Source organism: Nomascus leucogenys, chromosome 11 (genome assembly GCF_006542625.1).
Source record: "Nomascus leucogenys isolate Asia chromosome 11, Asia_NLE_v1, whole genome shotgun sequence".
NCBI classification, from domain to species: Eukaryota; Metazoa; Chordata; class Mammalia; order Primates; family Hylobatidae; genus Nomascus; species Nomascus leucogenys.
Window position 1 is genome coordinate 8,007,210 of NC_044391.1, and position 124,905 is coordinate 8,132,114.

General features: G+C 39.6%; 2 protein-coding genes across 8 annotated transcripts; one reads left to right on the forward strand and one right to left on the reverse strand.

The window, feature by feature from the left end:
- Nucleotides 1-519: 519 nt before the first annotated feature.
- ESF1 (ESF1 nucleolar pre-rRNA processing protein homolog) lies at nt 520-62,821 on the reverse strand. 3 transcript variants are annotated; one of them, XM_030821991.1, is made up of 14 exons: nt 62,699-62,821; nt 60,351-61,029; nt 53,710-54,107; nt 52,996-53,109; nt 50,664-50,764; nt 49,484-49,636; nt 47,736-47,850; nt 44,710-44,854; nt 38,930-39,091; nt 19,806-19,927; nt 14,488-14,575; nt 5,077-5,153; nt 3,538-3,684; nt 520-1,359 (listed from the first exon to the last, which is right to left on the reverse strand). In XM_030821991.1, exons 2-14 carry the CDS (start codon nt 60,985-60,987, stop codon nt 1,066-1,068), a joined length of 2,553 nt encoding a protein of 850 aa, XP_030677851.1. In that variant the 5' UTR covers nt 60,988-61,029; nt 62,699-62,821; the 3' UTR covers nt 520-1,065. The 3 variants fall into 3 exon arrangements, with proteins under 3 accessions (XP_030677851.1, XP_030677853.1, XP_030677852.1); XM_030821993.1 differs by lacking the exon at nt 62,699-62,821 and adding an exon at nt 62,483-62,561; XM_030821992.1 differs by lacking the exon at nt 62,699-62,821 and adding an exon at nt 62,177-62,259.
- Nucleotides 62,822-62,881: 60 nt separating this feature from the next.
- NDUFAF5 (NADH:ubiquinone oxidoreductase complex assembly factor 5) lies at nt 62,882-96,828 on the forward strand. Of its 5 annotated transcripts, XR_004032225.1 has the most exons (13): nt 62,882-63,140; nt 65,164-65,204; nt 66,444-66,507; nt 71,073-71,120; nt 72,756-72,859; nt 76,689-76,728; nt 79,675-79,872; nt 80,011-80,066; nt 87,046-87,106; nt 92,660-92,757; nt 94,721-94,804; nt 95,133-95,215; nt 95,376-95,483. XR_004032225.1 is itself a non-coding variant. In XM_003252062.3 (11 exons), the coding sequence occupies exons 1-11, from the start codon at nt 62,919-62,921 to the stop codon at nt 95,466-95,468; spliced, it is 1,038 nt and encodes a 345-aa protein (XP_003252110.1). In that variant the 5' UTR covers nt 62,890-62,918; the 3' UTR covers nt 95,469-95,486. The 5 variants fall into 5 exon arrangements, 3 of the variants coding, with proteins under 3 accessions (XP_003252110.1, XP_030677855.1, XP_030677856.1); XR_001116526.1 differs by lacking the exon at nt 80,011-80,066 and having other exon boundaries at nt 62,890-63,140; nt 95,376-95,486; XM_003252062.3 differs by lacking the exons at nt 80,011-80,066; nt 92,660-92,757 and having other exon boundaries at nt 62,890-63,140; nt 95,376-95,486.
- Nucleotides 96,829-124,905: the final 28,077 nt, after the last annotated feature.

The window sequence follows — 124,905 nt, forward strand, 5'->3', positions numbered from 1 at the left end:
GCCTGGTCAGTAGGTTTGAATTTTAATACCCCAAATGTCAGGTTTACTATTAACCACAAACCTGGTCAAATTCCTGTTGTCTTTCAGAAGTTACCATTTTTATAATTTGCTCCAAGTTACAATTTTGGTTTTATTTACATTTACTTATACAGCATATCTAATTTGACTGTCAGTTGTTTATAATATTTAGACCAGAATGAGATCCAAGAGTGTTAAGGCCTTAAAGATGTGTTTTCATTTTAAGAAGAATTAAGGTATCCTTAAACTCTACAGCAGCATATCCATCCTTCTAAACTATTCCAAAAATTTGAAGGACAGACAGAAGAATTTTCTGTTGCTACCAAACAGGAAAAGTACTGATCTCATGAATATTTCAAATGCAATTTACGAGCAATGCAACTCTAGAACTGCCTTTAAATGGAGTTCTCCTCTTAAAAAGTTAAAATCGGTTTTCAGATATTTTTCCAGAGAGTACTTTGAGATGCATAAAATGGAATAAATCAATGCTATACAAAATAATGAAAATATTTTACACTTGTATTTACAAGTTAATTTCATAAACTATACTTAACATGACTAAACAAGAAACAGTTCTTGACTTCCATCCTTTATGGCTAGAAAATTATTTTAATAGTTATTTAAACATGCCTCCTGCTTCCAGAGAAATTAATGTATTAAATGTATATATTTTTCAAATTATCCCTAACATTTACACAAACTTAAGAGTAGATACTGCTCTATTTTTACACAGCATTGTAAACAGCCTTTTAAAAAGCTAGAGCAACTTTCCACTAGTTAGAACTGAACATTGTAAAATATAAAAATTTTATAAACCCTATAATTCAGGTAATTTAATTATGACTAATCTGTAGGAATATACAATACAAATTTGTCAATCATTCACAATTAAGTACAATTATTTATGGAGAAAAATTTTACTATGTCCAGAAAAAGATTTTATTCATATTCTTGAAAGATAGCTTTGTTCCCAATAAATATTCCCTCCTACTATTTCTGTACATTTTAGGAAAAGATGTATTCAATTCAAAAATAAGTAACATCCAGTTACTTGACTTTTTGCTTTTTTCTTGCTTGAAACTGCTCTGTTTTGGTTTTTATAGATTTAATCAACATTGACAAAGCAGGATCAATGGACTTCCTTTGTGATTCCTTTTCAATCTCACTCTCTTTTTTCTTTATTGCCTGAGTAAGTTCTTGTTCTTTCCGTTCTCTTTGCCGGGCCTTCTCCTCAAGGATTTTTTCCATAGCTTTTGTTTTCTTGAAATTGGGATCTGAGGGGTCCAAATTGAACAAGTGGGAAGTGTACATTGCCTGAAACCGTGCATCGTTAACATTTACCTGCAAATCCAAAAAAAAATTAATAAATTAATTAAACAAAATTACTAAAGCAAAAGGCCAGAAATGGGGCCAAATTTAGAAAGTTGGTGAGTTGATTATATAAAATACAAACCTGAGTGTTTGTACTGATTCATTAGGAAACTGTTTTTCCGTAGCTCTTTATGGCCTACCTTTGGACCACAACTTGTGGGGCACCCTGTTCTTATCATGCAAGGACAATGTATTTCAAAGGGAATTATAGTGGGCCAGATATATACAAACTATGGCCGGTAACTACAACGACCACTTAGACAAAATGACTGTAGCAGTGGTTTGTGAGGCAGGGCTTTCCCACGCTTACAGCACAAAATCAATTTCTCACCAGCATAAATAAGCCAATCAGAACACCTGCTGGAGGCCCTGAACTCTGAGTACATTTTAAGAAATTTTAATCTTGGTGCCAAAAATAAGGAACTATTGAAGGTGATCCATGGATCAAAAGATTTAAAGACCACTATGGCAAAGAATCCATCTGAGATCAAGGTCTGGTCAGACACAAGCCCCAAATTTATCTTCTTTCTATAAAAACTTGTGGTTCCATGTTTAAGAGTATACCCTTAACTGCAGCCAGCCTTTGAGGGTTGCCAGGCAGATGGGTAACCAGCAGAAAGGGAAACACAGGAAACACAAGTCCACCTGGAGATGGATTGTAGCTTTACTTAGTTATCACGAGGCCAAGAGACTCAATACCCAGAACAAGGAAAAAAATCCCATAAAAAATACTTTTATGCATGATTATTAATATATGAAGGCAGAATGACTACAAATCATTCTTTGCTTTTCATAAGGAAACTAACTCAATAAAAACCTCACTGGAATGGGAGCATATGTGAAACTGACTCAAATAACAGAAGCTACAGAGTAGCCCCCAAATCCTTCTATATGCTACTTAGAAGCGATCTGTATGCTACCCTCCATTGTCTGAACAAATTTAAAATTTCCCAAATTTCCCCCATCTTACTCAGGGTCAGTTCTTCCACATTAACGGTTGGAAGTCATTAAGCAGTTTCTAATAGCTGTTTGTAGATTTTTGGTAGAGGGCTCAAACTCATTCTTAGGGGACTCTGCAGCCACTAGGAATATGTACTCAACAAAAAGAGGAAGGAGTAATGGAAACAAAAAACACAGCAACTGAAAAAACATGGCTTACTGCGCTGGGCACTGCACACAGTGAGAGTGTGACCCGCTGTGACATGAACCTGCTATTCAAGCATACCTTTGCTGGTCTGAGGATCACTACATGTGATTCTAACATTAAAAACTACAGATTTTTGGTACAATGTGGCTACCAAAATACAAGTCAACTATTTTACCTGGTGCTCAACCAAAGAAACAATGATTTCATCCACCCTGGGATGAACTGGCTGTGCTGGATTAAAAGACAGTAGCTTTGGCTCCACCATCAGTCTTTCCGAAGACATTTTCTTTTTTTCTTTTTTTTTTTTTTTGAGACAGGGTCTTGTTCTGTTGCCCAGGCTGGAGTGCAGTGCCACGATCATGGCTCACAGCAGGCTCAACCTCCAGGGCTCAGGCGATCCTCCCACCTCAGCCTCCTGAGTAGCTGGGACTACAGGTGTGCACCACTATACCTGGCTTTTTTTTTTTTTTTTTTGAGACAGAGTCTCGTTCTGTCACCTGGGCTGGAGTGCAGTGGCACGATCTCTGCTCACTGCAAGCTCCACCTCCTGGGTTCATGCCATTCTCCTGCCTCAGCCTCCCGAGTAGCTCGGCCTACAGGCACCTGCCACCACACCTGGCTAATTTTTTGTATTTTTAGTAGACACAGGGTTTCACCGTGTTAGCCAGGATGGTCTTGATCTCCTGACCTCATGATCTGCCCATATCAGCCTCCCAAAGTGCTGCGATTATAGGCATAAGCCACCACACCCAGCCGGCTAATTTTATTTTTCCTAGAGATGAGGGTCCCACTATGTTGCCCAGGCTGGTCTCCAACTCCTGGACTCAAGTGATCCTCATGCCTCGGCCTCCAAAAGTGTTGGGATTATAGGCGTGAGCCACTGCACCTGGCCCCTAAGACATTTTCAAGGGTAACTTTGACTATGCTCAATTTCTATCTGCAGAGCTGACTTTAGATTCAATTCCAGCTTTAAGAGGCTAATGCCTGGTGTCCATGGTTACCTCAAAGTCATCCTCTATTAATTCCTTCTTTTTCATGAGCTGCTTTTTCTTCTTTTTGCTCAGATTCTGGTGCTCCACAATCTTGTTGTAATTGAAGTGTTTCTTACTGTCCTCGTCCTCATCCATCATAAGCAAAGCCATTTCAGCCTGTAGAGAGCAAAAAAAAGTTCAAATGTACAACAGTGCTTTTTTTTTCACCCCCAAAAGGGAGTATAGGGCAGAAGATATCCCTTCTAGAAAGGAAGACTCAATCACTAAAACTCTGGGGTACCACCTGTCATCTGTAAACTGACTGTGGATTACCAAAACAGAGATCTTTGTATAGCAATAACGCAGAATCTCTGGAAGCAACATTACTGAGAGCAGGAGAGGTAAAACCTTGTAGTTAAAAACCAGGCCCCATTTCACTTAGTGTGATTCATTAGTAGGCTGCAGGAACAAGAGTCCCCAACTACCCTCAAATAAAAAGTTCTCATTTTCACTTTGTTCTTTTTGCGCAATGACACTAAATCCAGCAAATGTTTATTTTGTGATGCAAATTATACTTTCTAAATGTGTAACTTTTAACAAGTAGGTTTTTTTTTTTTGCTTTTTTTTTGGCATTTACTATTTCAATACTGATACATTTCTATGAAGGTAGGACCTTAGTATCTGCTTCTGAAATCTAGTAAATGTCTTTTTACACTAAATGGATATTTTCTACCAACCATGGGATTAAACAGGAACCCTCAAGAATCAAGTAAACAACCATGTACACTAGTAAAAATACACAGTATGCTCTCGACCTTTGTGGATCTTCCTATATTACCACTTTAGACTGCCTTAATTTCCTTTCGTCACTGGCACTTGTAGCTGGCTTTTCAGAGACATTTTCCATAAAAATTGATTTTCTTTGTTGCTATTTAGATAACTTTATGTGGCCAGTCAGGCACACTTCTGGACAGTGACATGAACATCAGCCCTAGGGGCACTGCTGCCTTCAATTCCTGCCTCAGCAAGAGCACATATGACTCTGTGCCAAAATTACATGTGACTCTGGACATAGGGGTCACTGAAGCATAAGGTTCACTGCATTTCCAAGAATGTAACTTTGTACGTTAAATATACGTATTCACAATACGAAAAACAGAAATTTGCATTTGACAAACCATAACCACAAACTCTGTATTCCAGGACAGATTCAGATTGAATTAAAAGTTATGGCAATATTATTTTGAGGTTTTAAGGGTATTTTCTGCCTCAGGTATAGTAAGTGTTTTTAAAAGTGAGATAATTTCCTCTTAATTTATAAAAGAAAATAAATACCCTTGAGTTTGAGGTAAGTTTTAACTTTGTGCGATTTGGAGAAATTATGTTTGGTAAAAAAAAACACTGTATTTAGAAACTACACTGCTAAAATATTTAATTATGCCTCTTACAATTTAGTTATAAATGCCACTGCTAAAATAAGTTGTTTTTTAAAATTAGCGACACGTACAACTTCATTTAAATTGCACCTATGAATTATCCACTAAGCACGTAACAATAATCGTATTTTACCTTTTGTCTTTCTATTTCAGTTTCTTCTTCTGGAGCTGTGCCATCTTTTGCAGATGTTACCGATTTTTTATTTATACCTGGCACAACAAACCAACATAAGAGGGGTAAAAATTACAGGACTATCAGCAACATTCTGTTTATACTAGGAACAAAAATATAAGACATCTAGGAATAATCTTAACAATAAATGTGTTGAAACTAAAAGAAAAGACATGTTACTGAAAGAAGACCGTGGGTATATGAATGGAATAAATACAATGCTTCTGCACGGAGTGACTGCATGTTATAAAGGAAGAATTTCTTTCAAAGTAATGTATAATTTACATTACCAATTAAAAAAGAAAAACCATAGATCATTTCAACAGATGCAGAATAAGCATGTCAATAAACATAAGAATATTAACATTCAACATCCATTCATAATAAAAGTAATATATACATTTAATGAAATTCTAAATAAAAATTCCATTCAAGGAAATCTTTACAAAGATTACATAGATTCCATGTACTAGTGATATAGTGTATTAACATGTACTGAAAAGTGAAAATAACCAAAAAATTACTACACAACATAATAAAAATGATGAAACAGTATATAATAAAATATAGCATCATCAGTAGAAACAGAAAAGATTGTTTAATAACTGCTGTTGAGCAATTTGTTTCATTCTGGAAAAAAAAATCAAATTAAAGCCTTATCTCATAATACATAAGAAAATAAAACGCAGGTGAATTTAAGAGTTAAACATCAAACAAAATAAAACAAAGAACCCCTATGAGAAAATACAAAGGAACAGCTACTGCATCTTAAATAGAAGAAATATTTTCTTAGCATAAGAATACTGGAAGAGACAAAGAAAAAACCCCCAAGTGATTTGAATATATAAACTCAACACTATATATCAAACTCTCATCTGCAAAATGAAAAAACTTACCTTTATAATAATAATTTGACAGTCACTACCTGTAAATATAAGTTTTAAAAAACGCTTTCTCCTTCTCTAAGAAAAATCTGATCTTTAGTGAACTTTCTAGCTCTATTACCAGGCAATACCACCAGGTAAAGTGGTTGCTGACTGGAAAATAACATGTATTGGGGTCTCTAAATGCTTATAACTTTGGGCTTCCTTGATACCGTGACTCCTGTAACTGGTAAAACAGGGATCTGGAAGCTATGTCTAGGTGCTGTTAAAAAGCTCTCAGTTCCTATTTGGAACATGAGACTTCTTGCCCAGGGAGACTACTGCACACTGTGTCTCCTTTCCTTGTACCCAAGCTGTACTGCTGAGTGAACTGCCGTAAAGACTCGATGAAGAGAAACACCCAACACTGCCCTGCTGTGTTTCCTGGCCTGACTACCCATGAGAGCCTTTTGTTTGACCGCCTAGAGAGCCTAAGAAAATGCCCTGCTGGGCACTGTACCACCCTCAGCAAGTCATCTTTGGAACAATATGAAATCCTATGCCCCTAGATGTGATATAATATGAAAGATACAGCATTGCCTATGAAGTATGCTTGCCAAAACCATTCAACATGAATCTAATGGAACCACTCGTCTAACATCCAGTTTATGGAAAATATAGTGGGACCGAATGGCAAGGAACAGATACATCTAGAATATAAGACATTCCAAAAGATCACTAGCCTGGGTTCTTGAAAGGCAAATGTTATGGGAGGGGGAAGTTTATATGGTGTCTTCTAGACTATAGTGAACTAAAAAGACTACTACTAAATATGTCTATTATATAGTAACATCTTGTATAAATATATTTTTATGACATACCATAAAAGTATATGCATACAAAAGCAAAATGGCAAAATGTTAACAACTGCCAAACACAGGTGCTGTTCACTGTATTATTCTCTCAATTTTTCTCAATGTATAAATTTTCATAATTAAAAACAAGAAATGGCTGGGCGCAGTGGCTCACACCTGTAATCCCAGCACTTCGGGAGGCCGAGGTGGGTGGATCACCTGAGGTCAGGAGTTTGAGACCAGCATGGTGAAACTCTGTCTCTATTAATAACACAAAAAAATTAGCCAAGCGTGGTGGCCAGCGCCTGTAGTCCCAGCTACTAGGGAGGCTGAGGCGGGAGAATTGCTTGAATCTGGGAGGCAGAGGTTGCAGTGAGCAGAGATTGTGCCACCGCACTCCAGCCTGGGCAAAAGAGCGAGACTCTGTCTTGATAAAAAAAAAAAAAAAAAAAAGAAATGACTGCTTCTATTGTAATACTAATATCTTTCACTTATAAAGATTTCATGTAAATGAAAATATTAACACAGAGCAAAGAGAATTCACAGACAAAACCAAATGGTCAATAAACAGAAGGAAATTATTTCACCTATCTCACAAATGTTAACTGGGCACTTATTATGTTGCGATCACAGCTCCAGGTGCTGGTGATACAAGCTGTGAACAAGAGGTTAAAATCTTCTCTCATGTAGTATACCTTCAAGTTGGGAAAGACAGAGGCAAAGCAGGACAGAAGGGTTGGAGACGGAATGAGGGGGCTGGTTTTGTTAGGGTAGTTAAGGAAGGCCTCTTCAAGCAGGTGACACACAAACAATGACCTGGATGAAGTGAGGAGGTGATACGTGAGAACACCTGAAGAAGGGTGTGGCAGGAGAAGGGAATGGTCAAGATGGTTGAAGAATTGCAGCTAATGGGGTAACAGCATAAGGAAAACCTAAAGTCAAAAGAGGCTTTAGAAACTCCTCTGTGTGTATTAAGTCCCTGCGAATACTCTTGCACACCTGTCCAGTAGACATGGCCAGCCAAGAGAACATGCCAGCATAAAAGTGCTGCCAGGCTCACCTATCAGTGCTACCAAGCCATTTGTTTTGCACTTCCAAGAAGAAATATTTATTGTATGCAGCCCTTCTCCCTAGAGAAAATGCTCCTCATCACTGGTCCTATCTGAATTTTTTTTCAGGGAATAATATACGAATCTTAAGAGTATAATCTTTCTCTGTCTTAATGTATGTGTATGTCCTTACACATATAAATATCATCAAGGTTCCACTTGCTTAGGGTATGAACCCCCATTCCCTAAGTTTACCACTGCTCCTATGCTCTCAAGCCAAGACATATGCAAAATATTATTCTGTAGCAGGGAGAAAATTAGACAGTATATAATTAATACTTAAAGCAGATAAAGATCTTCACATACAGCTGTGGAAAATAATTTCAAAAAGCCCACAATAAACTATTTCAGATTTCATAACAACCTGGTGAAGAGTCTTAAAAATAAACTTGAAAGGAGGACTATAATAAGGGAGAAAGAAAAAAAAATCCCCAAGATAGGGCCAAACATGATATCCAGTTTTAGCATGAAGAAAATTTCTTTGCTAACAAAGAATTTACTATGATGTTAGACTGAATTGTTTAGTCAAAAGAAATAATGCATATAGATCATTTCTGCACTGTTAATAAGATCAAATATTAAGAGGTCACATCTATATTTTTTTAAAAAACATTTTTTCCTCCCTGGAAAAGTTTCAGACTTAAGTTAGATGAACAGCACTAGGGAAATGAAAGTTTGTGTTCTAAAATATTGTCTTTATTTTTCAGTCAATCTTCTGTCAAGTAAGGAACCACATCTCTAGCTGGGTGTGGCAGCTCACACCTATCCCAGCACTTTGGAAGGCTGAAGGAGGAAGATTGCTTGAAGCTAGGAGTTTGAGACCAGCTTGAGCAACAAAGCAAGACCCCAGCTCCACATTTTTTTTTTTTTAATTAGCCAGGCATGGTGGTGTATGCCTGTAGTCCCAGCTACTTGGGAGGCTGAGGCAAGAGGATCACTTGAACCCAGGAGAGTTCGAGGCTGCAGTGAGCCATAATAGCACCACTGTGCACTCCACCCTGGGTGACAGAGCAAAATGCTGTCAAAAAAAAAAAAAAAAAAGAAACTACATCTCCTGGGACTGCTGCAAAAAATACATATGGATTGATTCTATTAAGTCAATACTAACAGAGACTCCAAGTCAGATATTAGAGTTTTACAGTTAAATAAATCTAACCAATCCTTACTGAGGCTAGAATCCTTTTAGGCAAAAAATGTAATAGAATACATCCATGGAAAAAGATAGTGTGTAAAAATAAAACTCATCTGTAAAGGAAATTTCATTTCCCATTACTTATAATGTCAGAGACTTGTTCTCATGATAAACTTCCTCCAGAGGGTTTAGTTGAGCAATTCATGTGAGAGCAGCTAAGAAAGTTCACTGGAGGGCAGATGGATGTGGTCTCAGTACTGACCAGATGGGAGTGGTAAGCGCCCCAGTGATTTACTCTTTTGTAGCAAGTTCCTGCATCACTTGCCCATGATCAGATGCAGTCTGTTAAGGATAATCTCCCTCTAGGGTTAATCTCCCTCTAGGCTACCACATTCCTACATTTTGGCGCTGCTTTACAATGTTACTTGTAAAATTACAAAAAATAAAAGGGAGCCCACTAGGACTCAGATTCTACCAGCTACCACTGGAAAATTAGCAGATTTTTCTAATATTTTATTTCATTTTCATCTCATTAATGTGCTCATCCTAGATGTATATTTTAAAAACTCTCATTTGACACCAAGTTTGCAATTTAGAAGGAAATCAAAGAAAAAATTATAAAAGATCTCTAACATTCACCCTGGCACCTAATCTGAGCCAAACGCCAGGTCTGGCATCAATGAACTCATTTTCTCCACATTTTGAAGGCACATAAGTTTAGCTCTATGGGTTTGCCTAGAGCAAAAATGTTATAAATGTACCCAAGTCATCTGGTTTACAATGTTTTTGTCCTGTTTAACTACAGAACTTGAACTATATACTCAAACACTACTGTGCCAAATTCATTATATCTTAAATATTTTTGAAAAGCAAGGTCTATATCCTTAGATAATGACTATATTTTACTTCCAAGGTACTAAAATCCAAAATTATTTTGACAAACTAATAATGAAGGCAACACTGTAGTAATAAATTAATATACCAATGTAGGTCATCTGAGTTATTTTATTTCTACATTTTAAAAATTACAAATTGGCTGGGCATGGTGGCTCACGCCTGTAATCCCAGCATTTTCGGGAGGCCGAGGCGTGCAGATCACCTGAAGTCAGGAGTTCAAGACCAGCCTGGCCAACAGGGTGAAACCCTGTCTCTACTAAAAATACAAAAATTAGCCGGGCACAGTAGCACACGCCTGTGGTCCCAGCTACTTGGGAGGCTGAGGCAGTAGAATCGCTTGAACCCGGGAGGCAGAGGCTGTGGTGAGCAGAGATTACGCCACTGCACTCCAGCCTGGGTGACGCAGTGAGACTCCGTTGCAAAAAATAAAATAAAATAAAATAAAATAAAATAAAATAAAATAAAATAAAATAAAATAAAAAATAAAAATTACAAACTGGTAAATTTTGAACCAAAGTCCAACTCTCTTTAAGAGTACCTACTATAGATCCTTATATCTGGAAGGCACACAAAAAACTTCCAACTTCTTCCTGACTCCCTATGGGAATCCATTTCCCTAAGGTTATAAGCATGCTTCCACCTATCCTTAAAACTATCCTCCTGGATCATGAGTACGAAATGTTAATGTTCAGTATATTCTTCTTTATATCTTCTGGATACTGTTAAGCACAAATTTAGTCTTTGCTGGGGAGGAAAAGGTTCAGAATTGAGTAAAAACTTCTCATTAAATCCATCTATTTGAGCATATACATGATATATATCTAACACATATTTAAAAATACCAGTTATACCATAGGTAGTCAGATTAAAATGTAAAGTATGGGAAAACTGTATCATTCTCATACATTTAAATATTTTGTAACATGCTGAAAGTCATATGGGAGGACTGGGTGATTCTGACACTCAATAATTGTTGACTGAATAACCACGTACATGAATGGGGGCACACAGCTTTGTAACGTGCCTTTGAAAAGCCATGTCTAGCATGATTTAAAAGGGACGTGCTCCTTTTGTGGCTCAGCTGGTTCTCTCTTTCTCTGCCTAGGCCTCCCATACCGCTGCTCTTGCTGCATGTTCTATGGTTTTGTATCTGGCCTGGCCTTCAAATTTATACACCCCATCTTTCTCCATTTTCAGCCATCCAGACTGAACATTCTCCTTAAAATTGACAATTAATTTAATCAACCGCCTTAGGCAGTAACCTCCTGCACCCGGCCCTCCAATGACCTGTTTCTACGCCCCTACCCTATCTGCTCATGCAGATTATCTGTGCTTCTGCGAGTGAATGAACAAACAGCATAAATCCATAAACCAATCAGGTAAATCCCTCATCTTCCTGCCACCAAATATACAAATTTATCTGCATTTGTATTTACTTTTATTTCCCCCATTTTCTGTATCTTAGTAACTTCTTTTCTGTTGGAATAATCCCAAGGGAAAGAAAACATGCCCTAAAAGCTCATTATCTTTAAAAAAAATACCTTCTCCTTACCTACATTCAGGTACTGCTCCACGTCTTTGCTCCCCTTCACAGTGAAACTTCGGAAAAAAGATCTACATTCTTGGTCCCTACTTCCTCACCTTTCACCTCAAACTTTAACCCACACTAATCTACTGAAACCTCTACCACCTCACCAAGTGTCTGTGAGCCGCTACATTAATACTGTTCCTCCTATTTCCCAGCCGCTCCTTCTCGGCTTCTTAAGCTTTTCCCATCCTTTCAAGTAGCACTTCCTCTAGTATGACAGATTAACAGTGCCTCATGCAGACTTCACCTGACCTTAGGGCCCATCCTGCATCCTCTTCTCTTATCACTGCTCTCTACTTCCACTGCCATGGTTTGAAGTACTATTTATATGCTACTGATCCTTAAGTCTAAATCTCTCTGCTCACCTCTCAGACTTATATCTCAATATCAACCAAACACCGCCATTTGTATATCTAATTGACATCTCAAAGTGATTATGCCACAAATGGACCTATTTACTTTGCTTCCCACTCAAACTTACTGTTTCCACATTTCTTCCTAACTCAGTAAATGAAGAATATTCTTCCATAGCCTCAAACCAAAAACAGAAGTTATGCTAAATTTCTTCCTGATTTAGCAAGTATACTTCCAAAGTATATCTAGAGTTCCATTCTCTTCTCCATTCAATTCCACGAGCGGCAAGCCAGGTAAACAACCATTATCTTTTGTCTAGAGCTCGGCAAAAGTCTGGTCTTCCAGCCCTCACCAGTCCTCAAACTGTTCTCTTTACAGGCAACAGAGTAATATGTTAATCTATACCAGACTATGTCTCATCTTTACTTAAAGACTGTTCGGGCTTTCCACTACCAGTAAAGTAAAATCTAAATTTGTTGTCAGGACAACAAAGCCCTACAGGGGTAGTTTCCACTGAGTCTCCAGCCTGTCCTCATACCAATTCCCTCCCCAACAATGCTCCAGCCACACTGATGTCTGCCACACTGATGTCTTTCGATTCTTACCACCACACAGTGCATTCTCACCTTGGAGTCTTTCTACCCACTCTCCCCTCATTTGCAATGCTCTTCCCCCAGCTCTTCATCCCTGACTCCTCATTCCACAGGTCTCAGCTCTAATGTCATCATCTCAGAGAAGCCTTCTTTGCCTACCCAATGTAAACTCCCGTATCTCCCACTTCTACCCAGTTATATCTTATATTTCTTTCCTTTAAAACATTTACCATACCCTCATACTATTTATCTGTCTAACATGTCTTTCTTCAAACCAGACTCCATGAGGGATGCAATCCTGTTTGTATTATTACTACTATATCTCCAGCCTAGCAGAGAGCTCAGCACCTGGTAGGCAATCAAAACAGTTACTATAGAATGAATAAACAAACATGGCAAGACACTAGCTTTTTGTCCTAAATTTTATGTAAAAAATTCTGGCCTTGCTGTTTTGCTTTTTCAAAACAAAACAAAACCCACCGCAAAACACACACACACAAACAGAAAAGCCCAGATAGAAACAATTACCCTCTGGGAACATTCTGAAATCAAAAGTAAATTAAAAGCAAGCAAATTTTATCTATACCTTTTTTCTTTGGAACTTCTGATAACTTTAGAGAAAGCTTACTCTCAATTTAAATGTGTTGATTCCAAAAAACTGGCTACCCCAAGCCATCAAACCATTTAACTTATTCTTTGAATCCTATTCTGAGTTCTGCAATTTGACCAGACTTCACATGCCAAAGGAAACATTTTGGATAGAGAACAAGGAAACTATAATGCTTAGCATTTCTCCATTATAAAGTTGGTTTCCTGAAACCAGAGGATAAGGCTAAAATCCATCATCTTCTAGAAATGACCACTCAGGTATGATGAAAAGCAGAATATGCTAAGTTTCCACGTCTCTGTCCAATTCCCAAGAATCTCACATTCTATAATAGACTTTATTTATCTTAATCTCCTTCTCATCAATAAAATGTCAGTACTAAAAAGCTGTAACAATCAGGAAGTAATTTTGAGCAATTCTGACTTTCCTGTTGAGAACTATTCTGGCCCACTGGTCACAAGGGAAAAAAAACAGGGAAACTTCATAAAATCCTTCTCTTTACAATGCCAGCTTGGAGTTGCTCCAGGAGCAAGCCTTTTGGGGTTCTTGTGTGTGGTATAATGATTGGGGAAGGCAAAATGCATGAGAACACATGGTAAGTCCTTACAGTGATTTCTGTACTGACTTACCAAGTATGACTCGAACCTTACCAAACACATTTACACATACGCACTTCCTCCACATAAGGGAGGAAAGAAAGAATGAGTAGTGCATATGAGGTGGAAACAAGGCTCCCTGGATATAGGAAATCAGATACCAGATAATTTAGGGATCCAAGGAAAAAGAAGAGTAAGGAAAGCTGGCTTTTTAGCTATAATTAAGCATAATGAGTACAAAAGGGATAAAATGAAACATAGATGCTTTTGTATATTTCAGCAGAAAAAGCTTTTATATGAAATTTCATGCATAAATTTTAAAAAATTATACATATATCAACATGCACATAAAAACAATTCGTTTCATACTTTTAATTCTTGATAGACTTTGCTGAGAGGGACCTAGAATGGATACACTATTAAAAATCAGTGAAAGCACACAAGAAAATATTTATTCCTCTTTCTATTTCCTCTCATTCTTTTATAGAGTCGATTTGACTGGCACTAAGGATATTTCCCAGAAAGGAATCCCCAGTAAACTATTAACCACATTATCAAAAGCCTCCTATATTAAAATTACCCCTTGTATGTAGAAGGGACAAGCTGACCCTTCCCAATCAGATTAATGACTGTATGCCACAGGACAGACTTGCTTATGTCACTAAGGGAGCTACACAAATACTAGCAAATTTAAAAGAATGATTAGTTTATATTGCTTTCATGTACCTCACCTTTTTCTTTAGATTCCAACTGAAAACCACAGATATGAGCTGGCTTACCTATTTGTTTAACTTCTTCAGCAAAGTATGGGTCATTCAAATCAACATCAGAGGGAAGTTCCTCTTCACTGGCCTCTTCAGCAAGAGCCTTAAAAGTTGAATATAAAAATAAAAAATTTCATTATTATAAGAATTATAATAAATGTATACCAAGAAAAACTGTATGCATTTCTTTTAAACCAAGTAGTTCAATCTAAAAGTAAATCAGTGGCCAAGCGTGGTGGCTCAAGCCTGTAATCTCAGCACTTTGGGAGGCCAAGGTGGGTGGATCACGAGGTCAGGAGTTCGAGACCAGCCTGGCCAACACAGTGAAACCCCATCTCTTCTAAAAATACAAAAAAATTCGCCGGGCATGGTGGTGCACACCTGTAGTCCCAGCTGCTCAGGAGGCTGAGGCAGGAGAATCACTTGAACCCAGGAGGAAGAGGTTGTAGTGAGCCGAGATCGTGCCACTGCACTCCAGCCTGAGCAACAGAGCGAGACTCCATCTCAAAAAAAATAATAATTAAAAGAAAAAAAAAGTAAATGGACCAGTTTATAAAACAACTCCCACCTAAATTATTGTTTGTTCAACAAATAATTATAGAGGCTGGATGCAGTGACTCATGTCTGTAATCCCAGCACTTTGAGAAGCTGAGGTCAGCAGATCACTTGAGATCAGGAGTTCGAGACCAGCCTGGCCAACAGGGTGAAACCCCGTCTCTACTAAAAATACAAAAGTTAGCCAGGCATGGTGGCGGGCACCTCTAATCCCGGCTACTTGGCAGGGGAGGCAGGAGAATCGCTTGAACCCAGGAGACGGAGGTTGCAGTGAGCCAAGATGGCGCAACTGCACTCCAGCCTGGCAACAGAGTGAGACTCCATCTCAAAACAAACAAACAAACAAACAAACAAATATAGAATACTTAATAAGTGCAGGAAACCATGTAGGCCTTTTGGGAGAAATGGAAGTTATCAGATACATGGTTTCTGTCCTCAAAAATTTTACCATCTATTAAAGGAAATCAGACACATAAACATATAAATAGACAAATACATAAATAAAAATAATTCAAGATAGGAAGGGTTAGGAGAGACAAAGTGATGCAGACATCTGAAGGAGAAGATCTGAAGGAGAAGAATACTTTTAGATGGGTGATCAGTGATGGGAGGTGGCCTTTTCTCTCATAAAATTGAAAAATGACAGTGACTGAATTACTTGAAGTAGTACATTGTGAATTATCTCTTAAATTATTAGTTACAACAATTTGTTGGTTAAAGAAAATAATTTTTATTATGAAAATCTAAAACACACATAAAAGTAGGACAATGTAATGAAGCCTCTGTTCTCATCACCCAATTTTAACAATTATCTTGTTTTATCTATAAGCCACCCCTAAAAACTGTCAGGCTATTTTTAAGTAAGTCTGCTGGTTAAATTTTTCCTAATCTAATTTGAACAAACTTTTTACTAAATTAGCAAATTTAAATAAAGCAATCAAATCTACACAATAAATAGAACACATATGAACTAAGATCAGGCTAACCAGACTGAATTTATCTCTAGGAATCTAAAACATCTGAAGTCATTTAAACAAAAATATTTAGAATGCCATTACTGTTAAACATCCTGCATGCAAAAAGAATCACTAAAGTCCTAAAGAATATTTACGTTGACATTAATGTCCTTTTAAGAACAAGTGCTTCTGGCTTTTTTTTTTTTTTTTGAGACAGAGTTTTGCTCTTGTCACCCAGGCTGGAGTGCAGTGGCGTGACCTCAGCTCACTGCAACCTCTGACTCCCAGGTTCAAGCAATTCTCCTGCCTCAGCCTCCCAAGTAGCTGGGATTACAGGCGCCTGCCACCATACCCGGCTAATTTTTTGTATTTTTAGTAGAGATGGGGTTTCACCATGTTGGGCAAGCTGGTCTTGAACTCCTGACCTTAGGTGATCCGCCTGCCTCAGCCTCCCAAAGTGCTGGGATTAACAGGCGTGAGCCAACACACCCGGCCAAGAACAAGTGCATTTTTTTTTTTTTTTTTTTTTTTTGAGACGGAGTCTTGCTCTGTTGCCCAGGCTGGAGTGCAATGGCACGATCTCAGCTCACTGCAAGCTCCACCTCCTGGGTTCACGCCATTCTCCTGCCTTAGCCTCCCAAGTAGCTGGGACCACAGGTGCCCGCCACCACGCCCGGCTAATTTTTTTGTATTTTTAGTAGAGACAGGGTTTCACCGTGTTAGCCAGGATGGTCTCAATCTCCTGAAATTGTGATCCGCCCGCCTCGGCCTCCCAAAGTGCTGGGTTTACAAGCATGACCCACCACACCCAGCCAGAACAACTGCTTCTAAGAATTTTTTTTTTTTTTTAACCAAACTATTATATGGATTCAGCAGTAACATGCTTTTAATGAAGAATATTTGCTATGTATCTACTCATTTCTTTAACTGCTTTATAGATCTAAACAACAGCTAGATCAAAATACTAGATAATAGGCATATAACAGGTATTCATTTCTTCAGTAATCATTTTTCAGTATCAAAATTGAAACCACTGAGGAATAAAGGGGCAAAAATATTTTTAACTTGAAGAAAATTCTTGAAACTCTTCTATATACAAAGAACCTGTGGAGTCGGAAAGGATCTGTTGGAGTCAAGTCTGGTACTGAGTATTGTAGGGTCTAGAACACCTTGGACACTCAACAATGTATTTTGAATGCTGCTGACGAGTCCAGACTTAGCCCAAATGAATGGAAAAAGTAGAAGCACAAACTCGAAGCTCCCAGCAAATGAAAATCAAACAGAATAGCTGCTACAATTCTCAGAATGACTACTTTATTGACCCCATGAGGGCCCACTTGAGACATCTCCAATAAACTGATAGCTTAACACTTGTGGAGTTATTTCATTTAGAAGATATTTTACTCAGTTTGGGAGGCCGAGGTGGGCGGATCACGAGGTCAGGAGATCGAGACTATCCTGGCTAACACGGTGAAATCCCGCCTCTACTAAAAATACAACAAAATTAGCCAGGCGTGGTGGCGGGCGCCTGTAGTCCCAGCTACTCGGGAGGCTGAGGCAGGAGAATGGCTTGAACCCGGGAGGTGGAGCTTGCAGTGAGCCGAGATCGGGCCACTGGACTCCAGCCCGGGTGACAGAGCAAGACTCTGTCTCAAAAAAAAAAAAAAAAAATTTTACTGCCTACTGAGTTTGAAAAGTTCTAGGGAAGAAGAGAGTTAGTTAGCCCATCAATGGGAGCAGGGCTCTTACCCCACATGGTGTTACATGTATATTATTTTCATACATGGTTCCTGGCTCGTAAGTTCCTTAGCCCTTGCTATAGTCTTTTGTGTTCGGTCTTAAGGGCAGGACTGTACTCTTCCCTCACCTTTCTGATTGTGCATCTTAAGACCTTCCCCAGAGAGGGTCCTGCCCTTTACTTGTGGGGAAGGAATGCTGGCATCATGAAGCTTCCATAAAAACCCGAGAAACGAGTTCACAGAGCTTCTGGATAGCTGGACACATGGAGGTTCCTGGAGGGTGAAGCGCCCAGGGAGGCATGGAAGCTCCACACCCCTTCCCCCATACCTTACCCTATTTCCTCTGTATCCTTTGTAATATCCTTTATGATAAACCAGAAAATGTGTGTAAATGTTTCCCTAAGGTCTGTGGCCACTCCAGCAAATTAACTGAACCTAAAGAGGGGGTCGTGGGAACCCCAACTTGAAGCCAGTCAGTCAGAAGTTCTGGATGTCCAGACTTCAGACTAGTGTCTGAAAGGGTGGAGGCAGTCTTGGGGACTGAGCCCCCAATCTATGGGATCTGACACTATCTCCAGGTAGTGTTGGAATTGGAGGTCACCCAGCTGGTGTCCACTGGTGAGTGTGTGGAGAAAACTCCCTACCCATTTGGTCACAGAAGTCTTCTTCTGTGTTGACAGCTGTAGTGTGAGAGCAGAGGAAGAACACAGTCTGAAAAACTTTTTCCTAAAACACCCAATTTCTCCATTTTACTATCCATTTCCACAAACGCTAACTACAATAGAAGTATAAAAATTACTCCACTGCATCATTCAGCTTTGCATCTCTCTACCCTTACAGCACTAAAAGTCAAAGCTGTACCAAAAGCATTATAAGAACACACAGTATAGAAACAGTATAGTGTGGAACAGAAGAAAGAACACTGGTCTGAGTAACTGTGGATTCTGGTCTCAGCTTGGCCACTGGTATGCTATGTAACCTCAGACTAATCAGCTAATTTTTTTTACAACTATAAAACAGGGCTGGACTAGAATTAATAATTTTAAGATTCCCCAAGTTGCAAAATTTTGTCATTATCAGTAATAACGCTCTAAGGCACACCACTGCCAGAATGCTGCATTTCAGTGACAAGAGCACTTTTAGTGGCAAAAACCTAAGTGATCTGTACTATTACTGAGGACTCTGGAAAACTCTGGAAAAGATGTTATTCCCTGAACAACATGAGCCAAATCATACTGTCCACAGAAACCATATTAACACAGAGGAAATACTCTATTTATTTATTTACTTATTTATTTTTTGAGACAGAGTCTTGCCCTGTCGCCCACGCTGGAGTGCAGTGGCACAATCTTGACTCACTGTAACCTCTGCCTCCTGGGTTCAAGCGATTCTCCTGCTTCAGCCTCCCAAGTAGCTGGGATTACAGATACGTGCCACCATGCCCAGCTAATTTTTGCATTTTTAGTAGAGACAGGGTTTTGCCATGTTGGCCAAGCTGGTCTTGAACTCCTGACCTCAGGTGATCCACCTGCCTTGGCCTCCCAAAGTGCAGGGATTACAGGCATGAGCCACCGCACCCGGCCAGGAAATACTCTTGATAAAGGAATTTAATGACAATAAGGTGATAGATGAGCCATAAGATAATACTGCAAGGTGAAAATGCAGGTTGAGAGATGGAAAGTATGGCATAATTTCACTCATGTTAAAAACCTCTATGTGCATATATCCTCAAGGAAAAAAGTCTGTATGTACCTCTTTTGCTCAGAAACACAGAACAGAATCATACTGCTTAAATCTAGACATTAACTATGTGTTTTACATAGGTGGCATGTAAATGTAAAATGTCAGAATGCAGCAGTTGAAGTGGCTCTGGACTGTGACCAGGCTTTGTACACCATTATGTGGCCATGCTGAAAATACTTAACTTTCTACATTCTCACTTTCCTCTTTCTTAAAATTGGGATGATAGCAAGGCCTACTTCAGTGAGTGGTTACATTTTGAGATAATGGATTCCAAGCACCTGGTACCATCTGATACATGGTTCGTATTCAACAAACATTTGGTCATAATTATCACTGATACCTTCTGTTTCCTTTTCAGTCTTTTTTTCTCTTTCTTCTTCTCTAAAAATTGTTCCCAAGGGGTCAGTTTATCCTTTCCTTCCAATTTGTTTTTGACCATCTCTTCTGCACTTTCTTTAAGACCTGAGGAAAAATCCAAATAGTTTAGCTTAAAATGTCTTATTGTCTGGCAATCACTTAAACATATAATTTATAAAGACAAATATAATTTATGCATATTTAATATAGTAACAAAGATAACATGCAATGGTAAATATCTGTAATACCCCAATATCATACAGTGACATAGGACCAACTTCTATAAAAGTTATTTCCTAATAACAAACAACAATAACCTAACCAAACAAAATCAAAATAAACGAACAAACAAACCTAGCAACTTGATACATGGTCAAGCCACTAAAGAAAAATACTGTATTAAGGCTCGGCCTTCATTTCTCTAAACTTTTTTGTGTTGAGATGCTAAGAAAACTTCTGAACTAATTCTTCTCAGGATACTAATTAATTTTTGTAGCAAAAGACAAGTGGCTTTTCTTGTCTTTAATTATCCCCACTTGCTTCTGTCATCCAAGTGAAAGCCTATGTTCTCTGCGAACTACAGGGTTTGAACAAAAATTGTTTAATAAGGAATCCCTGTTGAAATATCCCATGAGCAAAGGATTCTCAATCTTTTCTCAAGCATTCTATGAGGCCACATAGAAAAGATCAGAAGGACCACCAAGTTCAGATTCCATTTCATCATGTGGTTTAGCTCTTTCAATGCTGCTATTTGCTCTTATATTTCATCTCAAAAGGTCTTTCTTCCTATAGTCTGCTATTCCCGATTCACGTTTCTAGGTATCTTATGCAATAACTAGAGGGGGTAACAAGGTGGGAGAAAAAGCCCTAAGGCTGATCTGTCCGTGTACAAAGACCCTCATTATTGCCAAAGTAAAGGAAATGTAAATACTGTGCTGCCCCCTTTGATAATAAAGATGCTTTTTATTTTGTAGTAGTGTTTAGAGGACATAGTTGGGTGGATCTTTAAACATTTAGATGACACAAAGTTCATTTAAAAAAATGAGACATCATCAATCCAGATCATCTTCTCAGATACATTCTAAATTCTAAGAAAGTAGAAACAATACTAAATACAATTCTCTTTTGTTGATGAGTATATACAGACTGAGAACATTTAGCAATTTGTCTAAGAACATGGAGGTAGGAAGCTGCACAGCTAAATTTTGAATTCCTGGTCATCCTCTCTACTATTATCAGATACATCTAAAATGCTAGTTTGACCTACAGAATAAAGAAATATATGGCCCAAGAATAAAATCTAAAACTTTGGGCCTCTGGTTCCTTATCTGCAAAATGAATGGTTTAGATCAGAAGTATGCAACCCTTTCCTCCCATGTGCACTGATTTTCCCCCCTCAAAACATTTGGTAAAAGTAAAAATATATAAAACAATAAAAACAGTGCTTTTGGGCCTTGAGCTTCAAAGAACAGTTTGAAACAGCTGAAACAGATCTCTAAGACCTTCCTTGGTTTTTAACCCAAGACTTAATCTTCAAATATCTATAGCTTAGAAAAGTATTAATGTTAACCTATATGCACACCCAAGGTAACACAGATTTGTTTTTATGACATACTGCTGTTAGGATCTCTAACTTACAGGATGCCAAATCAGAACACAATTCTCAATTCAAAAATGTTTCTTATGAGAAAAACATAATTCACTTTAGTAAACAGTTTTCAAGAGAAATGTGTAAAACCATGTTTAGATCTCTGATTCAACAGATAAACAGCACCTAAGAAATGTAAACTGCGATGTTCATTTGAGAGAAAGCAGCAAATTCAGATAAAACAAGTTGATTTCAAAGAACAAAATAATTTATGTATTCTGCCTGTAGGTCAGCACACAATCAGTTCAGTCTAAAATTTTACATGTAGTGTTGTATTATTACATGATGTTTAAATAACACTCTTTGAAGTATTCTACTATAATTTCCTCATACATTAAGATTTTATTACTTCAAAATACTGAACTAATATAGAAATTTTTTCACCAAAAAAGTTATTTTCTGATTTTGATCCAAGCTCTACTTCCAAATCACCACGATGCTAAGGAGGGTTCTATGTTGTTGTCTCTTAGGTGACTAGAGGACTGGGTTGATGTGTCTCAACCTTTTTTGGAGGCATGGACAGCATGAGATTTTGATAAAAGTTATGGACGCTAACACTGTACTGGAAAAACTTGCGTACAATGTTCAGGAGGTTTATGACTATCCAAAGATCATCTCTGTGTGATGATCCAAGAGCTTAAGGTAAAGAACATTTATAGGAGCTGAAGAGGTCTAGCCTGGGGGAAGATGAAAGTCCATTCCTGTAACTTTGAAGCTTACCAACGTTGACATTTGTAGGTTCTACATCAGGTTTTCTCAATTTCAGTATTATTGTTATTTTGGACCAGATAATTCTTTGTTGTGATGCGCTAACCTGTGCACTGGAAGTTATTTAGCAATATCTCTGGTTATCCACTAGATGCTAGTAACCCCAGGCGTAATAATCAAAAATGTCTCCAGACATTGCCAAATATCTTCTTGGGGGGCAAAATTACCTCTAGTTAAGAATCACTGTTCTAGACAATCATTAAAAATCATTTCTAAAAAAAAGGGCTATGTCAATATTTGAACCACATAAGTGATGGTATTTTATTTGGTGCTTGATTATATAATGTCTTCCTAATTTATAAGTTTCATCTGAGCAGTCCTTTCTTCTAACTAGACCAAAAGCAGCTTAAAGTCACCTTCTTTGGTATTTCATAATATTTAGCATAGTGCCAGACACATAGTAAATACTTAATAAACACTTAATTGATCTGTCTTCAAGGAGAGATTCTTATTTCAAGCCAACTGTTTGATCTTTCATGTTTGGAACATATTCTCTCTAACAGAAAATGAATCAAAACTTTAGGATCGAAATAAATGGCCTTGATCCTCAAGTGGTTCATGTGGTTAAAAACAAAAAAGAAAAGGACCTATAACTCTAAAATAATTCATGAAATGTTTATTCATAGGAAATAATATTTTTCTGGTACTTTGTTTACAACAATAAATAAACAGTATCTTCAGTTTAATACAGTCTGTAATTTTTTTTTGCCTGGCTCTCACTTAATACACCCAAATAGTAGCATAAGAAACACATTGCAATGAATTCACACGCCACCATGATAACTTAAAAAATGCTTTGTTCTTGTTGTCATCATGAGGTCATTTAAATCGCTTGCCACAGATCACAGCTGTTTATGTTCTAAGTTCTTAAAAATATGCCCATCCCAGAAGCCTCTTGGCATAAGTACAAGAACATTCTTCAGAGACAGTTTTAGCCTCTGAGAGCAGCCACTATGTGACTGAAAAACAACTTCATTGTAACTGTTTTTAGTTTTGCAGAAATTTGTTTAAAAAATTTTAAGTGCATATCCAAGGACTTCTGAATTAGTTAAAAATAACATCAATAATCCTACAAATAAGGGGCAAAAACCTCTTTCAGAGCCAACCACAAACATAGATGACTCAATTATGACAATAATAATTTAAGCACAATCCATTCAGAATTATTCTGGCAGTTTGCATACATATAAAAATATTTTGAAATATCCTTGCAAAACGCACAAAAATAAGAGTATCATTCCGCCTACCTTATTCATTTGAAATATCTGAAGTCTTCAAAGGGCAGGAGATGAACAACTTAAAATAACTCCACTAGGTACTATAATCGGCTTTGGTCATAAAAACAAAAGGTACATTTAAACATTTCTGATACAGGCCGAAACTAGCACTCTTTATTTAAACCTGACTGTGTAACACTCAATTCCAAAAGTAGCTTTTAAAATCTAACCAGCCACCACCACTGCTACCAAAACTTCAAATTTGGAATCCACTCTGAGTATAAGACTTTTTTTTTTAGACAGAGTCTTGCTCTGTCACCCAGGCTGGAGCGTAATGGTGCAATCTCGGCTCACTGCAACCTCCGCCTCCCAGATTCAAGCGATTTTCCTGCCTCAGCCTCCCTAGTAGCTAGGATTACAGGCACACGCCACCACGCCTGGCTAATTTTTTTTGTATTTTTAGTAGAGACAGGGTTCGCCATGTTGGCCAGGCTGGTCTTGAACTCCTGACCTCAGGTGATCCACCCACCTCGGCTTCCCAAAGTGCTGGGATTACAAGCATGAGCCACCACGCTTGGCCGAACTGAGTATAAGGCTTTTTAGAGGAAAACCACTGGCCATGCCCTGAAGAACAGTGTCATCAAAGACACTCCTTCAAACTCTCCACCCCAATGGTGCAGGGAGAAGGAAGGACACATTCATTCACATAACAGGGGTCACAGGATATTTGGTCCAGATAAGTAAACGGGATCTTTGCCAGGGCCATTTTTTCCTCCCTGGTAAAGTAGGGTGACTATGTGCATAGGATATCCTTCAAGCATATTGGATAAGCTAAGTGATCACTTTCAAATAAGAAATATGAAGATTTGAAGTGTTTTGAACTTGGTTCAGGATCTTACAATTTCTTGTATGAACTTCTGTAAATCCCTCTCTCCTAAACTTTTTTTTTTTTTTGGAGACAGGGTCTTGCTCTGTTGCCCAGGCTGGAGTGCAGTAGTGCAATCACAGCTCACTGCAGCCTAGATCTCCCAGGCTTGAGCAATCATCCCACCTCAGCCTCCAGAGTAGTGGGACCACAGGTGTGCATCACCATACCCAGCTAATTTATTTTACTTTTTGTAGAGATGTAAGTCTCACTATGTTGCCCAGGCTAGTCTCGAACTCCTCGGCTCAAATGATCCTCCTGCTTCAGCCTCCCAAAGTGCTGGGATTACAGCCATGAGCCACCGTGCCCAGCCTCTCCTAAACTCTTACAGTACCATGGTCTTTTATTCTCTAGCATGTGTCACAGTTGGAATTATATATTCATTTGTGGAATTGTAAAAATTATTATTAATGGGTATCTCTCTTAATAGGTTGCAAGCTCCATGAGGGCAAAGGTCATAGCCTGTTTTTCTCTTGCTGGTAACTCTAGCAGCCAGTGAAAGGTGTGACATATAGCACACACTTTATAAATGTCTGCTGAATAAAAGAGCAAATAAAAGAAAAAAATGAGTCAAATTTGTTCCCAAACTTACAGACTAGGAACAATGCATAAAATTAAAAAGTAAAATAACAACTAGCCTTGTGAACAATAATAAATAGCAAAAATGACCAATCAGGCAGAGCCAACAAATACTCTTTGGGTGCACTTAACACTATGAGAATAGTGTTATACAGAAACAACACAGTCATAAGGATGAGGGTACAGGAAGCTGCTTAGATACGCAATTGCTTCTTATATAGCCCTCAATTCTGTATCTTCCAAAACATTCAGTGAAGCATCCATAGAAAATATGCCCAAAGTATGCGATCAATGAACACATGATTTTTTGTTGCTGATTGTCTAAAAGCTATTTAACTGGGTAGAAATTGCTTTACATTTGTCTTGAATTTGAGCTTATCATACTCTTCTTCCAAATCGCCTTTTACTCTCCCTTGAAATGATGTCTTCCATTTACAATCATATTCAGTTTACTGTAAATCAAGCTGCCCCTGCTTCTTAGAATCAAATATTCTTAAAAGCTAACTTCAAATACAAAACAACATTTGGGCCTCATTAGGGAGCTATTGTTTCCTGTATTTGCCTGTACTTTATTTGTATGTTTTCTTTGTCTTTCAAGTAGTTTGTAATCACAATGTACACAATATCAAACTATCCTAGTACTGACAAACTAAAATTCTGGCCAAGTCTGGTGAAGTCATTCTGCTAATTAGTTTATGGCAAAGAAGACTGAAGAACTACTTGTTCTATTGTTATTTTTATACATGTTTATGGACAAGGTCGAAAATAAATGGAAACTTTTAAATGTAAGGAAACAAAAGCAATTTCTTGGAATCCAGTCACAGTAAGAAAGTTCAAAAAAAAAAAAAAAAAAAAAGAAAGCTCAAACAGAAATATTAAACTAGATTAGAAGCAAGGAGTTTTCCTTGGGGACAAACACTGATCTGCTATGGTCTTATATGGATCTTTGGTTGTAATGGGTTGCTGGCCAAGAAGCCAGGACACAGAGTTTGAAGCCTGATCACGGTGGGAGGTCCCAGCAGAGACCACTACATTAAGCCCAAGACGCTTAAGGGTGCTCTCAGTGGGTGATGTCCCTTCCCCCACAAATCAGAGAGAACACATGCCTGTTTGGGCTTTGGTTATGGGCAGAAAGAGGGAAGTAAAAATACATTTTTCCCCCATAGATTTATAACCACAAACCCCTGGGTTTGTGGCTGGAATTCACACTACTTGTGTGGCCCAAAATAATCCAATCCAAAAACTCAGCTTCAATTGGCGTTGGATTGGAAGTGCCCTTAGGCATCTGGCAAATATGTTTTAAAAGAAGTACTTTTGACACAGGCTTCTGCAATTCCCTTGGGTAAAGAAAGATTCAAGAACAATGAGATCACAATCAAACTTCACAGAAACAAACTATAAGAACCATAAAGACTATGAATATTGGAATTATCAGATATAGAATATAAATCAGAACTTTAAAAAAACAAAATAAGAAATTAAAAGATCAGACTAACAAAAGGATAAGACTAGAAAAAAAACAGCACACTAGACAGAGGTAAAGAAAGAATTAATGAACTGAAAAACAAAAGTGAAGAAATTACCCAGCATGTTGTAGAGATTCAAAGGGATGGAAAATATGAGTTATCAGGTTGAGAGTTAGAATGTACTACACATATTAAACAGGATTTCCAGAAGGAGAAAACAGAGAAGATTGGGAAAATGTAATACTCTAAGAGAAAATGGTGGAAAAGTTTTCAGAACTAACAAAAGATGATAATCTTCAGGATTTTGGGTATTTAATTCCAAGCAAGATTAAAGCTAACAAGCAAAAAATGATCTACATCAGAGTGCAACTCTAGAACACCTAAAATATGTTAAAAGCCAGGTACCCAAGACAACACTGTAGAGCAAGACCACATCTCTCCTGACAGGATTCAAAAGTGGGCCCTGAGGGATTAAAATACTTGTTCTTTAGTCACACTGGCTTCCTGACTTGCACAGGAGTCAAGAGGAAGTCTTGTGAGCTCACAGTAAAATTGCCCCTTCCCAGAAAGAGGCTAAGAGGGGGACTGGCTTGGTGCATCCAAGGTAATAGCCAATACCCTTCCCTCCCTAATCCTCAATATTCACAGCCTCACTATCACAATCTGCCCCCAGGAATCATCCCACCAGGAATAATCTATTTATGCCTTTTCTCCCTATTCATTTTGGTCACTGCAAAAAGCCCCTACAAACCTGTACAGCATGTTACTATACTGAATGCTGTAGGCAACTGTAACACAATAGTAGTACTTGTGTATGTAAACATAAAAAAGGCAATGTGTTGTGCAAAAACATTATGACAGCGCTAGTTGATAAGAACTTTTCAGCTGCACTATAACTCTTATGGGACCACTGTTGTGTATGCAGTCCACTGTTGACTGAAATGTCGTTATACAGGGTATGACTGCATTTTCCATAGCTTGTCTTATAAAGCTCTATTTCTATTCTTGTCAGTTCTCTGATGACAGAATCTACTAAAAATCTGTGACAGTTCTTCTGTCTCCTAGTTTTGTGATCTTAAGCAAGTCTATGCCTCAGTTTTTCTCTTCTGCAAATGGGGTACTAACCACCTTGAAGAACTTAATGTAGTATTGTGTGTGAAGCATCTAGAATAGTTCCTGATACAGCACCGGCATCCAACAAGTGCAAACTTCCCCTTCCTCCCTCAAAGGATATATAGATATAGATCTATATATATATATATTTTTTTTTTTTGAGATGGAGTCTTGCTCTGTTCCCCAGGCTGGAGTCCAGTGGCGCGATCTTGGCTCACTGCAACCTCTGCTCCGAGGTTCACGCCATTCTCCTGCCTCAGCCTCCTGAGTAGCTGGGACTACAGGCGCCTGCCACTAGGCCCGGCTCATTTTTTTTGTATTTTTAGTAGAGATAGGGTTTCACTGTGTTAGCCAGGATGGTCTCGATCTCCTGACCTCGTGATCCACCCACCTCAGCCTCCCAAAGTGCTGGGATTACAGGCGTGAGCCACCGTGCCCAGCCCCTCATAGGATATTTTAAAATATAATTCTTCTGGATCAAAATTATGCATCTAAGAATTAAATTTTTAAAATTCCCTTGTTTACAGCAATGGGATCCTAAAATAAAATATATTTTATGACGCTCTAAGCTGACAACGCTTAGGAAAAGTTTGGTTAAGTCCTACAGAGACAGACTTCCAATTATTATTATTTTTTTTGAGATGGAGTCTTGCTCTGTTGCCCAGGTTGGAGTGCAACGGCATGATCTCAGCTCACTGCAACCTCCACCTCCTGGGTTCAACCGATTCTCCCACCTCAGTCTCCCGAGTAGCTTGGATTACAGGCACCTGCCATCATGCCCGGATAATTTTTTTTTTTTTTTTTTGTATTTTTGTAGCAACAGGGTTTCACCATGTTGTGATCCACCCACCTTGGCCTCCCAAAGCGCTGGGATTACAGGTGTGGGCCACTGTACCTGGCCCAGACTTCCAATTATTAGGAAAGCATGTACCTTCAAAGTGTATGCTTCAATTTACTACTAAAGCACATCATTCCAAATACCAACGGGAACTCAGTGGTTACTTATCTTTGGGCATACACAGACTTCCAATTATTAGGAAAGCATATACCTTCAAAGTGTATGCTTCAATTTACTACTAAAGCACATCATTCCAAATACCAATGGGAACTCAGTGGTTACCTATCTTTGGGCATACACAGGGTCAGGTTTTCAAGGTCATGCCAAATAATTTTACAGATAAAAGTTTTCCACATCACTGAATGGGTAGATTGAGAAAGGATATATCTTTTTTATTTTTTAATTTTTTTTGAGATGGAGTCTTGCTCTGTCACCCAGGCTGGAGTATAGTGGCATGATCTCGGCTCACTGCAACCTCCACTTGCCGGGTTCAAGAGATTCTCCTGCCTCAGCCTCCCAAGTAGCTCAGACTACAGGCACGAGCCACCATGCCTGGCTAATTTTTTTTATTTTTAGTAGAGACGGGGTTTCACCATGTTGGCCAGTCTGGTCTCTAACTTCTGACCTCAGGTGATCTGCCCACCTTGTCCTCCCAAAGTGCTGGGATTACAGGCATGAGCCACCATGCCCGGCCAGGTATATCTTTTGATAGGTCATTTGATGACAGCTATCCCACCACCCACCCTCAGTAAAGATTAAATTGAGCAAGGAAAGTACCCTCTCACTCCCACACAAAACCAGCAGATTCAGTTTGCCCAGCCACCAGTTCAAGCCATAGGAGTTTTTACTGGCTTCACCACAGACCTCAATTCCGAAAATTACCATTGCATAGTGCATACAGCGAGCAACTGTCTACAACAGTCTAACTGAAAAGACACTGACAAAGGCTGCAAATCTTTCAGAGGACAGAAAATGGCAATATGGTCCCAGAGTGAGATTAAATTTTGTATCAAACCAAAGATCTACAGAGAAGTACTTATGCCCTATCCAGGCTGGGCCCAGTGGCTCTCACGCCTGTAATCCCAGCACTTTGGAAGGCCGAGGTGGGTGGATCACCTGAGGTCAGGAGTTCAAGACCAGCCTGGCTAACATGGTGAAACCCCATCTCTACAAAAAATATAAAAATTAGTTGGGTGTGGTGGCGTGTGCCTGTAGTCCCAGCTACTTGGGAGGCTGAGGCAGGAGAATTGCTTGAACACAGGAGGCAGAGGTTGCAGTGAGCCAAGATAGCCCCACTGCACTCCAGCCTGGGCGAAAGAGCAAGACTCCCTCTCCAAAGAAAGAAAGAAACAAACAAAAAAGTAAAGTACTTACACCCTATCCTTTACTTGGCTCCAAAATCTGAACCTATGGTAGGGATTAGATTTTATTTTGTGTATGATTTAATCAGTATTTCTGAGCTTTCAAAAGTTAAACAATAAAAAGTTCTCCAGTTGGCACAACAAATTAATACAATCCTTTCAAAAAGCAGGGCATGGTGGCTCATGCCTGTAATTCCAGTGGTTTGGGAGGCCAAGGAGGGAGGACAGCTTGAGGCCAGGATTTTGAAGCCAGCCTGAGCAATGTAGTAAGAACCTGGCTCTACAAAAAATAAAAAATGTACTAGGTAGACATGGTGGCACACACCTGTGGCCCTAGATGCCTGGGAGGCTGAGGCAAGAGGATCGCCTGAGCCCATGAATGAGTCATGATTGAACCACTGCATTTCAGCCTGGGCAACAGAACAAGACCTTGTCTCTTAAAAAGATAAATAAATAAATAACACTTGAGAAGAGACATGAAGATGCTATACTAAAAAATGTATCTGTGAGAAAATGTAATAAAAGGTTATTATGTTATCCATTTAGCAAAACTTTATGAAGAACCTACAGCATAACATCAGGGCCCAACTTTTCAATTTTGCAATAATGAAACTGTTGAAAGCAAGTAGTATGACTGAGTTCTGTCAAAATAACACACGGAACATGTGCAACAAAAAGTGACAGCTTACTAGCCAGGCTGTTAGAATACAGATAGAATAATGAAGGACAACCACAAATAGAATAGCGAAAGTTTTGCTTTCCAGACCAAAGAATTCACAACTTCAAACAAATCAGCATAGCTGTGGGCTATGGGAAAACAATACATGTGACAAGTTTTCTTTTCTTGAGCTCACTTGGGGCAGATTGCAAGTTTAAGGCATAGTTATAAAAAGAAAAAAAAAGGTATTAACAGTATGGTCTAGAAACAGTGGCTACACATGCAAACAGCGGGAAGGACTGTATTAACAGAATCATCCTAGATCTTTGCAACCAGAGGATCTTGCTGATTTACATACTTTAACTGGAATCCTGTGGGGGGATGTTGGGGGGAACCAGGTCAATTAACCTGAAACTTCATAAGGCATTGCAATTTTAGCACTTTCTGAAACTACTAGTATAAAAATATCCTTGCTTTTTGTGTTAAATCTTTTTAAAAAGCTTTTTGGAAAGTCTCTTTTTAAAAATTAAACTGGCTGGGCACGGTGGCTCACCACCCCTGTAATCCCAGCACTTTGGGAGGCTGAGGTGGGCAGATCACTAGGTCAAGAGATCAAGACCATCCCGGCCAACCAACATGGTGAAACCCCATGTCTACAAAAAATACAAAAATTAGCTGGGCGTAGTGGCCCACGCCTGTAGTCCCAGCTACTCAGGAGGCTGAGGCAGGAGAACCACTTGAACCCAGGAGGCGGAGGTTGCAGTGAGCCAAGATAGCGCCACTGCACTCCAGCCCGGGCGGCAGAAGAAGGTCTCAAAATAAGTAAATAAAATAAAATAAAATAATAAATTAAATAAAAAATAACAATAGATCATTATTATTAAGAGAGAAAACAGTCTATCGAATAATTCAAGAAGCACTGAGAAAATTACCAGCAATCATATGGAGGAAATGTATTAGCATCATTTTTAGATAACTCTAAGTGCTTCTCATTTTTATTACACATTTCAAACATGACTCCAATCTTTTTTGCACAGTATGAAGTTATAGCTTATTACCTTACAAACTCCTCATAGTCAACCTGTTAACTGGATGATTCAAGGAAGGAGCTCACGCTTAGGTTTTAAAATTCTAGCCACTTACCAGCTGTGTGACTTCATACAAGTTACAAGAGTGCACTGTGACCTGGTTTCCTCCCCACCACCAAAATCTGAGGCAAACTACAAATTCTTTTAGCTTATTTTTAAGTTCAGGTTTTCCATTTAATGCCTTCTTCTATACTCGATTCAAAATTTTAAACATCTGGTTATTTTAAAAGTTCTGACCAAAAAAATTTTTGTGAATATATTTCAAATAATGAGTACATTGGCAATAAATGAAAATGGAGCCAAAACTAAACAGTGAACAGGTTTTGAGACATCTAAAAATTAAAATGCTTGAAACTGGGCTGCCTAACAAAATGAATGCCCAACTAATTCAAAAACATTTTTACCTCTAAATAAAAAGAATGAATAATACAATGGCCACATATGCATGTCACTGATGTCTCTGTTTAAGCTACTCAGTGGAACAACTGAACAGAGAAATGGAGATAAAATGTGGCAGGGGAGGACGAAGGATAAAGAACAGGTACCAGAATAAAAATGAAACTACAACTGTGAAGAGTGGAGGAGGAAAAAGCAGAACAAAGAGCTACACCCCTACTCCATGCCCAAGGAATAGAAGTCAGAAAAAGACTCCTCTTGCTGTGTGAGACAGTAAGAGAAGTCCTTACCAGCGTGAGACAGTAAGAGGCACCTCTAGTTTTCTGGTTTCCATGCCTCCTTCCCAAGAGTAAGTATTCTAGAACTCTGTGTGCTCCTGACAAGATACCACAATGACATTCACATCCCTACCACTATTTAAGCTTTAAAATGATCAAAACTAATCTCAAAATCCCTTTATTCATATTTAAATCTGCCACCACATGAAGTTTACAATTTCCAAATCATTCCTTCTCCCAAAACAATGCTGAACATCCTCAATGACTAAAGCCGTTCTACTCACTAGTCAGTTTCAGTCAGTCATTAGTCATTAACAAAAGCCCCCTTACCCATTTATCGAGTTTCGCTAAAACTTAGCTCTCTTCTGAGGACACTGCTTCCCCTCTATCTCTTTTAGCAGGTGAATTTTTCTCTCCCACTGTCCCTGCGACTCACTGCCAATTCCCATCCACTGGCTGGCCCTCCTCCCCAGCGCCTCCACTCTGAATGTCATATTTTCAGGCTATACTAGATAGACTACACTCTTCCTTATTGTAGATATCTTTTTTATAAGCAAATTCTTCCAGAACCTGATGTAGATATCTAATGACTGCAGTTGCTCTTCTCATTTTAATTTTAGCTCACTGCCACTCTTTCCAATACTCCTGTCATAATTCTTGGTGACTTCAGTATCCACACAGATGATCCTCTGAACACACCTTTGGCCTCACAGTTCACTGACCTCCTCTCCTATGGTTCTACACTCTACCCCATCTCAGAAATTCACTGCCAGGATTGTAAACAGGTTATGTGATTACCCAAAGTTGCAATCCCACCACAATCTTACTTTCCAAGCATCCTACTCTTCCGCCACCAGCTCCAATCTTTTCATTTTAACCCATTTATGCCTGAGGTTGCAATTTTTTGAATTTTTGCAATCGAACTTTGAGCAGTAGGATATAAATAACTTCCACATGCTTAGCATTCCAATAATGGACCACTAGGCATAAGTTAATCTCTCTAGTAGTCTGAGACTAACAATTCCCTTGGTGTGAAAGTAGCATCGTGCTTATAATGGAAGCATGTCTTAGTTTTTGGAAGTTACATTTTGAAGTGCTTTTTTTTTTTAAGTGTCATGGTGCCTGCAACTTTCTATCAAATATTTTAGAAAAAGAATTGCCTGTACTTACTGTCTCTAATTCCTCTCTTCCCATTCTTCCTTCAAACCATACTACTTTCATCCCCCATCATCCCACAAAAACCATTCAATATCACCAGTGAGCTTCACACTGCTAAATCCAATGGTCATTCTCAGCCTGCATTTTATTGACCCATATTCTCACTGAAATGCCTTCTTTATTGGCAGGATGAATGCTCCGCAATTCTGAATTTCCTCCTGCTTCTCTGATAGCCTCTCCAGCTGCTCGGAATGGTCCAGGCTCATGTCCTCTACCTCTAGATGTTAGAGTGCTCCAAGGATCAGCTTTTGAACCTTTCTTTTTTTACCTATATTCACTACCTTGTTGTTCTTTATTCACTTTCAGAGATTTATACAGTGAAGATTCTCTAATTTATATCTCTACCAGCCTTGTACTCTTAACTGTATAACCAACTGATTCCTTGGCATGTCTATTTAGGTATCAATGGGCATCTTGAACTTAATGTATGAAAAAAAAAGAATTCCTGATGCTCCCTTGCAAACATGTTCCATCCACAAGCTTCACTATCTGAAAATTACTCCAACAGCCATTTGATTGATCTCCCCAATTCGGTCCTTGCCCCCCACTTTAATCTACTTACCTACAGCAGCAAGAGTGATCCTGTTAAATATAAAAGTCAGATTTGACTGCTCCTGAGCTCAAAACTCTCCAGTGGTTTCTCATCTCAGTCACAGAAATTCACGTCTTTATAATGGCCTACGAGGTCTTCATGTCTGGCTCCAAACTACCTCTCTGATCTCAGTTACTTCTCTCCCCCACTGTAGTCACACTGTTCTCCTTGGATTCCTCAAACACAAGAGACAAAGTATAGCTTCAAGGACACTCCTATGCTACTTTCTCTGCTCACACAGTCTTCCTGGGCCAGGCTCACTCCCTGACCTCTACTTTCTTTAGTTCCTGGTCAAATATGTTTCTTATATATCTGTCGCCTGTTTGGTCTCTCCTTCACCAGATTATAAGATCTGTGAGTTCAGGGATTTTTATGTTTTGTTCACACAGTGTATAGAATAATTCCTGGCACAGAGTAGGTATTCAGTAAGTATTTGATGGAGTAAGGAAGAGAAGCTGGGGTTCTGTAGAATGCTGAGTAGAAAAAAGACCAGCTATCCATTTCACTAGTATCTATTAAGCCAGAGATAGCTAAGAAAAACAGGACTTTTATCATAATCAAAATTTTAACATTATAAACAAAGAAACATGCCATTATTTATTTCTGGATGGAATTTCATATATATTGTTTATATTCAGCTCGCATTATCTACAAAAAATATTATGTAGATTAACTGGACTATTAATACAGGGGAAGTTATATAAAGAGATAAAACTGATTACACTTCATTTATACGTGCATTACAAATTCCTCAACGAGGTACATCTCTTGATGAAGGCCCAAGTGGCTAATTATATACATCACCTTATCTACTCCTTAGTAAGTTGGCAGGATACCTTTAGCAATGCATTGAGATAGGAAATACAACTTTACATACATCAAAATAATTAAGTATAACTTTCTTTAAAAATTTTATAATTCAACATTTTTACTTATTTATAATCCTAATTAATAAAATTGTATTATTACATTTCCATAGGAACTAAAATACTGATAGAAAGAGTAGCTCATTCCAGTTGTTATACCCACGAACCTGTTATCAGTTCCCTTAATACCCTTAAGAAATTAAACTCCTCATGTTACTATACTGTATAACGCAATGTAAAAACGTAGAAAGTTTAAATAGTCTAAACTAGAATTTCTTTTGAAAAATCAAACCAAACCATAACAAATGTTAGTGATTAAGAGTACTTGTTTTCCTGAAGAGGTTAATATTGTGGAGATTCAAGCCACAGAACCAATGAATGATATGGTATAATCTCATACTGACCCTCTGTGGTTTACTGAAGCATAACATCAAAAAAGTCCTGAGGTTCAGGGTAACTGTTACTGAAAACACACATTTCTTAAGACATAAATTCACTGAAACACACACGTCATGAAAGTACTTTGTAGTTTATAACGTTTGTAAGTATCTCTAAGTAAGAAAGTGGTATTATTAGTTCCAATTTCCATATGAATAAACTGAGGTACAGAAAGATTGCTCAATGATCTTATATGTATAGCACACAGAAAAACCCTTTATACTTGCATGTGCATGCGTGCATATACATAAGGATTCACAGATAACAATACCCCATTAGGGGCCTTCAAAATATTACAGTTTAAGACCTTTGAAACTCATTATACATTAAAATATCAATTTTCCCCTATTCCATTAAAAGTAAAAAATATATACCCAATGTTGACGATAATTCTGTGAAACTGACACTCTTACTGATTGTTGAAGGTATTATAAGCTGGTACAACACTTTCAGAAAGCAATTTGGCAATAACTTCAAGACACAAAAAGTATTCATGCCCTCTCTTAGTAATTCTATTTCTGGGAAACTATCCTATGAAAATAATTCAAAATATGGAAAAAGCTATAGGTTATTTATAACATCCCAGATACTTGGCATCTGGGATTTAACATTTGAGGTTTTGACACTGGTAGTTTTAACAGCTTGTGAGAGAACCACAGGTTGATCTACAGCACATGTAAAGTTGCTGTGTGAGCAAGGAAGTCACGTAACTAACCAGTGAGTTAAGCCTGAATGCTAGCATCAGCTTCTCATTGTGGCCTGGTTGTTCTCTACTAGTCCTGACATGCTTGGAAACATTTCTAGCCTGGGAGAGATGAACAACATACCTCTGTTTTAAAAGTTTTTAAAATTAAAGGCCCTAAAAAGGCAAGCCAGTAACTTGGCTGCTGATGAAAATAAAGAGATTTAAGAAAAGCTTGTTATTTGTGGGTTTCAGATCTGTCCTTTTTTTTTTTTCAATGTTATAAGTCCACTGTAGTGAAAGATTAGAAATCTTGATTGAATATTCAACAACAGAAAAATGGTAAATTAAACTGTAATCTTCTTAACCAGTGGTTGAATTAGGATAGTGGAATTACAGATGATAATCTTTCATTTTACATTTTCACTTCATAAGGTCAACATTACCCTAATACCAAAAACCAATACGAGGAATGAAAACTACAGATCATATTCCTCTTTGCCACAAGTACAAATATTTTTAATAAAATATTACTAAATTAAGCTGGGAATACATAAAAAGATAAGGTACCATGACCAAGGTGGGGTTTATCCCAGGAAACATAAGCAATGCTTAAAACTTCCAGTTACAGATAACAGGTGTAAATACCACTTTTAGGTATTTGCCCTACATTACTATGTTTTGTTTGTTTGTTTGTTTGAGACAGGGTGTCATTCTGTAGCCTAGGCTGGAGTGCAGTGGCATGATCACAGCTAACTGCAGCCTCAACCTCCTTGAGCTCAGGTGACCCTACCACCTCAGCCTCCCCAGTAGCTGGGACTACAGGCGTGCGCCACCACGCCCAGCTAATTTTTGTATTTTTTTGTAGAGATGCAACAGTTTTACCATGCTACTCGGGCTGGTCTCGAACATCTGAGGCTCAAGTAATCCACCCACCTTGGCCTCCAAAAGTGCTGGATTACAGGCGTGAGCCCGTGCCTGGTTTCATAATTATGTTAGTAAAGACACAATCTAGATGTGGTCCACTTAGTGTGGGAACCTGTATCATGTATCTGTACCTTATAACTGGCATTATATATTTCTGAAATATTTGCTATAAAACACCTCAATCCAGTTTATTTTAGATCTGCTTTCTCAGACAACTGAACACCTCAATTTAAAAATGTTCATATTAAAATATATGCAATAAGCTCATTCTAAGATTAGAATTAAACTACAATACATTCAACTTAAAAGACAGAATTCAACATTTCTTAGAATCATAAAGTCAAGGGACTCAAGCAAAATATTTCTTAACAGACATCTCTGAGTAGCATGATTATGTAGCCTTATTGTGGAGATTTACTGACACAGAGAGCTCAACCCCTTAAAGCAGCCTTCAGTTCTTTTGCGAGACAATTCTAATAATATAGAGAATTCCTCTTTATATTATTACATTAAAATCTACCTTCCTTCAACTTTTATCCACTGGCAGTAGTGCTAACCTGTGAGGTAATAAAAGGATTAAGTCTTCATTTACATATTCTGCAAGTATTTAAAAATAGCTGTTAAAATCACTTTTTAGACTTTTCCTCTCCAGGCCAAATCAATTGAGTTCTCCCAACCACCTGTCATATGATACACCAGTAAACTTCATTCGTTCTTACCACCACTTTCTGCAAAAGCCAAACATTTAAAACAAATGGGTTGCAACACAGCAGTTCATTCCTGCAGGAATATGCAGCAGACCATCCTAGCAAATTTACTACAATAGTCAGTGTCCATCCTAGCAAATTTACTACAATAGCCAGTCAATCCTCAAAAATCAAAATACCCTAATTTTCTCCCAAATAAAAACCCATGCAAACAAATGTTTTATTCCCAATACAAAAGCATGCTACTTATAAAAATGGAATTGGTAACAGAACACTTTTAAGTTTTAAGCAATGGTATTCCTACAACTGGTTAGTACTCTTTCTCCTAGAGACTAATTTAGGCTGAAGAACTGAACCCTTATCCAAAAATACATCTGGTTTTAAAAGTTATACACATATATAATATAAACAGCAGTGATCTATAAAAACAGTATTGGCTGCAGAAGTCCATGCTGATTCGCCCAACACTGTTGAAAAAAATGTGTACAGTAGTCCCCCATTATCTGAGGAGGATACATTCCAGGACCCACAGTGAATGTCTGAAATCGTGGATAGTACCGAACCCTATAGATAGTATGTTTTTTCCTATACATCTATAGCTATGATAAAGTTTAACTTATAAATTAGGCACAGTAAGAGATTAACAACACCAACAATAAAATAGAACAATTGTAATATTGTAGTAAAAGTTAAATGAATATAATCTCTCTTCCTCTTTCTCTTTCAAAGTATCTTATTGTACTATACTGGGTAACAAACTGCAGAAAGTGAAACCATGAAAAAGGGGCAACTGCTGTTTACTACAGAATGATCCCATTTATCCCAGCTTTTATCTTTGTTTAGCTTTGACATGGTTTTAATTAGTTTTGTACTAGTATTATTTTACTCTACTATGCTATATTTCTTTGACTATTCGCAGCAAGATTGAAGATGGAAGACTATGTAATACATATTTTGTGTTAGTGAAACCTCATGAATTAAGGACTAGTGGGGGTTATGGAAGAAAAGGTCACTTAAGAATTAAACGTATTCAAAAGAAGTGTAATAACTTTAGAACACATGGTGCCTGGATTCAAGTTTCTATATCTTGAGAATACAGGCTCAAACCTGGGAAAGGCTACTCTGATAAATGGACAGGAATAATTTATAGTTAGTAAATCAAAGAAACCAATTAAGAATAAGCTGGTAAGAGCCTAAAATGCTAGTCATTAAGTTAGTTAAATGGTGTATGCAAATACGATGTTAAGGTCCTCACCAAGACATTTCCGGTTCCTTCATATTTAAAATGTACTCAACATACTGAAATTCGAAAAAGAGAAAACATTTAGTATCTAATTCTTACCTGGAACCCATTTAATTTCCATTTCCATATCATTTTCTTTGCCTTTCTTTTCTTTTTCTTGAATAACCTGCAAGAGCTGCCTGTATTTAGCAATTTGTTCTTCATCATCCTTCTGACTTTTCTTTGTTTTCCCATCTTCTTCTACATTGACTCCATCATCACCTAATGAAAAAAAAATTCACTTAATACACAGAAACAATTCATTTCTAACTCGTGTTCAGATCTTATGGTCACTCTCTTTTAAAAGACGCTGTTAAGACCACAGGATATCAAAATCGGACTTAAATTTCTGAATATTAAATGAAAGACTTAGGGTCTCATGTAGAATAAAAATCAGTTGCAATATAAATTTGCACTGTCATAGCAGTATGCTTGGGAATGCCCCTTTTTATTAAAATTTATACTGGATAATAATTCTGCAGTCACATAACATCTTTAGGCTTCTCTTTCCTATAAGCTGCAAAATAATGAAGATGGCATTTTATCCCTCTTTATGTCCTCCACTATCCAGCACAGTGGCTTTAAAATGTTATGCTGAATAAATGTAGGCTGAATATTGTTGGGATGAATTCGGTTTGCAGCTATTCAGATTGAAGAGAAGAGATAAAGGCAGTTGTTTATAATCCAAACCTAAGAATACTGAAACCTTTCCATTTTTGAGCAAGCATGCTTACTCCAATGATCTCATTAATATATTAAGAATAAAAATGAATTAGGAGTTACTTCAGTTAACTTCACTGTGTGGAAAAAGATTCACATCTGCATTTCCTAGTTCTACAAAAATAATTAAAATACAAAGAAACAGTATAAAATTCACAGGCAACAAATACCCAAGAAAACTAATACACCAAAAAGTTTGTTCTACATTTCCACTGCAAGTCTCCAAATCAGAAACAAATCAGAAACCTGGGTTTTAATGCAAAACATACAGACTTATTGAATTGGCTGTCTCAAGTAAAGGAAACTCTACTAGCAGGATAATGAAGTCCCTCTCCTCTATAACCTATGGCTAACTGCTCACCAAAAATGTCTGACATTATTAAGCATTTAGCTGGGAAACAACCGTGTTAACAGATTGTCCTTGCATCTTTTTTAATTTTTAAAATTCATTTTGTTCTTGTATCTTTTTTAATTTTTAAAATTCATTTATTTTTTCTTTTTTTAGCAAGTTAATATAATCAATGTCCTTATATCTTAAAAAGGTGATATGGAAAAAAACTGGTTACGTAAATATTTCTATATGTATATATTTTTTTCTTAAAATAAATAAAAAATGGTCCAGGACATTCTTTCCATCCTATCACACTTTTATTTTCATTCAAACAGCTGAAATTCATTTTTTTTCTGTTTGTGCTTTGTGCCACAATAATAATGTTGGATGGAATTCTGTCATGTATCCCATAATTCAATGGATAAAACATCAGGAACACATTAACAAATGGCAAAGTATTTCTTTCTATTAAAAGCTTACTTCTGAAAACATAATTAGAAGCAAGCTCCTTCCAGGTTGAAATTTTAGTGGTAAGTCTCTGATGGCTTAGTTTAAACTGATTTTTTCCAGTACTGAAATTTTACAATCTGAAGCTCTAAAATGTGGGATAAGTCATGTAGCTCTGTTTTTTCCCAATTCAAGGACACTAGTTTGTGAAAGCCTTAATACTATATAAGGAGTGAAAAAATAATAATTCTAACAGTAAGCCACCCTGCTATGCTCTCTTATAAACAATAACCAGACATATTCAGTAGCTTTAAGGCATTCAAATATGCTGATGTATCTATGAGAGGTACTAAATTACAGATTATAGTAAATTTGTAATCAATTAAAATGCAGAAGAAAAATATACACTTTAAAAAAACTTGGTGTATCTCAAACAAAAAGTCATTATTTATTAACTTTTTTTTTTTTCTTTTTTGAGAGAGTCTCGCTCTGTTGCCCAGGCTGGAGTGCAGTGGCACGATCTCGGCTCACTGCGAGCTCTGCCTCCCAGGTTCATGCCATTCTCCTGCCTCAGCCTCCCGAGTAGCTGGGACTACAGGCGCCTGCCACCACGCCTGGCTAATTTTTTTGTATTTTTAGTAGAGACGGGGTTTCACCATGTTAGCCAGGATGGTCTCAATCTCCTGACCTCATGATCCACCTGCCTCGGCCTCCCAAAGTGCTGGGATTACAGGTGTGAGCTGCCATGCCTGGCCTATTTATTAAAGTTTTAAGAAATAAAAATATAAGATACAAGGTACATCATTTCAGTCCTTCCAACCATAAGCCTGGTATTATTAGATCCTCATTTCACAGCTATGGAAGAAAGATATAGGGGGTTTAGTAAACCTAACATATGTACGGTGAAGTTAGGATTTGAAACTAGCAGAGCCCAAGCTCTTAACAAGAATGTATTAACAAATTAATGCTTATTTATTTACAATATTAGCTGTCCTAATGTCAAAAATGTCATTTTAAAATTTAGTTTGGTTCTCCCCAAACAGAAATCTATTTGAACAACTTGTATCCAATCTTCACAAGTGTACATAAAAAGTTATCTTTTTTCCTTTATCTTACAGCTGATAGTGAAGAAACACTATCCAGAATTTTCAGAAAAGTTCTAAATGCCCATAAAGGCATACAAATAAAAAAGAAATACTGATAAATCATTATGTCTTTCTCCACATCTGCGAGGGGAAAAGACATAGATAGAGGAAAATTGAAAAGAGGACTCAGCTGTTCTGTGAACAATAAAAAATAAAATGGTCATCCTGTTATTTGGAATGCCAAAAAAATTAACAAGCATCAGCCACTAAGGCCTTTAAAAAACTGTGAGGCCCTTTGCGCCCAACTTAACTCCCATTGCAAATACACATTTTCAAAGAGTATTAAATACTTAAGCAATTATGTGGTTGTATTAATATGAGATGTCTGAACAAAGAAACCAGAATGATTAAACATGATTTTCCATACTGTTAAAGAGTAGTATTTTATGAAAAGCTTAGAAAAATGAAGCAGCGTCTTCAGGAGTCTAAAAGAAACAATCATAGGCCAATCATGGGATCTTGGAAACTCAAGGTTTAATGGCACTATGGTCATACTAAAGAAGGATTTTAGGATTTAATTAATTTGACATTTAGGCTATAAAAATAATACATATACAAAAAGAAAAAAGCTATGAAAAATGTTAAGCCACACATTAAAGAATATTCATTCTTGCTAATTTAAAATACTTTTATCTATGTTTAACATTTATGGGTTCTTCACTTTCTGTCAGCATTAAATCTCTTACTCATAATTTTTCATGTTTGGCAATTCTTCTATTAGATAAAAAGAATGAAGATGTGAAGGTATTAGGCAGATAGTCAACCAAAAGTTGACATGAAATTACAACCCGGCAACCAGTTTCCAAACAGAGACAGATCAAATACAGGGAAAAAGGGTTTTGGGGCTTTATTTCTACAAAGTGAGCTATTTTAAGCAAAGAGCATATACATTTAAAAGTACAGTTGATTCTTGAACAACATGGAGGTTAGAGGCACCCACCCCAGGCACAGTCGAAAATCCACATGTATCTTGATTCTCCCAAAACTTAACTAATAGTCTACTGTGCGGTGGAAGCCTTACAAATAATACAGTCAGTTAACAAATATTTTGTATGTTATATGTATTATACACTGTATTCTCATAATAAACTAGAGAAAATAAAACGTTACTAAGAAAATCATAAGGAAGATAAATGTATTTCCTACGCATTACATGGAAGTGGATCATTGTAAAGGTCTTCATCCTCATTGTCATCATCACACTGGGTAGGCTGAGGAGGAGCAGGAAGAGGGGTTGGCCTTATAGTTTCAGGGGTGGCAAACGCAGAAGAAAACCCATGTATAAGTGAACCCACACAGTTCAAACCCATGTTGTTCAAGAGGCGACTGTACACCATTAATCATTTCAAACATTAAAAAAAAAAAAAAAAAAACAAAGGCCAGGCACAGAGGCTCACGCCTGTAATCCCAGCACTTTGGGAAGCTGAGGCAGGTGGGTCACTTGAGGTCAGGAGTTCGAGACCAGCCTGGCCAACATGGTGAAACCCCATCTCTACTAAAAAACACAAAAATTACCTGGGCATGGTGGTGGGCACCTGCAGTCCCAGCTACTTGGGAGGCTGAGCCATGAGAATCGCTTGAACCCAGGAGGAAGAGGTTACAGTGAGCCCAGATTGTACCACTACACTCCAGCCTGGGTGACAGAGCAGTACTCCATCTCAAAAAACAAAAACAACTTGAATAAAGATAAAGATAATTTAAGAACTTCTTAACAGCAAGCTAGGTACTTCAGACTAACCCTTTCACTGAAGACATTAAGTTGGAATTAAGTTGGATTAAGTATTATTTTATAAAGCTTCAAAGAGGTTAAGAAAAGAAAGAAAAGTTTCAAAGAACTGTCAAGTTAGAGAAGACTTACTATGTCAAAAACAACAAGGGAATATTAGACAGATGACTCCAGGGTAAAGACCTGTTTTGCTCTGAGATCATTTCCTGTTTCCTGATCCAGAGAACAAAGAGCTATGAAAGTCAACTGTGGTTTTAGCAGCCTTTCAGGACCAAGAGGACAAAAGTTAAATGCCAAACAAAAGAGGGAATTTCAATTACTACCCTGACATTAAGCAGCCACCCAGAGGGATATACTCCCAGGGAAATGGTCAATCTGAAGTAAACCAGCCCTCACGCAGACTTCAATCATCCGCAGAAGCCAGGGAACCTAAGCCTTAACATTTGGAGAAATGTGGTTCTAAACCAACCAAAGTAAATTAAAGTTTTCTCTGATCAAAGATACCCTAACTTCAAATATCAAAGTAACACACAAAATTAACTAGGCACACAAATAAACAAGAGAAAAATACCTTGTAAAATAAGACACCAACCTGAAAATACATGAAATATTAAAACAGAGACTATGAGTAAAAAATATAAAAAGTGGTATTTCTGACTTGAGAAATAGCCAAATACAACCTCCATAAGTAAAAAATATAATAACCAAGATTAAGAACTGAATGGAGAGGTCTATCAGCAGATTTAACACTGCTGAAAAGACAGTTAGTGATCTGGAAGATAGGTCAGAAGAAAATATCCAGAACGCAGTACAGAGACAACAGATTAAAAATTTAAGAGTAAAGATAGGCAAGATATAATGAAGAGATCTAACATGGATAAAAGGATAAATAAACAACATCTGAAAACATAATGGCTAAGAATATTCCAAAACTGACGAAAGATAGCACTCCACAAATAAATGGAACCCAACAATAAACCTCAAGCTCCACAAACAAAAAGAAATCTACTCTTATACTTATCATAGTAAAATGCAGAAAGACAAAGAGAAAGGGAAAACTCTGAAAGCAGTCAAAGGAATAATTATAGAAACAGAGAGTCTACTTTTTAACTAGTTGAAAAAATGGAATGTAAAAATATTTAATCAATCTAAATGATGCTCTTATTTTTAAAAAGGCAAATGGGGGGGATGCCTAAAAGATTGTTTTACTGGTTTACTAAGAAACTGTGCAACCATGTGCATTAGGACAAGTCTAGAAGGCCATGTTTGGTTAGGTCAGGGTTTTAAACAAAGTGTTTATAGTTAAAGAAATTCAGGCAAAGAAAATTTTTTTTTTAAAAAATCAATCACTATCTACAGGTATATATAATACTGTGCATGTAAGCATATTTGCAGACAGAATTTGGCTTTCCCTGTAAAGCTACTGCCAAAGACCTATGTCCATTAATGGTCACTGAAAGATTAACAATACCTTGTAGCTCCTCTTCTGTCTCTTCATCTTCACTAGAGGAAGCTAAGTAGGCTTGAAAATCCATGTCCAAAAGCTCTTCCTTTTTAAACTTCCTGTTGAGCATTGTAATTCTTTCATGATCAGTCTCATCCCAAGTGATTTCCACCTTTCACCAACAAATAAGAAAAAATAACACACGAAAATGGAAATGTCAACTCAAACTTGTTAAAGAATATATACTATTAACCTGGATGTTTAACAGTAAGTTAAAAAGTCAAGACACATTAAAACAAATACATGAATGATATGATTAATAAATAGTATCCTGTTTGTGAAAATGGAACCATTTCTATTAACTTGTACCTCCTCCCAATTCTCTGCTATCTACAGGATACTCCATTACTGACAGTAAAAATTAACCAGTGTATAAATTAATCATGGCGAAAAAAAACTAAGAAAATGTACTAGTAAAAGAGTTAACATCATGGGCCAGGCATGGTGGCTCACACTTGTAATCCCAACACTTTGGGAGGCCAAGGCGGGTGGATCACCTGAGGTCAGGAGTTCAAGACCAGCCTGGCCAACATGGTGAAACCCCGTCTCTACACGAAAAATTAGCCAGGCGTGGTAGCAGGTGCCTGTAACCCCAGCTACTTGGGAGGCTGAGGAGGGAGAATCAGGAGGCCTGTAATCCCAGCTACTCGGGAGGCAGAGGTTGCAGTGAGCTGAGATCATGCCATTGCACTCCAGCCTGGGCAACAAGAGCAAAACTCTATCTCAAAAAAAAAAAAAAAAAAAAAAAGGTTAACATTATGAATCAGTGAAAACATGTTTTTTCACCTGGAATTCTAAGATTTCAGGAGATCTGCAAACTATATAAAATCTGTTGCTAAAACAACACGATCTCAGTGGGGTCCATTTTAAAAAAAGATTAAGAACCACTGATGAGAAAAGCATCTATTAGTTGGAAGTAGTTTAAACCTCCATGATACATGAATTCATCTGTGACATGACTGATGCGGTGATGACTGGCTCCTGTCCTGCACATAGCCCCTATTCTCATATAAGGCCCTGCCAGATATTTTATCTTCATCATAGGGTAGATCCCACATCCATTTTAAGAGATCCTTAAAATCTCTGCCACCTGTCTCAGAAATTCCAGCTAGTCAGAGGATTCAGAAATGATCCCTATTCTGACAATTAAGCCTGAGCTGATAACCACCAAACCACTGTTGGAACTAGGACAGATGTTGATGATACAGCCAGGACTCAGGAACTCTACAATGGCTGGCTGGACAGGCTGGCCCTGATCATCATGTTGGTCCTGAAAATAACATGACTTTAATTTCATGTGACTGAATTTTTTAGACTTTGCTTACTATGTAATGGTAGAGTTTTACTACATTGAGTAACTAAGCAATGCCATACAGTGCCCACCACAGCATAGCAGGTGACAGACAGATACAGCTACTCTCTCTGCTACCAGTCCCTCCTCAGAGAAGCACGGTGATTTATCACACAGGAAAAGCAGAGGGAAGCTATTGTGGCTATTGCAGAGTACAGCTGTGGACAGAAAGGTTATTGGGAGAAAGAAAAGGGAGAAGGGAGGCCAAGGCGAGTGGATCACCAGAGGTCGGGAGTTCGAGATCGGCCTAACATGGTGAAACCCCGTCTGTACTAAATATACAAAATTAGCTGGGCATGGTGGTGTGCCCCTGTAATCCCAGCTACTCGGGAGGCTGAGACAGGAGAATCACTTGAACCTGGGAGGCGGAGGTTGCAGTGAGCCAGGATTGCACCACCGTACTCCAGCCTAGGCAACAGAGTGAGACTTGGTCTCCAAAAAAAGAAAAAACAAAAGAAAAGAGAGAAGGAGCCAGGTGCAGTGGCTCACATCTATAATCCCAGCACTTTGGGAGGCAGAAGGGGGGTGGATCACCTGAGCTCAGGAGTTCAAGACCAGCCTGGCCAACATGGTGAAACCCAATCTCTACTAAAAATACAAAAATTAGCCAGGTGTAGTGGCACACACCTGTAATCCCAGCTACCAGGGAGGCTGTGGCAGAAGAATCACTTGAATCCAGGAGGCAGAGGTTGCAGTGTGCAGAGATAGTGCCACTGCACTCCAGCCTGGGCGACAGAGCAAGACTCTGTCTCAAAAAAAAAAAAAAAAAGAAAAGAAAAGAAAAGGGAGAAGGTAGTCGCCTAAGTAATAAACTATTTCAATAGACAAAAACCTTTTGGCTATTTGTTATTAAGCATTAATGTGACATCTATTATACCTTAATTATTCCATATCAATTCTTTTTACAGTTTTGAATCATCTGCAGAAAAAGGTACTCCTATTTTAAATTTTCACTAGTTTTGTTTAACTGCGCTGGGAGGTAATTTATTATCCACTTCCCCTTATTCCCTAGGATATTAATAACTGATGTATTAGAGTGTACAGGAAAGACAGAAGAGTGTATAGGAAAGACAGAAGAGTGTACAGGAAAGACAGAAAAGAAAAAAGAAACATCAGCAGGTAACTGACACAGGCTTAAATGCGTAACAAGAATCTGAAAATAGGTTCACAGATGTGGTAGAGGCAGACACGCTTGTGTCTCATTTCTATCTGTACCCATGCATTAAAATTTTGAATACTTTGAGGCTGGGAGCAGTGGCTCACGACACCTGTAATCCCAGCACTTTGGGAAGCCAAGGCGGCCTCACTTGAGGTCAGGAGTTCAAGACCAGCCTGGTCAACATGGCGAAACACTGTCCCTAGTAAAAACACAAAAATTAGCCAGGTGTAGTGGTACACACCTGTAATCCCAGCTACTTGGGCAGCTGAGGCACGAGAATCGCTTCAACCTGTGAGGCAGAGGTTACAGTGAGTCGAGATCATACCACTGCACTCCAGCCTGGGTGAGAGAGCGAGACTCTCTCTCAAGAAAAAATAGTAATAAAAAAATTAATACTTTCCATTTTTAAAGATGCTGTAATATACAAAATCTCTTCATAAAGCAATAGAGTCCAGCTACATATTTTTTAAAGTTAAGAAATACCGTTGATGTTCCCATTGCAGCAGATGTGAAATATTTTGGTTTATATGCTGTTAAATTCACTTCTGAGGCTACATCCTTAGGCTCATCATCAAAAGTAATATCATCTGGTATAAACCTAAGAAGTAAAGAAAAAAAATTTATTTAAACATACGCTGCAGTGATAACCACAGTTTAGATTCTCATCTAATTAGTTGTAGTTTATACATACATATAACTTTCTAAAAGACACACGTTTAAAAGAATGTTAGACATAACCTTTGTATATTTCTGAATGAATTCATCTTTGTATAAATTTCTGAAATTCAAAAGCTGTAACTCTATAATTCCACTAAATTTAAAAGAATGCTGTATAGATAGAAATCCTGCATTAGGAGTCAGTTAATGAGTCAGGTGCAAGCACATGTGGGTCCCTCACATTTCAAAAACATCCAGACTTCTGATAGTGCAGTCACTGACTACATGTTTTTGTTGTTTTTAGAGACAGGGTCTTGCTCCATCACCCAGGTTGGAGGGCCATGGCATAATCATGGCTCACTGAAGTCTCAACGGCCTGGGCTCAAGCAATCCTCTACAGGTGTGCGCCAACATGCCCGGCTAATTTTTACTTTTAAAATTTTTTGTAGAGGCCGGGCGCAGTGGCTCACGCCAGTAATCCCAGCATTTTGGGAGGCCGAGGCAGGCGGATCACGAGGTCAGGAGATCGAGACCATCCTGGCTAACACAGTGAAACCCCATCTCTACTAAAAATACAAAAAAAATTAGCCGGGCGTGGTGGCGGGTGCCTGTAGTCCCAGCTCCTCAGGAGGCTGAGGCAGGAGAATGGTGTGAACCCGGGAGGCGGAGCTTGCAGTGAGCCGAGATCGCGCCACTGCACTCCAGCCTGGGTGACAGAGAGAGATTCCGTCTCAAAAAAAAAAAAAAAAAAAAAATTTTTTTGTAGAGACAGGGTCTCACTATGTTGCCCAGGCTAGTCTTGAACTCCTGGGTTCAAGCGATCTTCCTGCCTAGGCCTCCCAAAGTGCTGGGATTATAGGCATGAGCTACTATGCCCAGCTGGCTATATTGTATTTTGAAGATCAAATGTAATTATTAATGGGTAAGCATTGTGAATACAAAGTATCATATACATGAGGTGTCACTGAAAACAAGGGAAAGCTTAAGGTTGATTCTTACAATTTCCTAATTGTACATTTAGCCATTTACATTTAGAGCAGTGTTGTCCAACAGAACTCTCTGTGACAAGGGCAATGTTTTATATATGCTCTGTCCAAAATGTAACCATTAATTATTTGAAATATGACTATGCAACTGAATTTTAAATTTTATTTAACTAAAATAACCAAATATGACTTAGTGGCTACTATACTGGATAGCACGGATCTAGAGATAACAATCTGTTTTCCAATTCCTCTGCCCCTTCCTCCATGCATTTTTAAAAGTTAACTTCATCTGGTTCCTAGCTCTAAAAAGCAGTTGCAAGGAAATATTATTGTGTAAGGTACACCATCTTAAAAACAGAGCCAATATGTCTGAAAGGACAAAGATGTGGAGATGATTCATACATAATACTTTAGCATTTTCTTTTTTGTTTTCTTTCTTAGGAGTGATGTTCCATGGGATAGAGTTAACCCAAAAGCAAAAAAAACATTTTAGAATATAAAACAGAGATCACTACCAGTTCAAATATTTTACTTCCTATAATTATGTTGTACTAAAAGATTAAATTGCTAATACATACACTGGATTACCTTAGATCTATGAAAGAACAACTACTTTCAAATTCCAGGCCATCACAATCCTCATAAATTTTACTAGCTGTTTCTGGAGAATCACAGTCTACTACTGCATAATAGTACTTCAGTCGTTTGAATTGATAATCTCTCAATTTTTCTCTAGACGTCCTAAAGTGGGAAAAACTTATTAAGCATACTTATACAGAAACACAAAAGTTTCCCTTTAAAAAATAAATGTAATTCTTTCAAGAAAAACATATTACAAGCTGGCCTTCATACCAAGCCATCTTTCCTTAATGACTTTGCCTTCATAAACATTAAATACTTAAGCTCAACTTATTATTCTCACAAGGTACAGATACTTGGATTGGAATTTGGTATCTAGGAAAGGAGAGTGTGGGAATTACATGTGCTTATCTATAATTTAACTCACAGAATAGTTACTTTGCTATCACATACTGCCTTCTCAAGTAAAACCAATAAAGATAATTCTATTATAAAATATGCTAGAAAAGCATTAGCTAAAAGACATTTCTGATCTTGCAAAATGTTTGCTTAAGAGTCTGTAAGTTTGATTTTGCTTAACTACAATACATTCTTTTTTTTTTTTTTTTTTTTAGGTTCCACACAAAGCATTGCTAGAACACATTCTTTGAAGGTCTTCATCTGCTCTCTCCTGTCACTAATCTATTTAACCCTCATTTTTATTAAGTGCAAATATAGCTCCACCTAGTGGCTTAAAAACTATCTTAAATTATTTTCTATATTGTACCATGATGATAAAAAAAGTTTTATCATTCTTTCACTTTTCTATTTGATTCTCAAATAAGAAAAAATTATATAATTTGAAAGCAAACAGAGCTTCAATGATGTCTCAAAAAAAAGCAAAATGTACTAATTCAGAGCATTAGAGGCTGAAAGAATTCAAAAGAACTCCAAATCAGTTTAATCATGAAATGTTTTTCAAAAACTGCAATAATTACTTTCATGAATACAGAAATAGAAATATACACAAACAAAAATCTTCTTGGAATAATGTACCACTTTTAACAGACTTTAAATCTGTTTTGCAACCTGTTTTAACCATGAATGGCACAAGTATAAACTTTGGTGTTAACTATTAAGGTGACCAGAATTCTGAACTAATGACAAGAATTTATGAGGCTTAGCTTTATGTTCTACAGTGATTTAATACCAGTCTTTTTCTGGGGCATCTTCAGGAATACTTAATAGCTCTACTGGTCCTTGAACTTGCTCTTCCTTCATCCTCTCCTTTCCAAATTCTGAAGGATATATCTAAACAGAAAAAAATAGGATCAATGTAATTTGTACATTCCTTTACACAAATATCTAGACCTGTCGAAGTCAGGAACTCTAAGTCACAACTTGACTCAATGAAAACAGCAACGGTGACTCACTTCCAAATTCACTATAGGAAGCTAGAGCACCTTGAGAAATTTTATTTAAAAATAGATCACTTTGGCTAGAGACTAATAGATACGAGGCTGGGAAACAAAAATAGAGTATCTCCTCCACATACCACCTGGGACAAGATGGTTCCGAGACCCAAATGAAAAATCAAAAGCAAAACAAGATGCTAAGCTCAAGGAAATCTGAGTATAAACACACACATGAAAAATGACTGAATTAGTTTACATGAAATACAGAAAAATAAACATACAATGAAAATCAATTTTGTAATAACCAACTTATCTCTGTCATGCCATTTATCCAGTGCTTTCTTTTAAAGAAATAGAACAGAACTGACGACAACCTTATATAGATTAGGTATAGTCTCGATATAAGAAAAAGGATTCACTCTCACCAGGTGTGGTATTTTCTAAAATCTTGCCTACTTTAAGAGTCAAGAAATAATTGCATTAATGACATTGTTTTGATACTACTAGGCTTAATATACATTTGTTAATGAATACATGCTTTTTTAAACTGTCTGAAATACGCAATTTATCAACAAGATGATCCAAGTTTTTCTTACTAACTTGAATTGTATATATATACACAATAGGTTTAATATGTAAGTTTGTAATATATATGTAGTCACGTCTTTTGATTCTTTTTTTTCCTCTTTTCTAAGTCTAGAAGTTCTTACTATTGCCTAAAACACAGGTTTTTTAAATTGTTTCTTTGGCTTGACTTTTATTTTTTTTTCCTTTGCTTCATCTAGAGTTTCACTGGAGCTATTAGGAGGTGAAGATCTGAACCAAGTTCTCTATCCAACGACTTGTTCATTTGTCCAAATATTCAAGCAGCCTATTTTGATCTAAGTTATCGTATAAACTCTATCTATTCTATTCTACCAATTTGTCCCATTTTTACCCAAACCTGTCAACCCCCATAGCATCATGAAATGTTTAGATATCGTAACTTGTAGGGTGAGTTTTTACACTTGATCTTAGCCAAAAGGCTGAGAAGCGACAGGGTGAGTTTTTATATTAGCATGATTTCTCAAAAGTTTATTAGCTACTCTTAATTTGTTTATTCTTTTAGATGATTATTGGTATCCTTTTTCTTAACTTTGACTTGAACTGGGATTTTGATCAAAATTACCCTAGAACAGTAGACATAACATCTTTAAATATTTAAACAGAATAATACAGGTTGAGTATCCCAAATCCCAAATCCAAAATGCTCCAAAATTTCAAACTTTTTGACTGTCAACATGAGGTTCAAAGGAAATGCTCATCGGAGCATTTCAGATTTTGGAATTGCGATGCTCAACCAGTAAGTATATATAATGCAATTTTATTTCAAAATCTGAAATTCTGAACACTTCTGATCCCAAGCATTTTGGATAAGGGAGGCTCAATCTCTAATAATGATTGAGGACAGGGCTATTGCAGGCACTGCACTAAATACTTAGTTCAAGCTCCTTTATACTTACTCCTTACAATCACCAATACTATTGTTATATCCATTTGGATACATTGGAAAGATGTAAACATATTTGAGAGATTAATTAAGTGTCCAGGATCACATAACACTTACGAGAATCAAGATTTGAACCCAGGTCTGTAATAATGCAAAGCCTGGATTCTTAATCATTAGGTTGGCTTGAAATATGGTGTTCTCAAATTTATGTAAGTTTTTCAAATTTATCAAGTGTTACAGTTTACTTCACATAGGTCATTTGTGTTTATTAAGGTAATTTCCAAGGACTTTATGTGGTTTTGTTTCTAGTATAATTAGATTTTTTTTTTCCTTAATTGGCCCATGTTAGCAATAAGGAATGCAATTTATTGTTAAAAACACTTCTTATACCCTGTCCCTTTACTGAGCTTTTATTTCTTTGGGTTTTTAATGTGTAAACAATCATATAACCTATCAATAATAATAATTTCACCCTTTCCTTTCTAACATTTATACCTGTTACAAAGTTTCACACTCAATTGTATTGGACAACTTCCACAGTATTTTCCTAAAAAGGAAAACTATGGCCAAAAAAAAAAAAATCAGATTTAACTTAAAATGCCTAGAAATATTTATTTCAAAATGAAATCAATTCTTACCTTGACGGAAAATATTACACCTCCTTTGGGTTTAAATGAATTGAACAGAGCCAGCAAATCTTTTGCCTTTAATCTATCCCAGTCCATGTTACAAACTGCTAATCGACGTGTAATCTGAGAAATGAGAATTAAATAGTACATAATCCATATCATTCTCAATACTTGAAAAATAAAGTTTCTAAAAATGTAATGCCTTCTGTCCCCTATGCTCTGAAATTAACAGTACGGTAGTTATCTAAGCGTAATTCAGTATATAAAAGAGAACTTCAAATGAGCCAAACAATAGTAAAACTGTAACAGGTAAGTACTTTCTCTTACTTGGTTCTTAATTCTTAAATCAGAACACGATCATGAGCTGATTTTTTAACTACCAAGTTTGTTAAGCTATTTTGCCATGCATGCATGAGTAAGGAAGTTGAGTATGTTACCCTGCAACATTTCTATGGGGTGCCGTACAAACAGAAATACAAACTACTAGCTAAAACAAGTATTAAAAATTTCATGCAACTTTTAATTATTTATGTAGAGCCTCTTCCTTATCTGCTTGGACGTCTTCTAGTTCATATAATTATATTCCGTATCAAATTTTAATCATAATAATCAAGAATACTATTACCGATAAGCTTTTCCCACTTAATGACATCAATTCTACCACCCATAAAAGCTGCTTGTACTGTGTTTTTCACAAATAATCTTGTTTATTCAAAAGGTTACCTCATCAGCACGAGGAGCATCTTTATCTAATTCTCTCCAAGCATGCTCAAAACCAGATTCTTCTGGAAACAAATCTGCCATATCATCTTCATCTTCAGAACTAGTTTCTATATTTCCTTTACCCCTTGCAAGATCAGGGCCACTGTCACTTTCATCATCATCCTCACTATCCTCATCTTCATCCTCCTCTTCATCTTCATCCCCATCTTCATCATCACTTCCATCATCATCATCACCTGAAGCTCTACCAACACCTGTAATTTCATTTTCAGATTCCTCACCACTTCTTATTTCACTAATGCTTTCTGAATCTTCCTCCAGAGCATCTTTGTCAAACATTTCACCATCTGTTGAGTTTTCATAACCATCACTGTCTCTTGTCATTATGGGTGGAACCACTGCAAAATGTTAAAGGGGAAAGAAATTAAGAAATATGCTGAATTAAACTGAATCCAAATTATCTTGACCTCAACTCCAGTAAAAATATAATTTCTATGAAACACAGTAAAGGCAAATATAAATTCAGTAAATGCTTAGTCAATTTTTATGATAGAAATCCTAACCATAACTTCTATGAAACAGAGTAAAGGAAAATACACTTAACCAGGTTATTTAATGGAAATCCTAACACATGCTCACATCATGCAAGTAGATCCAGACATTCATTCAATACTTAACAGTGTGCCTGCTATGTGCTAAGTGCTCAATATACAACAGTTGGCAAAAGAGAAGCAAACAGTGCTCTCAATGAAACTTCTAGCTGAGTGAAAAGAATACATGGATATCAAATAAAATCAATATACAGGAAAAGTTAAAATCACAACTAAGATATCCAAGAAAGAATGTTTTCTAAGGGGATTTAATGGGGTCCCTAAGTGAGTGATAACTGAGCTGTTACTTGAAGGATGAACAGCAGTTAAATAGTCAAAGTTAGACTAATACATGGAAATTTGTTTGAAACAGCAAGGAAGACACCTGTAAAAATCTGCCAATAGGAAAAAGCCAACAATCATGTCCAGATCACAGATAGCATGGAATCAAGTAACAAATGGAAATGAAGAGTTAAGTAGAGGCCAAGCTATCTAAAAACCATATAGAGAGCTTGGACTTTTTCATAAAAGCAATGGGAAGACACTGCTGTTTTCAAAAAAGAGGATGTCATCTTCTTTTGGATACTGTCATCCTCAGACTTGCATATGGAGGAGATCACCTTGACTATACTGTAGAAAACTGACTGGGGAAAGTACAGAACAGATGTGAATATAGTAAAGGTAGTACAGCACAAAAAGCAAGAAATGAAGGTAGCACTAAGTTGGGTGGCAGTATGTATGCAGAGAAGTACATGAATTTCAGAGTCAGTCAGGAAGTGAAACCAATAATAATTACCGACTGGAGATTTGACATGGGGACTAGGAGTTTTGGAAGTGTCAAAGATGAGTCATAGCTTCTTAGCTTTCAGAGCCAGTTAGCTAAGAAGATGGACAGATGAAAAGGGAACATTGGAAATGCACTAGTTTTTTTGGTGGAGGGAAATCATGAGTTCAGTTTTGAATATGTTGAATACGAAGTGCCACTCAGTCATCTAAAAGAAAGTATCAATAATAACAGTGTACAGCTCAGAGAAGTCTGAGCTGGAGATCAGTGACTCATTCATATGTAGTTGACAACAGAAGCTGTGATGTGGATGAGATCACCTATAAAGACAGAGAAATAATATTTATAATTTTTCTGCCAGGTCTTGAACTTTGTAATCAACTGTCATGATTAGCAATACACCAAGATTAAAAGACTGTTTTTGCTTAAGATGGAAATTCTAGTCCTCACAACTCTGAAAGGGCTCATTTCCTACTTCTAAAGCAATCACAAGCTTCTATCTATTGGGTGTGTAGATATATCTTACATGTTTTATTCATCTTTAAGTTGGACCTTATGTCTGCATGTTTCTGCTTACAGGCTCTACGTTTGGAAAATTAAAAGCAAATTTAAAAGTTTAAGATTTAGAATGAAATTGGAACTAATTTTCTCTTGGTCCTATAATCTTATAATAGTCATTCACTGACCAAATACTTACTATCTACTACATACAAAGAATTGAGCTAGGATAAGGGAAAAGAGAGAAGATTTGTAACATGATCTCATGCTCTTGATGGATTCATAAATAAAAGGTAACCGTTTACTGATTTATAAATCTATGTTCTCAATCACCATACAGTGAGAAACATCTAAATTTGCCTGCAGAGAGGTATTTATAAAAAGGCTTCACAAAGATACAACTTGCCCTGAGACTAACTGAATGAAAAGGCATCTTGTTAGAAAGAAAAGCAGGAAATGGGCTTTTATGTTACCACCACAACTAAGCAGGGATTAATAAAAATAACTAGCCAATAGAAGTGGAAAGCGCCAAAATGAAAGCACTGTCACAGGTTCTATATATGAGATCCGAAAAACACAACATCGAAAGTTACTATGAGGTAAGCAGAATTTACTTTTAAGCAACAAGCTTAGAAATAACATCTTACAGACCCAGTCTATCTAGTATTGCAATATTTCTCAACTGTCAGTCATTATACCATTTTCATGATTTTTGAATATCATTGATTTTTATTAAATTGAATTTTTAAAAAGTTAGTTTTGCTCTAAACAATATTCCTAAAGTCACAGAAGTGATAGGGTAATTACATTGTTTTCTAAGATGTTGACATAGTAAATAACTATTAATATTTTAGAAGTTTGAGTATCATCAAAAATCTTCTCACTTACGACAATGGTATACATACCACACTTTGGGTTATATAATAATAAAGTGTTGCGTAAGAGACTTAAAGAGGTCTTCTATTTTAATGTTTTTAACAATATCAACGGCATTCAGAGTATTTATTCATTCAATAAGTATCTGCAGCTGAGCACAGCTGCTACGCCTGTAATCCCATCACATTAGGAGGCCAAGATGGGAGGATCTTGAGCCCAGGAGTTTGAGACAAGCCTGGGCACAATGGCAAAACTCTGTCTCTACAAAAATACAAAAATTAGCCAGGCATGGTGAGGTGCACCTGTGGTCCCAGTGACTCGGAAGGCTGAGGTGGAAGAATCACCTGAGCCCAGGAAGTTGAGGCTGCAGTGAGCTGTGATTGCACCACTGCACTCCAGCCTGGGCAGCAGAGCAAGACCTTGTCTCCAAAAATAAAAAAAATAAAATAAAAAACCCCAAAAAGTATCTGCTTAGAGCCCACAATGTACACAACCTTGTGTAAGATAATGTGGGGTTACACAAATATAAATGTCTCTATTCCTAGACAACATTGCTCTAGCAGTGACTGTAAACATTACTACTTATCCAGCTACTTCAAAAAAAAAAAAAACCTGCTTTACCATTTTCCCCCAATTATAAACATAATGAATGATCATTACAAAGCAAATGAATGACCATTACAAACCAAAAAAAGTTAGGAAAATATGGTTAATAAATAAAACAAAGGTGACTAGTATAGTAATAAATAAAACAAAGGTGACTAGTAGTAATTTTTCATTCAAAGATAACTGGTTATTTTAGTATACAACCATATCCCTAAATTTGTTTTCTCTAATTTAAACACTAATTTTTCTTAAATAACTGGTCATATCATTATTTTGTAACCTATTTTTAAAACTTCATAGATCATAGATGTTTGCATATATTTAATTAATCTCTTAATGATTTACCATTTTATTTTAATTTCTATTTCTATTTTTATTTTTTGAGACAGGGTCTTGCTCCGTTGCCCAGGCTGGAGTGCAGTGGCACAATCTTGGCTCACTGCAACCTCTACCTCCTGGGTTCACGTGATTCTCGTGCCTCAGCCTCCCAAGTAGCTGCGATTACAGTAGTGCACCACTATGCCCAGCTATTTTTGTATTTTTGGTAAAGACCGGGTTTTGCCATGTTGGCTAGGCTGGTCTCAAACTCCTGACCTCAAGCAATCCACCCGCCTCGGATTGCTTATAATCCACTCCCAAAGTGCTGGGATTATAAAGGTGAGCCACTGTGCCCAGCCAGTTACCACTTTATTTTAAAAATAATGCTGCAATGCACATTCTTTGCACACATCCAATTATTTATGTAAAATAGATTTTGATGAGTGCAAGTGCTGGGCATGAACATTTTATAATGACAAATATCACACTGCAAGTCCTCACATCACCTTTACTTCACAGCACTTAAAAAGTCCCTTGCACACAGTAATTGCTGTAATAACTGATGAACGGATAATGAACAGAAGATTATATATGGAGCCACATAATCCTTATTTATGAATAATGCCTTTCCTAGACTATGGAACCAACAAAATTACTGCAAATAACGTAGGGTGGTAGAAGGAGTCAGAAGACTTGAGTTGCAGTTCCAGGTCTGCATGTCCTTACATAAGTCACTTTAATCTTGTTCGCTGATACAGTCTTATTGCTCAAGGTAACTAAGAAAATTAAATGAGAAAAGATATGTAAAAAGAGTCTGTAAAATCAATCTAAAGGATTATACAGCTATGTTATATTAATTCAGTGCCCCAAATGAAGTGGATGCTAGACTAACTTACCTCACTAATTCAGCATCAAATCAACTTTGCTGCTGGTCCCATTCCAATCTTATTCTTCAATTTTAGTAACCGGATACCTATCCTTTCTTCCCACACCTCAAGAGGTCTGCTTCCTGGTTCCACTACAAATGTAAAATGGGATACCACCACTGACTCCCTAGTCCCTGCTATCCAGAATTCACTCCACTGCCTGATACTTTCTAACTTCCCAGTGTGATCTCTGCCTATCAAGACCTCTTGGCCTATCAAGACCTCCCGGCCTATCAAGACCTCTCGGCCTATCAAGACCCCTCCTTGGATCCTGTAATCACAGGTCTGGCTCATTTGAACTACCACTGGTTTTCAGTTACATCTTCAACTATCAGCAACATCAGCACTCAAATTGCTTGCTGCTGGAGGTGACACAAAATTTTAATAAGTTTAGTAAACACGTAACACAAATTAGAGCCAGCTGTCTCTCACCTGGTTCCAAACAATCATTTCTAGCTGCTATTCATTTTGGCCCTTCAAGACCTTATTATCTAATCAAATGGGACTACTGACCTCTTCTGAACATGCCCAATCACATCTTTGCTCAAAAAGTTCTTTCCACGTAGAACACTCCGGTCCTCAAACTTAAATTTTTCCACACCCCAAAGTAGTGCATCCCCTGTGAATTTTTCTGATTACCACATCTTCAGTGACTTCTTCCTCCAGATTTCCATGGCTTTCTGCTAAACATCTTTTATGGCACTTACTATTATTCTATTTTGTATTATGGTTCTGACTTCTACTTTAGATCTACATTGTCCAATATGGTAGCCAGTAGTCACATGTGGTAACTGAGCACTTGAAATGCGTTTTGCCTAACTTGACATTAATATGAAAATAGTATTAGTATGAAATGAGTAGAAAATGGAATGTAAAATATACATTGACTTTTATATTGATTACATATTGAAATAATTTTGATATATTGGGTTACATAAAATATATTATTTAAAATAATTTTACCTGTTTCATCTTTTTAATGTGGTTACTAGAAAATCCAAAATTACGTATTTCTACTGGACAATGTTGCTTTAGACAGGGGCCACTGCACAAAGTTTAGCAGGCTGTTATCTGCACAGGGGTATTTATAAAAGGACAAGAAGGGCTAAAATCAAGGCCATCCTACACTCACCAAGCCATGCACTCTGGAGGGGGCTGTGTCTGCTCAGGGGCAAAAAATCTGTTGCTTCAAAGGCACCATCTCTTCACCAAAGTGTGACCCCTGGGAGCTCTGTCTGTCCAGAGAGCATGGCTTTTTCTAATTTGCATAAAGGCATCATATAAGCTAGCGACAGCCCTGAGATGGGTGACGATGCCTCACTCATATTCTGTCTGCCACATACTAGTGGCAAAGCAGCTGAACAAATTAATGAATGAGTACTCAACTGTATTTACCCTCTTATTTTATTTTTGAGACAGAGTCCTACTTACCCTATTTTACTTTTGAGACAGAGTCTCGCTCTGTCAGCCAGTCTGGAGTGCAGTGGTGCTATCTCAGCTTATTGCAACCTCCGCCTCCCAGGTTCAAGCAATTCTCCTGCCTCAGCCTCCCAAATAGCTGGGACTACAGGTGTGCGCCACCATGCCTGGCTATTTTTTGCATTTTTAGTAGAGATGGGGTTTCACCATGTTGGCCAGGCTGGTCTTGAACTCCTGACCTCAAGTGGTCTGCCTGCCTTGGCCTGCCAAAGTGCTGGGATTACAGGCGTGAGCCATCGTGCCCGGCCTACTTACCCTCTTTAGACACATCTCTTCTTATCATGTGATGACATATAACACTTTATCTGGTTAGAGAATATAGTTCTCACTAGGGCTCACCACTAATCAAAATCACTGTTTAACTTCAAGATTCAAATTTTCATGTCTGTCTTCTAGCGCCACATCAAAAATTAATAACCACTGCATATTTCTTTTATAGCTTTGTATTTCCAGATAAGCATTTGACCATTCGATAATACTATGAAAATATTACTGTTTACATTTTTTAAAGATCAGTATAAAAATAATGTAACACCCAAGAATCTCTAATTTTTTCCAACCTACCTGATTGCATTTTTCTTCCTGTCTTAGAACACTTGATCCTGGGAGATTTCACAATTTCAGAGGTGCCTGAGTCTAATGTCCTTCGTTTTTCTTCAAGAGAAGAGTCTGTAGTATGTTGAACAATGTTTTTTTTCTCTTTCTTACTTTTTCTTGTAAATTCTTTGCTATCCTTCTTCGGACTTACGTTTGAATCTATCTTAAATTTACATGAGGTTTTCATTTTTTTAATTCCTACAGAATTATCTAAATCAGTTTTATTTTCAGAACCCTTGTGATTAGCCTTCTTGGTTTCTTTCTTTTTCTCAACTAGATTTTTTGAATCGATTTCTTTTTTAGTCTGGGTTATTTTCTTCTTTGTTTTCTTTTGACTCAATGCTTTACTATCTTCATCAGAGAGATCGGAATCAGAATCTGAAAGGTCGTAAAAACGTTTCAAATCCTCAGTAGTGCTATGGCTAATGGGGCGCCCTCTTTTATCCACGGCATAGTTCAACTTGAACTTCTTGTCATGAAACATGGCTCGAAATCTCTTGTCAATTTTGACTTTTCGATCCTTTTCTGGCATTTCCCAAAATCTCGGGTCCTTTGCAACCCGTCTAAACCGCTGGTCGCTCATTATTTCTTGTTTGGATGACATTTTTAATTCTTAATCTTACCAAATGCTTGAAGAAAACAAATACTGAAAAATAAATGTTTTAATGGTAATAATGGTTAGTACTATAATTAAATGTTTTAAAACACATTAATTCACAATATATTCTAAGGTATATGTACATAAAATAGAGGTAACAAGTCTAATTTCATCTCTCCAACTTATTCTGGGTCACATGCAAAAAAGCAGAAACATACCAAAATATCCGCTTTCCATTACAGATCATTTAGAGAAATAAACTTAAGGTAGACAAAGCAGAATCCCAGGGCTTTATGGAGGGGAACAAATGTTTATTCGTCCATTGTTCTCACTTAGAATTTCTATTTGTATACCAGTATGTGTTACTAATTGAAAGCAAACGTAGTTAAGATTCCCTAGGCCAAGTGCGGTGGCTCACCAGCACTTTCGGAGGCCAAGGCGGGCGGATCACTTGAGCCCAGGAGTTCAGGACCAGCCTGGGTAACATGGTGAAACCCCACAAGAAATACAAAAATGAGCCCGGCATGGTGGCGCGCGCCTGTAGTCCCAGCTACTCTGGAGGCTGAGGCAAGAGGATCACTTTCCCGGGAGGTCTTGGCTAGAGTGAGCCTAACGGCACTACAGCACACCAGCTGGGGCAACAGAGTGAGACCCTGTCTACCAAAAAAAAGTAAGTAAGAAAGATTCCCCAGCCTCCGTTGGCCTCATTTGTTTCTTCACATTCTGGTCTCATTTTCCTTACTTCTTATCTCCGGCTATTGCCAACAAACAGCCTTTAGTTCTGTAAGACTAGCATCCTAACTAAACAGACCAAACTCAACTCAGGTTTAGCTAACAAAGTTTCTTCTTTAAATCCGATCATCCTTCAAAAGTAATAAGTTTAAAAATAAATAAAAAGTAAATTTGAGTCTCCAGGTAAAGTCTCACACCAGTTAATAAATATCACTTCTTTCTATAATATCTTATTCTACAAGTTAAGGCCCAAATGAGCTCATCCCCCCAAAACATACTAGAACATATACATATGTGTGTATAAATTAATACTGTTCCCTTGTGAAAAGCCTCTAATGGTTTAGCATCTCTGGATGGGAATTTTGCAGAGAGCCAAAAGTCGTTGATTATTAAGCGCAAAAAAAAAATGATTAAAAGGGCAGTATTTCTTATTTATAAATCAAGTCCTTTTAATTATACTAACCAGGAAAAAATGAAAGCTATCGCTGGTGCATTTACGCATTTTTCGATGTATTACAGCACTTAACTCTCCGAGCAATCTTACGAGGTAGGTACCACCTCAACCAGGAGAAGTAATGCATGTATTGCAAATGTTTAGAACGAAAGCACTCGTTATATGTCAGATAATCCGAGAGAAGGGAAGGCGACCGGACCTCACTTCCGACACGCGCCCGCATCCCCGCAGCCCACTCTCCCCTTCTGGCCGCTCTCTAATTCGGAAAACACAGGGCTGGCCCCTGAACTAGGGTCTCCTTGCCACCTCCCGTACCGCAGGGGGGCAGCTAACAGACTGATTCGAGAAGCGACTCTGAAAAGGATCGATGAAGTCTGAAGAATGAGGCCGAAAAAGGCTCAGGAGGAAGGCGCAAAACCCCTCGCAGATGCGAAAGAGATCCTGTTAGAGACTAGTTCTTTGCCGCGCCACACACACACGACCTTGAGCCCTTGAACTCGAGCTCTTCAACTCCAGCCCATACCCACTCACCGTCCGGAGTCCTTCCCAAGCCTCACGTGGGGCTCACACCCACAATCCTGCGCGTGACGCTCCGCCGTAATGGCAAGCGAACTAGGCCAAACTACTTGCACGTTCCCTTTGCGAAGATCTTTGTCACAAAAGCCGCGCTGGCCCATGCGCACAAAAAGTCACAAAAGCCGCGCTGGCGCATGCGCACAAAAAGCGCCGGCAACTGGGGTCGCAGCTGGAGATGCAGCGGCCGGCAGGGCTCTGGCGCTTATGTCCGCGACCTTGGGCGGCGAGGGTCCCAGCGGAGAATCTTGGCCGTAGGGAAGTCACCTCTGGTGTCTCTCCCCGCGGCAGCACCTCGCCCAGAACCCTGAATATCTTCGACCGGGATTTGAAAAGGAAACAGAAGAACTGGGCGGCCCGGCAGCCCGAGCCGACGAAGTTTGACTACCTGAAGGAGGAGGTGGGCCCGCGGGGCGGCTGGGCGGGCGACGCGGAGGCTTGTTTTCCTCTCCGCTAGTTCCAGCCAGGCCCCGAGCTCACCCCACCTCGCCGTCTGACCTTGATCAGCAGCCCTGCCTCTCTCGGCCTCTACTGTAATCACGCAAGGCCTAGCCTCACATATTTGTAACACGCTTTCATTCATTCATGCATTCATTTCGGCAACGTCCTTGAGGCCGAAAGGACCTTATAGAGGCCTCCAGTGAAGCTCCAGAGAGGCAGAGATTGGGAGAGAAGGTCAGGAGGGCCCAAATCATCAGGGCCTTGTAGGATAGGGACTTGGGGTTTTCTTCTGTATCTGCACTGTCCAGCCAGTATGGTAACTGCCGGCCACACGTGGCTGTTGAACACTTGAAAGGTGACTAGTCCAATTGAGATGTGTTGTAAAATACACACGAGTATAGTGACTTAGTATGAAAAAAGGATGTAAAATAGCTCATTAAGAGCTTTTATATTGATTACATGTTGCAGTGATTATTTTTGATATATTGGGTCACATGAAATATATTAAATATAAATTTAAACTTTTCAATTAAAATTTATCTCGTTTTTACTTTTTTTCTTATGTGGCTACTAGAGAATTTGAAATTACATATGTGGCTCTCATGATTTTTGGTCAGCACTGCTCTAGGGGAATGTGAAGCTCTTGTTTTAATCAGTGGAGTGATCTGATTTATGTTTTAGGAAGATCAAATTAAGATTTCTGATTTGTCTTGGCTCGTTTGAGAAACCTTTCTCCCTGCCCAGGTGAGCCAGAAACTGAGAGTTTCTGCTTTCAGGACACGCATTCCCAAGTTAAGGCCTCAGTAAATTTTTATTCAGGAGTGGAACAAAATTGGAGTCAAGTATAATGCAACAAACAGTCATTGAACTCATCGCTTGAGCAGAGCTCTGTGCAAGTACAGGTCTGATCGGATGATTGACAGGGTGTCTGTTTCTCAGGAAGTATTAGAGAGGCTGGCAATGTGTATTATGGGACGTTTACTACCAATAAATTTTTTGTATCCCATTTGTAAGGCATGGTGCACGTACTACACCGCTGATGTCGTGTACTTAGAAGATGTGCGCTCATGGCCCTTTCCCTCCAAAGAAAGCACCTGGACTACAACTTGATTGAGGCCTCACCAATTTGTGGGACTAGAACAAATAATATAAAGTATATGAGAGTTCTTTTTATAATAGACATAGGGTGTTCATATTAGGAATGACGTACAAAGTGGACTCCTGGGAAAAAACATCTACGCTCCCTTCTCCCTTGCCCTTCTCTCAAAAAGCAAGTACGTCTGTGTTTGGAACTTTTAAGTCCTAATAGCAACTCTGGGGTGTTTATGAGGGAATGAGTGGAATGTGGGGAATACTAGATTCCCACATCTTTATTGCTACCAGATGAAGCTAGGCCAGCAAAAGGTAGTGCTTACCTTATGACTCTTAAATTGGGATGGGATTGGGGCAGGGGAGGTGCACTTTTCCTCAGATTTGGCTTTTTCTAACTTGCGAATGTCAGTCAGAAAAGTTGTTTATTTATGAGTTCCACAAAATAAATTTGTTAGTCATCAAATAATAGAGTTTTTCTTAAGTGACAACTTACATACTCATCTACAATAAACCTCAACTAATTTTTCACTTTATATACCTCATGCTAATATCCATGGACAATAATGTGCCCGTTGTGTTCCCTTTGCTTTTCATCCTTGTGATCTTATGTCACATGGAATGTAAAGGCCACACATATATGTGTGTGTGTGTGTGTGCATATATACATGTACATTTTTAAGAACATTTAGTCTTGATTTCATGAAATTCACTTCTGAAATAATTTGCCTCAATTTTGTTTCCTGGTGATTTGAGAAGAAAGTTCCTGTGGTGAAATTGAAAAGGGGATAAAGGGAAGTACTTATTTTAAAACATAAGTAATCTGTGGATTGTTGAATACTGGAAAAAGAGTGTTACTTCTCCCTTAACCTACGCCTCGTGTAATCCTTCAGGTTGGAAGTCGGATCGCAGACCGTGTATATGACATACCCAGGTAAGTGGTGGTGATCATAATACGATACCATCAACTTTTGAGTGGAAATTCAGGAGATTAAATGCTGAGAATTTGCTATCTGAAATGGCAGAACCTGGAAGAATTTACTCGGACTGGTGATTTAAATCACTCTAAGTCTCCTTTTTCTTGTCTGGAGAGCAAATGTTTTCTTCATTGTTGCCTGAAAAAAGAAAAGAATGTGTGGAAGCACAACTCCTATCTATCTCCAAGCCTGAATCCACTTGTTTTGGCCAAAAGCAAGTAGTAGAAAGATTGCTCCAAAAATGGAGATACTTAACAACATGCGAATTTTTAACATCCAAAGCCTCTGTACCTAACTGTGCCATATTGCCTGTGTTCATCATCATGATATAGGGCATTAGGTAAATAAGGTTATCTACCACCAGGGATTCTCCAGCTATCTACTATAATTTTGACAAAGCATTTTAAAAACAAATTGCAAAGTGGCTCTTTTTGTTCCTGTTTTTCAGGAAGAACGTTCTTAGTAGATAAAATTTTAAGTTTTCTTGTTATAGGTTTGTTTTTTTTTTTAAACCTATGGCCTACAATTAGATGTCTGTGCCAATGTAGCATAACATAGCATATTTAGAGGAGACAGCATGGCGTGGAGGATAATAGTTCCAGCTCAGGATTCAGACTGACTGAATTCAAGTGTTGACTGCCCCTTATTAGTTGAGGTACTTGGTTTGACTTACTTAGCTTCAGACACTTAGCACAGTACTTTGAACCTGGTACATTTTCAGTAAAAGTTTTACTGTTATTAAGTTCTTATTTTTTAGTTTAACATTAATACTTAATGGTATTTCACATGATGATTTCTAAGTATTCCACTGCTTCAACAAGTCTGAGAAATAGGGATAATTATTGATAAGTATGTCAGTTATTTTCAAGTTAATTTACATTAGCTTCTTTGCATTCTTTATCTGGATGTATTATTGAGTTAAAATATCCTCATTAAATCTCTTCTTCGAGTCCACATCATGGAGCCACCTAGTGGAAAGCTGGCTCATCACGAGGTCCTGTGAATAGCTAGCAGACAGACTTGCCTTGTACTGTAGGCTCTGGTATATAGAGTTTGTAAGGTGAGGCCGAAAAGGCAGATGATGTAACCTTCTGGAAGTTGTGTTTACTGAAATGATTTTACTTAAGAAAAAATAATTCTTAATTTATAGACTGTATTATGGACAGAGCATAACCTCTGTGTCTTTTTTTTTTTAGAAATTTCCCCCTTGCTTTGGATCTTGGTTGTGGAAGAGGTTACATTGCACAGTATTTGAATAAGGTATATTTATTCAATGACTTAATTTACTTTGAAAAGTAACATTGGCTAATTTTAAAGAAAGACTTTCCTAATCAGTTTAGCTTGCAACATACGTAGATTTTAATTATATCAGAATTGTTAATTTGTTTTTTTTTTTAAGTGGTAGAATCAATGGTGGTTTTCTCCCGTCTTTAGAATTTTTTTCTTAAAGGGTTTTTCTCTGAATCCATTATATATTATGTTTCTACCGATAATTTATTTGAATCTATAGAAGATATATTTCTCTTTGTTCCCACTTTGTTCACGTTTTTTATAATTACCATAAAAATCAGATTGGCATTCATACAGAAAATGTGACTAACTTTTAGCTAGAAAAATATTAATTTTATCAGTTGACTAGAAATCTTTCTGTATCATTAAATATAAGTAGCTTTATTAATGCTTATAACATTGTATTTTGCACTTTATAATTCAGACCATAAAGACGTTAATTTATTCTTTTAGCTCCTATGTATACAATATTTTGCTGGACACAAAGATGAAAGTGGAATTTCTTTTTTTTTCTGAGATGGAGTCTCACTCTGTTGCCCAGGCTGGAATACAGTGGCATGATCTTGGCTCACTGCAACCTCTGCCTCCCAGGTTCAAACGATTCTCCTGCTGCAGCCTCCCAAGTAGCTGAGATTACAGGGGTGCACCACTACGCCCGGCTAATTTTTGTATTTTTGGTAGAGATGGGGTTTCACCATGTTGGCAGGGCCAGTCTTGAACTCCTGCCCTCAGGTGATCCACCTGCCTTGGCCTCCCAAAGTGCTGAGATGACAGGCGTGAGCTACTGCGCCCGGCCATAAAGTGGAATTTCTTTTTTTTCTTTTTTTTTTTTTTTTGAGACAGTCTCGCTGTGTTGTTCAGGCTGGAGTGCAGTGGCACAATCTCGGCTCACTGCAAGCTCTGCCTCTCAGTTTCACGCCATTCTCCTGCCTCAGCCTCCCGAGTAGCTGGGACTACAGGTGCCCACCACCATGCCCAGCTAATTTTTTGTATTTTTTTTTAGTAGAGACGGGGTTTCACCATGTTAGCCAGGATAGTCTCCATCTCCTGACCTTGTGATATGCCTGCCTCCCAAAGTGCTGAGATTACAGGCGTGAGCCACCGTGTCCAGCCTCATAAAGTGGAATTTCTACATAAAATCTGCTTAGATAAAAACATAGACTTCTTCTAGGGTGAGGAAGGGAGTGGTGAGGCTCCTAAAACACTATTATTGGCAATAGTAAATGCCATAGAAATGGTGCAGTCATTAAAGTGCAACAGGAATTAAGGGAAAGGAAAAAATCAGTAGGAGTTCATGCAGTCAAGGCTTCTCAAGGGGCACAGAATCTGACCTGGGATTTGAAAGAATTTGAGTTGGTGGTTCCTAGCATTGGAAATCAGGGCATGGCAGGAGGAAAGGCACAGAGGTAGAATGCTGTAGGGTGTGATATAGTGATGTTTAAGGAAGATTAATCTGGGGATGGCATTCGAGAAAGATTGAAGAAGAGAAAGGATAGAGGAACACATTAGAAGGCTGTGTTAAAGGCATTGCAGGCATGAGAAATAAAGGCCTGCCACCCATGCAGAGCCAGCACATATAAATGATGGGATGTATGAGAGAGACCTGGAAGCATCAACAGAACTTGATGACTGATCACATATGGTAGGCAGAGCAAATCTATTCTTTCAGTTACTCAGGCCAAAAAACATTTTTATTGATTCCTCTTATATCCTTCTCTCCCACATCTAATCCGTTAGCAGCTTTTATTTGCATTTCAAAATACAAGCAAACTCTTACCTCTTCTTGCCACCTTCCCCATCACCATGCTGTTCAGCTACCATCACCTCTTGCCTAGATTATTGCAGTAGCCTCCTATTGGTCTCCCTGCTTCTACCTTTGTCCCTGACAGTCTGTTGTCATGGCAAAGTAATCCTCGTAAAACACAAATCAAATCATTGTCAGTCCTCTGCTCAGAACTGTTAGTTTGTCATCTAATTTAGTAGTAATCCAGAGCCCTAATCTATAAGACCCTCAGGATTCTGGTTTTTTATCATGTCTCTGATCCCATCTTCTTCCTTTCACTCCCAACTTTTCTGCAACCCTGGCCTCCTTGCAGTCTCTCAGACAGGCCAGAGCATTGCTCTGTGCTCTTCCCCAAGATATCTGTGTGTCTTACTTGCTCACCTGTCAGATCTTTACTCAGCTGACCTCATCAAAGATTCCTCCTGTGACTGCTTTAGAAAATAGTGCCCCTGCTCTCTGCTGACTAGTTGCTTTATTTGCTTCCATAGCACTTACGAGCTCCTGATGTATGTTTATTTGGTGTCTTTCTTCTCTTACTGGATTTGCTCATTTTTGATCACTACTAAATCCTAGTACTGAAATCACAATGAAGATGTATTAAATGACTATTGCAAGATAACTTTTAAAGTTATGCCTTTTGTGACTGGAAAATTCAGGGGATGTGACGTGGCAAGGAGCATGGGGTCATTCCTGTTTTAGATATGCTGAGTTTGAGATGGCAGTGGAATATGTTAGTATAAATAGCCGGCAGGTAGTTGGAAATGTGGAACTGGAATTGGGGTATTGAGGTTAAGAGCATTGACTTGAAGTCAGGGCTTCAAACTTCAGCTCTGACACTGTCTGTGTATACTTGGACCTTGGGCCAATCAATTGCTCCAGACCTCAGTTTCTATAAAATATGATCAATAATACCCATCTCAAAAGGTTGGTAAGAGGATTAAGTGAGGCAAAGTAAATCTGTCAAAGGAGGCTATAGTTCTTACTTGGAAGTCCCTTTCAGAAGTGACAACTGAAGCCATAGAAATAGGTAAACTCTCTGAGGCAAGCACATAGAAAAGAACCTTCTGCAATTGTACTTAGGGTTGGGAGAAAGAGGAAGAACCAATAAAGATGCCAGGAATAGTAAGATGGAAAGTGTCTTAGTAAGGTATCTTTTGATTGTTGAAAGCAAAAATGCACTGAAGCCAGTTTAAACACAGAGACATTTGTTACAGAGAGGCTCTTATGTAACTCAGGGATCCAGAAATAGAGCCAGGCCTCATAAGAGATGAGAACTTTGAAACACCATAACAACATTCCTCCTGTTCGCATGCACTCTGGTATTACATGAATGCTGTGTGGTTGCCTTCATTCTTTTTACTCCCTGTAGTCTATCCGTAGTAGTGTTCATCAGTGTATGTGACCCCATATGAATACGCTACAGCCAATGGTGAGCTGAAGCTAGCTTAGGCCAGCCTGTGAGAGCCAATCGTTAGCATCTCTTCCCAACCTCTATTCTGTGACATCATATTGATAGCTTGACATCAGCCCTGGTGGGAATATTTATACCATGGAAGTTGGCAAATGCTACAAAGCAGTCCCTGACCAAGAGCCAGCATACCACTGCCTATACCCTGAAGTCTAAATGTTCTTCCAACTCCAGGGACCTCTGCCATTATCTCGAAGTCTCTTAGTTCAAATTTTCAAGTGGGAGACAGGGATAGATAATCCTGTCGATCTAATTCTTCACCCCTCACAGGAGTGTGCTGGAGCTGGCTCATGAGAGCCATTGAGCACATCTCTTCCCAGCTCCATGTTTAGCAACATCATGTTGGTAGCATGAAATCTTTCCAAGTTTCAGGCAGGGAAGTGGGTGTGGGTAAAGTAAAAAAGGATTGGCTTCTATAATAGAGGAGGGCAGCCAGAGTAGAAGGCTCTGAAGAAGCTTCTAGTAGGCCGTTGACAATGCTGTGCTTCAAAGAGGTCAGGTGAAGCAGGACTGAGAGCAGTGAGCACAGACTGCAGATAGTGTTAGCAGAGCAGTCAAAGCGAAGAGATACCCAGAATGGGGAGAAAGAATCTAGGAAGAAGTAGAGTTGTGGATTATAAACCAAACAATCAGAAGGTGCCTAGAGGGAGGAGATTTTTTGTAATTGGAAAGCGTGTGCCTGTTGTAAGGTGAAGGAAGGAGACACAGAAGACAGAGACTAAAGATTGATAGAGTTGGAGATGGAGAGAGCAGGATCCTGGAGAAAAGAGGGCTGAGGGGGAAAGAAAGTGTTTTTCTGGTGCAGAAATAGCACAGTCTCCTTTCCTTTTGGAAGGGAGAGAGGGTAGGTGAAACAGGGAAAATGGAACCACTTAAACCTCACCCCTAATCCTCTGTATCTGTAAGTCTTTCTTTACTCTGTAAACTCTTTGGATGAACAACTAAAAGGCGGAAAAATCATTGCAGGTCCTTTGTGGCACAGGAGTGGGGAAATTAGCTCTTAGCATGTTATGCCATGGAAAAGTTAACACGGAAGCCCTCACCCAGGGTAGTAAATTTAGAATGTTGAATACGAATACTCATGTTCTCTATTTTATTACATATGGTTAAATATAGCAAAGGATATGTGTTATTAAAAGTATTTGTGTACCATACTGGTTTTATGCAGAAAAATACCTTTACAAAGCTGAAAATTAAAATGTAATTAACACCTTTACCTTTAGAAATGTCAGCGATTGTTTGTGGCTGGATTTGTTTGTTTCAGCTTTAGTTATTCCATTGCAGGAAACTATTGGAAAGTTTTTCCAAGCCGACATTGCAGAAAATGCTTTGGTAGGTAGCTTTTTAATACTGTCGGTTTCTAATCTCGTGATGTGTTTTCTCGTATTTTATTTCTTTATTTTTATTTCCTTCAAACTAGCTTTCTTTTCTGACACATGAAAAGGAACTAATACAGGAAATATCAAGGACAAAGGAAAAATCATCCCTAGTCCTACCGTTCAGAGGCAACCATTGGTGGCACTTGGTCTCCACATTTGCAGACATATAACTGTCCCCGCCTCCCAAACACACAACTGTATATGAACATTACTATGCTAATATTCCATGTTATCTGCAGCACATCATTTTTTTGTCAGTGAATTTATACATATGTGTGTCATATATCATCTTTTTAAAGTGAATTTATACGTGTGTGTCATATATCATCTTTTTAAATGGCTATATGGTATTCTAATATATGAATACTCCATAGTTTATTTAGCTAAACTTTCTATTGAAGGGCAGTTACATTTCTAGTTTCTCAATAACCAACACTGCAGTGAAAATCCTTATGTGAAGCCACATTGTGTGTTTGATTTATTTTTTCCCTGGGTATAAATTCCTGGTAGCAGAATTTATGGATTCATTTTGATGTTCATTTAAAAATTTTTTGACATACATCTTCAGACTGCCTTTAGAAAGACTGAACAATGACAAAGGTACTTTTTACTACTTTGCTTTGGCAACACTGGGCCAGCCTTTTCGTCTGGGTCGGTCTGACAGCTGCTGATATCTTTTGACTATTGGTATTTCTTGTGAATTTTGTAAATAATTTTGTGACATGCCTGCACCTTGTCCTCTTTAGCTATCATGTGTTTTTATTCTAGGTGATTTGTAAGAGCTTGGTTTTTAGGGATATTAATCCTTCATTGTATATGTTGTAAATATTTTCCTCAGTTGTTTACATTGTTTATTGATTTGTATTAATAGAAGTTTTTAATTAGTTTATCATCAAATATATCAGTCTTTTCCTTTACAGTTTCTGGCTTTTGAGTTATGTTTACCTAGGCTTTTTCATCTAAGGGTAAAATGTCCAGTCCACCCATATTTTCATCTAGTACTTTGGTTGTTTCACTAAAACTTTCAGCCCTTTTTTTTTTTTTCTGAGACAGTCTTGCACTGTTGTCCAGGCTGGAGTGCAGTGGTGTGATCTCAGCTCACTGCAACCTCCGCCTCCCGGGTTCAAGCAATTCTCCTGCCTCAGCCTCCCGAGTAGCTGAGATTACAGGTGCGTGCCACCACGTCCAGCTAATTTTTGTATTTTTAGTAGAGACGTGGTTTCACCATGTTGGCCAGGCTGGTCTCGAACTCTTGACTTTCAGTGACCTGCCCACCTTGGCATCCCAAAGTGCTGGGATTATAGGCATGAGCCACCATGCCCAGCCAAACTTCTAGCTTTCTGAGATTTGTTTTGGTGTGAGGTTGGTATCCTGTTTATGTTGTTTCCACTAGTTAGCCATTTTTTCTGGCTGATGTTAAGTCATTTAAGAAATGCTTTTTGGGTGCCTTCTCTGTGTCACCTTTGGGAAGGAGGGTAGAAACTGCCAAGTAAATGTAACATTGACTTCAATTTAACAAACAGTGATTGTGTTAGTAATCGAGATTCTACATAAATGTGATTTTGATCTTTTGTTTTCTTACCATTAGAAAAATTCCTTAGAAACAGAAATACCTACTGTCAGCGTTTTAGCTGATGAAGAATTCCTTCCCTTCAGAGAAAATACATTTGACCTGGTGGTTAGCAGTTTAAGGTTGGTAATCCACTTCTTAAAAACCGTATGTTATAAATAGATCATTCATGCCATAAAGTTTTGCTATGAGGCCAGGAGCGGTGGCTCACGCCTGTAATCCTAGCACTTTGGGAGGCCAAGGCGGGCGAATCACTTGAGGTCAGGAGTTTGAAACCAGCCTTGCCAACATGTTGAAACCCCATCTCTGCTAAAAATACAAAAAAGATAGCTGGGCGTGGTGGCATGCGCCCGTAATCTCAGCTACTTGGGAGGCTGAGGCAGGAGATTTGCTTGAACCCGGGAGGCGGAGGTGAGCCGAGATTGTGCCACCACACTCCAGCCTGGGTGACTGAGCAAGACTCTGTCTCAAAAAAGAAAAAAAAAGTGTTTTGCTATGACAAGGTAAAGCATATAGATAATGGAATACATTCTTAATAACTTTTTTAAAAACCACAAACCAGTTATCTTGGTTTATAAATTATGAGATTTCTCTAGTAAAGAAATATTCTGTGCTCTCTGGTAGAGATAATATGATATAGTGCCTCAACTTCTTCTTTTTATTTTTTCTTTCAACTTTCCACAATTTCCTAAAGTTCATCTGTGATAGAAGGTTTTTCTCCCCAATGCATCTTAATATTTTGGAATTGCTCTTGTTGGGAGCAGGAGTTTGAAAGAGCATATTGGCTCGTATATTCAAATGTTAGAGCAATTCCAAAATAATAAGTTACATTGGGGAGAAAACCCTTCTATCACAGATGAGTTTAGCAAGTTGTGGAAAGTTGGGGGGAAAAAAAGTTGAGGCACTATATCATATTATCTCCACCAGAGAGCGTAGAATATACTCTTTCAAACTCCTGCTCCCAACAATCATAAACTCATTCTGGCAAATGTAGGACAGCTAGTTTTCCTTTAGCCTTAATTCTTCTGGCCAGGTACAGTGGCTCACGCCAGTAATCCCAACACTTTGGGAGGCTGCAGTAAGAGGATTGCTTGAACCCAGGAGTTCGAGACCAGCCTGGGCAACATAATGAAATGCCATCTCTACAAAAAATTAAAAAATTAGCTGGGCAAGGTGGCACACGCCTGTAGTCCCAGCCACTTGGGAGGCTGAGGCAGGAGGATCACTTGAGCCTGGGAAGTTGAGGCTGCAGTGAGCCGTGATCATGCCACTGCACTCTAACATGGGTGACAGAGCAAGACCCTGTCTCAAAATAATAATAATTCTGCACCAGAATGTAGTTCTCAAGATTACTCTTTTCCCTTTATGTTTTCTACTGTCTTCCTTCACATATGTTGCACAAACATGTATTGCAAGTATATATCAAATAGGTTATAGGATACAAGACACTGAGCCAGATTTTTGGGTGAATACAAAAATGAATTAGGGATCCTGTCCTCAAATAACGCAGTCTAACAGAGAAAAAATATCTTTGTGGTATCTTATTTCTCCTGTCTTATAGTCAAATAGATTTTCTTTCAGAAGTTCAACAGGCTCTCCACGTCCAGTTCAACTCTTTTGATAGCTGTTTTTAGGGTGACGAGTCATCAAGGTGTGCCCAGGACTTTGCCATTTTTGGCCTGAAAGTCTTATGTTCTGGGAAAGCTGGTCACCCTTGATGTTTTCTTTCGTGAGTGTGTAATTCCTTCCCTGGTTTTTTAGATGTGCTGAACAAAGTTAGAAAACTACTCACATTCTGTCATGAAATGAAAAATACGCAGAGCCTTGGTCTATAAAGAACCCTGGGCAGGGAGTCAGAACCTGAGTTTTTATGTTAGCTCATCTGCTTGCTATTTGCAGGTGACTAATTCTGTTGCTTTCTGTTTTCCCATAAGTATGATAGAGTTTATAATATGAGCTCCTTAGTTTTTAAAGTATCTAATGCTTATCGAAAAGCATTAGGAAAGATAAGTATGAGCTTAACACAGTATGGTTTGAAATGGACATTCAATTCTGTCCTGGAACTCAGCATAAGGGGAGGCAGTTCTACCAAAAAAGTGTGACCATACTCTAAGGAGACTGAGAATATGACTTTCGCTGTCATGCATGACTACACTCTAGGTGAGAGTAGAGTCAAAAGAAAATTCAAGGGCCAGGCGTGATGGCTCATGCCTGTAATCCCAGCACTTTGGGAGGCTGAGGCAGGCAGATCACTTGAGGCCAGGAGTTCAAGACCAACCTGGGCTACATGATGAAATCCTGTCTTTACTAAAAATACAAAAATTAGCCAGGTGTCATGGCACATGCCTGTAATTCCACCTGCTCGAGAGGCCGAGGCATGAGAATTGCTTGAACTTGGGAAGCAGAGGTTGCGCTGAGCCAAGATCGCGCCACTGCACTCCAGCCTGGGCAACAGCAAGACTCTGTCTCAAAAAAAGAAAAATTTGAGAGATTAAGTTTCAGTGTATACAGCTCTGGTTTTTGTTTTTATCACCTTAAAAAAATGGATGTACCACATACCTACTAGAATGGCCAAAATCCAGGACACTGACAACACTAAATGCTGACAAGGATGTGGAGTTCATTACTGGTGGGAATGCAAAATGGTACAGGCACTTTGCAAGACAGTTTGGTTGTTTCCTACAAAAGTAAACATACTCTTACCGTATGATCCAGCGATTGCATGCTCCTTGGTGTTTACCCAAAGGAGATGGAAACTTACATCCACGCAAAAACCTGCACACAAATGTTTATAGTAGCTTTATTCATAATTGCCAAAATTTGGAAGCAGCCAAGATGTCCTTCAGTAGGTGAATGGATAAACTTTATTATATCCAAACAACAGAACATTATTCAGCACTAAAAAGAAACTGTCAAGCCATTAAAATATATGGAGGAAACTTAAGTGTGTATTACTGAATGACAGAAGCTAATCTGAAAAGGCTACATAGTGTATAATTCCAACTGTGACAATCAGGAAAAAGCAAACTTGGAGACAGTGAAAAAGATTGATGATTGCCAGGGGTTGTGCGGGGGAAGGATGAATAGGTGGAGCACAGAGGATTTTTAGGGCAGTAAAGCTACTCTATGATACTATTATAATATTGGATATATGACATTATACATTTGTCCAAACCCTTAGAATATACAACACCAAGAGTGAACCTTAATGTAAACTATGGACTTGGGGGATAATCACGTATCAGTATAGGTTTATCAGTTGTAACAAATGTACACTCTGGAGATATTGATAATGGGAGAGGCTGTGCATGTGTGGGAATAGGAGTATGTAAAAAAAATCTCTGGGTTTTCCTCTTAATTTTGCTGTAAACCTAAAACTGCTCCAAAAAATAATTAAAAATAAAGTCTTAAAATTGATTTTTTAAAAAATGGGATCTTATTGGAAAACTCACAGAATCAAACTTTTGATGAGTTATACTGTTTGCCTTGAAAAAATTTAGATCTGCAGATAATTTTTTTTCTAAGAAAGTCTGACTTAGAATAATACTGTATTTCTGTAGCTTAATTGATTTAACCGATGGGCTTCTTTGAGCATTTTTACTACTATTTGCGAATAAGGTCTCAGAATAGCACAGTTTAGATAAAATGCCTAAGTAGGAATGACTTTTACATGATTCAGTAATGAATAATTAGAAAATAATCCTATCAGATTCTTTCAGTTAAGCAAAATGATATATTGACATGGGGAATTTTCTGGTGTGACACAAGGAAGGTTTTCCCCTAGGAATATTTATAATTTTAAAACCTGTATGAAAACAATCAGTGGATTTGGATATGCAGTTTTAAACTTCAAAATTAACACCTTTTTATGGGTTATCATTAACCTGGTGATAATTTTACTAATTAATTGTGCCAATTAAGCTAAAACAAATCTGTATTTTCATATTTTAGTTTGCATTGGGTGAATGACCTTCCTAGAGCACTTGAGCAGGTAAGAAAACTTATGTTCATTCAACTATCTTGTGTTATTTTCTTTATTGTTAGAAACCTACAGATGTTTCTGTTTTCACAGACTATTTACTTTTAGGTCTGACAGTTAGGAAAGGAATCGGTGAAATCATCTGGTGCCATTTGGCATATTAGTAGTACATTGGGCAACTCTCCTTCCCCTGAGAATTTAGGAAATCTAATTGTAGAGATAAGTTTTAAATATTTATGAAAAGCTTAGGAACTGTGCAAAATAATATCGAAATCATAAAGACATTCTCTATGTAGATTTCTTCTTACCCTTAGTTGCCTATAAACTTTTTGCGAGTAGGAACCTACCTATTTCTATTTGTATTTTCTCCATGCCTTATACTCAGAGAGTGCTAGGTAAATTTTTATCGATTGACGCTTATCAATAGACAGGTGAGAGGCAGGTAAAAAGTATGTGTTCAAAGGAGAGAACAAGATCCCTGTGGCTTGACGTGGCCTAGAAAAGCTTCAAGAGGAAAGTACTTGAGCAGGGCCTTAGAGGGTAGATAAAGTTTGGATTGGGAAGGCATTCTAAGAAGGCAGAATCATAGGATAGGTGGAGAGGCACAAGAGCCTCATCAGCATTAAGGAACAAAAAGGAAACCCGTTTGGGGGACTAGTATAGTGCTGGGAAGTGAGGTGTGATGTGTATTGGGACAGTATTTAGGAGGATTTGAGTGTCAGGTTGAGGAATTTGGAGTTTATGCAATTCAGAGCCACTGGAGCACTTTGAAGAGGAAAATGACATCATTACTAAGCTGCTGGGCAAAATAATAATGGCCATATCTGAACACGTATGATTTTCTGGTTTCCAGTTTACTATGCTCTGTTTTATTTTTGTGTTAAATAGCTCTGCGAGATATATTTATTTTGCTCATTAGAAACTGATGCCTGGGCTGGGTGTGGTGGCTCATGCCTGTAATCCCAGTGCTTTGGGAGGCCAAGGTGGTTGGATCACCTGAGGTTAGGAGTTCGAGACCAGCCTGGCCAACATGGTGAAACCCCACCTCTACTAAAAATACGAAAATTAGCCAGGCGTGGTGGCAGGTGCTTGTAATCCCAGCTACTTGGGAGGCTGAGGCAGGAGATTCTCTTGAACACGGGAGGCGGAGGTTGCAGTGAGCTGAGATCACGCCATTGCACTCCAGCCTAGGCGACAGAGTGAGACTCTGTCTCAAAAAAAAAAAAAAAAGAAACTGATGCCTGGAGCAGTTGGTTAAATTGAAGGGAGACTTTTAAGTGGTCCAAGAATGAGATAAACTAAACCTAGGTGGTAATGGTAGGAGTTAAAAGGAAGAGTATTTAGGACTCTACAAAGAATCAACAGTTTGGTGACTGATTAGATCTGAAGATCAAAGGGAGGAGGCAAAGCTCACTTTCAAGTTTTTGAGTCTGGATTAGTAAAAGTAGGAGAAAGAATGCTAACGATCAGGGGAATAGAAAATGGCAATAGAAATATGGCAGTTGGAAAGGGGAACTGATTTGATAAATAGATGTTTTCCTTGTAGGGGTTGGAGGGAGCAGGTTGCTGAGAGACAAAGGTCCAGGGAATAGGCAGTTGAAGATGACTTCAGACTTCTGAGAAGATGGCCAAGCTGAAGTTAGAGATTGGAAAGTGGTCATTGTGAAATCATGGAAGTTGATAAGCCGTCTGAGGGAGAGGAGAGGCTGCAGAATTCTGAGGACTAAGTCTTAGTTATTTGGTTTAGTAGAGTTTAATGACAAGAGGAGGAAGCAACACTAAAGGTGAAGAAGGGAAGGAACCAAGCTTTTACAAATTATTTACTTAATACTGCTTTTAATTGCTTCATGATATATTAAATATAAATTTAAGACAGTACTTTTATTAGAAGAGCCTACTCTGATTTGGATTCTGGTTTACTTCAGAATCTACCTTTTCCTGTAATGGTCCTCATTGCTGAGAATAGTCAGTCACACTAGTTACAGCTTGTAGTCTGAGAGTGAGCAAAATCTGTGATTCTGGAATTCTCTCTGGCCATTATTTTCCTTAAGTTACGAATTAGAAATTGGTTTTGTTTTAAAGCTGGAAAATAAATTGATTACTTCTCTTTAAAGAAAACTAGTATGTTACTAGGTTAATGCTGTGAATCATAATGATTTCTCTGTAGCTTTTTCTGCATAATAAGGCACCCCAACTTGATGGCTTAAAACAACAACTATGTAGCCCAGGATTTTGTGGGATGGCAGTTGGGGCTAGATTTGGTTAGGAAATCTGGGTCTGGCTTGGCTCATCCATGTGTCTGATCAGCTGCCAGATCGTCTGGGAGCTAGCTGGTTTGGAGGGCCTCGGTGCACACAGCTGCCTGATCTCTGCTCTACGTCTCTCCTCCTCCACTAGGCTAGCTCAGGCTTGTTCACATATCGTGGCTGGGCTGGGCTCCAAGAGAGCAGGTGGAAGCATGCAACACATTTGAGACCCAGACTTGGAACTGGCACACTGTCACTTCCACTGCATTCTTTTGGCCAAAGCGAGTCACAAGGCCAGCCAAGATTCAAGGGGAGGGGAAATAGACTCCCTATCTTGATGAAAGTTGTTAGAAAACGACATTTCAGAGGTTTGTGATTTTTGCAGCCTACCCCAATTAAATTTTTTTTTCTCTTTCAGCATTTTTCTGATTATAAAACTAAGTTGTATACCTATTTGAAAACTTGAAAACATACAACATATTTTTATAGGCATTAATATTAGTGAATGTATAGTTATCTTTCCAAGTATATTATGCATCATGATTTTCTGACAGTTGGTTGCATTAGATGTTATTTGTTAAATTATGTGATTATTAATTTGGCAGAATAAGAATGGTTGTCATAAAATGTTAATTTAGACACTATATATTTATTTTTTAACATTTATATATGTAAAAATTTGAATCATTTTGTTTTCTTGTATTTGTTACAGATTCATTATATTTTAAAACCAGATGGAGTGTTTATCGGTGCAATGTTTGGAGGCGACACACTCTATGAACTTCGGTGTTCCTTACAGTTAGCGGAAACGGAAAGGGAAGGAGGATTTTCTCCACACATTTCTCCTTTCACTGCTGTCAATGACCTGGGACATCTGCTTGGGAGAGCTGGCTTTAATACTCTGACTGTGGTAACTATCAAGTTTGATTAACCCATTACTTACACAGTTCAAGAAAGAACTTCTTTTCATTTTAAAGATAGAAAACTGTATGTGTTCATGGTTTCATAGCACTCTTTCTCTCCCGTTTTTTTTCTTTTTTTTTTTAAGGGAAAAGCTCTGATTGACAATGTTTAGTTTGTATAACACATCTTAATTGACACAAGGTAGAAATGTATAATTTTTTACTGTTTGTTACCTAAAAAAGTAGCTCAAAAAATGTATCATAGTTAACAAGACAAATTTCTAAACATACAACTCCATTAGAATCTTCAAATCCAGTATTAGGTGTAAAAAGGGCCTTAGAGTATTCCAGACGATAGGAAGAAAAGGGGATAAGTAGGGGAACCTGTAATATTACCACCAGTAACTACCCCCAAACAGTGCCATATGAAGCAGAAATGACAGAATGTGTGTTCTCGAGGCCTAGGGTGAGATCAAGGCTAAAGAAGGTAGGACAGGGTGCTGTACTCCATTAGGGTGAGAGAAATCTCGAGAGAAGACCCGTAGGCAGTCAGTGAGTAATAAGCATGAAGTCAGCATGGTACAGTGACGGGGTAGGACAGTAGGACTTTGTTCTCCAACAGGAGTAACTTGGATCCTTACCCTATTTCTTTACTAGATAGGGAAATTTGAGTAACTTACCTTTTTGAGCATTTATTTCTTTTAAAAATGCAAATGTGTGGCTGGGTGCGGTGGCTCATGCCTGTAATCCCAGCACTTTGGGAAGCCAAGGCAAGTGGATCATCTGAGATCAGGAGTTTGAAACCAACTTGGCCAACATAGTGAAACCCCATCTCTATTAAAAATACAAAAAATCAGCGAATCGTGGTGATACATGCCTGTAATCCCAGCTACTCAGGAGGCTGAGGCAGGAGAATTGCTTGAACCCGGGAGGCGGAGGTTGCAGTGAGCTGAGATCCCACCATTGCACTCCATCCTGGACAACAAGAGTGAAACTCCCGTCTCAAAAAAAAAAGCAAATGTTACTCACCTCAGGTGGCTATTAGTATTTAAAGAGATAAAGGGTGTGAAGTACCAGGACCATGGTAGATGCTCAACTTACATTAGCTCCTGCCTTCCTCTTTCCCCATCACTCTACTCCTAGCGTTTTGCTAGAACTAGGCTTCCAAGAGGCAGCCATCTGGAGAGAATGATTGCCCTCTTCTTCCTCCCTCCACTAACAATTTTTCTAAAGGATGTCATTACTGTCTTCAGAGATCAGTCCAGTAGACTTACTATGAATTTCCAAACCCCTCAGGCCTAACCTAAACATCCCTAAACCTGATTAGTGGAAATAGGAATTTCTTGATGAAGAAAGCATCTCGCTACATAATTAGAGATGATAAGCTTAAACACTAAAATAGCTGTTTGGCATGATTTTGTGTGAATATATTCATGAAATCAACCGACCAAAAATAGATTGTGTCATATCCTTCCTTGTTTTGATAGAAGCAGGGGCATGGGCAAGCAGGGCCCCTGATGTTGGAAAGGAGCCTCCAGGGAGGGAAGAATTAACAGGCTGGAGGACTAAGCTGGGAACTGAAGAGAACCCCAAAGGCTTCACACCTGTGACTAGTGTTGACCTTTTGTTAACTTTAAATGGCCTGAGTCCATAGAAACTGCATTCTGAGAGGTCGCACGGCTAGAAAGCGGAAAACTGCTTCACATGAGTGCTCTACTTTGTAGTGAAAATAAACACTATTAATACAGGCAATTGTACACTGAAGGATCATTGTATTTATATTTGTTATTGTATAAGTAACACCAATATATTTTGGTTGTAACTATTAAGCTATACAGATAAAGCGAAAGTCTATTATTCCCCCTTAATCCTAAAAATGCTTAGCTCTCTCTTGAGAGTAAGAGTTCTCAAAATTTTGGTCTCAGGACCCCCCTACGTGCTGAAAAATTATTAAGAAACTTTTAGAGGGCTTTTGTATAGCGAATTAACATCTGTCAGTATTCACTATATTAGACATTAAAACTGAATTTGTTTTAGTATTCATTTAAAGCTAACAATAATATACCTATTACTTCTTAACATAAATGACCCTTTTTAATAAAAAATAACTATATTTTCTTTTAATTTTTTTTTTTTTTGGAGACAGTTTCACTCTGCCACCCAGGCTGGAGTGCAATGGCGCGATCTTGGCCCAGCACAACCTCTGCCTCCCAGGTTCAAGTGATGCCCGTGCCTCAGCCTCCCGAGCAGCTGGGATTACAGGCACATGCCACCAAGCCCCATTAATTTTTGTATTTTTATTAGAGATGGGGTTTCACCATGTTGGCCAGTCTGGTCTCAAACTCTTGACCTCAAGTGATCCACCCACCTCAGCCTCCCAAAGTGCTGGGATTACAGGCGTGAGCCGCTGCACCTGGCCATATTTTCTAAAACAAAAATAATTGAAAGGGAAGAATGACATTGCTTCACATTTTTGCCAGTTAATGTGCATCTTAGTAACAGAGCTAGATTCTCATGTCTGTTTCTGCATTCAAGTCTCTCGCTATACCATGTGTCATGCCACGTCGCCTCTAAAATAATCCATTGTAGAATAAGAGGTAAAAAGCCAAATAGTATCTTAGTATTATCATGAAAATAATTTTGGCTTTGTGGACCCCCCAAAAGTCCTAGGGACCCCAGGACTCTCCAAACCACAGCTGGAGAACTACTGTCCTAAAGGTAGCTACTATTATCAGTTTAGTGTGTAACCTTCCAGACTTTTTTTTTTTTTTTTAACAAGAACTACTTTACTATATGTAGTCATATGTATTCATACATCTCTGAAACTTTTTTTATTAACCGTATGTGTATTTCTAATATACTGTTAATAGTTTTCTAAATTGGTATGGATATATTTGCACTCCTTCTTAATTTCCGTATATTATTTCCTAGTATGAATGTACCCCAGTTTTACTTAACTATTTACCTGTGAATGACCTTTAGGTTTGTTCTGATTTTTTGCCAATAGTAGCAATGCTGCAGTGAATATCCTTCTATACAAATTCATTTATGTATTCAGTCTTGCAACAAACGTTTACTGAGTACCTTCTATGTGTCCGGCACTATACTAGGTACTTCAAATATAGCAGTGAACAAAACAGAAATCCCTGCGTGGTGTTTTTGGGTTTATAGCAGGCCTGTTGGTAAACTTTAGACAGTTCAATAACACTGGGATGTTGTACACAAAGTTGGTGGTGGTGGTGTTCATAAATGGAAGAAAGTACCCATGGTTTTCATCAGCTCTTCAGAGAGCTAATATAACTAAAAATAGATTAGGAACCAGTGATTTAAAGCCTTTTCGATAATATTTATTTTACTTATAATATGGAAAAAATTTCCTTTACAGTCTACCCTCTTGAGAATCGTCTCCTATATTGCTGTGTCACCAACCTATTATTGAGATGAAAAAAGAATCTCTGGGAATGTAAAGCCTCTAAAAAGTATAGGAGGTGCAGGGCTGGGATGGTGTGGAGACATGTGGTGCGCATTTTCATGAGGTGATGTTAAAAAATTTATATGAGGTCATACGGGTTAGTCAGCAATATTATAGGACTCAAAAGTTATTGCCCACTAGGAAAAAAATGGGATTTCTGCTGATCACCAGAAGAAAGTTAAATTACGTGAACTACACATGGTTTTCTGTGGTTATAAAGAATGAGTTTTAGAAAGATTTCTACTAAAAATGTTTAACCTGATGTTAAAATGTTTAAAAGCCTACATTTCTATTAATTGGGAAATATAATTCAGAATACTATCCATATTCTCTAAAAATGAGCCTAATGACTCATACTTTAATATAATATAAAAATATTGGTGTAGAATCTAGTTTATACAGTTAGAGAGTTGCTGATTTAATAAGAAAGTTATAAGAATGTCTTCTTGAATCATTACATTTATCCTGTGAGGCATGTATACAGTTTTGTTTCTGAAGTGCTGCGTTAATATTGTGTCCTGGCCAGGCACAGTTGTTCACTCCCATAATCTCAGCACTTTGGGAGGCCTAGGTCGGAGAATCACTTCAGCCTGGGATTTCAAGACCAGCCTGGGCAACATAGGGAGACCCCATCTCTACAAAAAAAAATTTTTAAATTAGCTGGGCCTGCCTGTAGTCCCAGCTACTTGGGAGGCTGAGGTGGAAGGATTGAGCCTGGGACGTTGAGGCTGCAGTAAACCATGATCTCGCCACTGCACTCCAGCCTGTGTGACAGAGCAGGATCCTGTCTCCAAAAAAAAAATAACAATATGTGTTCTAATTCATTTTCTAAAATTCCCATCCAAAAAAGCTTTTGTATAATCAGCTATACAGGTTTATGTTGCATGCATTAGATATATTACTTTTACGCTACAATGGATTTTTATTTTTAAAGTGAAATCGAGTCAAATTAGTATCATATAGTTGTATTTACATCTTAATGTTGTATTTTCATCTTAATGAATTATTTTCAGAGAATGAGCATTCTAAGTAAAGCTGATTTCCTTTTTAGAATTGAACTACCAGACTGGTACTTTAAGAGAATGGTGCAAGGCTTGGCACAGTGGCTCACGCCTCTAATCCTAACACTTTGGAAGGCCAAGGCAGGCAGATCACGAGGTCAGGAGATCGAGACCATCTTGACTAACACAGTGAAACCCCATCTCTACTGAAAATACAAAAAAATTAGCTAGGCATGGTGGCACGTGCCTGTAGTCCCAGCTACTTGGGAGGCTGAGGCAGTAGAATAGCTTGAACCTGGGAGGCGGAGGTTGCAGTGAGCCGAGATCGCACCACTGCACTCCAGCCTGGGCGCTGGGTGGCAAAATCAGACTCCGTCTCAAAAATTTAAAAAAAAAAAATGGTGCAGATATGGTCCCCTTTTAATTTAAATAAGGCCTTCAACAAAGCTGTTGTGGCATTCTTTTGATTGAGGTGGAGATAGTGCTTTTAGTTGGTTTCACCGAAGAATTGTTTTCAAAGGATATTGCTTAATGGCTAGATAACAGCCTGGAAAGAATTTTGTTTTTAATCTTAGGATCTCCTCTTAAAAATAGCTTGTTAATATGGAAAAGTATATGGATGATGAATGTTCATGGCCTCACTATCTAGAGGTCTCATTAAAAAGCATACACAACCTGATACACGTGTATGTTTTTTCAAAAGAAGAATAATGTATATATAGAGAGAATGATACAGTGGGGTGGAAAGTGAAACGAAGTCTCCTCCTCCTGATTTCTCCCTCTGTTGCCCAGGCTAGAGTGCAGTGGTGAGATCTCTGCTTACTGCAACCTCTGCCTCCCAGGTTCAAGGGATTCTCATGCCTCTGCCTCCGAAATAGCTGGGACCAGAGGCATGTGCCATCACACCCAGCTTTTTTTTTTTTTTTTTTTTTTTTTTTTTTTTTTTTTTTTTTTTTGAGATGGAGTCTCACTCTTTTGCCCAGGTTGGAGTGCCGTGTCGTGATCTCGGCTCACTGCAACCTCTGCCTCCTGGGTTCAAGCGATTATGCTGCCTCAGGTTCCCGAGTAGCTGGGACTGCAGGCGCCAACCACCACACCTGGCTAATTTTTTGTATTTTTAGTAGAGATGGTGTTTCACCATGTTAGCCAGAATGGTCTCGATCTCCTGACCTCGTGATCTGCCTGCCTCGGCCTCCCAAAGTGCTGGGATTAATAGGCATGAGCCATCGTGCCTGTCCCTCCTCCTAACTTCTCAAACCCTGGTCCCTTTCCCCAAAGATTTGTTAGCTGTGTCTTAGACATTGTTTCAGTTCCATTTTTTTCATAGACCCATAGAATACACTTATGTCATTTAAACTTACTTATATAATATTAAATGCACTCTTTTGCTTTTTTTTTCCAGTCAATAACATATCTTGGAGATTTTTTTCCTAGACATGTATCTACCTTATTTTTTGAGAACTGTACAGTATTTTATAGAATACATATTCTTTAATTTGTTTAACCAGTCCTCTATTAATGATATTTAGATTTATTTTAGGCTAGTTTCCAGCCAGGCGCCATGGCCCACGCTTGGAATCCCAGCACTTTGGGAGGCTGAGGCTGGTGGATCACGAGGTCAGGAGATCGAGACCAGCCTGGCTAACACAGTGAAAGCCCGTCTCTACTAAAAATACAAAAAAAAATTAGCTGGGTGCGGTGGCGGGCGCCTGTAATCCCAGCTACTCGGGAGGCTGAGGCACAAGAATCACTTGAGCCCAGGACACGGAGGCTGCAATGAGCGGAGAGTACGCCACTGCACTCCAGCCTGGGCAACACAGCAAGAATCCATCTAAAAAAAAAAAAATGATTTATTTTAGGCTAGTTTCCAATAAGAACAAACCCCTACTTTTAGTGCCTAACACAATAAAATTTTATCACATCACAGCTGCATGCTGGTGGGATAGCCCATCTCCATCTTGTAGCTGTGCCATCTGGCCCTGTGTTCTATAAGATCACCACAGCAAAAGAGATGGCCTGGAAAAGGCTCTAACTCTTAACTGTCTTGCCCCTCCTTTCTTTGGCCAAAAGAAATATGTGTTTGAGATTGGGAAGTGTCAAGGAGCACCTGGATATTTGGAGAGCATCAGTGGTCTCTGCCACTGTACCAGCAGTAAAGTCCTGTATCAGGCTTCAAAAAGAAGAGGAAGTCATTACCCAATTGTTCATCTGAGAAACAAACTCCACATGTATCAGCAATGTGCTCATTTCCTAAACAAGCCTATTGGCTGCATTACTAGATGTAGAATGAAATATTTTGATTCTTGGTGCCCCATTTTAAGAAAGATTGATATTGACACTGTCCAGGGACATGTAGTCAGAACATGTAAGGATCTACAGATTTTTGTGTCCTGAAGGTTTTCAAAGACTTGGAGGAGAGGGCGATGGTTTGTAGGGTACAGAATACTCTTATTCTGTGTGGTTCCCAAGGAGAGAACTATAACCAATGATGGAGTTTTAGGATGATTTCTCTCACAATGGAGGATATTTAATCAGCAATTAGAGACTTTCATAAAGCAAATGTAAGCCAGATGACATCTGTGAAGAATATTGTAAATATTTTTTGCTTAGCATGGGAGATTGGTCTGGGTAATCTCTGCGGCCTCTTTTTAAATCTGGAATTTTGTATCATGAATGTTAAATGAATATTTCTTTTTCTTTTTAAATAGGACACTGATGAAATTCAAGTTAACTATCCTGGAATGTTTGAATTGATGGAAGATTTACAAGGTAAGGCACTTTAAAGAATTTTTAGACTCCATTGGGAAAGGTAGGCCAAAAAAAAAGAATTTTTAGACTCCATTTGAGAGAAACATTTTGAGAGCCAGCTCTTTGGCAGGCACTGGGCAAAGCACTAGGGATCCATTGTTGAGGAGAAAGCAGACTGTCTTCATGGAGCTTCTGATATAAAATGGAGGAGGCAGGCACCAGGCAGCTGTCACAGAGATAAGTGTTAAATTAGAATTATGGTCAGTGCTATGAAGTAGAGGCATATAGTGCTACGGCTGTTTGTAAAAAGATGGCAGGACTTTGTTTTGAAGAGTGCACTTGAGGATGATGGAACACATTGGTGACTTCCTTCAGCCACACTTGGCAGCTGAGATACAGGCTCAAGAAGGAAGGTAGTTGGGTTGGTTTAGAAGTAGAGTTTTGTCAGGAGGAAGTGTCCCAGTCTGGGAGACTCAAAAAGAAGTCTTATCTGAGGAAGTAGCAATTGAGCTGTGCTCTAGAAAAAATGGAGATGAATTAACTGGGTAGACAGAGTAGGCAAGTGAATCTGAGGCAAGGAGAACAGCATATGCAAAGGCCCTCCTGTGAGAATGAACATAGCAAGAACTGAAAGAAGAGCATTTTGGCTGGTGTTCAGGGAGTAAGAAGGAGAGAGTTAAGTGATGAACTTGGTGGGTCAACATGAGTCACAGATCAAATGCAGAAGTACTTTATAGGCCTTGTTAAAATTGTTTGCCCTTATCTTAAAATGCCCCTTGAGGCATCTTAGAGAGGTAACAGTATCAGACTTGGATTTTGAAAAGAGTAGATTGGCAGATAAACTAGTCACAAGATTAATTTCAGTAAAGCTTGCTGAGAGGTGATGGTAGTTTGTACTAAGGTGGTGGCAATGGAGATGAAGAGAAGCAGATTCATCCCAGAGATGTTTAGGTGGTAAATTTTGCAGTTCCTGCTGGTGGATTGGCTGTGGGCAGATGAAGGAGAAAGACATTTGAAGCTTAATTGTTGAGTTTCTAGCTCACATAGAGAGATGGTGTCCTTCATTGATAGAGGAAACAATAGAAGAATACCAGGTGTGGGTAGGTACAGCCCTTGAGTTTACATTTGGATACATTGGGTTTGAAGTGCTTTTGAAATACCTAAGAGGTTATGTCAAGTAGGCAGTTGAGTATGTGGGTAGGTAGCTCAGAGGAAGCTACTGGCTTGGTTACAAAGTTGGGAGTCAGTTGTGAATAGGTGGCATTCAAAGCATTTGCCTAGGATGAGAACATGGAGTAAGCAGACAAAGTGGCTTGGTACTGAGGCTTTAGCAGGTGGGTAGACGACGTCTGAGCCTACAAGGAGACTGAGAAGGAGTAGCCAGCAAGGTGTTGTGGAAAAACACCAGAAAAGTGTAGAATTGCCTGAACCAAAGGAAAGAAAGAATGTTTCAAAACAAAGGGAGCACTTAGCAGCATTAAAAGCAAACTATGAACTGAAAAGGAAGTCCACTAGATTTAGGAACAAGAAGGTTATTGGTGACCCTGGTGAGAGCTCTTTTGTTGGAGTGAGGAGAGTAGAAGAGGAGTAGGTTGAGGAGTAAGTGGAAAGTGAGGAACTGGAGATAGCAGATAATGTGCTGTTCTTTCAAGAAATCTGGTGGTGAAGAAGAGGTGAAGGATGGAAAGGTTACAGGTGTCAGAAGAGAAGAGAGGAATAGAAGTTGAGATGAGGTTGTTTTTTTTTTCTAAGACTTGAATTTATTTAATTGCTGACTAAAAGAATCTAAGTGCTTTCCTAGAAGAGGTGACTCTAGAAGAGAGAGGAAAGATAATTGATGATGACAGGTGTCTGAGAAGGTGGGAAGGGTGCAATACAAAGGCCAGTGGAGGGGTTGACCTTGGTAAGGGGAGAGGCAAAGTTATAGCAGGAAGGGAGAAGAGGTAGCACCAAAGGATGTAGGTGTTTATGTTTGAAAACAAGAAGTTCCCATCTTGTGGGTCTATTTTTTTTTTATCAAACTGGAAGCAATATATGCTAAGAATGAAAGGGTCAGAGTTTTGAGAAGTGAATGGAACCATTTGAAATAGTCATTATAGGGAATGAGAAGGTGAACTGACCATCAACAGGAGGTGGCAACTCAGGACCAGGCACAAAAATCGGATAGTTGAATTAGTTTGGGTTGGGGTTTGCTAGTTAAAAATGACAAAAAGACAAAGGTAAAAGATAATTCTAGGAGTATAATTGAAATAATAGGTTAAAGAATCTTAGCTGGAAGAAAAGGGAAGTGGGAACAAGAAAGAGTGAGCTGATAAATTGGGAGGAAGAAGAGGAGCTGTGCACAGGTGATCCATGAAAAAAAAAAAAAAAAAAAAAAGCTGTGCACAGGTGATTCCAATGCGGTCAGGGAATGGTCGTGGTTGAAGTTCCTGAACACACTGGAGGGACAGGAGGGTATGGTCAGAAAATGAGATGTTTGTTGATTTTGGAAGTAAAGCAGTTACAAGTGATAACGGTCTGGGACGTGTCTCAGATATCAAGGCAGAGGTGGTGTGATGGAGTGGTTGATTAGAGATGAGATTTTAAAATATTAACTTGCTGATTATTAACATGAAGTTACCCAGGATGGTGGCAGTACTGGGAGTGTAGAGGAAAACTGAGCCAAGTGCCAAACCTTTCAGTGAATGAGGGGAGTGACTAGCCTGATGTCAGACAGCAAGCAGGAGTTAGGAGGAGATTACAGCCTTCTGGTGTGGGGCCTCAGCAGGGTGAAGGTGTTTAATAGGGTAGGGAAGTAATGGCCTGGAAGAGGCTTCAAGGAGTAAGAAGGACACAGACCAAACTCTGAGAGAGGTTAGATATGCAAAAATAAACTCTATTACTTGAAAGGGATGCTGGAGAAGCAATTTCCTCAAAAGAGAGCTTCAACTTGCCTCCTTTGTGGGAATTTGTGAGGTGGTTCTTTTATATATATATATAGACTAACATCAAAACTAGTTTCGATGAATGGGGGAAGCTAGAGGGGTTAGAGGTATGTTCTGTGAATCTAGAACTACACTTACCTAGGGGAGCCTTCATCTGGATCTTGAAAAATTGTAAGATGATTTAAAGAAAGAGGATTGTACAAATAAGTATCTAGTCTTTACTTACAGATTTATAGTCTTGTGAGCATTGTTGTACTTGCTTCCTTAAGTTACGAGTGAGAAAAATTAGGGCCAAAGAGAACGGTTGCCTGTCAAGTGGCAGAATTAGCTGCCAAATTCATGCTTCTTGGCTCTGCCCTGGCACTGTCTGAACTGACCCTGTTCCTTCTTGTGTTGCCCATCTGTAACAAGGTTCATTTGACCTGTCGTGCAGCCTCCTGAGTCTGGAGCTTCTGTCACTCTGCAAACGGAAAGATGCATAGCTGAAATCTTACCGTTGTCATCAGTTTTCATTCATTAATAGAGGGATTGGCAGCCTATAGCATACATGGCCAAGATGACAGAGGATCAGTAATAAGTCACACTTACCCCTTCGCCAGCACTACCCCAAGGACTTAACCTGATGTAATCAAGGAGCCACTTTATCCAAAGGCTTGAGAGATGATAGTGGGCTGATGATTTATCACCTGGGCTCTAATGATAAAAATATTATTCAAATACAGCATTTATTTTTGTTCTGCTGTAGAATCTGTGTTCATGATTCATTTCAAGAAAGAAAAGAGAAAAATACTAGAAATTAGACCTATCCGTTGGAAAAGGTTACTTCCCACTGATTTCAACATATGAACAGCGCTTAACTCTGTGCTTAGTACAATTCTCTGATGTTTTTCTAATACCCTAATTTTACCGGTGAGCAAATTGAGGCATCGAGAAGTTAAGTGTCTTGTCCATGGTCACACTGAATCTGTAGTTACAATTTGAATTCAGAGTCTTATACTGCGTATTTGATATGTATGTGGTTCTTTAAATTCAGGTTAACATGTATATTCAGCGAAATGTATTAATCTTAAAGGTACAGCTGCTTGTATTTTAACCACCATCCTGAACAAAATATTGAACATTTTCAGTCTCCCAGAAGGTAGCCTTGTGCTCCTTCCAAATTGATAACCCCCTCTTTTCCTAAAGGTTTCTTGTTTGTTTGTTTTTCAGATGGAGTCTCACTCTGTTGCCTAGGCTAGAGTGCAGTGGCACGATCTTGGCTCACTGCAACCTCTGCCTCCTGGGTTCAAGTAATTCTGCTTCAGCCTCCCAAGTAGCTGGGATTACAGGCATGTGCCGCCACTCCTGGCTAATGTTTGTATTTTTAGTAGAGACAGGGTTTCACCATGTTGGCCAGGCTGGTCTCAAACTCCTGACCTCAGGTGATCCACCCACCTTGGCCTCCCAAAGTGCTGGGATTACAGGTGTGAGTCTCCTAAAGGTTTTAAATAGACCATATATTTTCAGAACTATGGCCTAATACTTTCAGATGCTTTCCTAGTGCTTCTTTTTCTTAACTGTAGCCTGTTACAGAAATCAGATGTCTTATTTTTTGATACATCTTATCATTAGGAATATTCAGAGGAATTATTTACACTTATAAAATGATATTTAACAAAATAGATATAATCATTAACAGGTTGGTTTTATATACCTTCACTTAGCGTTTATTGAGCATCTACCCATGTGCCAACCACTGAGCCAATGGTGGAAATACATAGTTCCTGATCTCAGGGAGCTTATATTGTACTAGAGAAGAAGAACACAAAGATAGAGACAGACTCATACATTCAACTGTAAAATGAAATCATTTATAATAAAGTACAAGGAGAAACATAGGAGGAAAAGGCCCTAAATCTGCTTAGGGGGTCAGGAATGCTTTTGCAAAAGAGGCAGCACCTAAACGAAAATGAGTTTGCCCGGAGAATGAAAGGTGGGTTGAGGTTTAGGGGAGCTAACATTGCATCCACATGGAGGTAAAATAGGATGTGCTCATCTTTCACTCTCCTGATTAAGGAATGGTACCATAATCCAGTATTCCTTGAGTATGTAGAATGGGGAGATGATGGGAAATGAATAGGATCAGAGGCTTCTAGATTTTTTTCAGATTAGCATTGTAATGTCTTGGAAGAATTTTGCATAGAGGAGAGAAAATGAGATAGATTTGTGTGTGTTAGAAAGCTCACCTTCCAGCATTGTTTATGAGGCATAGTTTATGAGGAAGGGAAGACTAGAGCTAACATGGTTAATCTGTTTGTTTGTTTTTTTTTAATGTATGAGGAAACCCAGGCAGAAGTTAAGTAACTTGTCCCAAATGATGTAATTAGTGAGTGGTAGAGCCAGGATTTAAACCTAGTCGAACAGCCTGATTTGTATGCTGAAATCTTAGCCATTCTGCCTTGGAAAAAGTCAGAGGCAGATGAGATGGGAAGAAGCATAGTCAGGGGATGATGGAGGCAGGGAGACCGTGGGAGACTTTCAGGTGTGCTACTCTGCTGACTAGAAGATCATGTTACTTCCAAATTTGTTTCTGGTATTTTACATTTGTGGTATATTTTTTTTCTTAATGGTTGTGTTGTGTCTCATTTAAGCTGCTATTATTAATTCACAGAAAAAAAGTCCAGAATGTTGACCTAATTTTACAAAACAAGCTGCATATCAGCTGATGAATGCATGAGAAATTTTCAAGGCTTTCACAGTGGTCTTAAGGTAAGTTCAGTTATTTTTTTTAAACAATACTCAGTATTGTTTTTAGTAAACCGTAATAAATTAGGTTTATTTTTGATAAGCAGTTGAACTTCGCCTTATAAACACTGTGAGAGTCTTAAACAGTTAACCTACTAGCCAGATTTTTCTGTTATCTCAAAGCCCAGGGCGAGTCGGAAGTCCCAAAGTTTCAGTTTTTCCCAGGTGGTCTTCAGCAGAGGTCCCCCATCATGCATTAGGAGGTGTTACTCTTTTGTAGATGGCAAAACTGGAATTCGATAGAGGTTGAATGACTTTGCCACAGGTTATATAAGAGTTAAAACTGGGAGTGTGATCCCAAAGTCCAGATTCTTTCCACCACCCTCACACTGCTTCCGCAAGAAGGGAGTTTCAGTGTGGCAGTGTGAGTGGCTTGTGAGGGAAGGTTGGAGTGCTGCGCAGTTACCCCCTGTGCTCTGCAGTAGTGCTCTTGAATTTCTGTATGGCTGATGTAGGTCAGACCTTCAGAGAGTGTTATGCTTACTAGTCTTAATTAGTATATCCTAATACTGATTGTTTAGAAGGCATTTTAGAATTTCTAGTGCATCACATGTTTATGTCTAAAAAATTAAATCTCTTTTCTACTGGTGTTGTCCATAACTAATGCATAATTAAGCCATAGCAGCAAGAAGTTGAGCAGAAATGAAAGCACCATACCTGACCAACAGACTCCTCCAATATGAGACCCAGTTTACCTCTGGTCACATGATATGGTTAAAATGTGAGCACTAGAAGCCGTTACAGAGCATCTAGTCTGGTCACTTTAAAGACCACAGATGATTGGCCCAAGGTCATCCAGCTGCTTCATGACACTAAGAATATGATTCACCTTTTTCTTGATGGTAATTAACCTACTAGTGTGTGTCTGTCAATCTTCATGAATTGGGGCTGTTACACTTACAGGATTTTAGTAGCAGAGATTCATTATTTTAGAGAATAGTTGAAATCTTTTGAGATTAAAGAGAAGAAAAAGGTTTAGGTGCAGCTCATTTGTTGATTGTTTTTAATAAGACCGTTGAAAATGTGGTAGATTATTACTTTTAAACTGTGAAAGAATACTGATATTGGTAAGTTTATTCATTTCTTGATTTGTGAAAGTAGAAAAAACTAAGAAACTAACATTTGATCATGTAGTAAAGTTTAATCTAGAGAATACATATGAAGGATTTTTATTTCTGAAATTCTTTTAATTTTGCAGACTGGCTTAAAATGTGCTCAAAGTAAATTTAAGTATTTGTATAAAGAAAAATCAAATATACAACATTAATCTTAAATGAACAATAGAATAATGCTTAACTTAGCTTTTCACCATCAACTTGAAGGAGGGAAGTCTAAAAATTTTAAAACATTAAGAGAAGTGCCTCTAAAAGGATGCACATAATTCTTTCCTAATGTGGGATTAGTAAAAATAAGTAAAATATTTTAAATCTGAGAACACATAGTAGCTTTGGTACTATCTAATGAGTTTCAAAGCCATCTTCCAAGTTTCACAGTCATACTTGCATTATGGCTTAGGAGTGAGGCATTGTTGCACTGATCTGTCCTCCTCCAAAGAGCGGCTAAAAGCATGAGATGTGATATCCTTGGTAAAGTTCTTGCCAACTGCTGACAACTCACCTGGGGTGGCAGTCACCTGGCTTTTGCCCAGCGGGCTTACTTTAGACCATTGCTGGCAGGTAAAGCATTGTGGAGCTGCCTCCTGAAATTTCACTTGCCTGTCTTAATATTCAAAAAGTTTCAAGTGGTTTCGCTTTAGAGTCACGAAGAAACCTAGTTATAATCTGAAAGTGAAATGAGATTTAGGTTTACATGACCCTTAGAGAATGAGGACAGGTACACTGTTAGATGAGATGGGATTAAGTCTGTGGTATTGAGCTGTTCAAGGTGTTTGCTGTATTATCTCAAACTACCTGTAGTGTATTTGTAGGTATGGGTGAGAGTAACTGTTCTTGGAATAGAAAAGCCCTGCTGCATCGAGACACAATGCTGGCAGCTGCGGCGGTGTACAGAGGTAAGGGGCGACCACTCTTTCACCCGCCTCACCAAGGCACTTGTGCTGTATCATGTTGATTCCCTTCACATGGCCAATGCATTTTCCATTCCCAGTAAGGCTCCCTCAGACTTCTTGTCCTTCCTCTCAAAACACAGATCCTGTAGCTTTTTCCAGACAGCCTTTACTATTTCCTCACCCTCAGTATTAAGAATTTTTCATGTAAGGTGTTCTCAGAATCTTACAAGTATCCTTGTACCCACTTCTTTTTGAAGAACATGACCTTTATTGAGCAGAAATTTTTTCCTACTTGCATTTTTTCAGACTTTAACCATTATTGTCTTTTTAGAAATGTACAGAAATGAAGATGGTTCAGTACCCGCCACATATCAGATCTATTACATGATAGGATGGAAATATCATGAGTCACAGGTAACGTTACTATGATGGATCACTTTTCTTAGTGGGTTCGTGTTCAGATTATTGTTTATTAACTTGGGGGAAGGGGTAATGTAAGACAGCATTAAGGGCTTTAATTGGGGCTGTGTATTATCTATCTATTTCTAATATCTTTAATCTTTATTATTTTCAGGCAAGACCAGCTGAAAGAGGTTCCGCAACTGTGTCCTTTGGAGAGCTAGGAAAAATAAACAACCTTATGCCACAGGGGAAAAAATCACAATAAATATTTATTCAATGTTAATGTCGTCCAGAATTTTCATCAGAAATGGATAGCTTTCACATGTAAAATTATTATATTTTGAAGCAAGAAGCACTCTAAGCTATTTACTAATAGACTTTTCATATAATTAGGAAAACCTAATATCACATCTATAGTAACCATTTCAGTTTCATATTGTTTCTGTTTTCATAAGGATACTGCTGAGTGTCTTTGTAGATTCAGCCTAAAAGCAAAGAAAATATTTCCCTAAAATATTTGCAAATAATGTTTACATATGTAAATGCCTGGGAAAATATTACTCATGCTGACCTTTTGTACCTTTTTTCTCCTGCTTTGATCTTTTGTTACTTCTGTGAGAGGACCACAGCCATGGAGATGAGAGGAGGGACAAGTTTGTCGGTTCTTTAGAGTTCTGGCTCATTTAGATTGAAGACACAGACTTTTTGTAATTACTATTGTAAGGTACTTAAGCCAGAATTGTATTTGTCGTTCTGTTTTCTTTGCCTTGAAGAGGAACAGATGAATATGCACCTTCTCCAGAGTTATGTGGTTTTAGAATTTAGAAGAGCATGTATCTTTATTAAATCCCTCCTCAATTCTTTTTTTTAAAGCATCTGAATTTAACCTTATTTCTTTTTTATCTGCATGGTGTGGGTGGGACCACCATGGTTTTACACCCCACCCTACCTTAGGGAAGAAGAAAACATTTTAAAGAATAACAGAATCACATGTAACAGTCTCTGTGCAGTCATGAGTTTATTGTTAGGCTTTCCTTTGTAATTTCAGGGCTTAAGCACTATTATCCTAATCCAAGTTCACAGTCCTGTTGTTGTCGAGGAGGGTTCAAAATCATTTGGAAATAATCAAGCTCAGACAGCTTAGGATAGGTGAGAAAAACGTAGAGGAAGCAGAGAGAAGGCTGAGAAGCAAGCAGGAGTGAGCGCTAAGTGTGTTGTTTCCAGTTAGCTGTTTGCTGTCTTTTCCATTTAACCTGGGCACTGCCCCAGCCTCATCTTCAGCCTTCAGTGATCTATAATAGCATTTCCTTCTGTCTACTCTCAGTCTCTCTTCTGCCTTCCTTCCCTCCTTTACTGTATTAGCAGCAAGCTCTCCATGGGTTGGAGCTGTGTGTTAGCCTGTAGACAGCACATGGTGCTTTGCACATAGTAGATATTCAGTTACATTTTGAACTGATTATATAACAAACTTGCCCTTTGAAAGACTAAATTATAGTTAAAAACCAAGATTTGTAGGAGAAAAAGAAATTGTTGTTCCCTTCAGTTGGAAAAATCATCGATATTTGAAACTGGGATACACTTGGTACCTTTTTTGTTTTATCACAAAGTAAACCTGTGAAGTAGAATTTGGCGTTTTATTTTTTGGGTTTGTTTTTTTTTTTTAGCTTAATTTTCAGAACTTGAAGAGAGAGAACAACAACAAAAAACAAACTGTGCTAGTCAGTTGCAATGGCGCATGCCTATAGTCCCAGCTACTTGGGAGGCTGAGGCAGGCAGGAGTTCAAGGCTGCAGTGAGCTGTCTGTGCCACGGCACTCCAACCTGGGCAAAAGAGGAGACCTCATCTTAAGAAAAATCCACCAAAAACCCTGTGTTTTAAAGTGCAAACTGATGATAGAGGAATGGGTAAATTCCAGGGGTCTGTATTTCCAAAAGGACGTGTGTTTTTGTGCACTAATACTTGTTTTTGAAGAACACATCTCAAAGTGTTAAGTGGCTGTTGCTGAGGAAGGGGACTGAGGAACTGGGTGTGTCCGTGTCATTCTGTTTGAATGTCTGTCAGGGGTATAGAAACTAGGAGGGAGACTTGTACTTTTCAGTTTTTAAACTTCCTGTAAAATTTGAATTTTCCAAGCAGGAATATTACTTTTGCTTATTTAATGTCAACGGAATTATATGTGGATGGTGGGGTGGAGCTAAGGATTACTGTACCCTGGCTATCCCAAAAAAAGCTCCATTTGTTTAAAAAAATTAAGTAAATAAAACACAGCTAATTGAGGACCCTTATTGTTTAACGTGAGTGATTGTAGTGAAAACACTTAGTGTGTATAACAGTACCGAAATTATTTTTGTAGTTAAATCTGCTGGAAGCGTGCTATTAAGCTTTTATTGTTTGGAGCCCTCAGGAAACTGATTTTTCTGAATAACCACATTTTCCAAATGATTAAGAGCTCATCCTTTTAAGCAATGAAACTTTTTAAAAGTCTTTTTCAAAAATTTTTCATAAATGTTACGTTCTTAAGTGGTATATGATAATCATCTTTTTTGTTGGTTTTTTTTTTTGTTTTTGAGACAGAGTCTCGCTCTGTCTCCAGGCTAGAGTACAGTGTGGCGCAATCTTGGCTCACTGCAACCTCCGCTTCCTGGGTTCAAGCAATTCTCCCTGCCTCAGCTTCCCGAGTAGCTGGGACTACAGGCACGTGCCACCACGCTGGCTAATTTTTGTATTTTTACAAAATTACAAAAAGACGGGGTTTCACCATGTTGGCCAGGATGCTCTCGATCTCTTGACCTCGTGATCCACCCACCTCGGCTTCCCAAAGTGTTGAGATTACAGGCGTGAGCCACCATGCCTAGCCAATAACCATTTCTTGATAACCCCACAGATATTATAAACTCAAGTTGTCTATACTGCATGTTCCCAGACTGGCCCCAAAAATGCTGTGGTTGGTTTTGTGTCTTTTCCAGCACTTGTCTTATTTGCTGTCAGTTGTCAATCTCAACACCTTGAACAAAATGAACTTTCTTGAGTCATTTCTTCTCTGTTTAGCTATAAGATTAGAATTCATACTGAAAGATTTCTAGGACTTGTGTATTACGGTAGGAAAGAGGAACTAGGTTCTAGGAGAAAGACTGCTTTGGAATAAAATGCATGAGCTTTATTGGTTCCTTTAACAGAGCTTCGTTGAGTTTCATGTGCCAGGCATCCAACTATTCTCTGCTTTTATAGTTGTCAGTCTGACAGGGCTCTAGTATGTGCACACTGTGACACCTGTTGGCTGCCAGGAGACTGTTTGGCTTATTTCCTGGTTCTTAGCAATATTCCAGGTTGTTGGCGTGAAGAATTCCAAAGGTGGCAGTAAATATGAAAATGTATATCTATAAAAGAGTTTTTGCTTTATAGGAAGAATTTGTAGGATTTATTGAGATGTAAGCTACCTATATACATCAAGTATGTGATATGATTGTAAAAAATTACAGAAGTGTGTATGTCATGAAGTACCTATGAGGGAAGTTTATATATTTTTTCAAACTCTTTTAGTATCATTTTCATCCACTAGGTGGAAGCAATTACAGTATGACCTGCATTAAAGACGTGTACAGTTTTTTGGCCGAGTGCAGTGGCTCACACCTGTGATCTCAACACTTTGGGAAGCTGAGGCAGAAGGATTGCCTGAGCCCAGGAGTTTGAGACCAGCTTGGGCAACGTGATGAAACCCTGTCTACAAATTAAAAAAAAAAAATTAGCCAGGCATGGTGGCACAAGCCTGTGGTCCCAGCTACTCAGGAGGCTGAGGTGGGAGTATTGTTCGAGCCCAGGAGGTCAAGGCTGCAGCAAGCAAGCTGTTGCACCACTGCACTCCAGCCTGGGCAACAGCAAGACCCTCGTCTCAAAAAAGAAAAAAAAAAGTACAATTTTTATATTGATTATGTATTCCTTAAGTAGGAGCGGAATTAAAGTTTTACTATGGATTGGCTTCTGTGAAGGAAAGAAGTGAATATTAGTAGATATTTGGAAAAACGAAAGATAGTTGATGCAGTGATTATTCTGTTCCTTTGTAAGTTAACCATTAGCCTCTCTTGCTTAAGAAATATTTTGAGCTTTTTGGGGGAGGGGTTGTGGTTAATGATGTGAAATTAATCTTCAGGAAATTTATCATAAGCAGACTTGCCTTTTCAGATATTGGTATATTTTAATTCTCTACCTGAATACATGACAGATACTTTACCATGCTGGTTTAAAAAACATTAATTTGAAAATATTAGAAGGTGGGGTGAACACTGGTAAGTTACTGTTAACAAATAAGAAAATAATGCTTTGCCATCTGTGGTGGTTTTAAAATCTATCCACAAATTTTTGATATGCTTCTCTTTAAGACAGGACACTTCAATCCCCTCTAAGTACAGGCTGAGTTTAGTGATTCCCTTCCAACAAATAAATGGTGTGTCACTTCTGAGACTAGGTAATAAAAGGCATTGCATCCTCCTTACTCTCTCTTGGATCAGTCACTCTAGGGAAAGCCAGCAGCCATATTGTAAGGCCACTCAACTCCATGGAGAAGACCTAGAAGTGAGGAGCAGAGGCCTCCAGCCAAAAGCCATGTGAGGGAGACATCTTGGATGCAATTCTCCAGGCCCAAACTTCAGATGACTGTGGTCCCAGCCAATGCATTGACCACAACCTCATGAGAGACCCTGAGCCAGAACCACCTAGCTAAGCCACTCTCAAATATCTTATCTACAGAAACAGATGATAAATGTTTGTGGTTTAAGCAACTGTGTTTTAGAGTAATTTGTTACACAGCAATAGATAACTGATACATGATACACTGTCTTCAGGAGGTGTATTAGGGTGAGCAAGGTATTCTGAGTTGTTGTTTTCAGTATAAAACAGCCCCCTTATTTACAATTAGGTAAAATTAACATAAACTATTACTTTTGTTCTCAGAGAACACCAGACCTGAAATGCTCTTGCCTGGAGGTTTGATTCCATGATATCTTGAAATAGAACTAACTTCCCAAGTTAACTTTAGTAGGCCTCAAATTTTCTTTCCTGGGAATATTAGGATAAATTTTTTGGAAGCCTCGATGGGCTAATTTCCAAATGAAATCAGAGAATTTGGGAAGACCGTGAGAATTCAGTGAGCTACACAACTGCACACAGGTTCTTCAGCCAGTTCCCTTCTGCCCTGGCTGTTGAGTTGCGACAGCTCATGAGGATGGACTGTTGACACTGCATACTTGTTACCAGGCTCACAAATGAGTACAAGGATGTGGAAATAACAAGGACTCTCTAAAGCCTGACTTGATCCTACATTGTTAGTCACTGCTAAAACCAGGCAAAAGTAAATTGCCTGCACTTTGAAAGTGGCGATTGTAACCCAGCCAGTGTCTAGACTCTTCATTCAGGAATCACACGTGCGGCCAGGATGCCCGTTGCTAGTTCTGTCAGAACAGGTCTGGTGGTAGAATATCAGGAGCACTTACCAGGTGTACTGTTTTAGTGCTCAGAGTGTGCTCAGATTGTGAGTGGGAGATTGGGAAGAGGAGAATTCCAAAGAAAGACTTGCCAGTCTGCGATAAAAAACTATGGAAGTCAAAGGTCAGGGACTGGGAGTCAGGTGGTCTGGGTTTAGTGCTGGTCCTGTTTGTTCCTAATGCTGGGGCAGACTCCATCTCTCTGACCTCAAGATCTTCATCTGTAAAATTACAGGTTTGCTAATTGGCGAGTCTCAAAGGAGGCTACCAGCCTGCCTTTCACGTTCCTGAAGAGCTTTTTAAACAACACTTCCACCTTTCTCTCCTTGGTTGAGAGTCACAGCCACAGGGAGCTCATGTCAGAGGTGGGAAATGGTTGCGAGCCATTGGACAGGATGATCTCAGAGGAGCTTTTCAGCCTGACCCCAGAACCTGGGTCCCAAGGCAAAGTGGACAGGAAGCCCTCCCATCTTTACAGTTTCTCAGACTTTCTGTTGACCTTTGGGGACTTATTTTCCCTTCAAAGTAAACTTTGACTTCACCTGAGGATAAGATTTAAGAAGGAAGCACAGCATTATTTACTTTGGGTCCCTTAATCTTTAAAAAGTGAGTCAGCCTGCTAGGGTTTTTTGGGTTTTTTTGTTTTTGTTTTTACTCCTGGGCTTAAGCTCCCAAGGAGCTGGGCTTACAGGCATGTGCCACGATTCCCAGCTCAATAATGCATTTTGTTGTTGTTTGAGACAGAGTCTTGCTCTCTCGCCCAGGCTGGAGTGCGGTGGTGCCATCTCAGCTCACTGCAACCTCTTCAAGTGATTCTCCTGCCTCAGCCTCCCAAGTAGCTGGGATTACAGGCCTGCATCACCACGCCTGGCTAATTTTTGTATTTTTAGTAGAGACAGGGTTTCACCACATTGGCCAGGCTGGTTTCAAATTCCTGACCTCAGGTGATCTGCCCGCCTTGGCCTCCCAAAGTGCTGGGGTTACAGGCATGAGCCACTGTGCCTCGCCAAAGAATGCATTTTCATTTTAAGTTTCTGGGTCACAAAGGAGGGCCCCAGACCCTTATATGTCCAGCATGGATAGCCTTCGATATTTTCCATGGAAGATGACATTTTCTCATAGGCACCGAGCATTCAGCATTTGGGAAGTGTCCCTTAGTTTTGCACAAAGTTCCCAGTTACTTGTCTAGGTGACAAGTCCTGGCTGCAGAACAGGAAATGCTCAGGCTCCAGGTGGCAGCACTCTGGAGGACCAAGTGAAGAAATAGATAGGAAAGTACTGCAGTCTAACCCAGTCAGGCTGTCCATGTAATTTCCTGAGGAGCCAGCTGCACACTCATGGTTCTCCACAAAGGAGGCTTCTTTTAACCTGCACACAGTGGTTACGGATTGGTAAAGCCCTCTTGAAGGCTCCCTTACTATGCTCTCACCAGGCAGTGTCCTAAGCCTTAGATATCCATTCTCAATTCAAATTTCATCCTCAGTTCCCTATGAGATATTAGTACTATTGTCCCCATTTGTTTTTTTGTTTTTTTGGGTTTTTTTTTGCAGTCAAGAGATCTTTATTGGAGGAGTCTGAGGGAGAGCCGAAGCGGGAGAAGAAAGAGAGTGAGGGCGCTGCAGCCTCCGTCTTTTATGCCTAGGGACGTTACGTGGGGGTCGCTGGTTGGCTGAGGGGCTGGGTCTAGGCTGAGGCGGGAAGGCGTGACCTCTGATTGGCTCCTTTTGGCGGGCCTGTGTTGGGGAGGAAGAAGAACCCGGAACCAGCGCCATTAGGGTGCTCCTGTTACCTAACATTCCTCCCTTTTTTGTTTTTTAAGAAGTGGGGAGGTGGGCGTCGCTGTTCGTCTGGCTACTTCCTGCTGAACGGGGGCGTCGTGGGGAAGGGATATTGGAGGACCGTAGGGGCAGAGCAACAGCAGGAGGCCAAAGAAGACGGCGCTGAAGGTGAACACTTCCCGGGATGTGAAGTCTAAAATGTCCCTTGTAAGTAGAGGTCATCTATGGACGCGAGCCATCCATATGGCAGGGAAGGATCTGCTATGAGCCACGTATCTTCTTGGAGGGCCTGGAGGAAATCTAAGAAATTACAAGTCCTGGAGGCGGAGGCCATAGGTACGGGAGTCCTGGTAGTCTTCCTCGGTTGCTAGGAGTTGGTAGTGCCTAATGAGAGGCTGGTTCAAAGTCTGGTTAGATAAGGAGGAGATTCGTTGTTGTATGAACTTTATTAGGCAAGGGAGGAGAATACACAAAGCCGCTATGCCTAAGAGGGTTCCGAGAAACGGCAGGACCCAAGCTAAAAGAGGCATTTTTAGAGTGTCCCAGGAGAAGGAACGAGAATCTGAGATGCATTGTCTGATCTCAGAAGCCTTGTCCTGTATACGCTGGGCAGCATCTCGCACTATCCCTGACTGATTAGTGTAAAAACAACACTCTTCCCCTAAGAAGATGCAGAGTCCTCCTTTTCCAGCAGTGAGGAGGTCTAGGCCTCGGCGGTTTTGGAGAGTCACTGCTGCTAAAGAGGATATTTGAGATTGTAAAGTAAGGATAGATTTTGTTATTTCCTGTAAACTGTGAGAAATCTTTTGAGAGGGTGTGGTAGTAGGATAATGACGTGGACAAGCCAGCTATTCCAGTTCCTGTGGCAGTGGCTATTTCTAATCCTATAAGTAGGGGTATTGGTTGCACGGCTCTTCGCTGACAGACTTGAGCTTTGAGGGGTACTGATAAGGTCTGATTCCCTGGGGCAATGTCAATGTGGGGGCTTAGAAAGACTAAGGTGCACATGCCTGTCCAGTTAGTGGGGAGGCAGATATAGGTTGACATTCCACATAAGAAGAATATGCCTTGGCTGGGTAGACAGAACTCGTTATGTATGTTAAAAAGGTGTGTGAGTTTGTTGTTTTCATTCTCCCATACTCCTAGAGTACTTGCTAAGGTGGCTCCAGTGAGCGGCTGGAAAGGGGTGTTGGGAGTAAACTGAGTGGCTCCCTGTGTTTTATTTTCCTATTGGAGGAAAAAACATTTTGTATCTACTAGGAGCCATTCGAGAGGGCGATTGAAAGAGGGGATGAGAAGGCACTCACTAGTGGTGGGGGCGCTGCTGCAGGGAGTCCAGGGGTGAATGGTCATGCAGGGAGTATGTCTGCCATCACAGAACCTGGACTGTTTGTTGATTAGGGAGGAGGTGAGGATTTTGGGGGGCCCAGAGAAGCGGACAGGCTGGTTGAATGGAGCTGTTTGGGTGACTTGAAAGCTAGCATGATCCATTGGGGCTTGAAGTTGTAAGGTGTAATTACACTGATGTGGTGGTAGGTGCCCTAGAGGCAGGCCAGATGACAGGTTGCATTGTATGCATAAAGGGGCTTGGAAAGTTAAAATAGTATTTGTGGTTACAGGGCCGTGTATGGGCTTTTTATTGTTTCTGTAACGGGTGGTGCTGGAAATGTAAGAAAGCAAAAGTTGGGTTGCACGTCCTGTCATGGTATTTTTGGTCGTAATCAGAGATGGGGAAGTTGGCTAATGACTGCATGTTTAGAAGTTGGAAAGGGTCTTTTCCTTCATAACGAGGGTGGTAGGTCAAGTTGGTGAAGACCTAGTTTTTTGCGGGAATGGGAGCGGCAACATAGCCAGAGGTTGATAGAGAGATACACAGCCAACAGTCATTTGCCAGGGAAGGATTGGACTGGTTTAACAGAGTGTGAGTTAAGTTGAGAGTCTTGTAGAGGTAATTAGGAGCTAGTGGAAGGGGAGAGGTGGTTGTATGAGGTGTTGAAGGAAGTAGGAGGGACAGATAGGCAAAGAGTAAAAAGGAAGGTAAAGAGGGTGCTCTGGAAAATGAGACCATTTTATCCAGTCTGAGTTCTCTCACCTATGTTTTTTGGAGGAAGCGGTCGTTCCTCAGGGTTGTGGTGGGAGCCTTTAGGTGGGGTAGTCGTTGGGCGTATGGTCTGGCCTCATGCCTGGACTATGGGAGGGCCAGAGGTGGAGACAGCACCCCAATACTCCTGCAGAACAGAGAAAGTAGCTCCGGTATTAAGGAGGAAAATGACGAGACGCCCATCCACTGTAAGAGGCACCTTGGGCGCCTGCGTGGTGATGGTGTGTGTCGGGGAAGAGGTCCTAGGGCCCCGTCAGTCGTAGGCCACTAACCCAATGAGATCGGCTTCAGGACGGGGGTCTGGCCCAGCTCCCCCGAGGGAGCTGGGGCACTCAGTTGCCCAGTGGCCGGATTGCTGGCACTTGGGGCACGGTCTTTTGGGTGGCCTGGGATTAGGACACTCATGAGCCCAATGACCTTTGTTCCCACATTTAAAGCAGGGTCCAGGGGGTTGGCGGTGAGTGGTGGACATAGAGGCATGGCGTCTGATAGGCTGGGTTGGGGCCTTGAAGGCCTGAGCCAACATCTGGCACTTTTGCCTCCTTGCTTGCTCGTCACGGTTGTGGTAGACTTCGAATGCGGTGGCGAGGATCTCGGTCTGCGGGGTAAAGGGACCTCTGTCTAGCTTTTTTAGTTTGGCCCAAATGTCTGGGAAGCTTTGTGCTAAGAAATGGGACATGAGAAGTTGCCTGCCATCGGGGGCTTCGGGGTCTATGTTGGTGTATTGTTGGAGTGCCTGTGTAAGGCGGGCGAGGAAGGCGGACGGGTTTTCATGTTTTTCCTGAATGATTTCGTGAAGTTTTTCAAAACTGACTGCCTTTTGGGCTGCCTTGCGGAGACCTGTTATTAAACAGGTGGCGAAGTGGTCTCGGGCCAAGACACCGTTCTGGGAGTTATAGTCCCAGCCAGGGTCATGTTCAGGGACTGCCTGCGCCCCGATGGGTAGGGCTGGGGTTGTTTGGTGAACCTGATCTGCATAAGTACTGGCCTGCTCCTAGACCTGCCTGCGCTTCCTGAGAAGGAGGGGGTTAGAGAAATTCTGAGGTAAGAGGTGGAGTTAGAAGTGTATGAGCCTAAGCGTTGACAAGACAGTCACAGAGAAGGGAACATGGACAGGAACATATATTTTGTTCGTGTAACTTCTGTAAGAGGGGCGAGGACGGAAAGGTGTGATGTGGAAGGAGAGGTGGGAGGGCTGAGCGGCGGAGGGGAGGGAGCTGGAGGGGTTGTGGAGGAAGGGGAAAGGAGAGAGAGCTTGGGGGAAGTGGTAAAGGGCAGTGCTGCTGCTGGCCGGGCGGCGGCCGGAGGGTGGGGCTGAGGGTGGTGATATGGAGTTAAGATTGGGGGAAGGTGAAGGCAGCGATACGATGTTGAGGGTTATACGGGGCTGTGGGCATAGGGGATCTCTTCCCATTCTCCTGTTTGTTCACAATATTTAGAGGCCCATAAATGGGTCATTTATTTTGGTTGTTTAAGGGGTTGTGAATTTGATTAAGCATTTAGGTTTGAGGTCGGCGGCAAGGCCTAGGGTAGCCAGATTGTCTAGAAGGCATTTTAGGGGGGAGTCGGCCGGCAGGGATGCGGAGCCTCCCATAGTGGGAGAAGGGGCAGTGATGGCTAAGAGGGCGTCCCCTAATTAGCCGAACACTGTAACCAGGTTCAGAGCCTTCGGTTGGTCATCACCAAGGCGAAGGGACTGAAGGGCCAACAGGATGGCGGAGGGACCGTGAGCCACCTGGTACCAGGATTTTGTATGTAGCCAACAGGGTATGTTGTATTTTGTATGTGGGGCGGAGGCTCAGGCCAGAGGGGCGAGGAGGAGAGGGAGAAAACTCCGTTCCCTGCGGGTCGAGGAGGGGAAGCAAATGATAGGGGCCTACCACTGCCGTAGGGGCGTCGAGCGAAATGTGTTTGTCATGGGAGTGGCTACGGTCTGGCGATTTGCCCGAGAGGTAGGCCCAGGAGGGGAAAACTTACCGAGATGAGGCCGGTGGTGGGCGAAGAGCGTGGCGAACAGGAAAATGGGTGAAGACTGACCGGGGCCTGGTCTGAGCCTGAGAGGGATTGGGGTCCCACCAAAGGCGGGGAGTCCCAATCCGAGTCACGGCACCAATGAAAGGGTGACTCTGTAGGCTCAGACTCAGACCACGCCACACCGGTTGCAGTCAAGAGATCTTTATTGGAGGAGTCTGAGGGAGAGCCGAAGTGGAAGAAGAAAGAGAGCCGTCCCCATTTGTTAGATGAGGAAACAGGCCTAGGTTGTGACTTCTCCAAGGTCACATAAGTGACAGAGCCAATTTTGACTTCAGTCTTGTATGTGAAGGAAACAGTACAATTAATTATTGTAGTATGCTGCCTTCTTTGGAAGTCAAAACCTTCTGTGAGCTCCCAGCCTTTCTTCATATCCTCCCTTCCACCAAACCCTTGAACACTCCAGCCAGCATATTAGAACCAGTCAGGTGACTGCACCCACTGTCTCCAACACTTGCTCAGCCTTGTCTTTGAATCCTTGTCCCTGCAGAACTGCCTGCACTCCAAACTCTTCTGGGTCCCTTCTACTGGAAGATCTGTGACCCTTCATATCCAGCTCAAGTTTATTTTTCTTTTTTGTCCCAGACCATCTTGAACTTTTGTTAGTTCGTCTCCTTTAGCACTTTGTACATCGTTTCCTGTTCATGAATTCTGCCTCTTCAGCTAACTGTTTAGCTTCCTCGAGCATTGGCACTGCAATAACCAGGGTTCCAACAGCCCCAGGGAAAGCCCAGATAGAGTCACTATGACCCCTGTGAGCACGGCACAGCAGGAGACTGGAAGAACAGGCAGTTAGCATCAGGCACATTCAGCTGCAAATTCTAAGGATCAGCCACTCAATTGGGATTCAAAGCTAGACTCCTATCTCAGAGGAATCTGGGTCCCAAGGAAAGAGACATGCATGTGAACAATGGGGCAGAAATACAATTGCTGGGACTGGGAGACAGGGAAGGGCCTGGCTTTAGAGAGTAAGACTAGCACCGTGATGTGCAGTCAAAGCAGGGCCTGCAGCGCAGCTGACGGCATTATGTTATGGGGCAGGGTAGATTCCCATTCAGACAAGATGTTCAGCTATTATTAGATATAGGGTGGCCCAGTGGAGTAGTGGCTAAGATTAGCATGAGTTCTGAAGTCACACCCTCCCATTGGATCCCTTTTCTACCACTAACTAGTGTACCTGTGTTAAGTTACTCAGCTGCTGTGAAATGAGAGCCATTCTTCAAAGCATCAATATAACACTTAGCAGGTAAAGCATCACATTTCTTAGGCTTAGGAAGCCAAGCTCATTAGATGCCTTAAGTGTCTGGTACAATAACTCTTATATTTATAGGTGTTACAAAAGAAGGTAGAGGTAGAGCACAGGAGATGGAGAGGAGAATTTCCAGAGGTAAATGTGGTTGGCAAGGCTGAGGTAAGCACGTGGATATCTTTCCTGTAAGGTTTTGCAGAACCTTTGATGTAATTCTGAATCTCCCAAAGCAGGCTAAATTTTAGGACATCTTCCAGACTTAATGGTCCAGTAACCCTTTTAGCAAGGAGGATTGTGTAAGACCTTGAAGTCGTTTGGGGAAACATTAGCCGAGCACAATGCTAGGCATTGTACAGGCTTGTTAAATAATTTGAATAATTCTCAAAAAATCTACATTCAGTTATCAGAATCTGTTCACCTGCACAATTGTTTATGAATTTCCTCAAGGCAGTCAGTGCAGTGGTTAAGTACTGGCTTTGTGGTCTTGGACAAGTTACTTGACCTCAGCTTCCTCTTCTGTAAAAGAGGGATGATGGGCCTGGCGCAGTGGCTCACACTTGTAATCCCAGGACTTTGGAAGGCTGAGATGGTGGCGCACACCTGTAATTGCAGCTACTCAGGAGACTGAGGCAGGAGAATCGCTTGAACCCAGGAGGCAGAGGTTGCAGTGAGCCAAAATCGCATCACTGCACTCTAGCCTGGGCAACAGAGTGAGACTCTGTCTCAAAAAAAAAAAAAGAAAAAAAAAGGAGGGATACAGTATTCTCCCAGGAAGGCGGTTGTGAAGATCAAATGAGCTAATAATACATTCAGTTAGAACAGTGCCTGGCACATAATAAGCATGATATGTTAGCTATTATTATTCTAGACAGAATGAATTTCAGGGAAGCTTTTAAGAACAAACTATTGACTGCTGTTGTAGTGCTGGCTTACCATTTGTTCTACATTCAATTCCCTCTTGCTTACTCGGAAGACTGATTAATAGACAGGTACTGCTTAAAGTCACTGTCCCTTTTTAAAAAAGAATAAATCACTTGACTCAGAAAGCTATTTTGCTTCTATGGCAAAATCTAAATAGAATTCAAATATAAGAAATTCATTTAATGCCTTATTAGGTGAAGATTGAACATATCTTCTTTTAGAGGCACTTCATCTTTACCTAGAATTATTTTGTGATTAACGAAAATACAAGTTAGGATAATTCATTTCACACCAGTACACACCTCAAAAAACAGGAAGTAAATGTTTCCATATTGATACAGGTACAAATGCTGGATGAAATTAATTAGGTGGCCAAAAAACAGCTAAGAATTCAAATCTCACAGCCTAAAAAATAATTCTATTCTTGCCACACATGAAAAGATTTTTTAAAATTTTTGTTATAGACAACTGTAACAACACCTCTTAACACCTGAGAGGCTAGAGTGAATTATAAAACTTTTGAGCTATAGGACATTAGAGCAATCTTGTTTTGCGAATAAGGAAATTGAGTTCCACAGAGAGGGACTGACTTGCTTGAGGTCATAGCTAGGGGTGGAGAGAGAGGACATAGGTGTTCCAGTGTCTTGCCCAGAAATCTATGGCAGCCTTGACAGTTACACAACCCCAGCTCAGCCACAGGCCCAGACAGTGCACCTGCCCTCCTCAGGAGGTTTAGAGAAAGGTATGAACGTTCTCATGATCCCTTGGGGAGCTCTCCATTCCAAAGACCTCCAGTAAGGAGTCCTTCACAAAGTCCAGAGCCACCCCACACTGAATTTGTTTAGAGGAAATTTCTGTGTTGCAGGTTACAATAGACCTCAATGTGGGCTGTGTGTTGAGAATAAAAACAAAAAATACTGTTCCCTGGGTCTCACTCCCAGAGATTCTGATTAAATTTGGCACTGGGAGTTTTAAGAGCTATAGTCCCTGCTCCAGAGCAAGAGTTTTCTGAGCAGAGAAAACTTCTACGTGAATCACAGACCCCTTTTTACCTCCCCACCACTTCTGTTGCAGTCAGGAATTTTGAAGAACTGCTGCTGCTGCTGTTATGTTGGTTCTGGAAACACGTGTCATTGCACACTTCATGATGGACTTAGATTAGAGAGGGAAGCTGTGTCAGTCTGGGCTGGGAGTGAAGCAGGGTGGTGTGGACAAGTTCTTCATTCAGTACTTATTGAGCACCTACTATATACGAAGCTCTGGACACTGAGAGATGAGAGGAACCTGATCACCACCCTCACAGAGCTCACAGCCAGCCAACTAGAGACCATGGGGAAGCTGACATTGTGCTTTTCTTGGGACGAAAAATACTTTGACTGAGGCACCGATGTGGAAGGCACTGTGCAATGCTGATACTTGGATAAATAGGACAGGGTCACTGCCTTCGTTACACTGGTATAAGGTGACATGGGCACTCAACCATAGTTCAAAGTAGAATATAAGAAGTGCCAGAAAAGATGTCTGACCATGAGCCTTACGAGTTCCAAGGAAAGTGAGTGCTGTCTGTGTGGTGGAGCAGGTGGTATCAGGAAAGCCTTCATCCATGTTTTCATTCATTCCACCCAAACCACACCATGCCGGGTGCTGGAGTGTAAGGAGGAAGAAACCTCAGCCATTAAGAGGCCTCCAGCCAAGTGGAGCAGAACAACAATAAACAATACAGTATTTCTTCAATTCTAAGTGCCTTCGACTGCAAATTGTATCCTGATTTTGGAGATGTTAAAATTTGGAAAAAGGTGTATTTTAGAATTAATGAAATAAAGGAGTAATAGATAACTCAGATGCTTACTATCGACCAGGCACTGTCCTAAGTACTTATATGTATCACTTTTTACTTATTTAATAAAAGGCAATTACATGCAGTGACAAGTGGCTTTTGGGAAACACAGTGAATAAATGAGGAAGTGAATGAATAAATACTAGAAGAATAAACCCTTAATAAACTCGTTGTCTTCCATCCTTAGACCATCTGGAGAAGGCAGTTCCTGGTCTAAGAATTTAGATCCTTACAAATGGTAATTTCCAAACTTTAGTGTTGTCAAGGAAACCACTAAGAGATAGATATAGATAGCTCAGTAATGATCCCATTCCTTATTTCTAACAAGTCCAAAGAAGCAGTGGTGTGTGTGTGTGTGTGTGTGTGTGTGTGTGTGTGTGTGTGTTGTGAGGGAGAAGGGAGATACAAAGAATTAAAAAACTATTACTCACAGGCAAGGCTCAGTGGCTTACACCTGTAATCCCAGCACTTTGGGAGACCCAGGTGGGCAGATCACCTGAGGTCGGGAGTTTGAGACCAGCCTGGCCAACATGGTGAAACACTGTCTCTACTAAAATACAAAAATTAGCTGGGTGTGGTGGCAGTCACCTGTAATCCCAGCTACTCAGGAGGCTGAGGTAGGAGAATTGCTTGAACCCAGGAGGCAGGAGAGGCAGAGGTTGCAGTAAGCAGAGATCATGCCACTGCACTCCAGCCTGGGTGACAGAGCGAGACTCTGTCTCTTAAATTAAAACAAAAACAGTCCGGGCCCGGTGGCTCACGCCTGTAATCCCAACACTTTGGGAGGCCAAGGCGGGCAGATGATGAGATCAGGAGATCAAGACCATCCTGGCCAACATAGTGAAACCCCATATCTACTAAAAATACAAAAATTAGCTGCGTGTGTTGGCGTTTGCCTGTAGTCCCAGCTACTTGGGAGGTTGAGGCAGGAGAATTGCTTGAACCTGGGAATCAGAGGTTGCAGTGAGCTGAGATCATGCCACTACACTCCAGCCTGGAGACAAAGCAAGATTCCATCTCAAAAAAAAAAAAAAAAAAGAGAGAAAAAAAAAAAAGTAAACAACTATTACTCTTTTAAATTATTACACAGAGGGCTAACTTCATTTTAAAGGAGGTTGCCATTGCAAATTGTGAGTTCCTGAGGAAAACAGGATCCATTAATTGCATTTAATGTTTGATAGGGTCTGCAGATAATTGGAATTCTTGTCATGGGACCCAAAAATCCTACTTTAAAAACAGCTCTCTGGATGATTCTTATGTACACTAGATTTTAAGAATCATTAGTTTTGTCTTGGTCCCTGAAATAAGGAGGCATATTTACCACACACACTAATGAGACCTAAATAGGGACTGGGATTTGAGGATGCAAAACCTACTCAGACTACTTTGTCTTTCTCCCATCCCTCCCTCACTGTGCTTCCCAGCCAAGTAAATCACCAGCACCAAAGTTCTTATCCCAGGGTCGGCTTCTGGGAGAACTGGAACTAGTACAGGGAGTTTGACCTTACCCTGAAGGCCATGTACAATCACTGAGGAGTTTTTGGCTTTTTGTTTTAGAGATGGGGCCTTTCTCTGTGGCCCAGGCTGGAGTGTAGGAGCACAGTCATAGCTCATTGCAGCCTGGAACTCCTCAGCTCGAAGGGATTCCCCTGCCTCAGCCTCCTGAGTGGCTGAGAGAGACTACAGGTGCAAGCCACCATACCTGGCTAATACTGAAGAGTTTTAATTGAGGGAGTGGCAAGCGATTTCTTTTTTAAAAAGATCTCTCTGGGCTGGGCATAGTGGCTCAACGCCTGTAATCTCAACACTTTGGGAGGCAGTGGTGGGCAGATCACCTGAGGCCAGGAGTTCGAGACAGCCTGGCCAACATGGCTAAACCCTGTATCTACTAAAAATACAAAAATTAGCCAGGCCATGGCGGTGGGTGCCTGTAATCCCAGCTACTTGGGAGGTTGATGCACGAGAATCACTTGAACCCGGGAGGTGGAGGTTGCAGTGAGCCGAGATTGCACCACTGCACTCCAGGGCTTGAGATAACAGGCATCAGAAGGAGGTGACAAAGTGAGGCTCCATCTTGAAGAAAAAAAAAAAAAATTCCAGGCGCGGTGGCTCACACCTATAATCCAGCACTTTGGGAGGCCGAGGTGGGCGTATCACCTGAGGTTGGGAGTTCGAGACCAGCCTGATCAACATGGAGAAACCCCATCTCTATTAAAAATGCAAAAAATTAGCCAGGCATGGTGGTGCATGCCTGTAATCCCAGCTACTCAAGAGGCTGAGGCAGGAGAATCACTTGAACCCAGGAGGCAGAGGTTGCAGTGAGCCAAGATCGCATCACCGTCCTCCAGCTTGGGTGACAGGGTGAGACTCCATCTCAAAATAAATAAATAAATAAAAAAGATCTCTCTGGATACAGTGTGGAGAATGGAATCAAGGAGATAGAACATTTAGAGTAACAAGAGCCCAGGGGGAGAGGTGGAGGCAGGCTGCGCAGGGGTGAGGACCATGGATGAGGCTTGAAAGGGAAGGTAATCAATAGGACTTCATGATTGATTGATTGCTTGGAGGTGGGGGAAGGATGGGGAGTGCTGGATGGAACTGCCTTGGGAGAATGTACAGACTGAGGAGAAAATAGTGCACAAGGAGGGGTCTTCCTTCCCATTTGAGCTGGCTCTTGAAAGATGGCGAAGACTTTTTAGAAAACATTTTTTCTTAGCCGGGCGCGGCAGCGTGCTCCTATAATTCCAGCAAATGGGGAGGCTGAGGTGGGAGGATTACTTGAGCCCAGGAGTTTGAGGCTGCAGTGAGATATGATCACACCACTGCACTCCAGCCTGGGGGACAGCAAGACTCTGCCTCTCTAAAAAACAAACAACAACAACAACAAAAAAAAAAACACGTAGGTAGAAAACATCTTTTTCTAATTACCCCCACCAGCATTATAAAAGTTATACATGTTCATTGTGAAAATTTTGGGAAATTTTTAAACCCTGTAATATCATCAATCGCTATTAAAATATCAGTGTATATCTCTCCAGATTTTACTAACAGCTAGCTACCTAGATAATAAAAATCAAATCATCCTGTATACTGTATGGCGTCCTGCCTTCTTCACATAATACTATGCTGTGGGCATTTTTCTGTCATTCTTTTTTAAAAAGCATGATTTTTAGTGGCTACATATTTCATCGTGTGAATGTACCACACATTATTTGATGATTTCTATTTTTAGGACCATGTCTTTTCCAACCTTTTTCCATTATAGATAGCTACATGATGGGTAGAATACATTACTAGGACTAGAATTGCTGAACTAAAGTATGTGAACATATTTAGGGCTCTTGATATTTATTATCCCAGAATAATTATGCCTCTGTACATCTCTTACTAACTGGGCAGATCAGCTCCAGGAAGGCAGGGGTTTGGGTCTGTATTGGTCATTTTTATATCCCCAGGACCTAGAAAGTTCCTGGACCCTAACAGATTTTCAATAACTACTGAATGTTCAAAAATTATGAATGAACAAAGAGCAAGTGAATGAATGTCTCACCATACCCTCACTATAATGCTTTAATTATTTATTAGGTCTTTAACATTATTGCTTTCATTGCTTGGATTATTATCAGCTCACATGCTTTCCTGTGGAAGGATAGTGGCTAACTTTGGCATTTGATGAGAACCAAGTTCAAATACACTTATTAGCTGTGTGATTTTGAGTCTTGCTTCACTATTCTTTTTCAAATGGACATGATAGTAGTATCTCCCTTACAGAATCACTGTGGTGAAGAATGATATATGCATAGACTACTCACAGTGTCTGTAAATAGTGGCACAAATAAATCTTTGGTATGTGTTAAATTGATTACTTATATTTTCACATCCTCTGCCCATTTTTTTTCTAGTTCATAGTTCAAGTATTACAGTCCTTAACTCACTGACACATTTATTATGACAGTTCCCCTCATTTCTGTCATTTTGTATTTGGTGGCTTTCTTAATGTTCCAAAATTTTATTTTATTTCTACCCTAATCTGTGCAGCTTTTCCTTTGTGATGACTTTCACTGCTTTGGTGCTTAAAAATTATTTCCCCACACTGGGATCTTAAACATTTTTGTTTTAGGTTGCTTTAAATTTTTTCTAGTCTTTTTTAAACGGTCCTGCACAAAATGGTTTAATCTATTGTTTGTTTTTGTCTGTGGTGGGGCATATATTAATTAGACTAGCCTAGATTAGGCAGCAGTTACAAATAAACTCTGAAATGGCTTTGCACAACAAAAGTTTATTTCTCATTCAGGCCTAGTCTATGTAAGTTGGGGAGGGGATCACCATGTAGTGACTGGGAGATCCACACGCCCTCCATCTGCTGCTAGCGCTCTCTCATCCTGTGGTTTCTAAGTTCTCAGCAGGAAAAAAGAAGGGTGGAGGAAGCACAGCAGCTTCCAATTGCTTTGGTTTTCTAGAAGTGACAAATACCACTTGTACTGACAGTTCATTGGACAGAACTAGTTACCTGGGCCCAACATAGTCACTAGGAGGCTGGGAAATTTAGGGGAGCATGTGGAATGTTGATTAATGAGCACCCACTGTCTCTATGAGAGGGGGTGAGGGAATAAGCTATTTTTTTCTGAAATTATCCCAGGATCCCTTTTCTTTTAAGTTAGAGATTGTTAAAAGTTACAGTGAAGTTTAAGGAATAAAATAACATTCATATCCCCCAAGCCCTAACTTAATAACTGTTAAGATTTTGTCATATTTGTCACCATTTATTTATTACAGCTTTGAGATGCCATTTGTATACCCTAAAATTTGCCCTTTTGTAGTGAACAATTCAGTAGTTTTTAGTATATTCACAGAGTTGTCCAAACATTACCAATATTTGATATTAAGACATTTTTCATCACCTCCACAAGAAACATCATGCCCATTAGCAGTCATTTTCCACTCCCCACCAACCCCTGGGCCCTGGCTACAACTCATCTAAATACCTTCTGTCTCTGGGAACTTACCTATTCTGGTTATTTCATATAAAAGGAATCATACAATATGTGGCCTGGCTTCTTTCACCTAGCATAATGTTTTTAAGGTTCATCCGTGATGTTACATGTATCAATACTTCATTACTTTTTATTGCTGAATAATATTCCATTGTATGGATATACTACATTTTGTATATCCATCTGTTGATGGATATTTAGGTTGTTTCCACTTTTTGACTATTGTGGATAATGCTGCTATGAATGTTTGTGTACAAGTTTTTACGTAAACATGTTTTCAATTCTCTTAGATGTATACTAAGCAGCAGAATTGCTGGCTCATATAGTAACTCTATGCTTAATTTTCTGAGAAACTGCCAGACTGCTTTCTACATAATGCATTCTGCTGTTGTTCTATAGGTAACTATTAGGTCTAGTTGGTTTGTAGTGTTGTTCAAGTCCTCTAGTTCTTTATGATCTTCTGCCTAGTTATTCTATCCATTATTAAAAATGGGATATTAAACAAATGTTGTTGAATTTTCTGTTTCTTCCTTTAATTCTGTCTGTTTTTGCTTCATGGATTTTGGAGTTCTGTTGTTATGTGCATATATATTTATAATTGTTATATCTTCTAATAAATTTCCCCTCTTTCATTATAAAATGTCCCTTTTCTCTCTAATACCCTTTTTTGTCTTCAAATTTATTTTGTCTAATACTAGCATAGTCACTTTTGTCCTTTTGGTTACTGTTTCCGTGGTACACCTTCTTTCAACTTTTACTTTAAACCTATTCATGTCTTTGAATCTAGAGCGTGTTTCTCGTAGACAGCATATGGTTAGATCATGCTTTCTAGAAAATTAATTCTGCCAGTCCCATCAGAGATAATCATTGTGATGAAACATCCATTTTCACTGTGATGAAACATCCATTTTCATTCTGCATTTGCAGAATTTTCTATTACCTATATAGATACATCTTTTTTTTTGCAAACTGTGACCAAATTTTATAAACTGTTTTGAAATATGTTTTTTTCCACATCACAATAAAACATGGTATTTCCAAGTCAGTAAATACTATTAAATGGCATCATTTTAAATTGCTCTATGTTGTCTTGACTAGATGTATGACAGTTTATTTATCTAGTGTATTATTTAGGTGATTTCCAATTTTTTGTCATTATAAATAACACCAGGGAAACAGCACCCTCATAGCTAATTTTATGCATGTATTTGGTTATTATTTACTGTAAATGTCAAGAGGTGGAATTGATATAAACTCCCAAACCGCCCACTCTAGCCTCAGCATGCCAGAGTGCCAGTTGTCCCACACTTCAGTCTTTTTTTTTTTATCATATCACTTAAAAATAACACAGATGTAAAAGGCAACCTGGACTTACGGAGAATATTTGCCTCGATGGTTAGTCCCCAGTAGCTCAATAATGTAGTCTCCTGCTTTCTTAGTCAACTTGATGAAGTTTTAATTTAATGGCATCCTATTATGGACTAAAATCATGAACAGACCAGTACAGGGAGAAACTAAAAACAGAAACAGAAAGTTGTCACTGCTCCTTTGAGGAACTTCAGAGGACCTTATGTTAATAACTGCCCCAGGAAACACCAGCCCTGGGCTAATTATTACGAGCCTACATGCAGAAAGCTTTTGCTTTTGCTTCTTTCATTTTTCTAGGACTCTGGTTCCCTAACGAGTGCTGAAGTTCTCAGCACTCTCTTTCCTTGGTGTGTCCTGATATAGAACATATTGGGAAGATGGCTTGGCCACAGGCTGCTTTTAAAACTACAAAATTTGTGCCTAGAGCAGCTGAATTTGTTTAATCAGGTCAAAAAAGGGCTTCCCCACTCTAGATTGTAAAAGCAAACAAAGTCCACGTTTCTTGTAATAGTTTTATGGTTCATTTATTTATTACATTCAAATCTTTGCTTGTGTGAAATTTCTTTCAATAAAACTTGTGAGATAGGGATCTGAATTTATTTTTTCCAGTGGGCTACCCTGTACTACAATACAATTCTGGATAAGCTGCCATTGCTCCTTTTTATTTTTTAGAGTCAGGATCTCACTCTGTCACCCAGGCTGGAGTGCAGTGGTGCGATCATAGCGCATCACACCCTCAAGCTCCTGGGCTCAAGTAATTCTCCCACCTCAGCCTCCCAAGTATTAATAGGCAGCACTGCAGGCATGTGCCATCATGCCTAGCTAATTTTTTAAATTTTTGTAGAGACGGGTTTCAAACTCCTGACCTCAAGCAATTTTGCCACCTTTGCCTCAAAGTGTTGGGATGACAGGCGCGAACTACCACACCCTCCCTTCTCCATTGATTTGAAATTCCACTTTATGTATTTGGGTCATTTCTGGATGCTCTATGCTGTCTTATTGAAATGGATTAATTATCATAGCTTTATATTTTATTGGCTTGTTTAGCTATTTCTTTCTCATTACTCTCCTTTTCCAGAATTGTCCTTGCCATTCATTTATGTTTATTTTTCCTTATAAACTTTGGAAGCAACTGACCTAGTTTAAAAAGCACTTTGTTGGTATTTTTATTAAGAATGTATTATTATTATTATTATTTTTGAGACGGAGTTTCGCTTTTGTTGCCTAAGCTGGAGTGCAATGGCACGATCTCGGCTCACTGCAACCTCCACCTCCCGGGTTCAAGTGATTCTCCTGTCTCAGCCTCCTGAGTAGCTGGGATTACAGGCGTGCACCACCACGCCCAGCTAATTTTTTGTATTTTTAGTAAAAATGGGATTTCACCATGTTAGCCAGGCTGATCTCAAACTCCTGACCTCAGGTGATCTGCCCACCTGGGCCTCCCAAAGTGATGGGATTACAGGCGTGAGCCACCACACCCGGCCAAGAATGTATTGTATTTAAAGATTAATTTTGGAAAAATTAACCTCTATATTTTGGCACTGTCCTGTTCGAGCACAATAATATGTTTCCATTTATTCAAATTGTATAGACGATTGTTTAAATTATTACATCATTTCATGTGATATTATGTAATAAGAAGTATATATTTGGTTTTCCTCCCTGGTTCCTGGCACAGAGCTTCTAAAATTCTCGCACTTTCCTAAGTGATTGGGGTGCTGGGTGTCTTTTACTCTAATATTTGGTCATTGACCCCAGTTCTGGTTCCTGACAAAGAGCTCCTAAATTCCTTGAAATTTCCTGGGTGATGGGAGCATCTTTTGTTCTAATCAGGTGACTCTTGATGGGCTCCTGGCGAGCTTCAGGATAGGGGCTGGTTGCCAGAAAGACCAAGGCCTGATCGGGAGCTTGGAACCTTGGAAATTTCACCCCACTGTACATCTTTCAGGAAGGGGAGAGGGGCTGGAGATTGAGTTAGTAATTGATCACACCTATGTGATGAAGTCTCCATAAAAATCCACCAAAGGCGGTGTCAGAGATCTTCTGGGCTGGTGAACACATCCATGTGCTGGGGGGATAGCACACTCCAACTCCACAGAGGGAGAAACTCCTTCACTCCTCCAGGCCCTTCCAGAACTTAGGTCCTCTTCATCTGGCTCATCATTTCTCTCCTTTCAATATTCTTTAATAAACCGGTAAATGTAAGTAAATGTTTCCCTGACTTTTGTGAACCATTATAGTAAATTATCAAACCTGAGGAGGGGCTTGTGGCAACCCCCAGTGTGTAGCCAGGGCAGACAGAAGTGTGGGTAACCTGGAAATCTACTACTTGTGATTGGCATCTGAACAGGCAGTCAGTCTTGTGGGACTGAGCCCTCTGATTTGTGGGATCTAAAGCTAATTCCAAGTACTGTCAGAATTGAATTGAAATGTGGGACACTCAGTAGGTGTCCAGAGAGTTAGAGAATTAGTTGCTGGAAAACCTCCTACATATTTGATGTCAGAAGTGTTCTGTGAGAATAGAGGAAAACAAAGTCTGTTTTCTTTATTTCATTTCATATTTCTTTTTTGTAATCCCAGTCCCTTCTTTGGCATTAATTAGAATAACTTGTCACTTTAACCTTAGGAGAGAGCTGGGAATCCTCATCTATTTGTTCATTAATTTATTCATTCATTCATTCATTATTTATTCATTGTGCAGGAACAATGCGAGGTGCTGAAAACACAATGGCGAACAAATTTTACAGTGGCCCCTGCTTCCACAGAGTGTACAATGTACTGGGTATGTAAACAAATATTGATTTTATTCCCAACCTGGTAGTTATCTCTGTGTCTTCTGGAATGTTTAACATGAGCTTTCCTTAGACTTTTTCTTCTTGCTATAGGTTCCCTAAAAAGCATACTCTGAGATAAGGATTTGAGTGCAGTAGTTTATTTGGCAAGGAGTGGGAAGATGAGGGAGTGGAAAAGTGGGAAGGAGAAAACCAGTAACAATGCGTTAATGAGCAGATTTCTGCAGTGAACAACTGGGGCTCAATTCTGCTGGACACCTTCTGAGAAACTTTACAGAATGTACTCTGCACATCAGCCCACCAAGGGTCAAGGAAACTGTTCCTGCCTGTCACTGGTGGAGGGGTGCTGGGAGCATTAACTCCCGGGCACTTCTGATCTACCTTTCCTGTGGCCAATAGTGCTCCTGCAGCCAGAGAACCTCCCCAGGGGCAGATGTCTGAGATAGAAATCCAAAGCTGTCAAGGGTCCTGCCCATGGAAGATGCCAGTGGTCTCAGAACTGGGCTGAGGGGACATGGGTAGGGCACTGGGGTGTCTACTCCAGAGGAAAGGGAGTTATCTTTGGAAGGCATATTTACATAGAGTGGGAAGGGGCAGTAATGGGAGAGGAAATCAGACTGTGGAAAGTTAGTGTAGCTCAGAAAACAATCACAATCAATTGGTCAATAGTATTGATTGATCACAATCAACATTCCATTCTGAGTTGTTAATGAATCACATAGCAAAATTGATGATGTCTTTCTGGGTTTTGTATGTTGGTCAGGTTTTCTCTAAGATGCTTTGAAACACGAATTTTTTAAAAAAGATTTTTCGGCTAGGCCCAGTGGCTCACGCCTGTAATCCCAGCACTTTGGGAGGCCGAGGCGGGTGGATCACAAGGTCAGGAGTTCGAGACCAACCAGGCTGATATGGTGAAACCCTGTCTCTGCTAAAAAGTACAAAAATTAGCCTGGTGTGGTGGCAAGCGCCTGTAATCCCAGCTATTCGGGTGGCTGAGGCAGGAGAATCGCTTGAACCTGGGAGGCGGAGGTTGCAGTGAGCTGAGATCTCACCACTGCACTCCAGCCTGGTGATAGAGTGAGACTCCATCTCAAAGAAAAAAAAAAGATTTTTCAAAATAAGGTTGTAGATTTCTTTTGTCCACTTTGATATTTTTAATGGGAAAAGTGAAAAATGATAGATACTACAGTGAAAGCTATGTTTGACAATAAGATAATAAGATAACATGGGGGCAGGTAGCATAGAAGAAGGCGCACTGGCTTTGGGGTGGATCCTGAGTTTGAATACTCAGTTTCTCCACTAACTAGCAGTGTGACCTGAGGCAAGTTGCTGATTTGAGCCAGGGTGTTCTTATCTGGAAAATGTAACAATGCTGTCTTCATCGGGTCGCTTTAGTTCTCATTTCCCTAGAAGCAGATGCTGAGAAGAGAGGCTGTCCACCCCTAGGAGTCTGAAAACTTTAAAGGACTGCCTCTGGAAATGTGTATCAGCCCAGGACTATCCCTCACTCAAGTTCCCTCTAGTGAAATTACTATTTTTAGTTTTATGATTTTTCTTGTTAATAACAAGCTATTGTTAGAATGGCATATTTATTGTTGCTATGGGTTGCTACTTTTTCTTATAAAAAGAATGTGTCTTAAAGGAGGTAAGTAGTTTTTCTATATTAATTACATACAAACAAAATACTCTTGGCCAGGCATGGTGGCTCGTGCCTGTAATCCCAGCACTTTGGGAGGGCGAGGCTGGCAGATCACTTGAGGTCAGGAGTTTGAGACCAGCCTGGCCAACATGGTGAAATCCTGTCTCTACTAAAAATACAAAAATTAGCCAGGAGTGGTGGTGCACACCTGTAATCCCAGTTATTTGGGAGGCTGAGGCAGGAGAATCATTTGAACCCGGGAGGCAGAGGTTGCAGGGAGCTGAGATTGCGCCACTGCACTCCAGCCTGGGTGACAGAGCAAGACTCCGTCTCAAATAAACAAACAAACAAACAAAAAAACCTCTGGGAGACAGAATTCATTCTGGCAGAGTGAGGAATGATGGGAAGACAGAAATGGGAAAACTTATAGCCCCACATGGAGCAGAATCTCACGTGGAATCCAAGGCTTGTCTCCACCCCTTCTCCACCTTCCTTTTCTTTTCTTTCTTTTGTTTGTTGATAATGATTTCTTCTAAATTAAAAAACAAATTCCCTATCTGACGTCTCAGGTGGTTTTTCTGTGACTGTGGAATAGAGTGAGCAAACACTATTTTTAGGAAGCCATTACAAACTTACAGTACAGGACTTTAGCCTGGCCACAAACATCATTTATTTGGGCTTTGGGAGACTTTTCTGTCTAACCTCCCACAGGCAGGGAGGCCTGTCTTAGTTCAGAAGTTGTAGGTGTGCACACTGTTGACAGTTTTGTGGCTTTGGAATTGTAGACTCGTCCAGAAGCTGGAGAGGTAACGTGACCAAGGCCACAGCATTATTCCTGGAGCATCTGGGGCTGAGCCATTTGCTGCGTCCCAGCCCAGGGCATAGGTCTCAACTGTGAAATTGTTCGGGTTTTCTGGGTGATAAAATGGGACCCTTTGAGGCTTGGTTTGGGTTGAAGCCCAAAGGCTGAGAGTTAACAAAGAGAGCCAAGTGGCCCCAATTTTATAAACTGAGGTGCTGGATGTTCTGAGCTGGAACTTGCAAATGGGTGGGGGTGAGAGGCAGGGCATTTGAAGGCGGAAGTAGGAGGGCAGAGGCCAAATTTTCCTGGCGTTTTCTGATTGCTGTTGCATTTCCCATTGGGGAGGGGGAGAGAGCTCTGCCCCTAACTTTGGCCAAAGGAGAGGGGCTATAAGAGAGCCACTGGGAGAGCCTCCTCTGTGGTCCTAGAGTGTGGGGGACGGAGTGGACTGGGGTGTGACACATGCCGAATGGGGAGAGGCTGAGGCTACTTGCCTGAGGAGAGAGTGAGACTAGAAGCAAGACAGCACGAGAAACTGGGCTGCCCTGGGAGCTAACTGCCATCTACCACCAGCAGCAGCAAGAGTGTGTGTTCCTCGGGAACCAGGAAAAGAACATAGAGGAGCCGGTGCATGGTGTATTCATTTCCTAATGCTGCTATAAAAAAAAAATTACCATGAAATTTGTGGCTTAAAACCACAGGCATTTATTCCCTCATAGTTCTGGAGGCCAGAAAGCTGAGACGCTCCCTCCAGAGGCTCTAAGGCAGAAGCAATCCCTTGCCTCTTCGGGCTTCTGGCGCTGCTGGCGTTCCTGGGCTTTGGACACATCACTCCTCTCTCTGCCTCCGTAGTGACATTGCCTCCTCCTCTTCTGTCTGTGTCAAGTCTCTCTGTCTCCCTCTTATAAGGACTCCTGTGATTGCATTTAAAGCCTGCCTGGATAATCCAGGATAATCTCCCCTCTTCTGTTTACGTCAAATCTCTCTCTGCCTCCCTCTTATGAGGACACCTGTGATTGCATTTAAAGCCTTCCTGGATAATCCAGGATATTCTCCCCTCTCAAGATCCTTAATCACTTCTGCAGAGTCCCTTTCTGACATGGAACATTCACAGTTTCAGGGATTAGGACGTGGATGTCTTTTGAGGCCATTATTCAGCCTAATGCAGGTAAAGTCCCATCCAAGAGAGTCTGTTCATGGACCAGTGGGTGACCTCAAGGCTCAGAACACCTCACTCATGAAGCAGATGCTTTGATTGCCCAGTGATTTTCGCTGTAGCTGCAGAGGACCTTTCTGTGCAAGCCCAGACTCCTGCTAACTGTGCCTAACACTAAGGGAAGGCACGGGTTCTGCCTCAGAGACATCCTCAAAGCCTCTGAGAAGCAGCTGAGAAAGGATGAGGGGGCAGTTAATGCACCCTGGGAGCAATCCTTAAATGACAGGAAAGGGAGCCGGTGGGTAAGGGACCCAGCCTCCTGTCTTTCAGGCAGATAATTCTGGGAGGTATTCTGCAAACCTTCCAGATCCTGGTAGAATAGGACCCTCATTGCCTACAGCAGTAACTTTAAAAACGCATGCTTTTTTATGGCTTTCATCCTTCCCTCTCCCTCAATTCTGAGTCCTACAATCACTTCCTAAATGTTTCAGGCTGTGCTTTTGGTAGATCCCAAACAAGGACATAAGTTTCCCAGCAGGGAATCCCCAAGAAAGCAGCAAAAGTGCTTCATGGGAGTCGACACGGTGAACTTCCATGCTCAGCGGGCACCTTTGTTGGATAACTTATGTGCCAGCTTAGTGAAATCTTTCCTATTCCTTAAACTATGCTCTCACCACCCTCACTCCCTTCAACCATAGAGGAGGCAGAGGCAGGTAGGGTGGGAAGAGGGGAGGAAACAGGACAGAACTGACCATGTCCCACCCTCCTGTCCCCCATCGCTCAGGGTTCCAGGCTGCAGCAGGCCCTGGCTGCAGCCTACTTACTACATTCAGTTCTTACAACACACAGCATGCATTCGTCAGCCCGTTTACTCTGCTCGCATCTGCATTTCTTCTAGAGGCGGAAACTGTTCATCAGCTAGCATCAATACTACGATCCTGCTTTTAAATATCCTCTGCTGATGGTTACACTGTTCTGAAGAAGTAAACAGATGGTTGCATGGCATGTCTATAAAATGAGAAGAATCTTACCTCACAGAATGTCTGGGTGGATGCAGTGAGCTAGCTTCAGGAAAGTGCCTGGCACAGAGTGGATCCCCTAATAATGGGGTCTTCTCTCTTCTACAGCACACATTGCAAGCTTCCTGACGGCAGCTCTTCGTTCCCGGGTCCTTGGCAGCGTGCTTGGGACACTATAAGTGCCCAGCGAATTGTTTATTGAAAGAAAGGGTGGGAGGTTCAGGAAAGCAGCTCTTAATCATTGCCCCAGATGCTGCCAGTGCCCTGGCCCCATCCCCTCAGGGCTTCTCATTGCTGGGAGGCAAAGCTGCTAACTGCAAGCACCTGCATCCATTTGCCCAAGGGCTTTCCCTGCTGGCTCCACCTTCCTACATGGGGGGTTGGAAGTATGGAAAATTAATGTTCCACTTAAAGCACCCCTCAACCAATGACTGTGAGCAGTTGTGAATAAACATCCTGCCCTCATGTCCCTTGGGGGGGATAAGCATGAGGTGCCTGCTCTTGTACCAGAGTTCCCCAGTGGGACTGAGCTCTGGTG

Excerpts from the sequence above, each read along its gene's own strand:
- ESF1 (XM_030821991.1), bottom strand. The coding sequence starts at position 60,987 with ATGTCATCCAAACAAGAAATAATGAGCGACCAGCGGTTTAGACGGGTT. Across the intron at positions 19,928-38,929 it reads GGAAATTAAATGGGTTCCAG|GTCTTAAAGAAAGTGCAGAA; the intron begins GTAAGAATTAGA and ends ATTTTTCCTCAG. Across the intron at positions 14,576-19,805 it reads GACTGAAAAGGAAACAGAAG|GCTCTTGCTGAAGAGGCCAG; the intron begins GTATCAGTGATA and ends TCAACTTTTAAG.
- NDUFAF5 (XM_003252062.3), top strand. The coding sequence starts at position 62,919 with ATGCAGCGGCCGGCAGGGCTCTGGCGCTTATGTCCGCGACCTTGGGCG. Across the intron at positions 87,107-94,720 it reads ATTGATGGAAGATTTACAAG|GTATGGGTGAGAGTAACTGT; the intron begins GTAAGGCACTTT and ends GTGTATTTGTAG. Across the intron at positions 95,216-95,375 it reads GGAAATATCATGAGTCACAG|GCAAGACCAGCTGAAAGAGG; the intron begins GTAACGTTACTA and ends TATTATTTTCAG.